Genomic DNA, 118677 nt, shown 5'->3' on the forward strand with positions numbered 1-118677 from the left:
TTTGTGTACAAGTTTTTGTTTGAACACCTGTTTTCAGGGTTTTTTTTTTTTTGAGGGGGGATATACCCAGGGGTGGAATTGGTCATCTGGTAATTCTATGTTTAATTTATTGAGGAACCACTAACTGTTTTCCATAATATCTGTACCATTTTACCATCCCACCAGCAATGTACAAAGGTTCTCATTTCTCCACATCCTCTCCAACACTTATTTTCTATTTTAAAAATTATAGTCATCCTAGTGGATTTGAAATGGTATCTAATTATGGTTTTGGTTGCACTTCTCTAATGATGAATGATGTTGAACACCTATTCCTGGGCTTGTTGGCCCATGAATTTATACCTTCATCAGAGAAATGTCTATTCAAATCCTTTGCCCATTTTTAAATGGGTTGTTTGTCTTTTGTTGTTGAGTGTAGGGGTTCTTTATATTTTCCTGATAGACACGATTTGCAAATATTTTCTCACTTTCTGTGGGTTGTCTTTTCACTTTCTTAATAGTGTCCTGTGATGCATAGAAACTTTTTAATTTTAGTGAAGTCCAATTTATCTTTTGTTACCTTGTGCTTTTGGTGACATATATATGAAACTATTGCCAAATCCCAGGTCATGAAGATTTATGCCTACGTTTTCTTCTCAGTTTTATGGTTTTAACTCTTATGTCCAGCTTCATTCTTTTGCACATGAATATTGTTGTTCCAGCACCATTTGAAGAGATTATTCCTTCTTCATTGAATAGTCTTGGCACTCTCCTTGAAAATCAGTTGACCATAAGTGTATTGATGATAGTTTATTTCTGGACTTTCTATTTCATGCTAGCGGTACACACTGTTTTGAGCACTGTAGCTTTTAATACATTTTGAAATCAGGATATGTGAGTCCTTTATCTTTATTCTTTTTAAAGATTGTTTTGGCTCCTTTGGGTTGCAATTCCATATGAATTTTAGGATTAGCTTTTCCATTTCTACAAAAAAGCGTCATTGGGTTTTTGATAAGGATTGCATAGAATCTGTACTCTACTTTGGAGAGTACTGCCATCTTAACTTTATTAAGTATTCCAAACCATGAACATGGGATGTCTTTCCACTTAAATAAATCTTTATTGCAGCAATGTTTTGTACTTCTCAGTGTGCAAGCTTTGCACTTCCTTGGTTAAATTTATTACCAAGTATTTTATTCTTTGTGATGCTACTGTAAATGGAATTATTTTTTAAAATTTCCTTTTTGGATATTTTTTTTTTGCCAATGTATAGATATCAAATGACATTTGTGTGTTGATCTCGTATCCTGCAACATTACTGAATTTGTTTATTAACTCTAAATAGTTTTGTGTGTGTGTGTGGATTCTTTGGAATTTTTAATATATAGGATCATGTAAGCTGCAAATAGAAATAAGCTTACTTCTTCCTAATTGGGATTCCTTTTATTTCTTTTGTTAGAACTTCTGGTGCAATGATGACTAGCAGTGATGAGAGTGGGCATTTTCTTGATCTTGAGATAGTTTTCAATCTTTCACCATTTAGTATGTTGTTAACTATTTGTTTTTTATGAATGCCTTTTAAGAGGTTGAGGAAATTCCATTCTCTTCCTAGTTTGCTGAGTGTTTTTTACTGGGAAAGAGTGTTGGATTTTGTCAAATGCCTTTCTTATCAATTGAGATGATCATGTTTCCCCCTTCATTCTATTTTTTTTAAATAAGACCATTATTTTCATGTCATTGTCCCAGTTTCTTCTAGCTGTTGCTTCCTTCATGCTATTAATGTGACATATTACATTGATTGATTTTCATATGTTGAAACATCCCTGTATTCCTTCAATAATTACTAGTCTGTCATGGTGTACGATCTGTCTTTGGTATCAAGATAAAGCTGGTCTTACTGAATAATTAAGGAAGTGTTCCTCCCCTTTTATCTTAATTTAATTTAATTTTTTTTGGAAGAGTTAAGAAGAATTAGCATTAACTTCTCCTTACATATTTGGTAGAAAAAAAATGTTTTGTAGAATTCACCAGTGAACTCACCTGCTGCTGTACTTTCTTTGCTGGAAGTTTTTGATTATTGACTCAATCTCTTTACTTGTTATAGGTCTGTTCAGATTTTTTTATTCTTTCTTGAGTCAGTTTTGTTAATTTGTGTGTTTCTAAGAATTTGTCCATTTCATCTAGGTTATCTAATTTATTGGCAATAGAGCCTTTTTTGATAAATTTGTTTATGTTTCAGTCATCCAAAATACCATGCAATTTATCTAATATTTATAAACGTTAAGTGCATATCACGTTTTCTTGTATTTACTTTTCTAAAGCAAATTGTATGTAAAATTCTGTAAGAGATTTAAACAAAATTTTCCCATGAGACTAAAGAACCAAAATTTTCTGAGAGGGGTATGACTGATATAAATTTTACTTCTAAGAAGCATAAACTTTCTTCACATTCTTTTTATTAAAATAAACGCTGGGGCGCCTGGGTGGCTCAGTCGGTTCAGCGTCCGACTTCAGCTCAGGTCATGATCTCACGGCTTGTGAGTTTGAGCCCTGCATCCTGCTCTGTGCTGACAGCTGGGAGCCTGGAGCCTTCTTTGGATTCTGTGTCTCCCTCGCTCTCTCTGCCCCTCCCCCACTCATGCCATGTCTCTGTCTCTCAAAAATAAATAAATGTTAAAAAAATTAAAAATAAATAAAATAAATGCTATTTATGATCTTGCTATTTATGCTCTTGGGGTTAACTCCTCTGTGCCTCAGTTTCCTCATCTGTAAAAATGGGACTAATAATAGAACCTACCTCATAAAGTTGTTGTAAGGATCAAATACATTAATGCATGCAAAAAACTTGGTTCTTAATTCATAATAAGCATTCAGTAATTATTAACAAATATTATTTTTATAAAGTGTCACCAATTGAGGTTAAAATAAAGAGCATCTAGACATCTCTAATGAACAAACTAATAGTAAAAGTCAAGGCAGCAATGTTGTATGGATACAAAAAGAGCCATATTTTCCTCTAGGTTTGTAAGACCCCAGACTGGGAGAAGAAGAATGAATATTTTGGCAAGTGTTCTGTCCCTAGAAAAGAAATCGGTTCTCTTTGTTAGTATTCAGGAAAGCAGGTCCTACTGAGTACAGTTGACCCTTGAGCAATACAGGTTTGAACAGTATGGGTCCACTTATATGAGGATTTTTTTTTGATAAATACAGTACAGCCCTGTGCATGGATTTTCTCTTCCTTATGATCTTTTAAATAACATTTTCTTTTCTGTAGCTCACTTTATTGTAAGAATACAGTATATAACACATACAAAATACAAAATATTTGTAAATCAACTGTTTACATTACTGGTAAGGCTTCTGGTCAACAGTAGGCTAGCAGTAGTTAAGTTCTGGGGGAGCCGAAAGCTATACACAGATCTTTTACTGTGTGGGGAGTTGGCACCCCTGACCCCCGTGTTGTTCAAGAGTCAACTATACAAAACTGCATTAGAGAGGCCCTCTATCAGGATGGAAAACTCAAAGGCACTGTGCATGAATCTCATAAAGGAAAGCAAAGCCCTCAGAGAGAAGAATCCATTCCTTTACTTTAACATGAGTCTGGCCTCCACTGTGGGCCACAGGAAATCAGAGAGTGGATGGTGAGTGTTCAACGAGATAATCACGTGTAGAAGTACTTCCTTTCAAATCACAGGCCTAGGCTTCCCCAAGAAGGTGATGATGTAACTAACACATTTCTGCTTTTGGCTTTTTGTTTTGTTTCTTATACCTTTTCCTCTCTCTTCCCTTAAATACATAAATACACTCTAAGGCTGATCCCTCCTTATCATGGAAATAATGAATTCATGTCCATAATATAATGATTACATAAACATTAATGTGTTTTTCACTATCATTATTATTTCCTTTGTGGCCCCACCAATAACGACCACAAGATTTGCTTTGGGAATGGAAGTATTCCGTTTCTTGGTTCTCAACATTTCAAGAACATTTAAAACTAGCTCAAAAAAAGAGAAAAAAAAAAGAGTTTGGTTTAATTTTTAAAGAAGGCAACTAAAATAAATCTACCTTGATATAAAATGTAAAAACACATTAATCACAGCATTGTATTTTAAAAGATGGGAATTTAGTTGATACTCATTTTTATATTAAGACATAAGTTAATGACTTGTATATCTTAAAGGGTTTATCATAAAATGTTACTGCCCAGTGCATTTTTGCAAACAGTAAACAATTCACTGAGAGTATTAACATTCACATGTGTAATTGGAGTTTACAAATGTACAAAACTTTGGGTAATAAAGAGTTTAAACTTATTTTTCAACATCCGATAAGCTCATTCCCCTCAAACGGTTTGATTACAAAGAAGCACAAAGGGTTACCACCTGTGGCAAAATGTGAGCAACAAAAGCAAGGATGGTAACTACAGACTTGAGAACATAATATCCAAACAGTACCTGTCCATATCAAAAGACAAAATCAAAACATCTTTTATAACATAAAAGAAAACAAATCCACAGAATTAAATACTACTCAGGTGAAAGAACATTGTAGTGAATATAACATTTATTTTCTCTACATAAATTTGCATATCTTAACTTTAATACAAAACACCATGTGTCAATTATTCCAATTTGAGAATATCATAACACGTGGTTCTTAGTGAATCTAAATATAATAGGTTGAATATTTTAAAAGAACCCAAAGATCATTTTGTTTTCATCCGCTCATTATTGTTTTAATGCTCTAACGTTTTTCTTCACTCATTAGACTAAACCGATTTAGAAATAAAATACATAATCAAAGCTTATATAATACAGCTATTTCTGAAAAAAACTAAGTATTAGCATCGTCTTTAGTATGTCATTAAAATAGTGGTTGTGGTTAAACAAATACAAATTAGTGCAACTAATGTAGAATAAAGTTACAAAGCAAATGTTAAAAGTTTTATCTGGTATATGTGCACTATAATAAAGGAAATCTGGATAATGGAGTAAAGTGTGGTTATTAATAAATGAAATTCCCAGTTGTGTTGTATTTAGGAGGACTGCATTTGTCTGCATATGTTAAACCAGGAACGTATGTTCACCACCCACCAGCTGTAGTTATGATTTGCTAAGAAATGACTTACTAAGAAATGCAGGATTTAATCCTGGTTCATCCACTCCTTCCTCCCTTGTTTTATCATCTTCACGTTGAGATTGGGCACTTTGTGCCCAGGTATGTGGCATTGTGAATTTGCTAAAAAATGTATCCAGTGGTGGTAGGATAATTTTCCTAAATTCATAAGGAAGAGGATATCTTCTTCACTTAGAAAACAAAGCACTACATTATAATTTGACAGTTACAACGCAAGCCCCAGCTCTTCCTAGACACAGTGGAGCAACCTAAAAAAGAAACAAAAAAATGTATTTGTTGCATTGGCAGGTACAAAAGTTGAGAAAACCATACCCAGTTTGAAAACTACTGAAATAGTCTGTTTTTGTCAAGGAGCTCTGCCACACCCTGCCGCCCCAGCCTTGCTGTGGGCCTGGTTCCTTCCCCCGGAATCCCTCCTGCTGCCAGAGTTTCACAGATTAAGTCGTTTAGGGTGTATCACATTATTATGCAGTATTCGCTTCTCTTTAAAGGTAATTCTAAAAAAAACTGCTCAAGATTTTTCTACCTGACCCTTTGTTTTGGCCAAAATGATGCACGATATGGATAATGAGGAAATGTTGAACTTTAACTCTGTGGCCAATGTGGACAAAATATCAAGTATTATCTCGAAAAGCCCTTTAACAGATGTGCTGTCTCAGAGCACACCAAACACACTGCGTGCCTGGGGTCTGCTTATTCCAGGGGAACCAGTAATTTCACATTTACTGACTGCCTTCTCTGTGCATGGTGGAAAGGTCTAAACCCATTCGACTAATTTTTAGCAGAGTATATAAATAATAAATAGTACTCCTCCAGCTCCGGAGGAATTGAAACAAATCTGGTGAATAAACTCTATGACAATGAGACAGACACCCTAGCAGGGTGCTAGGGAAAGAGATATGATCTCAGTTTATAGATAAGGAATAATTCTTAAATCTTTCACTTACTCTTTTATCATTATTTTTTTAAGTACCCTAGACACTGGGCAATTCATAGTGAAAATAAAAGTGTAGACAAGGATAGTTTTTAAATTTTTTAAAACATTTTATTTATTTTTGAGAGACAGACAGAGCACAAGCAGGGGAGGGGCAGAGAGAGAGACACACACAGAATCCGAAGCAGGCTCCAGGCTCCGAGCTGCCAGCACAGAGCCTGACGTGGGGCTGGAACCCATGAACTGTGAGATCATGACCCGAGCTGAAGTTGGACGCTTAACTGACTGAGCCACCCAGGCACCCCAAGGATAGTCTTTAAAGAAGGGCTACTTTGAGCACATTAAGACCTAAGAATTAAAACAACAGTATTTAGGGAAGGAGTGACTAATACAAAGTACTAAGAAAATGTGTTTTGTACTTATGTATGTAGGCGTACGTTAATGAAATGTTTTTGTCAAATACACGAAATCAAAATGACTTTCTAATCAGTTTGGCCTCTTTCCCAACCTTTCCAGTTGAATGACTGGATTTTAAGAACACACTGTAAGAGAATTCTCAGTTGTTCTCAATTCGAATCTGTTGTTTTGATCACTGTTCTATCTCCCTGAACAATCAAATCACCTGCTTTAAAGCCAAATCTATTCACAGTATTCTAGGAGTAACCTCTAGGTCATTTCAATCACAAGTGTCTGTTTGTAATTAGGAGCTTTTCTCAAAACACCCATGACCTGAAGTCTTTACACTGTAAAGAGTTGATGTTGCCATAACAACCAGGGAGAAAGGTCAGCTTAGAGTATTTCTTCAATACAGTGCAGTCACCTCCTGCTTTGGGTCAAGGTGGGTTGTAGGGTGGGTGATGACTTCAGACTTTATAATCTCATTTCATTCCCTGACCAAATGCCCTCTTGTCCATTTGTTGGAACACTAAATGGAAAACATTTGTTTTTCAGATTCTATGGCTATAAGTTCAAATTTAGGTGCTTTAAAATAGTAATAGAGGTGGCATGCAAACAAAATAGCTATGTAGTCACAGATTGCTAATTTTGATAAGAGAGTAATTCAGCATAAAGTATTAATTACCTGTAATAACAAGTCTTTTAAAAATATTTTGTAATGTTTATTTTTGAGAGAGAGAGAGAGAGAGAGAGAGAGAGGAAGCGCACAAGCAGGGGAGGGGCAAAGAGAAAGGGAGACACAGAATCTGAAGCAGGCTCCAGGCCCTGAACTGTCAGCACAGAGCCTGACACAGGGCTTGAATACACAAACCGTGAGATCATGACCTAAGCTGAAGGTGGATGCTCAACTGACTGAGCCACCCAGGTATCCCAATAACAAGTCTTAAACACTGGCCAACAGATTTTCTTATAACTAGTTTAACAGCATAAATCAAATATATCTTAGAAAAAGAGATTTTTACATCTTATTTTGGGCTCCTTCGTTATCATTCATATTGCCATGGTGGGATACTGATTTCATTTCTAATGAATTTCTGTAGCTCTGACTCAAGCCCTCAAATTATCTCTTCTTCCCTCTACCAAATAATCCTACTTAAACTTAAGAAACAAGATCAAGGTCACACGCTCAGTCCCTTTTTCTATCTTTTTCATTTAAAAACTCTTTTTTCTCAATTCTGCTTCCTGCCCTTCTTTCAGTAAAGTGCCCTTCAATGTTACTCTCTCTTTCTAGCATCTGGAATCTCTATTCTTGTTTTCACCTCTATTTTGAAAAAGACCTGCGGCTCAAATTCTAACTCCATTTATTTGCTGTGTGACTTGGGTCAACTATTTAACCTCTCTGTGTCTCAGATTCCTCATCCAATAGAGCCTGGTACATAAAATATGTTTAATAAATGTTAACTTTCTATCATCATCACTATTTGAAAATTGTATGCCCCTCTAGCTCCTGAGTTTATTTTTCTCTTTACTTTTTACATTGTGTGTAATCTGTCTCAAAATAAATAAATAAACATTTAATTTAAAAAAATTGCTCTATTCCATTATCTTATCTAAGACATTGTCTGGTCATTCATTTGCTGTTTTCTTCACCTTCAATCCAACCCAGTAAGTGTAAAAAGAAAGAATAGATAGGACTTGGTAATATCTCTTGAATCCATCTATAGAGTTGACAGCTCAAGCCTTACAAGTGAAGCAATCTTCTAGATGTTTCATTTTTATCCAGCCTTCGCTTCCCCTGCTCCTGTCCCCAACTGCCACATGAACTTCCTATTACTGTATCAATCTCCTGGTTAAAAGTCTCCACTGGCTTCCCACTACCGAACTCTTTACCCATGGCCTTCACAGACCTCCAACCTGACCCCAACCTTGCTCTCTAATAGGAACTCCTACTCTTGCTAAGCATGGATCCATATAACCGGCCACCCTTCCTCAATTATCTTGCATAGTTCTGCTTCAGTGACATTTCTTTTGTTTTTTCACACAGCTTCCCATTTCTTTCTACCTTTTTGAATTGGATCAATTCATTTAAGGCTTAGCTTAAATCCAGCTTCTCCTCACTAAAGCCCTCTCAACAACCATTTTATTTTTTCTTTGACTTCATATACCACACAATGCCTATACCATGGGACACTTCCCTACCAACTGTTCTACATTGTGGGTTCTCCCCTTGCACATGCAGATCATATTTATTTAAGTTACTAAGTTGTATGACAGTGGGGATGCTTTTAAATTTTGTTTTCTTGACAGTACTTACTACTGCTCCTTGTATGTAGGAAAACCTTGGCTCAATTAAACATTTGAGCATCTTTCAGTACCAGATACTAAATTGGGTCACAAAATTTCTAATTCTGTTCTTGGTAATGATGGAAACAAGGATCTCAGAAGATCATTCTTAGAAGTATGAAGCCCTCCAGAAATAGACACGGTTGGAATTCTGCTAATAAGCTTGCCAGGTCAAGACTTGTTAATATAATTTAAGATTGCTATCTTTATTAGGTGATGACCAGACATTTTATCTGCTTCCAGATATCAATAGCTTGAGTATTTAAAAATTATTGCTCATGTATGGATAATTGGTTCAAATTTTTCTGATTTCTATCTTTTTTCTTATTTTCCACAATCTCCCTCTCTTTTTCCCATAGCTCTCCTGTAGTCCTATCTGCTTTACCAATACTAGAATATCTCATCAATTCCCAGCAAGCGAATGGTGGCAGATCAAAACTATTAATAATTTCCTTGAGTATTAACTTATACTTCAAAGATAATTTTGGATTTTAATTATTTATAAAATTAAACAGTCCTTCTTGTTTTCATATATTTAATTCAGAGATGACCTTATCATGCTTATGCTATATATTTTGATATTGGATAAAATTGAAAGAATCAGTTTTACCAAACAAATTGTTTTAATAAAAACAGAGAAGTGTAATAATGAAAAATGAAATGCCATACCTGGGTCCACTCATTTGTCTGGGGATCATAAGCCTCCACTGTATTAAGATAAGTCTGTCCATCATACCCTCCAACAGCATATAATTTATCACCAAGTAAACAGACCCCTACTGCATCTCTGCTGATGCTCATAGATGCCACTGCAGTCCACATATCTGTTTTGGGATCGTATCTGAAAGAAAATTTTAGAACTGGAGCTGACATTGTCCTCACCACATTTTTATGTAAAAATTGTTTATGGATGAAAGACTTGCATATAAGACCTGATACCATAAAACTCCTAGAAGAAAACATGGGGGGAAGATCCTTGACACTGGTCTTGGCAATGATTTTCTGGATTTGACACCAAAAAGCAAAGGCAACAAAAGTAAAAATAAACACAAATGACCATATCAAACTAAGAAGCTTCTGCATAGCAAAGGAAACCATCAACAAAATGAAAAGGCAACCTATAGAATGGGAAAAAAATGTTTCCAAATTATGTATCTGATAAGAAGTTACTATCTAGAAGATATAAAGAATCATACAACTCAATAACCAAAAAACCCAAATAAACCAATTAAAAATGAGCAGAGGGTCTGAATAGGCATTTTTCCAAAGAAGACATCTACATCGCCAATAGGTACATGAAAAGGTGCTTAACATCACTAATCATCAGGAAAATGTAAATCAGAACTACAATGGCTGTTAGCAAAAAAGATAATAACAGTGTATGCGAGGATGTGGAGGAAAGGTAATAACACTTGTGTACTGTTGGTGGGAATGTAAGTTAGTGCAATTGCTATAGAAAACAACATGGAGAGTCCTCAAAAAATTAAAATAGAAATACCGTATGATCCAGTAATTCTACTTCTAGGTTTTTATCCAAAGAAAAGGAAAGCACTAATTTGAAAAGATATATGCACCCTCATGTTCACTGCAGCATTATTTACAGTAGCCAAGACATGGAAACAACCTAAGTTGTTCATCAATGGATGAATGGATAAAGATGTAATACATCTAGAACACACACACACACATACACACACACACACACACACACACACACACACACACACAGTGTAATATTATTTGGCCCTAAAAAAGAATGAAATCTTGCTATTTCAAACACATGGATGAACCTTGAGGGCATTATACGAAGTGAAATAAGTCAGAGAAAACAAATACCGATTATCTCACTTAACATGTGGACCCTAAAACAAAACAAAACAAAAAACCTGGCACTCATAGGGTGCCAGAAGTAGGGCACGAGATGGGGGGGTGGGGAGGAAGGAATGGGTGAAATGAGGGAGGGGGATCAAAAGGTATAAATTTCTGTAGTTATAAAATACATGAATCATGGGGATATAATGCACAGCATGGTGATACAGTTAATAATACTGTGCTTTCTATTTGAAAGTTGTTAAGGGTAAAAAGTTCTCATCACAAGAAAAAAATTTGTAACTATATATGGTGATGGATGTTAACTAGGCTTATTGTGATCATTTCTCAATATATACAAATGTCAAATCATTGTTATACACCTGAGACTAATATGACAATTACACTTCCATAAAAGAATACCTACATATCCAGAAACACCTGGGAGAGGCAGTATAGCAAAGTGGTTAGAGAACGGGCTTTGGATTTGGGCTGAACAATCTTAAGTCCTTATCCTTCCAATTATTAGCTCTGTGGTATTGTAAAGTTACTTAAAATCTTTAAATCATAGTTTCTTTACTGGTAAATATTGCTCACCACATAGCATTGAAAATTTAATGAGAGAATGCATAGTAAGCATTTGATAAATGTCACCTTAAAGATGGGTTCATTTATTACACTTGTTTCCTATTAGCAAGGAATACAATCTTGTAACAAAAATTCAAAGAATACAAAAATATATAAAAAAGCAATAGCTAGCCTTTTTTCATTCCAACTTTAATTAGAGTCAAGTGGTAGTGACTCAACAATTTAGTTAGTATTTGATCTTCTAAATATTTCACTTTTTATTCTGAGGACCCAGATGTCTATTTCAGAACATGTTTTTAATTCAATTTACTTTTTCTTTCCATGTGTAACATTAAAAGTTTTTTCATTAAAAAAATAAAAATAGTTTAGTTCTTTAAGCCTACCCCTTGTCTTATTACTGCTATCTAAAGTACATTTGGACATATTTTTAGAAAAATCAATATTTCCCTGAAAACTTTTAACTTACAGTATTGTAGCTTCATTTAGTAAATCCATGACACTTAAACTATCCAAAAGAGCTAAAGTAAATACTGAAACTGCTTTATAGGTTTTGATTGTCCACTGAAAATCTGAGGAAATCAATACATGAAGCTCTGTGTAAGATGACTTACACACTCAATCATTATAGCTGTCCATTTTTGAAACGTCTTGTTCCTTTCATGAACTACATTACCTAGAACAGCCCAAAGTTGTCTAAGAGCAGATACATCATGCTACAATGACCTATACTGCTTGTAATACCTCTTGCATCAATGAACAATTTTTCATCAGGTGCGGTACTGCAGTGAGCTTGTAATGTATAAAGTATACAGAGGCTTCCATATTCCTTTCCTGAAATGTAACATGCAACAAGCATAGTCTGGATTACTTTCCCTAATACAGGGGAAATGCAGGTGTAACTCTCCTGCTTTCTCAAAAGACAACAAAACAACCTTCCGTATTATTTCACAGAAAGCACTCATTGCCATCAAACCTGCATTTCACTTTTTATCCTTCTTCCAATCATGTATAAATCACACACACACACACACACACACACACACACACACACACACACACACTAACTTCCAGTTGCTCATTAAAATCTAGACTCTCTGATAAGGCCTTAAAGACTCAACGTGATTTGCTCCTACCTCCACCCTAGTCCGCCTCCTTTCCTGACACTGTCTCCCTCATTCTTTGTTCTCCAGTCATAGTGTCTGCCTTTCAGCTTTCTGAATGAATCATGTTCCTTTCTGCTTAGGAGTGTTTGTAATGTTCCCATTGATTCCACCTCCTAAATCCATTCAATTCTCTCCATTCCTTAAATTAGACTAATAGTAACAGATGGGAGCCTGAACTATTGTCCAAATCGTCCATTGATGTTAGGCTCTTTACCTGGCCCATACTTGAGTTTCATAAGGCCAGTTTGGATGACTTGTTTAGCCTTTTAGTCTTTTATTATTTCATGTTATTTCATTTTATATGAAAATGTGTTAGTAACGTTCCTCTCCTTTTTACTTCTTATTTAGCCTCCAGCCCCTATTCCTTCTCTCTGAAATTCATCAACCTCCTTTCCTTTTCTTGTCAGGTACAGTGTCCAGTACAAAATACGTACATAACAAATGTTTGTCATTTGACTCAATTAATAAATTGTATAATCAATTCTAAGGTACGTTTTCTTTTTTTTTTAATATGAAATTTATTGTCAAATTGGTTTCCATACAACGCCCAGTGCTGATCCCAACAGGTGCCCTCCTCAATGCCCATCACCCACCCTCCCTTCCCTCCCACCCCCCCATCAACCCTCAGTTTATTCTCAGTTTTTAAGAGTCTCTTATGGTTTGCCTCCCTCCCTCTCTAATTTTTTTTCCCCCTTCCCCTCCCCCATGGTCTCCTGTTAAGTTTCTCAGGATCCACATAAGAGTGAAAACATATGGTATCTGTCTTTCTCTGTATGACTTATTTCACTTAGCATAACACTCTCCAGTTCCATCCACATTGCTACAAAAGGCCATATTTCATTCTTTCTCATTGCCAAGTAGTATTTCATTGTATATATAAACCACAATTTCTTTATCCATTCGTCAGTTGATGGACATTTAGGCTCTTTCCATAATTTGGCTATTGTTGAAAGTGCTGCTATAAACATTGGGGTACAAGTGCCCCTATGCATCAGCACTCCTGTATCCCTTGGGTAAATTCCTAGCAGTGCTATTGCTGGGTCATAGGGTAGATCTACTTTTAATTTTTTGAGGAACCTCCACACCGTTTTCCAGAGAGGCTGCACCAGTTTGCATTCCCATCTAAAGTACATTTTCAGTAGGCAGTAATACGATGAGAGAAGAATCTGAGTAGGCATTAGGAGACAGACTGAGAGACGGGCAACTCAACATTTACAAAGCTCTGAAGGAACTGCTTCGCATATGGTAGATGTTCACTAAAGAGTCATTAATTTGTCTGCAAGTGTCAGACAAACTTTTCCTTCACAGGAAATTACCTTTCCACACAGTCTGAGAGTCTGGATGTCAAGTTGGATGCAGGAGCATCGTGTCCTCCAATAGCATACAGCAATCCATTCCAGGTAGTTACTCCGACTCCCCCTCTCCTTTTGGACATTTGCGCACAGAGTGTCCATTTATTAGTATGAGGATCAAAACATTCTACTGATTTGAGGCAAGAACTTCCATCACGACCACCAACTGCATAAAGTCTGTAAAAAACAGTGCCATCATTATGATTAAGACACAGAGGTTATTCTTATGGTATTTCATTGAATTTAAGATGCTACAGATTATAAGACAAACTGTCAATTTATGTGCCATCAAGAAAGAAGATATGCTACCATTATATGACATGTGTGTAACATGTGTGTGTGTATATATACACACACACACACACACTATATACATACATACATCATGTATATAGATATGTAGATAGATAGATACAGATCTATATATATAGATATCATCCTGCATAAAATAGAAGAGGGGTGCCTGGGTGGCTCAGTTGGTTAAGCATCTGATTCTTGGTTCTGGCTCAGGTTGTGATCTCAAGATTCATGGGTTCGAGCCCCATGTCAGTCTCTGAACTGATAGCATGGAGCCTGCTTGGGATTCTCCCTCTCTTTGCCCCTCCTCTGCTTGCATGTGCACTCTCTTTCTCTCTCTCAAAATGAATAAACATTAAAAAAAGAGAAAGTGACATGAAAGCAATGACCACTATTTCACAGCTGCCATCTGTTTGGCAGGTCACCACGGATTTTACAATGCATTACAATTTAGAGGTACAAGATGTGTCTTAGAATAAATGAAATGTGGTGTATAAATACACCATGACTTATTTCTTAAATAGCTAAAATAGGACTGGATTAAAAGGAAAGAAACGAACCTTCTCTGCACTTACCACAGGCTAGACATTTTACCTGTATTAATTTAATCATATCAATGATGCTATGAAAAACCATTTATATTCCTGTTTCATGGGTGAAGAAACAGGCTCATGAAGATTAAGAGGCTAATACAGGGTCAGAAGCAGAACCAGGGCAGTTATAATAACGAGCAGTTGTATGGTGAGCAGTTGCCTGGGATGCTCTTGTAATAGTGAAATAGGAGGATAAAAGGATTGCTTGAAACAGTGGTATATAAATTAATATTTATTACATGTGAACAGTATCCTTCATTAATTCAAATTACTGCAGAGAATACTGTAAGTTACTGAAAATGAATATGGTATGTTAATGTCCTAAGTGTTGCCTAGTAGATAAATTTTAATTATCATTCAATATATTTCATTAATTTAAAAGTCTTTTACTCTGAACTTAAAATATATATAAAATATTTTAAATATTTGAGCATTTGAATATTTTTATTAAGCACACAATATTCTTGTACTTACTATTCACTTGGGAAGCTCTTTATAGATATTTTCCTAATCTTTTTTTCAAAAGAGTAAAAAAAATCAGTTCATTGCTTATATAAAAGTCCTCACATTTTGAATTTACAGATGCCTCAGTTAATATTTAACTATTTTTCTTACCTCAAGAAATAATATTTGAACTATACCAAATGTCTGCCAATTAAAACTCTAAGTTATTCTACTGAAGTGTATATATGTGTGTGTGTGTGCATATTTAAAGACTTTTTTTTAATGTTTATTTATTTATTTTGAGAGAGAGAGCATGTGTGGGAGGGGCAGAAGGAGAGAATATCAAGCAGGCTCCACACTGTCAACCCAGACCCCAATGTGGGGTTTGAACTCATGAACCATGAGATCATGACCTGAGCCAAAACCAAGAGTCAATGCTTAACTGACTGAGCCACACAGGCACCCCAAGACATTTGTTAAATTTTAATTCATAATGTAAAGTATACTATGCCACTTAAACTGGTTCTTTTTTTTTTTTATCTTCAAATTTTTTGTTAAATTCTAGTCAGTTAACGTATAGTGTAATATTAGTTTCAGGTATAGAATTTAGTGTTTTCATCACTTACATACAACATCCAGTGCTCGTCACAGCAAATGCCCTCCTTAGTACCCATCAGCCATTTAACCCCTCTACCCTCCTGCTCAGCAATCCTCAGTTTGTTCTCTACAGTTAAGAATCTGTTTCATGGTTTGCCTCTTTTTCTCCCCACTATGTTCATCTATTTTGTTTCTTAAATTCCACACCAGTGAAATCTGACTGATTTGTCTTTCTCTGATTTATTTCGCTTAGCATAATACTCTCCAGCTCCATGCATGTCATTGCAAATGACAAGATTTTGTTCTTTTTGAAGGCTGAGTAATATTCGTGTGTGTGTGTGTGTGTGTGTGTGTGCACGCGTGCGCACATCTTCTTTACCCATTCAGCAGTTGATGGACATCTGGGCTCTTTCCATAATTTGGCTACTGTTGATAATGCTGCTAGAAACATTGGGGTGCAGGTACCCCTTAGAATCAGTATTCCTGTATCCTTTGGGTAAATATCTAGTAGTATAATTGCTGGATCATAGGGTAGTTCTGTTTTTAACTTTCTGAGGAACCTCCATACTGTTTTCCAGATTGGCTGCACCAGTTTGCATTCCCACCAACAGTGAAAGAGGGTTCTCTTTTCTCTGCATCTTTGCCAACACCTGTTGTTTCCTGTGTTATTAATTTTAGCCATTCTGACAGGCTTGAGATGATACCTCATTGTAGTTTTTATTTGTATTTCCCCAATGATCATTGATTCAAACTGGTTCTTAACTGAGAAGATGATCATATCTTAAATAGCAACATGTGGCTGTAGCGATATCTTATTCTATCTAAACTTTATATTAATAGTATGGAAAGGGGCGCCTGGGTAGCTCGGTCGGTTAAGCGTCCGACTTCGGCTCAGGTCATGATCTCGCAGTCTGTGAGTTCTTGCCCCGCGTCGGGCTCTGTACTGACTGCTCAGAGCCTGGAGCCTGTTTCAGATTCTGTGTCTCCCTCTCTCTCTGCCCCTCCCCTGTTCATGCTCTGTCTCTCTCTGTCTCAAAAATAAATAAATGTTAAAAAAAAAAAATAAAAAAAAATAGTATGGAAAGTGAAATTTATTTGAAACTTTGTTAAAAAATTTATTATCTCTTAAAAACTACTTTCTTGTGTTATCATTCTTAATGTTAAACTATTCTTATTTTTAACTAATACTTGTAGAATATTTGTCTGAATATGGGATCACAGAATATTAGAGGACACCAACAATTAGAAAATATTCATAATTAAAAAAACCATGTACAGGGGCACCTGGGTGGCTCAGTCCTTTAAGTGTCCAACTTCGGCTCAGGTAATGATCTCACGGTTTGTGACTTTGAGTCCCACATCAGGCTCTGTGCTGACAGCTTAGAGCCTGGAGCCTGCTTCTGATTTGGTGTCTGCCCCTCTCTCTGCCCCTCCCATGCTCATGCTCTGTCTCTCTCTGTCTCTCAATAATAAATGTTAAAAAATTTTAAAAAGCCATGCACACACACACAGAAACACAACAACGGGATTCAAGGCACCACCCCCTCTTCACAGTGAACTCATGGGTCTTGACTATGAAAAGTGGTGTAGTATAGGGATTAAGAGATGAACTCTGGAGCCAGACTCTGGATTTGAAGCTTGGTTCTAACACTTACTAGCTCTGACTGTGGACAAGTTATTTAACCTCCACCTGCCTGAATTTCATCATCCAAAACATCTCTAAACCCTGTCTCAAAGGATTATTGGTGATCAAATTTAATATACTTTGAATAGTGCCTTACAATGGTTTAAGTGTTTAAGGGGAAAAATAAATTCTATCTCTATTTGTATTCTTTTAGAAAATGGCATTTTTATTTAAAAAATAATTTTAAACATTTATTTTGAGAGAGAGAGAGAGAGATTGCATGAGTGAGTGCAAGCAGGGGAGGGGCAGAGAGACAGGGAAAGAGAGAATCCCAAGCAGGCTCTGGGCTGTCTGTGCAGAAACTGATGTGGAGCTCCATGTCACAAGCCACCAAGATATTGACCTGAGCTGAAATCAAGAGTTGGACACTTAACGAACTGAGGAAAATGGCATTTTTAGATCTTAAGTGTCCAAACAATGTTTACACTCAGTTAATGTTAAGGGCTAAAATGTACCAATAATACTTTCTGAAGAAACATGATCTCAAGCAATGGCTTTCAAACTGTTTTCTAAGAACAGAATTCTGTGGAGGACTTGAGGAGGTCCCAAAAACAGTGCATTTGAAATTTAAGTTTTAATAATTTTCAAAAATGTCACTTGGCTCAATTAAAGGCCATGAAAGATTCACAACTCATCTTTCTTTCCCATGACAGTATCTATTACAGTAAGAAAATAAACATTATGTCAAATTATGGAATTGTGCCCAATTGTATTGTACTATATGCTTTAAAATAAGACTTAGTCTTTTCTGACTTTTAAAATTAGGATCAAGAATGCAATGGGCTGGTGGATACTGAGATTTAACAGAAAAAAAATTCTACTACTTTTAATCTACAATACAGTTTAACTGAAAAGTTTCCTGAGATTCCAATTAAATTGCTCTATTAGTTAAAATAACTGTTATCATTTTCAGCTACTGATCTGTGAATGAGGATTTTCTTTATACTGAACAACAAAAACCAAACATAGAAATAATCTGGGTGTTTTTAAAAACAGAGTTGTTCTTCTACATTGATTTTTATAATAAATATATGTTATAGGCTTAAACTTCAATTTACCTTAACTATTGAGATTTTTATAAGGTTTCATTTGAAAGAGAGATTCTACTACCAAAAAATATTTGTCAGTCAGTGGCTTAAAAGTAGCCTGAGCAATTGGAATTCTAAATAAAGCTTTTTTTCTCTCAAACATGGTAGAAAGTGAAATTTTAACTTTTGACATTTTCAAGATATATTGACAGGATACAACTCACAAAAAAACATTCAAACAGTTCTTTTCTAAAGAAACAATTATATATATATATATATATATATATATACACACACACACACACACATATATACATACACATCATGTGCATATAATGCACATATATATACATTTAAGAAACAATTATATTTTGCATCAGGAAGCATTGTAAAATTAAGTTTAAAATAACAAAAATAGTAATTAATTTAGGCTTTTCATTATGTAGATAAAAAAACCGAGGCACAGGGAAATGATTTGTTCTAAATCACAAGGAGTAGCAAGAAAAGATGCATAATTTTTTTCAATCTTTTTTAAAAAAAACACGATTTCTATTTTTTCCAGATTCTGGATATGTACCTAAAAATGGAGAACAGGGGCACCTGGGAGGCTCAGTCAGTTAAGCCTCCGCCTTGATTTCAGATCAAATCATGAACTCACAGTTTGTGGGTTTAAGCCCCTGCTGTCAGTGCAGAGCCTGCTTGGGATTATCTCTCTCCCTCTCTCTCTGCCTCCCCCGACCTTCTCTCTCAAAATAAACAAAGAAACTTAAAAAATGGAAACCAACAAAATCTTTTAAAATATTGCTACTTTAGCAACGTGGATGGAACTGGAGAGTGTGATGCTAAGTGAAATAAGCCATACAGAGAAAGACAGATATCATATGTTTTCACTCTTATGTGGATCCTGAGAAACTTAACAGAAACCCATGAGGGAGGGGAAGGAAAAAAAAATGAGGTTAGAGTGGGAGAGAGCCAAAGCATAAGAGACTCTTAAAACCTGAGAACTGAGGGTTGATGGAGGGGTGGGAGGGAGGGAAGGGTAGGTGATGGGCATTGAAGAGGGCATCTTTTGGGATGAGCACTGGGTGTTGTATGGAAACCAATTTGACAATAAATTTCATATATTAAAAAAATAAAATAAAATATTGCTACTTTGTTTTAAAGCATGCTTAGAAAAATGTTAGTTGATAGATTAGCTGTGATTAAAGTGCCATGTCATCTAAGTGGTACCAGGACATTCTTCAATAAGGTCACACACTTCAGGTTATGTTCCAGGTACCATGCTAGGTGTCAGGAACAAAAAGTTAGACCAGGTCACTCAAGACTATGATATACTATAGGAGATTGATGAGTAAATAACAACAACAATAGATTGGTACCTGCTATGATACAATCATACACATATTATGCACAGTAAAAATGCAGAGGCTAGAATGGACAATTAATATGGTGAGGGGCACTGAGGAGATGGAAGTGGAAAGTGGGGACAGTTTTCCAGAGATGACAGTTGAGAACGTTTCAAGGATGCTGAATTTGCCAGGTATGAAACCAGGGAAATAACACTCTAAGACAGATGGGATGGGTCAAAAGACAATGTTGAGTGTGAAACAAAATACATTTTTCACAAATAAGTTAGTTTTGCTGGGGTGTAATATGCATGGGTAGAGGAGAGAGAGGTGGAGAGGGGTGGACAGAGGCAAGTAAGATATCTCTGTCTAGGAGTCAAAGCTGCTGTAGGTCTAGGAATAAGATTTTATTTTTTTAATTTAATTTAATTTAATTTTTTTTTTAAGATTTTAGGTAAAGTGTTTTTCTTTTGTACTGTCAGAAAGAAATATTTCTAGCCAGAAATAAGGGCTAAGAAAAATGTCAGTGAACAAGAATTAGTTCAATGAAATAATCCCAGAAGTTTAAAAAAAATTTTTTTAATGTTTCTTTATTTTTTAAGAGACAGAGAGACAGAGTGTGAGTGGGGAAGGGGCAGAGAGAGAGAGGGAGATAAAGAATCTGAAGCAGGCTCCAGGCTCTGAGCTGTCAGCACATCGAACCCATCAGCCGTGAGATCATGACCTGAGCCGGAGTCAGACACTTAACTGACTGAGACACCCAAGCACCCCTCCCAAAAGTTTTAACTGAAGGGTCAAACCTGAAAAGATACTGTTAGTTTTCTCTTTTTTCTCATTCACTAGATTCTTTGGTGGCTAACTCTGCTACCAAAGAATCAGAAAGGATAAATTCTGAAGTTCTTTCTTTAGTTAAAACAAATGAAGAGAGGGGTGTGGAGATCACATACATTTTAAAAAGTAGGACATAACTAACATGTCCTGAGGAAATAAGACCTTAGGTGTGGGGAGTAAGTTTAGGAATTCCCTGGGCTTGCACCAATGGGTTAACAAGACATAAAGAATTACAAAACCATAGGGTGCTCTCACCCAAGCTTGGGTAAACAAGGTAAGACTCCCAGAATAAAGTAGGGAGGGGCCTAGGCCCCCAGAATAGAGAGGAAGAGGCAAAGGTCCCAGAATAGAGAGGGAGGCAAAGGCCCCCAATACATGGGTATATGAGGTAAGCAAGATTAGGCATTCAGGTGAACCTCCCCCCCCCCCTCCTCAATTTAGTACTATGGCAGAAAGCTGCTTTTACAGGAGGGAAGGACCAAGTTAGGTAAACAGGTAAATAGAGCTATGGACCTCTGCACTGCAGGTGAAGCTGCCCAGAGCAGAGCTGATTAGCAAAAGAAAAGGTGCCTCATTAACCCTGAGGTTATTTGACTTATCTGCCTTATCTCCTAGGCGAGCTAAGATCAACAGATAACTGGCACCTCCTGTCTGCCATTAACAACCATCTGCCCATCTGCCCAGTGCCAGGATTCTTCTATTGACCCAAACCACAAACACCCTATATCTTCAAAACCCCCTTTCCCTCATGCTCATGAGTTAATGTTCACCGATGCATTGTCTCTTTGTGGATGCCCATCACGTTTGTAAGCCTTCTGATCTTAATAAACATGGGGCAAGGACCCTTATTCAGGGCTCTGGTCTTTTCTCGGACACTAGCCACCTGTTGCATTTCAATCCCGTGTCCCGCTTTCTTGCTAGACAAGAAAGAACTTTAGAGTCTACGACACTTAGGTCATAAATTATAAACATTTTACTATTATTTTCTCATTTTTGTTTTGCCAATCGATCAGTAACACAATTCTACAAATAATTCTTGGTTTCTATATTTTAACTTTGATTCCTTCCCCTTTATGGAAGTGATGATAAAGCATTTTAAATGAGTAAAGGTATGCAACAAACAACTTTTATTTAATAACCATAGAGAGCTTCATTTTATGGAAGAAAGGTCTTTGATATGTATTTAGTCTCTGAGTTACCAAGAGCTATTGGTGACGGCTGTCCAAATCTGTTTACTCTAGTGAGAGCAGACTACAGCCAAGACTACACCTTTCTAAATCCATTTCAGTTTTCAGCAGTTTTAACATGATAAGAAAGAAGTAAAAATAAAGTCAGTAGAAGAGATGGAAGGAATTATTTAGAAAAACACTGAGAGGGCCTATACTGTGCTTAAAACACTATATACTTTTGGGGCACTTGGGTGGCTCAGTCAGTTGAGCGTCTCACAGTTCATGAGTTCAAGGCCCACATCAGGCTCACTGCTTTCATTGCAGAGCCTGCTTCAGATCCTCTGTCTCCCTCTTTCTCTGCCCCTCCCCACTTGTGCTGTCTCACAAATAAAATTAATTTAAAACACTATATACTTTTAAAGCTATACAAACTACCAGGTTTTTACTATATTTTTACTCTATATAAAGTTTCTTCATGTAAAATAATTTGAAATTTACAATATCTGTACATTAAAATGAAAGCCTAACACTGCTAAGTTATTTATATTTAGAACTACGATAAAAAGAAACTATTTAAAAAAATTTTTGTTTATTTATTTTTGAGAGAGAGAGAGAGAGAGAGAGAAGGCATGAGTGGGAGAGGAGCAGAGAGAGAGGGAGACACAGAAACCAAAGCAGGCTCCAGGCTCTGAGCTGTCAGCACAGAGCCTGACGCGGGCTCAAACCCACAAACTGTGAAATCATGACCTGAGCTGAAGTCAGACGCTTAACCGATTGAGCCACCCAGGAACCCTGAGACTATTTGAAAAGTTTGCATCACTAGGGGCGTCTGGGTGGCTCAGTCGGTTAAGCACCCAATTTTGGCTAAGGTCATGATCTCGAGGTTCATGAGTTTGAGCCCCGCGTCAGGCTCTGTGCTGACAGCTCAGAGCCTGGAGTCTGCTTCAGATTCTGTGTCTCCCTCTCTCTCTGCCCTCCCCTGCTCCTGCTCTCTCCTTTTGCTCTCTCAAAATAAATAAACATTAAAAAAAAGCAGGGGGGCGCCTGGGTGGGTCAGTCGGTTGAGTGTCTGACTTCGGCTCAGGTCATGATCTCATGGTTCGTGGGTTCCAACCCCCCATCAGGCTCTGGGCTGACAGCTCAGAGCCTAGAGCCCACTTTGGATTCTGTGTCTCCCTTTCTCTCTGCCCCTCTCCCACTCACGTTCTGTTTCTCTCTGCCTCTCAAAAATAAAGAAACGTAATAAAAAAAAATTTAACAGTTTGCATCACTCAAAGAAAGTATTTCTCTTTTGTGATTTATTTACGAATATTTTTATTCATAAAAATGTTTTTTATACATAAAATGTATTTTTATACATAAAAATGATGTAGCTCAATAAATTTGGTTTATTGTGTTTTAAATGGAATTTTAAATATTTCCTTACTTTCCACTTAGTACAGCCACACCTACTGTGCTTCTGGGGGTGGACATAGTGGCAACAAAATTCCACTGGCGAGCCTGAGGGTCCCATCTTTCCACTGTATTCAGATAGCTCCAGCCATCATGTCCTCCTACTGCATACATGGGACCTTCCAATACAGCCACACCTACAAGGGGACAGGAAAGAAGCAATGACTTAAGATTTACCACTAAGCCTTAAAGATCACATTTTAACTGAAATATAAATACACAGTTTACTGCCTATGATTTCTTCTATGAGTTTTATGGCTCCAGGTCTTATGCTCAAGTCTTTAGTCCATTTTGAGTTTATTTTCATGTTTGCTGTAGGATAATGGCCCACTTGCATTCTTTTGTATGTGACTATACAGTTTTCCCAGCACCATTTATTGAAGACTGTCCTTTCCCCATTGTATATTCTTGGCTCCTTTGTTGTAAATTAGTTGAGCACACATGCATGGGTTTATTTCTGGTCCACTGATCTATGTGTCTATTTTTAAGCCAAATACCATTATGTCTTCATTGCTATAACTTTGTAGTATAGTTTGAAATCAGGGGGCGTGATGCCTCTGCTTTGTCCTCCCTCAAGTTTGTTTTGGCTATTCTGTATTTTTGTGTGGTTCCATCCAAATTTTAGAATTATTTGTTCTATTTCTTTGAAAAATGTCATTGGAATTTTGAAAGGGATTTTATTGAATTGGTAGACTCCTTTGGGTGGTACAACGAACCTTAAACATACAAATTTAACTAAGGAAACATTTATAATAAAGGTATCTGGTTGCCACACAGCTCTTCTTGGTGGTAGGGGGGTAGGTGAGGGGGAAAAATAGCACTATAGCCCTGGTGTTGTAAGATTTTTTTTTTTAATGTTTATTTTTGAGAGAGAGAGAGAGAGAGAGAGAAATAGAGCGAGAGAGCGAACAAGCATGAGCGGGGCAGGGGTAGAGACAGAGAGACAGACTGAGAATCCCAAGCAGGCTCTGTGCTGTTAGCGTGGAGCCCAACTCTGGGCTCAAACCCACGAACTGTGTGACCTCAGCCAAAATCGAGAGTTGGACACTCAACCAACTGAGCCACCCAGGTGCTCCTGGTCTTATAAGTTTTAGAGGCAGTATCTTGAGGTCCAACAGTGGAAACTTATTTAAAACTATATAAGATGCATACATTGCCATATTTAAAAGATTTTTTGGGGTGTCTGGGTGGCTAAGTTGGTTAAGCAACTGACTTTGGCTCAGGTCATGATTTTGCAACTCATGAGTTCAAGGCCAGCATCAGACTTCAACACAGAGCCCGCTTTAGATCCTCTATCTCTCTCTCTGCCCCTCCTCTGTTCTCTCTTTCTCTCAAAAATAAACACTTTTTAAAAATTAAAAAAAATAGGGACACCTGGGTGGCTCAGTCAGTTAAGCATCTAACTCTTGATCTCAGCTTGGTTCATGATCTCACTGTTTGTGAGTTCAAGCCTTGCATCTGGCTCTGTGCTGATGGCATGGAGCCTACTTGGGATTCTGTCTCTCCTTCTCTCTGCCCCTCACCTGCTTGTGCTGTCTCTCAAAATAAATAAATAAACTTAAATAACCTTAAAAAATAAATCCTCATTTAAAAAATTTTTTAACACATTTATTCATTTTTGAGAGACAGAGACAGAGTGTGAGTGGGGCAGAGAGAGAGGGAGACACAGAATCCAAAACAGGCTCCAGGCTCTGAGCTGTTGGCACAGAGCCTGACGTGGGGCTTGAACTCACAGACCATAAGATCATGACCTGAGCTGAAGTCCAACACTTAACCAACTGAGCTACCCAGGCACCCAATAAATCCTCCTTACAAAAAATTTTAAAAAATAAAAGATTTTTCAATAATTCAGATTTAAGATATGTTTGAAAAATCATTTTTATTCCTTTCCCCCTATTAATTCAAATTCATGACATTTTACTGTAGTTAGAGGTGATACCACAATCATTGGTGTGATTCATCATCAGGGAACCAAGCCAGATTCATTTGTTCCCTTATTCAACAAATATCTATTTAGTGTTTATTAAGTGCCAAGCACTTAATAAAAGAACAGATAAGGGCCCTGCCATCATGGACCTAATATTTTAATGAGGAAACAGGCAAAATATATCTCAGGTATTGGTAAGTGCTAATAAGAAAAATGGAACTGAGTAAAAGGGTAGAGAGGGTCAGGGAAGACCTCTTAGATAAAATTACATCTGAACAAAAACACAAATGAAGTTAGGAAACCAGACAGAGAGACAACCGAGAGAAGAGATGGTGAGGTAAAGGGAGCAGTATGTACAAACTACACATACACACACACACACACAGCTCCAAATATATATAAAATATATCCAATTATATGTGTATATGTATGTGTGCAAAGTTAACTAAAGGGCTGGAAGAAACGATAATGGGTCTAATTCAACTCCTTTAACAGTATCTTTGAAAATAAATTCTAGTAGCAGAACCACTTCTTCCAAATGAAGTCTTTAGGTAATTCTCACATATAAAAGAGATAAAAGGAGTGTTTCCTATGTAAGAATTTCTTTTATAAGGTCAAATTGATTTATTATAGGATAAATTAGTAAGAACAAGGCTGTTTTGAATGAAAGATCTAAAAAAAAAAAACTTAAGACATATGAACTATAGGATTATTCTTCTCTGAACTTGCTTCAATAAAATCTTATATGGTACCTAGAATGAACGATAGTATTCTATGCACAATCTGATCTGCACAAAACACAGCTGGATCATGGGCATTCTCATTCTGTGTACTCTAAGAATCTACCTTAAGTTAAAATTAAATTTCTTTTCTCCATGGTGGGGGAAAGTATGCATTTGAATCACACACTATTGACCCTGGATTTTATGGTCAACTCAAGGTTATAAGTCTCATTCATGCTGCTTTTAAGATACATTCCCATTCTGTGCCTATGTAATAAGTTGATTTTATGGACTAAAGATTAATATTTTATGGTTTCCTTAATTAAATTTCATATAGTTAATTTTTAGCTCCCCTCTCAATACCGTGCCCTTAATCCTCTGGTTTTACTGTCTTATCAAACTTGAAACTTAAGATCAACTTTAATTGAAACCTAATCACAAAAAGTAGAAGCACTTATTTCTTTGATTTTTTTTGTTGTCCAACTATCACACCAATCTTCATGCCTAGATAATTTACATTACTGATACTGACTTTTTTTGGCAGCCTCTGCTCTGGTGCTCAGCATTAATAAATTGAATGTAGTACAAAGCTATGCCATCTAAACTGAATGATGCCTTCATTGCTACTCATCCATCTTTTAATTCATCTTTTATGATGACCTATCAAATTCTTTATTGCAATTAATTTAAACCTTTTCCAAACTGTGATACATTGAAATATAGCCACAAATTTGTCTTACCGCTGAATGCATGCCTATTTTCAATGTGACGCTGTAGTGCCTCCCATAAAGAACAGTGTCCATCAATAGATGAATAGATGAATGGTACACACACACACACACACAGCCATAAAAATGATGAGGTCATCCCATATGAGACATGCATGGACCTAGAGGGTATTATGCTAAGTGAAATAAGTGAGACTCAGAAAGGCAAATCTAAGAAATGAATAAACAAAAAAAGAACAGAATCAGAATTATAAATACAGGGGTGCCTGGGTGGCTCACTCAGTTAAGTGTCCAACATCTCATGGTTCATGAGTTCAACCCCGCGTTGGGCTCTGTGCTGATGGCTCAGAGCCTGGAGCCCACTTTGAATTCTGTGTTTCCCTCTCTCTGTCCCTCCCCTGCTCACACGGTCTCTCTCTCTCTCAAAAATAAATAAACATTAACAAATTTTTAAAAAAGAACTATAAATACAGAGAATGAACGGATAGTTGCCAGAGGGGAGGGAGATGGAGGGCTGGGCAAAATGGGTGGAGAGGGAAATATAGGCCTCCAGTTATTGAATGAATAAGTCATGGGAATAAAAGGCAGAGCATAAGGAATATAGTCAATGGTACTGAAATAGGGATGTATAACAGGACAGATAGTAGCTATACTTATGGTGAACACAGCAGAATGTATAAACTTGTCAAATCATTAAGTTGTATACCTGAAGCCAATGTGACATGGTGTGTCAACTAGACTCAAATAAATATTAATATAAATACATACATACATATATAAATAAGAAGAGTAGTCTCGATCTCTACTCTTTGGATCTGGACTTGCCCATGTGACTTGTTTTGGCCAGTGCAACATTAGCAAGTACAATGCTAGCAGAAGCTTGAAAATTCTTTGTGCACTGTGGCTTGCCTTCTCTTGCTGCTTTTGAAACCCTGTGACTGGCACCATGTGAAGAAGCCTGGCTAGCCTGATGAATGATTACAGGCATGTGGCCCAGTTGTCTCTGTTCCCCAGGCCAACAATCTACCTACCACTACACATGTAAATGAGGCTATCCTAGATCACCTAGCTGACCTGTGAGCCCACCAGAGATCCATGAAAAAATCTAGCAGAAATCATCTAAGGCAGGCATCCCAGACCAGAAAAATGCCTCAGCTGACCCACAGTTCCAACAGCTAAATATACGGTTGTTGTTTTAAACCTTTGACCCTTCGAGTTAGGCAGCAAAAGCCCCATCTAATTTTATGTCCATCTGCTTCACTCATCTAACAATTCTTTTTATTTCATCAATTCTTTCTCCTATCAGAAAAGATAGATCATCTGATATAAGGCCCTAAGTTATCTTCTATCAGCTCAGAGTGAGCCATCAGTTCCTTCAGAGTAAAGATAGTGTCTTCTTCATCTTTGTACATCTACAGAACAAAGAGCATGATGGTACATAGTACATGCTAATCAATGTCAGTTTAGTGTTTTATTGAATGAAAGAATGAAAAGTCTCTATCATTATATTCTCTGTGCCAGCTCAAGATTTCTCTGGGTTTTTACTCATTTCTGCTTAAAAAACAGGGGATATAGATGAAAAATAATAATGCTAAGTATTTTTAAATAAACATTTCAATCAGGTTAGATTAACACTGATTGACAGAACACACATTTTAAAACGTGTTACACTAGAATCCTTAAATATCCATGTTTTTACTTGTGCTAGTTGCTGTTACATTCATGTATATTCTACTTCCCAGTTAAAGACCATGTGAAGGAATGCTTGGCAACTGATTGCTGCTGACTCAGCAGCTGCCACATTGGTTTTCTTCTGCCTGGTACAGAATGTAAAAATGCTGTGGAAGCTTAATGATGATATCATGAATGAACGTGCATGGTTATACTCACCAAGGCCATGTCTGTGGGTGGACATAGGAGGCATCACACTCCAGGTTTTTGTTTTGGGGTTGTAGCATTCTACAGTGTTCAAAGTCTTCAGTCCATCTCTTCCTCCAACCACATACAGTTTGTCATCTAACACTGCAACACCAAACTGCAGCCTCCTCCCATTCATATTTGCTACAGGAGTCCACATATTTGTACGAAGATCATACTTTTCAATGCTTGTTGCTCCTTCACAGTAATATATTGATGTTACGTAAAAGAATTTCACATTTGAGTACTTTATGATTTTATACACATAAAAGTATAATTTATTAGCATTGACAATAATACTTTTATTATATTTCATTGAGCTCCTGCATGGTCAGGCCCCTGCTTATGTCTCTGACCTCATCTCCTACTATTCTCCAGGGCATACACAAGGCTCTACATTAAAAGGTCAAGTGAGAAAGGATTACTTGTAACAGCTAGAAGTGGCAGGAAAAGCATGGAAGTTTAGTGTCATGGAACCCAAAATAAAAAAAAATTGTAGCAGGTAGTTTTGAAGGAAGATGGTAGCAGAATAGAACAACCCTAGACTTGCCTCATCTCATGACTACAACTAGATAACTATCAGATACTCAATACACGAGAAATCGGTACAAAGACTGGCAGAACAAACTCCACATCTAAGGGCAGGAAAAAGGCCACATCAAAGATGGTAGGAAGTATGGAGACATGACTTGGGAGAGAAATGGATCATGGTCAATGCAGTGAGGAGGGAGTCATGGTATTAGAGAAGGGTGAGAGACAAACCAGCACACAGGGAACTGCATGGGGAAAATGAATCCCCTTAGCAACTGGGCTTGGAAAATGAGAGGGCATGAATTTCATGAGTTCTTGCAACCAGTGGGGCTTAGAACCTGGGGTTTTAAAAGTCAGCATGCTTGGCTCTTGGAGACCTTGAAGAACATTGGGGCTGCTCTTAGAGAAAAGCGTATCTACAAGCTGACATACAGCACAGAAACAGCGATCTGAAGAGCACCTGGAGACACAGTGGAGAGGTTAGTTGCTTATATCGGAGTGTGTCCCGAGGAGGCAGCATTCATGGAGAGACCTCTCTAGTAACAAAGAAATTGGCAGGTGCCATTTCTCTCTCCCCATCCCTCATCATAAGCACAGGGCCACCTGCAGGAACCAGCACAGTGCCAACACTCACCACCTACCTTGCTTACATCCAGCCCAGCACCCCCCAAACTCCAGTGGAACTGCCCTTCCCAGTCACACTTGCCTTCGTCCCAGCACAGGGGCCCCCTTTCTCCAGAACACCAGCCCAAACTCCTGCCAACTCTGCATCTGCTGACTGAGGAGTTTTGTGAGGCCTCAATTCCAGTGGTGGTGGTGACAGGTCTCTTTTCACAAGCAAACCAGAGCACATCTAGTTAAAATGCACTACATTCAGGCCAGGGACCAAACACTGCCCATAACAAGCAAAGAGAGTCTCTGCAGACAATTGGTATGAAGGATAAAGTGGCCAGGACACAGCAACAAAAGCACATGCAGCACACACTGGACACACTCCTGGAAGTACCAGGCCCTGGGGAACAGGAGATACTACACTGCAGGGTACTATAAGATCTCTTCTTTATAAAGCCATTACTCTCAAGAACAGGAGACATAGCTGACTTTCCAGAGAAACAGGCACAGAGACTTAGACAAATGAGAAAACAGAGCACAAAGTTTGGCTATAAAAGGGAGGAGAGAGATAGGAATTATTAGATCAGTTGAGAGAGGTTTTATTTTGTTTTTAAAGCTGGATAAACTTGAGTTTGCTTAAATGCTCATGGGAAGGATCTACTTGTGAGGAAAGAAGCTGTAAATACAGGAGAGAAGGGATCCTACTTAACAGTGAGGTTCCTGAGGAATCAAGAAAGGGCAATGTCAGAGCACAGATGTGGGGCTGGCTTTCCTAAGAGGAGGGAAGGGATATACATTCTCTTGAGACCTGGAAGGACAAGAGCCTAAGTGAACATCATGGATTTTGGAAACTATCAGTGTGAGAAGTCTGGGGATAACTGCCTGGTTCGTTCTCTCTCTCTCTCTCTCTCTCTCTCTATATATATATATATATATACATATATATATATATTTTTAAGAACTGGAAGATTCCAGGAACTTTTGTTTGCTTTATGAAATGAGAAAAAAAATTAAAAGCGCCACCTCTCTAAAAAAATCCAACTTCCAGTTATGAAGAGTTCAATTAGAATCTATTTTAATTCTAAGTGTTGAATATCATATGCAATCAGAGCTCTTTATAGAATTAAAATCATAACAAATATTTATTCTGAAGTATTTGTTATAATTACTTCATCAGAGCACTAGTACTACTGGAAACTCCTAAAATTTAGAAAGAGTTTTGTTATATATATTATATATATAATATTATATATATAATCTATTTAGAATACTGTATATATAATATATGTATTTCTTCTCATACATTATAGTTTTTATTTTATTAATTTAACCTATGAAATTCTTAAGTTATTTGGGATAGATTACGAGTCTTTTTCCATCTCTGTATTCTTTTTTTTTTTTTAAAGATTTTATTTTTACACCCAACATAGGGCTCAAACTTACAACCCTGAGATCAAGAGCCACAGGCTACTGACCAAGCCAGCCAGGTGACCCATCATCTCTGTATTCTTCACAGCAACAGAGTTTCTTGTATGCAGTAGCTGTTCAAAAATATTTTTTGAGCTTGAATAATCTTTCTTTATAATTTTTAGTTATAATGAGATTTTATTCATACACTCAGATTATTTTATGTAATAGTATACTTTATTCATCACTCTGAATTTGATCTTAAAAAATGTCTTCATTCCATTAAAAAGGCAATGCTAGTCATCTTTCTTCACTTATGTAGTTAGGGAATATTTCTTTCATTTTAAGTTCTTTCTTTTATTTCTAGCTCACTAGGCAGAATCATAGTCCTATGAACTGCTAAGTAAAATTTCCTTTGCTAACATCAAACATAATTCTTAAAATAAAAACAAAAACAAATATCCCCAAATAACAAATTCCTAATAATTACAAAATTCTGTGTAGAAGCTTCAAACTTCCTTGACTTATACTTAAAGATTAGCCTTTAAAAAAGTAAGCAGAAATATATGCTAACATTTTCTTAGTGGTTATTTAGAAACATTACCAGTTTATGTGTTAGGCTCTACACTAAGTTATATGTAGGGACCAAGAACCCAGTGATCAGATTGTCCTCCAATTAATGCAAATTGCTCTCCATTATAAAGACACTGGGTACAAAATAAGTTGAGGCCAGGGAAGATAGCTTGAATAGGATAGAAGGTAAGAGTAACTGATGTCTAGCAAAGACTCAGAAATAAAGTTGGTCAAGTAGTAAGGGCCAGATTACAGAAAGTCTTCAAACCTAAAAAGAGGAATTTATGTCTTATGTGGTAAGAAGTAAAGACTATTATAATTTTTAGCAGAGTAATGGCATATAAACAGAAGAAATAATGAAACAGAGGGTATAGTCTCCCACGTCAATGCCTGATCTGAATCCTGATTCCATCCCTAATTAGCTGTGTATTCTGGGGAAAGGTAGTTAACTTTTCTAAGTCCAGGTATCCTAGAGCAATAGCAACATTCAACTCTTACAGTTGTTATGAACATGAAATTAAAAATGATAGGTGAAAAAAAAAAAAAAATTAAAAAAAAAAGAAAAAGAGAAGGGGCGCCTGGGTGGCGCAGTCGGTTGAGCGTCCGACTTCAGCCAGGTCACGATCTCGCGGTCCGTGAGTTCGAGCCCCGCGTCAGGCTCTGGGCTGATGGCTCGGAGCCTGGAGCCTGTTTCCGATTCTGTGTCTCCCTCTCTCTCTGACCCTCCCCCGTTCATGCTCTGTTTCTCTCTGTCCCAAAAATAAATAAAAAACGTTGAAAAAAAAAAAATTAAAAAAAAAAAATGATAGGTGAAGCACTTAACATGATGCCTAGCACATAGTAACAACACAATGAGCACAATGAATGCTATTCCTATGTTAAATGAATGTGATCAAAAGATATAGGCTGATAGGGGGCTACCTGGTACTAGAAAGTAGCAATGGAAATTTAGAAGAACAGACCCCTTTCAAAGACTATTTGGTGACTGTCAGAAGGTACGATTTAGAGGGAAGGGAGGGAAGGATGGGAAAGAAAGAAAGACAGAGATATATTATTCACTTTGGGTACTTAGTATCTGAGTTCCTTCTCATGCAAGGGGAACTTTCCACCGTAGGAAAGAGCTTTGATGAGAGGCAGAAACCCATCTACCATAAAGCTGAAAAGACAGATATTGATCCTCATTGTCCTTGGAGGCTTAGGGCCCAGGAAGCTGGTAAAAATAGATGCTTAAACCTAGGATTTAAAATCTAAGGCAGGCATTATAAAGAAGGTGCAGTGGATATAGTTCCTGCCCATTTCTCAACAGCCTTCTTTATCTGCTAAAATGAGCCAGAGTTGGTATCCTTTGAAAGACACTGAATTACAGTTCCGAGTCCTCAAGTCTGGGAGACATGGGTCAGAACACACAAAATTTGAGATGAAAGTTGGACAACAAACAGATATTTTATACAAGTTGGAAATATGAGCATAAAAGCAACACAATGGTATAAGCAATACAGAAATAACCGTTAAAGCCTTGAAAAAGAGAGGGAAAGATGGAGAGGAAGAAGTGCCAGTAACGACTACAAAGCTGAGCACCAGTTCCAAGCATATAGTAAACAATAGGTATTTGCAGATTGATTACCTGGACTGTAGAGTGCTCCAAAAATGCCAAATATTTATACTATAACTCTCATCAGTTATCTAACTTTATGTATTTCTGTAGCATTCAGTGATGAAGCCTATATTTAGAACTTCAGCATCTATAAATACATAGTACTCTACTATGTTCTGTGGGATAATATCTACAGCTATATCTTTGTTACCATGAGGCTAAAAGTTAAATCACAATAAAAGACTTTCAATTAGAGCTCATAGTTTTATATTCTTTAAAGATATCAGGTAGAAAAGAAATCTTTGTGAATAATGCATCAAGGGCTTAAGTCATACAAATAATTCAAGAGATGGCAAAGGACAACCTTCATTCATCTGGCAAATATTTACTGATGCTATCTATGGGCAAGGCACTGATCTAGGCTCTGTGGGATATATTCTTGAAAAAAACAAAAAGCAAAAAACAAAAAAACCAAGTTTCTTGCTTTCCAGAGCTTACTTGTGGGTAAGAGGTAGACGATAAATCAATGGATCAGGTGCGATGAAGAAACATAAGTAGAGGAACAAGACAGAAAGAGGTAGGCCAAAGATTAGAGAGTGATGAACAGGTGATGACTGGCCATGGAAGTCTTCTTTGGTAAACTGATGTCTGGGAATCTAAGTGAATAAATTCTGCGAGGCATTCCAACATCAGAGCACATAGCATTCCAGTGAGAGGGAACAGCTAATATCCTCAGTGTGGGATAATGTTTGGCTTGTTACGTGAACAGGGAGGCCAGTGGGGCTAGAACACAAAAGAGTGGAGAAGTGGAATGAATGAGCTGAGCTCAGAAAGGTAGTCTGAAGTCAGACAGGTGTTGTCAGGGAATTTCAGGCGGTTATTAGTACTAGGAAATCAGAGGGAGATCAAGGTACACTGAGAGATAATACACAGAAAGCTTCTAGCACAATACCTGACATTGGGTAGGCACTATATGTGGTATTTGTTACTATTATTGTTACTATTAGTAAAAACTGTTACAAGAACAACACAAAGAATTCCCAGATACCTTTGGTACAGATTTCCCAAATATTGAGGTTTTATATTTGCTCTCACTATATACGGGTATGTAGAATTTTTTTATTCCTGAACTGTTTAAGTTGTAGAAATGATACCTTGTACCCTAAATACTTCAGTGCGTCTTCCTCAAGACAAGAAACCCTATCACAAAACCACAATACAATGATCAAAACCTGGAAATTAACATTTATACAATGCTGTCATCTAATCTACAGACTTAATTTGGATCTTATCATTTGTTCCAATTATGTCCTTTATAGCAAAAGAAATTCAAGATGATGCATTATAATAGTTGTCATATCTCTTCAGTCTCCTGAGATGTGGAATAATTCCTGAATCTTTTCTGCATTTCATGATATTAGGATTTTGGAAAACTACAGACAGATTAGTTATTTTGTAGAATGTCTCTCAACTTGGATTTGTTTGTTTCTTTCCTCATGATTGAGTTTGGATTATACACTTTTGGCAAGCGTAACTACAGATGTACAGCTGAGTTCTTACTGTCTCCCACAAGAGGAACATACTACTGATTAGTCTCGTTACTGGCAATAAGACATCGATCATTTGGTTAAGGTGCTGTCTGCCACGTTTCTCCACTGTAAAGATACTATTTCACCCTTTGTAACTACTAAGCAAGTGGTTGGAAGATACTTGGAGGCTAATTATCCTGTTCTCAAACCTGCACCTACTGATTGCAGCATCTATGAATGATTCTGACTGAATTAGTTATCATTAAGGTGGTTGCCAAATGGTACTTTTTCTAGTCCTATCTTTCCTTCTATATTTATTAGTTGGCATTCAAAGAAAACTTTTCCCTTCTCCAATCTTTATTTGTGTAAGAGTGGGCTCATGCATCCTTACTGATTTACTAAATGATAATCTTTTATCATCATTATCTATTTTGATGCTGAAATTATCCTAGATTTGGACAGTAGTAGCCTCTACAAATGGCCTCTTCTGTCCCTTGACTGTCTCCATTATTCTTTGACCACTTCTTTACTTTCTGGCACTACAAGATGTGCTGGGTTTATCTTGTCTTTTTCCAGTCCTGGAAACAGCCATTTCTCTAAAAAAGCTCATTGGCCATATGTATTACTAATTAAAGTTCTTTTTTCCCCTCTTCCCCCAAATAAAAAATGATTTAATACCTTTTGTTGAATCCATTCCTCCAACTGCAAAGAGTGTTCCAACCGTTGACTTTCTAGGTTTTGTCCGAGGGCTTTGTAACATGGGTCGTCTCTCTGGTAATAAGTGGTACTTCATCGCTTCCATAATAAGTTTCTGACATTCTATATCATCCCGGAAAAGTGCATTATTTTCCATATCTGCCAGGAACTAGAAAAGAATAGGGAGTATGTACACCGAGTGACCAAGAAAATAGTAATTAAAAGAATAACCTATATAGTTCACAAATGGGAATTATCTCATTGAGAAAAAAAAATCCATGTGTGGACATCTATTTTTAAATTTTTTTTTTCAACGTTTTCTTATTTATTTTTGGGACAGAGAGAGACAGAGCATGAACAGGGGAGGGGCAGAGAGAGAGGGAGACACAGAATCGGAAACAGGCTCCAGGCTCCGAGCCATCAGCCCAGAGCCTGACGCGGGGCTCGAACTCACAGACCGCGAGATCGTGACCTGGCTGAAGTCGGACGCTTAACCGACTGCGCCACCCAGGCGCCCCTGGACATCTATTTTTAACTAAAATCTGCAATATTTACAAGATTTACATTTTAAATTTCATTGAAAAACATAAACTGACTGGATAACTGGTATGCTCTAAAACCTGAGTGGTGCTTATCTCTGGGTAGTGGGGAAACTGCTGCTTCTTAAATAAACTTTTTTACTGCTTTTCTATATTGTTTAGATTTTCTAAAATAAATCATTTTACTTTTTCTTTTTATTTATTTTTTTATTTACATCCAAGTTAGTTAGCATATAGTGCAACAATGATTTCAGGAGTAGATTCTTTAATGCCCCTTACCCATTTAGCCCATCCCCTCTCCCACAACCCCTCCAGAAACCCTCTGTTTGTTCTCCATATTTAAGAGTCTCTTATGTTTTGTCCACCTCCCTGTTTTTATATTACTTTTGCTTCCCTTATGTTCATCTGTTTTGTCTCTTAAAGTCCTCATATGAGTGAAGTCATATGATTTTTGTCTTTCTTGGACTAATTTTGCTTAGCATAATACCCTCTAGTTCCATCCACGTAGTTGCAAATGGCAAGATTTCATTCTTTTTGATTGCCAAGTAATACTCCATTGCATATATATACCACGTCTTCTTTATCTGTTCATCCATTGATGGACATTTGGGCTCTTTCCATACTTTGGCTATTGTTGATAATGCTGCTATAAACATTGGGGTGCTTGTGCCCCTTCAAAAGAGCATACCTCTATCCCTTGGATAAATGCCAAGTAGGGCAATTGCTGGGTCGTAGGGTAGTTCTATTTTTAATTTTTTGAGGAACATCCATACTGTTTTACAGAGTGGCTGCATCAGCTTTCATTGCCACCAGCAATGCAAAAGAGATCCTCTTTCTCGGCATCCTCATCAACATCTGTTGTTGCCTGAGTTGTTAATGTTAGTCATGCTGATAGGTGTGAGGTGGTATCTCATTGTGGTTTTGATTTGTATTTCTCTGATGATGAATGATGTGGAGCATTTTTTCATGTGTCTGTCAGCCATTTGGATGTCTTCTTTGGAGAAGTGTCTACTCACGTCTTTTGCCCATTTCTTCACTGCATTATTTGTTTTTTGGGTGTTGAGTTTGATCAGCTCTTTATAGATTTTGGATACTAACCCTTTATCTGATTGTTATTTGCAACTATCTTCTCCCATTCTATTGGCTTCCTTTTAGTTTTGCTGATTGTTTCCTTTGCTGTGCAGAAGCTTTTTATTTTGATGAGATCCCAATAGTTCATTTTTGCTTTTGTTTCCCTTGCCTCCGGAGACATGTTGAGTAAGAAGTTGCTGCGGCCAAGGTCAAAGAGGTTTTTGCCCGCTTTCTCCTGGAGGATTTTGATGGCTTCCTGTCTTACATTGAGGTCTTTCTTCCATTTTGAGTTTATTTTTGTGTATGGTGTAAGAAAGTGATCCAGGTTCATTTTTCTGCATGTCGCTGTCCGGTTTTCCCAGCACCACTTGCTGAAGAGACTGTCTTTATTCTATTGGATATTCTTTCCTGCTTTGTCAAAGATTAGTTGGCCACACATTTGTGGGTCCATTTCTGGGTTCTTTCTCTATTCTGTTTCATTGATCTGAGTGTCTGTGCCATTACTTCTTCAATTAGAAATAATTTTAACTGAAGAAGAATAATTATAAATAGAAGTTGACTAATGACTGCGTTTACCTGAACTCCCTATACAGTGCTCAAAGAACAACAGCAAAAACAACTTACCAATTTCTTAGGTGGAAGAGAACTCTAAATGGTGATTATCCTAAAGGAATTTAAATCCCTTGTGCTTCACTAAATCCCATTTTTTTAATTTATGTAATTTTATGCAAAGGTATAGATATGGTTTCATCCTGCCTTTTAAAAAATGCATTTCTTTTCTTTTTGTGCTTGTTTCTACATCCACCTCCCTACCCCTATATTACTGTATTTCTTTCACTTGGGCTATTGATCCATGTGAAATTAATTTTTATATAGAGTATGAGTTGAAGAATATTTTAATCTCCTTCCAGGTGGATGGCCAATTCGGTACTAGCACCATTTATTAAACAATCCCCTCCACTTCCAAGTAAATGGAAACTTGGTTATACATTACATTCTCAAAAATACATCTCAGGATATATGAGACCTGTTTTCTGAATCTTATTCTTTTCCATTGATCTATTACTATTCTGACACCATAATTTTTTAGTGTCTTTATGACATATTCTGATTTTTTTAATTTAAATATACCACTACTGGGGCGCCTGGGTGGCTCAGTAGGTTAAGCATCCGACTTTGGCTCAGGTCATGATCTTGCAGTTGGTGAGTTCGAGCCCCGCGTCGGGCTCTGTGCTGACAGCTCAGAGCCTGGGGCCTGTTTCGGATTCTGTGTCTCCCTCTCTTTCTGACCCTCCCCCGTTCATGCTCTATCTCTCCCTGTCTCAAAAATAAATAAATGTTAAAACAACAACAATATATTAAAAAAAAATAATAATAAAAATAAATAAATAAATATACCACTACTGTTCATTTTCATAGTTTTCTTGACTGTTTTTGAGTCTTTATTTTTCATATAAGCTTAAGATATATTTATCTAATTCCCCTTCACCATCTCGATCCTGTTGGAATTCTATTATGAACTTCATTAAATTATTTATTAATTTTGGAAGAATTTACATTTTTATGACATCAAGTCTTTCCATTTAGGAAGCCTAACCATTTGTTGTATACCTTTCTTCATATAGGTCTTATGCTTTTCTTTTATTAAATATACATATTTAATATACATATTACATAATTGATTTTTATTGCTACTGGGAAGGGATTTTTAAATTTTCATTTTGCATATATTTTGCTAGAGGAGAGACAAATCTTTGGTTATTGTATATTTGTTTATAATCTACTATTTTACAACATTCCCGTATATCACTCTAGTTATTAGGCATAATATCATTATCATAATCATCACCAAACAGGGATAGTGGACATTTCTAATATGTATGCCAATTACTTCATTTTTATTTTATTATTACAATTGCTAAAATGTTCAAAGCAATGTTAAATAATTAGGATGAAACAGAGTACCCCTGTTTCTGGTTTGAACTGATACAGTTGTAGTGTATGACTATTAAGGATGAAAGTCAATACAGCATCTAGTAATTTTATTATATTTAGGCTGTTTTCATCTCTTCCTATTTTACGTCATCATTTTAAAACTAAGAATGGTTCCTACATTCTTTCTGAATGCCCTTTATACATCCATTGACATGATCATATGGCTTTTTCACCTTTAAGTTATTGACGTAATAATTATCTTGACAGATTTCCTGAAACTCAATCATTCTTATATTTCTGGAACAAGACTTTCCTGGTCATAGTGTATCATCCTTTTGACACACTGCAGGAATGCATTTGATAATATAAGGTATATTTTACTAAATATATTTTAGTAAACCTGCCAACTTGTGCAGCCATTACCATAAACCATTTTGGAGCATTTTGATCACCCTACTTAGACCCTGCATACCTGTTTGCTGTTTAATCTCTGTTCTCATCTCCTATTTCATGTGCCAATCTGTCTCTATAGATTTGAAGGTTTTTTTTTTTTTTATGTTTCATATAAAGTCATATACTGTGTGGTATCTTGTGTCTTCCTTTTTTACATTTAGTGTGTTTTTGAGGTTCAGCCATGTGTTGCATGTATTAGTACTTAATTTCTTTTATACAAAAATTTTTTTATTGCAGTTGACACACAATGTTACATTACTTTCAGGTGTACAACATAGTGATTCAATAACTCTATACGTTATGCTATGTTCACCACAAATGTATGCTAACCATCTATCACTGTATAACACTATTACAATATCATTGACTATATTTCCTATGCTGTATCTTTTGCAACTATGACTTATCTATTCCATATCAGGAAGCCTGTATCTCCCACTTCCTTTCACCCATTTTACCCATTTCCCCACCCTCGCTGCTCTGGCAACCATCACTTTGTTCTCTGTATTTATGGATCTGTTTCTTTCTTTCTATTTTTTTTTTTAATTTTTAAAATATGTATTTATTTATTTTTATTTTTATTTTTTTTTTAATTTTTTTTTCCAACGTTTTTTATTTTTTATTTTTGGGACAGAGAGAGACAGAGCATGAACGGGGGAGGGGCAGAGAGAGAGGGAGACACAGAGTCGGAAACAGGCTCCAGGCTCCGAGCCATCAGCCCAGAGCCTGACGCGGGGCTCGAACTCACGGACCGCGAGATCGTGACCTGGCTGAAGTCAGACGCTTAACCGACTGCGCCACCCAGGCGCCCCAATATGTATTTATTTTTGAGAGAGACAGGGACAGGGCAGAAAGAGAGGGGGACAGAGGATCTGAAGTGGGCTCTGTGCTGACAGCACTGAGCCCAATTTGGGGCTTGAACCCATGAACTGTGAGATCATGACTTGAGGTGACGTCGGATGCCTGATGGACTGTGCCACCCACACCCACCCAGGGTCTGGATTTTTGTTTGTTTGTTTTGTTTTTAGATTCCACATATAAGTTAAATCATTTGGTATTTGTCTTTCTCTGACTTCTTTCACTTAGCATAATACCTTCTAGGCCTATCCATGTTGTCACAAATGGCAAGATCTCATCCTTTTTTTATGGCTGAGTAGTATTGCAGTACATGTGCCTCTGTATGTGTGTGTGTGTGTGTGTGTGTGTGTGTGTGTGTGTGTGTGTGTAGACCACATTTTCTTTATCCATTCATCTAGAGATGGGTTGCTTCCATATCTTAGCTATTGTAAGTAAAGCTACAATAAACACAGGGGTGTATATATCTTTTTGAATTAGTGTCTTTGTTTTCTTTGGGTAAATACCCAGTAGTGGAATTGCTGGGCCATAGGGTAGTTCTATTTTTAATTTTTTGAAGAACCTCCATACTATTTTTCCATAGTGGCTATGCCAATTTACATTCCTACCAACAGTGCACAAGGGTTCCTTGGTACTTCATTTCTTTTTATTGCTGAATAATATTCCATTGATTGATGTACCACATTTTGTCTATCTGTTCACAGTTGATGGACACAGATTATTTCTAGTTTTCGGCTATCATGAATAAAGCTGCTAAGAACATTTGCATGCAAGTCTTTATGTAGGTAAATGCTTTCATTTCTCTTGGGTAGATACCTAGATGTAGAATTGCTGGGCCATATGGTAAATATATGTTAACTTTTTAAGAAACTGCCAAACCATTTTTCAAGTAGCTGCATCATTTTATGTTCCCACAGGCAATATATGAGGGTTCCTGTTTGTCCACATTCACACCAACAACTGTTACTATTTCCTTTCATTTTAGCCATTTGAGTGGGTGGGAAATACAGCTTTACTTTGCAAATACAAATGAATAATAATGTTGAGAATATGTTCCTATTTTGATAAAGGAAGAGTCTCTAACAAAAGTCACTGTAAAAAACGTTTGTGGCATTTGGAAACTGAGTAGAGTATGCTAATGGAAAAAAAGCCAAATTTAGACATAAGTCTCAGGACCTCTGCCAGAGTATAAATTATGGTATTAATTATTCCACATTTTTCTATGCACACAAAATATAGTTATACTTGCTACAGAAACCATTACCAAATATGCACTGAGTTGGCTCATTTAGATTGACCTTAATGTTCATATTACTTCTGTTATACAGAATTACTTCAGTCCTTTCTAAATAAAAATGAATGTGAAAAAAATGTAGAAAATAGGGGCTCCTGAGTGGCTCAGTTAGTTAGGTATCCAACTCTTGGTTTTAGCTCAGGTCATGATCTTATGGTTCCTTGGTTCGAGCCCTGCATTGGGCTTTGCACTGACAGCAGTGAGGGGGTGGGGGCTGCTTGGGATTTTCTTTCTGCCCCTCTCCCATTTGCACTCTCTCAAAATAAATAAATGAACTTAAAAAGACAAAAAACAAAACCGTAGGAAGTAAAGTCTTGGGAAACTTAATAGTTACTGCAATTTGAAGTAAAATATATTTTTAAACATGCTAACAGTCTCTCTATGAATAAGTAGAGAGATGAAAGCCATTAATCCAAGCATCAGATTAATCAAACGGAAGGTACCAGGAATCATTTAGAAAATCATTCAGGAGGCGCTGAGAGAGAACTAAAAACCACTCTTGTATACTCTGCATGTTAGGTGAACACATGTGTCTTCCCTGCCACTAGAGAATGACAAATTACTTAAATGAAGGCATTAAGGAAATAGAAACATTTTTTTTTTTTAATTTTTTTTTTCAACGTTTTTTATTTATTTTTGGGACAGAGAGAGACAGAGCATGAACGGGGGAGGGGCAGAGAGAGAGGGAGACACAGAATCGGAAACAGGCTCCAGGCTCCGAGCCATCAGCCCAGAGCCTGATGCGGGGCTCGAACTCACGGACCGCGAGATCGTGACCTGGCTGAAGTCGGACGCTTAACCGACTGCGCCACCCAGGCGCCCCGGAAATAGAAACATTTTTAATGTGTAAATTTTTATCTTCTCTCTCATACTTGATCTCATATGACTATTTTTCTAAAACGGCCCCCTCCAATACTACTTAAAGTAAAAAAAATAGAATGTGAATGATTTCTCAATTCTACAGGCTTTATTTAAAAGATGTTTTGGTATAAAAAATGTGTAAATCAAAAGAATAGAAAAGGTAAGTACTGGCTCATTTTATGTTTTTTTTTTACTTTTAGTAGAAAACAATAATAAGAATTGAGAACAGAACTGTGAAGACCAAGATACTTGTACTACAGGCTAATCATTGGAAACTCTGAGAATGTACATGTCAAAATATTTTAAATAATGTACATCTGTCCTAGTATTTCTATCCACATTGTTTAAAATTTGATCAAATAGAAAAGCTTGTAATATATTCAAGGATAAAACAAAAAAACACAAATATGTATCTTCTAGATTATTCACAGTTAAAAATTACACAGTAAGTCACACGAAAATGATCATTTGGTAGAGGATTACAATTACATACAATTATACACATACATGCAATTATTTCCTAGGTCATTTTAGGGATCTACTGTGAGCGACACTACACTAGAATTACTATATGTAAAAGCATCCCTTCTAGCTAGACTGAATAGCGTTTCATATTAATAGAGTAGGGTAAAAGTTCATTGAGAAAGGAACGATTTTACAGAAGGAAATTCTTTCTTTTAACTTTATTATTTTTTAAATTTTTATTTATTTTATTTTAATTCCAGCATAGTTGACATAGTGTTATATTAGTTTCAGGTGTACAATATAGTGATTTAACAAGCCTATAAATTATTCAGTGCTCATCATAAGTGTACTCTTAATCCCCTTCACCTATTTACAAAAGTAAATTTTTTAGGTAACTGGACCTAATGGCAATTAAAAAAAAATTTTTTTTAATGTTTATTTATTCTTGAGACAGAGACAGAGCGTGAACAGGGGAGGGGCAGAGAGAGAAGGAGACACAGAATCTGAAGCAGGCTCCAGGCTCTGAGCTGTCAGCACAGAGCCTGTCATGGGGCTCAAACCCACAGACTGCGAGATCATGACCTGAGCTGAAGTCGGACGCTCAACTGACTGAGCCACCCAGGTGCCCCCCTCATGGCAATTTTTTAATATTAGTCACTATTATTTGATATGCACTAGACAATTTAAATAATTGTAATATTTTCCTATCTTTTAAAATAAAACATACAGAATAAAATCCAACATTTTCTTGATGGTTTTAGAGTCCTCTTCCAAACTTCCATTGCTTAGGGGCACCTGGGTGGCTCAGTCAGTTAAGCTTCTGACTCTTGATTTCAGCTCAGGTCATGATGTCACAGTTCATGGGATGGAGCCCTACATCCGGCTCTGCATTAATAGCACAAAGCATGCTTGGGATTCTCTCTCTCCCTCCCTTTCTCTGCCCTTCCCCTGCACACTCTCCTCTCTCTCTCAAAAATAAATACATAAACTTAAAAAAAAAAAGACCTTCATCACTTGATAACCATAATTTTGCAAACTTGCAAGGAAAGAAAAAAAAAACCCTGCTAGTATTTCTAAGTGTCACAATAGTGCAACATAGTATTATTAATGTAGAAAAGAAAAACATTGCTCAGAAAGGTGAAGTAACTTATTTATATCATACAGGGAGTCATCACTATTTATCTGCTAAGACATTGATTGTCAAACTAGAGTGTGCTTCAAATCCACATGAAGGCAAATTAAAATACAACCTACTAGGCCCCATCCCAGAGTTTCAGATTTTGCAGGTATAGAATGGGGCCTAATAATTTGCATTTTAAGTTGTGTATCTGAGACTTTCTTCCTTCTTTAGAAAGACCTGGATTGCTATATACTTCCCTCTTATGACCACCTTTGCTGCATCGCAGAGGTTTTGGGCTGTGGTGTTATTATTTCCATTGGCTTCCATGTACTTTTTAATTTCCTCTAACTTCTTCGTTAGTCCATTCATTCTTTTTTTTTTAATTTTATTTATTTTTTAAAATTTACAAGCAAATTAGTAAGCATATAGTGAATAGGAGGAGTAGATTCCTTAATGCCTCTTACCCATTTAGCCCATGCCCCCCCACAACCTGTCCAGCAACCCTCAGTTTGTTCTCCATATTTATGAGTGTCTTCTATTTTGTCCCCCTCCCTGTTTTTATATTATTTTTGTTTCTCTTCCCTTATGCACATCTGTTTTGTCTCTTAAAGTCCTCATATGAGTGAAGTCATATGATTTTTGTCTTTCTCTGACTAATTTCACTTAGCATAATACCCTCCAGTTCCACCCATGTAGTTGCAAATGGCATGATTTCATTCTTTTTGATTGCCAAGTAATCCTCCATTGTATATATATATACCACATCTTCTTTATCCATTCATCCATCGATGGACATTTGGTCTCGTTCCATACTTTGGCTATTGTTGATAGTGCTGCTATAAACATGGGGGTATGTGTATGTGTCCCTTCGAAACAGCACAGCTGTATCCCGTGGATAAATGCCTAGTAGTGCAATTGCTGGGTTGTAGGGTAGCTCTATTTTTAGTTTTTTGAGGAACCTCCATACTGTTTTCCAGAGTGGCTACACCAGCTTGCATTGCCACCAATAATGCAAAAGAGATCCTCTTTCTCCGCATCCTTGCCAACATCTGTTGTTGCCTGAGTTGTTAATGAGAGCCATTCTGACAGGTGTAAGGTGGTATCTCATTGTGACTTTGATTTCTATTTCCCTGATGAAGAGTGATGTGGAGCATTTTTTCGTGTCTGTCAGCCATGGATGTCTTCTTTGGAGAAGTGTCTATTCATGTCTTTTGCCCATTTCTTCACTGCATTATTTGTTTTTTGGGTGTTGAGTTTGATCAGTTCTTTATAGATTTTGGATACTAACTCTTTATCTGATATGTCATTTGCAAATATCTTCTCCCATTCTGTCGGTTGCCTTTTAGTTTTGCTGATTGTTTCCTTTGCTGTGCAGAAGCTTTTTATTTTGATGAGTTCATTTTTGCTTTTGTTTCCCTTGCCTCCAGAGACGTGTTGAGTAAGAAGTTGTTGTGGCCAAAATCAAAGAGGTTTTTGCCTGCTTTCTCCTCGAGGATTTTGATGGCTTCCTGTCTTACATTGAGGTCTTTCATCGTGTGTGTGTGTGTGTGTGTGTGTGTGTGTGTGTGTGTGTGTGTATGGTGTAAGAAAGTGATCCAGGTTCATTCTTCTGCATGTTGCTGTCCGGTTTTCCCAGCACCACTTGCTGAAGAGACTGTCTTTATTCCACTGGATATTCTTTCCTGCTTTGTCAAAGATTACTGGCCATACGTGTTTGGGTCCATTTCTGGGTTCTCTATTCTGTACCATTGATCTGAGTGTCTGTTCTTCTGCCAGTACCATACTGTCTTGATGATTACAGCTTTGTAATATAGCTTGACATCTGGGATTGTGATGCCTCCAGCTTTGGTTTTGTTTTCTTTTTTTTTTTTTTTAATTTTTTTTTCAACGTTTTTTTATTTATTTTTGGGACAGAGAGAGACAGAGCATGAACTGGGGAGGGGCAGAGAGAGAGGGAGACACAGAATCGGAAAGAGGCTCTAGGCTCCGAGCCATCAGCCCAGAGCCTGACGCGGGGCTCGAACTCACGGACCACGAGATCGTGACCTGGCTGAAGTCGGACGCTTAACCGACTGCGCCACCCAGGCGCCCCTTGGTTTTGTTTTCAAGATTGCTTTGGCTATTCGGGGTCTTTTCTGGTTCCATACAAATTTTTAGGATTATTTGTTCTAGCTCTGTGAAGAATGCTGTTGTTATTTTGATAGGGATTGCACTGAATATGTAGATTGCTTTGGGTAGTATCAACATTTTAACAGTATTTGTTCTTCCTATCTAGGAGCATGGAATCTTTTTCCATTTTTTTGTGTCTTCTTCAATTTCTTTCATAAGCTTTCCATACTTTTCAGAGTATAGATTTTTCACCTCTTGGTTAGATTTATTCCTAGGTATTTTATGGTTTTTGGTGCAGCTGTAAATGGGATCGATTCCTTGATTTCTCTTTCTGTTGCTTCATTGTTGGTGTTTAGGAATGTAACTGATTTCTGTGCATTGATTTTATATCCTGCAACTTTGCTGAATTCATGAATCAGTTCTAGCAGTTTTTTGGTGGAATCTTTTGGGTTTTCCATATAGAGTATCATGTCATCTGCAAAGAGTGAAAGTTTGACCTCGTCCTGGCCCATCTGGATGCCTTTTATTTCTTTGTGTTGTCTGCCCATTCATTCTTTAGTAGGATGTTCTTTAGTCTCCCAAGTATTTGTTGTCTTCCCAACTTTTTTCTTGTGGTTGATTTTCAGTTTCATAGCGTTGTGAACTAAAAATATGCAAGGTATGATCTCGATCTTTTTGTACTTGTTGAGGACTGATTTGTGTCCCATTATGTGATCTATTCTGGAGAATGTTCCATGTGCATTCGAGAGGAATGTGTACTTTGCTGCTTTAGGATGAAATGTTCTGTATATATCTGTTAAGTCCATCTGGTCCAGTGTGTCATTCAAAGCCATTGTTTCCTTATTGATTTTGTTTAGATGATCTTTCCATTGTTGTAAGTGGGGTGTTGAAGTTCCCTACTATTTTGGTATTATTATCAATGAGTTTCTGTATATCTGTGATTAATTGATTTATATATTTGGATTCTTCTACATTTGGGGCATAGATGTTTACAACTGTTAGGTCTTCTTGGTCAATAGACCCCTTAGTTATGATATAATGCCCTTCTTCATCTCTTATTAGAGTTTTCATTTTAAAATCTAGATTGCCTGATATAAGTATGGCCACTCTGGCTTTCTCTTGGCGACCATTAGCATGATAGATGTTTCTCCATCCCCTTATTTTCAATTTGAAGGTGTTGTTAGGTCTAAAATGGGTTTCTTGTAAACATTAGGTAGATGGGTCTTGTTTTCTTATCCATTCTGTTACCCTATGTCTTTTGAATGGAGTGTTTAGTCCATTGACATTTAGAGTGAGTACTGAAAGATATGAATTTATTACCATTGTGTGTTGCCTGTGAAGTTGGCATTTCTGGTGGTGTTCTCTGGTCCTTTCTAGCCTTTGTTGCTTTTGGTCTTTTTTGTTTTGTTTTGTCCTTTCTCTCCTCAGAGAGTCCCCCTTAAAATTTCTTGCCGGGCTGGTTTAGTGGTCACTAACTCTGACTTTTTCTTTGTGTGGGAAACTTTTTCTCTCTCCTTCTATTTTGAATGACAGCCTTGCTGGATAAAGAATTCTTCACTGCATATTTTTCCGATTCAGCATATTGAATATATCCTGCCACTCTTTTCTGGCCTGCCAAGTTTCTGTGGATAGGTCTGCTGCGAACCTGATCTGTCTTCCCTTGTAGATTAGGACTTTTTTTCCCTTGCTGCTTTCATGATTCTTTCCTTGTCTGTGTATTCTGTGAATTTGACTGATATGCCTTGTTGATGGTTTCTGTTGACTCTAATGGGAGTTCTCTGTGCTTCCTGGATTTTGATGTCTGTGTCTTTTCCCAGGTTAGGAAAGTTTTGTGCTATCATTTGCTCACATAAACCTTCTACCCCTTTTTCTCTCTCTTCACTCTCTGGGACCCCTATAATCCAGATGTTATTTCTTTTTAATGAGTCACCGAGTTCTCTAATTCTTATATTTTATATTATATATATCTTATATATAAGAATATATTCTTATATTCTTTTGCCTTGGTTTCCTCTTTTTTTCTGCTTCATTCTTCTCCATAAGTTTGTCCTCTATATCGCTGAGTTGCTGCCTTGCTTCATCCATCCTTACCGCTGTGGCATCCATTCAAGACTGCATCTCAGTTATAACATTTTTAATTTCGTCCTGACTACATTTTACTTCTTTTATCTCCACAGAAAGGGATTCTATGCTTTTTTTCAACCCCAGTTAGTAATCTTATTATCATATTCTAAATTCTGGTTCAGACATCTTGCTTGTATCTGTGTTGATTAAGTCCCTGGCTGTCGTTTCTTCCTGTTCTTTCTTTTGGGGTGAATTCCTGCTGAGTTCTTGGTTCAAGTTATACAGATTGTTGAGTTAATCCTCAGATCAATATTTTAGGTGTGCAAGATGGTTTGGTGTTGTTCTAGCTGCATTTCAGGGACAAGAGACACAAGAAACTTCCATGCTGCTCTGCCATCTTGGTCCCTCCCCATAATTTGTATTTTAAACAACTTCCCATGTGGTGCTGATCCTATACTTGGAGACCACAATTTGAAACAAATGGGCTAATCCAATGGATTTTCTGTCATTTTCTTGTCTCTTTGAACAAGATCATAATATCTGATAATGTTAAAATTTCCTCCTTCTTAGACTAGAATCTCTTTTTAATCTTTATTTTTGAGAGAGAGAGAGAGAGAGGGAGACACAGAATCTGAAGCAGGCTCCAGGCTCTGAGCTGTCAGCACAGAGCCCGACGTGGGGCTCGAACTCACAAACCGTGAGCTCATGACCTGAGCCAAAGTCAAACACTCAACCAACTGAGCCACCCAGGCGCCCCAGACTTGAATCTGTTTTTAACAGCACTCCAGTTATTTAGGCAGGTTTAGGAACTACCACTAAATCCTACTATTCCTAGGGTTCCACTCCTAGTGCCCTTGTGTTCTCTTTGGTCATGTCTTTCTCTTCCTTTTGGCTTCAATAACCTAATAATAAATTTTCAAAACTCCTTCCTAGACTCCAAGAGGATTAAAGGTACCAAGAAGCTCTGGGAACATGATTCTTCCACTTTCTTCTCACCTTCAAAATCAGGTCTTCATCCTCAATTCCTTGTCTTAATTGACGGCACCTTCCTTAACGTACCTGGACAAATCAGAATCATTTTGGAGCCCTCTTTTATTTGTACCCTCCCCTTTCAACTGATCATTAACTTGTATCAATTCTAATTCCTAAATAGCTCTTGAGCCTGGTAATTTCTCTACCTCCACTGCCAGAGAGGGCTTAATTCACTTGCCTGAATCTAATAGTCTTCGTAATGGATTTCTATTTTGACCATTCCAATCCAATCTCTGCAACACTGTTAGAGGATCTTCCTAAATAAAATGTTAATTATGCCATTCTCTGTTTAAACTTTAGTGCTTCCTCAATGCTTCTGGGATAAAACACAAACTCTTTGGCATAACTAGAGATTCTCTGTTTCTCCACACCTTTTATCTCTGCTCTTAAGCCATGCAAGCACTCTTCAAATTCCAGGGCATGATGCATTGCTCATGACTCCATAACTAGGTATAATCTCCTATCTCTCCTGGGCTATCCTGCCCCCTCTTCTGGGTAGCTACTCGGATTATTTCCATAATGCCATGTTCATATATCTATCACAGCCTACCTCTCATTATATTGTAATTACAAATTTATGTTTTAATCTATTTCTTCCTCAACTTGATATTCTTCTTCTCACCCAGCAATTTTACATATAGTACATTCAAGAGGCATAATGGGTCTGTGAGAATGGCACAGAACTTAACTTGGGTTCAAGTTCTACCTCCATCTTTTATTAGCTCTATGTTAGTCAAGTAGCAAAGGCCAACAGAACTACAATGCAGAAGGACAGGAATTTATGCAATCACTTTATGATTTTGAGCATATGGTTTTACTTTTTTAGTCTGTTACTTCATTTGTACAACAGGTGTTAGACTAAATGGCTGCCTTTTAACTCTAAGATCTTACGCCTATGATTATCAGCAGTACCGTGGATAACAGAAATTTTAAAGAGTCATGCAAATATAGTATCATAAATATTTGAAACTGCAGCACTGAAGTCAATTATCAGGTTACTTAATTGCACAGATTTTTTTTCGAAGTCTACTAGGATTTTTCACATTTTATTTTCTGTAATCTAGAAAAGGATAAGAAAAAAAAATTTTGCAAAGTATAACTCTCTTTTTAAAACCTGATTTCAAAGGACATGTTTTACAATGTTATTTTTCCTGAATTGTCATCAATTCATGCAGTTTCATTCCTATGAATTCATAGAAAATTCTTCCTTCCAAAGAGAAGATCTTTCTTATAAAGTATCGGCACTAATTTTTGTCTCTATAAGGTAGAGAGCAAACAGTAACTTTTGCTAACAATGGCTGGAAATAATACATAATGCCCAAGATAAATGCAGGTAAGATAAAATTGATGGCACTTGAAACAACAAAGATCTGATCTCGAGTAGTAACAGCTCATTCTTTCTTCACTTTCAAGGCCTCTTTCTCTATTCAAGCCTTCAAGATAAGCAGCAAAATAGGCAGTAGAAATTACTGTACAGAAGTCCCCCCTCCTAACCATGGGGGATATGTTCCAAGACCCTCAGTGGATGCCTGAAGCTGCAAATAATACCGAACCCTGTGTACACTATGTTTTTTTCCTATATATACATACCTATGAAAAAGTTTAATTTAAAAATGAGGCACAGTAAGAGATTAACAACAATAGCAAATAATAAAATAGAACAATTATAATACTGTAATACAAATTACGTGAATGTAGCCTTTCTCTCTAAATATCTTATTGTACTGTACGTGCCCTTCTTTCTCTTGTGATGACAGAAGATGATAAAATGCCTGCGTGATGACCTGAAGTAAGGTGGATAACATAGGCACCGCGATGCAGTGTTAGGCTAACTAATGATCTGACAAGACGTCAGAAGGAGGATCATTTGCTTTCTGACCATGGCTGACTGTGGGTAACTGACACCACAAAACCAAACTGCAGATAAGCTGCTGCACATTCCAGTTAGAACTGTACAAAGGGGAAACTATGCATGTAAATATGTTATGACTGATCACCTTGAATACACTAACTAGATGTCTCTCAATTCTAAAATGATGCTGATAATCCTACCATGATTATTTATAGCACATTTGGTTTCACAGAGCCCTTTTCTCATCTTTATAGTAATCCTGTGAGACAGTCAAAGAGAATGTTATCTCCATCTGATAGACTAAGAGACTGAGGTGTGTGAAGATGCCCAGATACAGAATTTTAAAATGTCAGAGCTGGAACTCTTTATCATGTCTCAGTTTATATATCACCAGAATCCAGCATTTAGTGGATACTTAGTAAACATGTAGCAAATGAATTAATCGAATTTTTCTGGTTCCTAGTGTCCATTGCTACTTGCATTAGCAGCTTTACTAATTCTCAATTGCTAGGATAGGTTTCTAGTTGAGTCAAATAAAATTACTAACCCCTAAGTGAAAATGTTATTTAATTCATGCAATTTAGGTAGCCAGACCTTCTGGGTTGAATATATATATGCAGAGGGGCACCTGGGTGGCTCAGTTGGTTAAGCATCCAACTCTTGATTTTAGCTCAGGTTATGGTCTCACAGTTCATGAGATTGAGCCCCAGGTTGGGCTTTGTGCCTCACAGCCCAGAGCCTGCTTAGGATTCTCTCTCTTCCTCCGCACCTCCCATGTGTGTGCATGCACGCGTATTCTCTCTCAAAATAAATAAACTTAAAAAAAAGAAAACATAAGCAGAAATTTTTTTACCTAAGTATCTTTTCAACTATGCATTTCATAGGAGTATATGTAAAACGACCTTATCAGATAGAATAATCAAAGGAAAAAACCTACAGACATGTACATAGTAACATAATTAGCATGAAGTAAATACTCAAATGTTGTTGAAATTATGATGCTGATTAAATAATCAAAAATAGTTTACCTGTGGTGCAAGAAGAGGTAGCCTAATATAAGCCAAAAGTTTACTGAGATCTTTCCGTCTCTGTTCCAAATCATGACGGACCCAAGTTAGAAGTGCATTCAGTATCGTCTCTTCATTAGGAATGTTCATGTCATCGCTGGCCAAGAGCTTCGCAATTTCGCTGGCTGGTAATAGTACAAATTCCTGGTTTCGAATTACTTCCATGAAATGTTCCTAGAGGGAATAAATAGCACATAAACAACACTGCTCCTCCTGTCCATCGGTTTATTTAAGATAAAATAAAAAATTCTGAATTAGATGCCAAAATACAGTTTGTACAGTTTGTACCTTCCTTACAATAGTATCACTAGGAAAGAAACACAGTAGAAAATAACATTTAAACTGCAATTATGTTGTTACATTTTAAGTCTCTATATCAGTAGAATTAAAGTCTACCATTTGGTACATTTTAAAAATGGACCTGGGATTGGTACGTATTGCTTTGGTCAAGTTAGGGCATAGTTCTGGCAAGTCTTTCAAGAGGTAGAAGGTAGAAAAAATGAATTAGACTCTGAGATGTAGGATACTCTTAACATCAAATTTAGTTTACACTTGTGGTTGCCGAAGAATTTGGTTAACAGTACAGCTAAACACTTGGGTGAGCGATGAAGTTATTTCTCTTACCCAGAAAGGGCTGCCTGGCTGGCTAGATCGCTCAAGACCATTCCCAAGACCACAGAAGTCTTCTCAGACTCTGCCCAGGGAAGACTGTATGTCCGTAGGGCTATCCTAGAACCTGATTAGCCTATACTAGAGTGTTTTAATGTAATTTATAAGACCACCCAGGATTTTAGATCTGTTTTAAAAACTTCTAATCTGATTTATGTATGAAGTTCTTTTGGTCTCAAAGAAAAAGAGCCAAAGCAAGAGTGTTGACATAGAATGCACTGGGACCCTAAGCCCTTGCACCAAAGATCATTCATTTTCAGTCACATATTAGAATCAGGCTCCTTATAATTTGAAATGGGAGATAGAAATGACTTTAGCTGCGAGATAATGACTTTTGCTAGGTTATTATGCTAAACAGTCTGAAGAGACGGGAAATTTACTTTCTGGTGTGCAAGGTTACAAGTCTTAATGCATGGACTGTTTACATAACTATAAAATAAATGCAAAAGCTACGTATATTGTCCCTTAATGTTTTTCGTACATTTCCTAGTTTGCTATGGCTGTCTCAGCGTACACGGTTCTAGTGAAATAGCTAGGGCTGTTTAAATTAGAGCTAGAGATAAGGACTGGTGACTATCTTCTATATTAAAATGAGAATTATATGTTCCACATAGCTTGCAGTAACCCAAATTAGGTACTAATCTAAAATATATCTTGGGTTGACATTCCTTTCTTAGAAATTCTTAAATAGGAAACCATACATGAATAATTAACTAAATTCAATTGCCTCAATTCATCATGATTTGTTAAAGATGCCCAAATGTATCTATTTTAAATGACTGATTATCATTTTCAGAAATGTATTTTAATAAAACCTTGATGTTGGCTTCAAGCAAACTGTTCGACCCAATTATATACTGACATTATAAAATGATTTGGTAACACATGGCAAAAGCTATAAAAATGCTTAAGCTCTCAACCTAGTTACCCCACCAGCAGTTTAATACTTTATAAATAATTCACAAGGGAAAAAAAAAAAGCTGATGCTTCTCTATTGATGCTTCTCTGAATTATTATTTATAATAGTACAGAATAGGAATTAGCCTAAAGGTCCAGCTATAGGGGTTTGTAACTCAATGAACTATTAAGCAGGTATTAAAAATTTCAAAAACAAATATCATACAGATACATGGAAACATATTTATTACATAATATTAGGAAAGATTCTCAAGAAATCAAAATTTCTTTTTTTCAACTTTAATTGTTTAGTCATTTAGTTATAGCAGATATGTGATTAATTAATTTTTAAATTACATCCAAGTTAGTTAGCATATAATGCATACACACACACACACACACACACACACACACACACACATCTTCTTTAAACATTCATCCATTGATGGACATTTGCTCTTTCCATACTTTGGCTATTGTTGATAATGCTGCTATAAACATTGGGGTGCATGCGCTCATTCGAAACAGCACACCCAATTCCCTTGGATAAGTACCTAGTAGGGCAATTGCTGGGTCGTAGGGCAGTTCTATTTTTAATTTTTTGAGGAACCTCCATGCTGTTTTCCAGAGTGGCTGCACTAGTTTGCACTCCCACCAGCAGTGCAAAAGAGATCCTCTTTCTCCGCATCCTCACCAACATCTGTTGTTGCCTGAGTTGTTAATGTGAGCCATTCTGACAGGTGTAAGGTGGTATCTCATTGTGGTTTTAATTTGTATTTCCCTGATGATGAGTGATGTGGAGCATTTTTTAATGCGTCTGTCAGCCATTTGGATGTCTTCTTTGGAGAAGTGTCTATTCATGTCTTTGGCCCATTTCTTCACTGCATTATTTGTTTTTTGGGTGTTGAGTTTGATCAGTTCTTTATAGATTTTGGACACTAACCCTTTATCTGATTGTCATTTGCAAATATCTTCTCCCATTCTATTGGCTGTCTTTTAGTTTTGCTGATTGTTTCCTTCACTGTGCAGAAGCTTTTTATTTTGATGAGGTCCCAATAGTTCATTTTTGTTTTGGTTTCCCTTGCCTCAGGAGACACGTTGAGTAAGAAGTTGCTGTGGCCAAGGTCAAAGAGGTTTTTGCCTGCTTTCTCCTCAAGGATTTGATGGCTTGCTGTCTTACGTTTAGGTCTTTCATCCACTGAGTTTATTTTTGTGTGTGGTGTAAGAAAGTGGTCCTGTCCAGTTTTCCCAGCACCACTTGCTGAAGAGACTGTCTTTATTCCATTGGATATTCTTTCCTGCTTTGTCAAAGATCGGTTGGCCATATGTTTGTGGGTCCGTTTCTGGGTTCTCTATTCTGTTCCATTGATCTGAGTGTCTGTTCTTCTGCCGGTACCATACTGTCTAGATGATTACAGCTTTGTAAAACATCTTGAAGTCCAGGATTGTGATGCCTCCAGCTTTGGTTTTCTTTTTCAAGATTGCTTTTGGTTATTCCGGGTCTTTTGTGGTTCCATACAAATTCTAGGATTGTTTGTTCTAGCTCTGTGAAGAATGCTGTTGTTATTTTGATAGGGATTGCATTGACTATGTAGATTGCTTTGGGTAGTATTGACATTTTTAACAGTATCTGTTCTTCCTATGCAGGAGCATGAATCTTTTCCCATTTTTTTTCTGTCTTCTTCAATTTCTTTCATAAGCTTTCTATAGTTTTCAGTGTATAGACTTTTCACCTTTTTGGTTAGATTTATTCTTAGGTATTTTATGGTTTTTGGTGCAATTGTAAATGGGATCACTTCTGTGATTTCTCTTTCTGTTGCTTCGTTATTGGTGTACAGGAATACAACCTATTTCTGTACATTGACTTTATATCCTGCGACATTGCTAAATTCATGGATTAGTTCTGGCAGTTTTTTGGTGGAATCTTTTGGGTTTTCCATATAGAGTATCATGCCATCTGCAAAGAGTGAAAGTTGACCTCCTCCTGCCCAAGTTGGATGCCTTTTATTTCTTTGTGTTGTCTGATCGCTCAGGCTAAGGCTTCCAATACTATGCTGAGTAACAGTGGCAAGAGTGAACATGCCTGTTTTGTTCCTGACCTTAGGGGGAAAGCTCTCAGTTTTTCCCCATTGAGGATGATATTAGTGGTGGGTCTTTCATATATGGCTTTTATGATCTTGAGGTATGATCCTTCTATTCCTACTTTCTTGAGGGTTTTTATCCAGAAAGGATGCTGTATTTTGTCAAATGTTTTCCCTGCATCTATTGAGAGGATCATTTGGTTCTTGTCCTTTCTTTTATTAATGTGATGTATTGCATTGATTGTTTTGCAGATATTGAACCAGCCCTATATCGCAGGCATAAATCCCACTTGGTCGTGAATAATTTTTTTAATGTACTGTTGGATCCAGTTGGCTAGTATCCTGTTGAGGATTTTTTGCATCCATGTTCATCAGGGAAATTGGTCTATAGTTCTCCTTTTTAGTGGGGTCTTTGTCTGGTTTTGGAATCAAAGTAATGCTGGCTTCATAGAATGAATTTGGAAGTTTTCCTTCCATTTCTATTTTTTGAAATAGCTTCAAAAAAATAGGTGTTAACTCTTCTTTAAATGTTTGGTAGGTTTCCCCTGGAAAGCAACCTGGCCCTGGAGTCTTGTTTTTTGGGAGATTCTTATTTCTAACTCAATTTCTTTACTGGTTATGGGTCTGTTCAAATTTTCTATTTCTTCCTGTTTCAGTTTCGGTAGTGTATATGTTTCTAGGAATTTGTCCATTTCTTCCAGATTGCCCAATTTATTGGTGTATAATTGCTCATAATATTCTCTTATTATTGTTTGTATTTCTGCTGTGTTGGCTGTGATCTCTCCTCTTTCATTCTTGATTTTATTTATTTGGGTTCTTTCCTTTTTCTTTTTCATCAAACTGGCTAGGTGTTTATCAATTTTGTTAATTCTTTCAAAGAACAAGCTTCTGGTTTCATTGATCTGTTCTGTTTTTTGTTTTTTTGTTTTTTTTTTTGGTTTCTATAGCATTGATTTCTGCTCTCATCTTTATTATTTCCTGCCTTCTGCTGTTTTTGGGTTTTATCTGCTGTTCTTTTTCCAGCTCTTTAAGGTGTAAGATTAGGTTGTGTATCTGAGACTTTCTTCCTTCTTTAGGAAGGCCTAGATTGCTATATGCTTCCCTCTTATGACCACCTTTGCTGCGTCCCAGAGGTTTTGGGCTGTGGCTGTGGTGTTATCATTTTCATTGGCTTCCATGTACTTTTAAATTTCCTCTTTAACTTCTTGGTTAGTCCATTCATTCTTTGGTAGGATGTTCTTTAGTCTCCTAGTATTTGTTATCTTTCCAAATTTTTCTTGTGGTTGATTTTGAGTTTCATAGTGTTGTGGTCTGAAAACATGCACAGTATGATCTCGATCTTTTTGTACTTGCTGAGGGCTGATTTGTGTCCCAGTATGTGGTCTATTTTGAGGACTGTTCCGTGTGCACTGGAGAAGAATGTGTATTCTGCTGCTTTAGGATGAAATGTTCTGTATATCTGTTAAGTCCATCTTGTCTAGTGTGTCATTCAAAGCCATTGTTTCCTTGTTGATTTTCTGTTTAGATGATCTTTACATTGTTGTAAGTGGGGTGTTGAAGTCCCCTACTACTATGGTATTATTATCAATGAGTTTCTTTAGGTTTGTGATTGATTTAATTATTTGGATGCTTGCACATTTGGGGCACAGATGTTTACAACTGTTAGGTCTTCTTGGTCAATATACCTCTTAATTATGATATAATGCCCTTCTTCATCCCTTGTTAGAGCCTTTATTTTAAAATCTAGATTGCCTGATATAAGTATGGCTACTCTGGCTTTCTTTTGGTGACCATTAGCATGACAGATGTTTCTCCATCCCCTTATTTTCAATCTGAATGTGTCTTCAGGTTTAAAATGGGTCTCTTGTAAACAGCATATAGATGGATCTTGTTTTCTTATCCATTCTGTTACCCTATGTCTTTTGATTGGAGCGTTTAGTCCACTGACATTTAGAGTGAGTACTGAAAGATAAGAATTTATTGCCATTATGTTGCCTGTAGAGTTGTTCTCTGGTCCTTTCTAGTTTTTGTTGCTTTTGGTCTTTTTTGTTTTTTTTTCCTTGTCTTTTCTCCTCTCAGAGAGTCCCCCTTAAAATGTCTTGCAGGGCTGGTTTAGTTGTCATGAACTCCTTTTGTTTTTGTTTGTCTGGGAAACTTTTTTATTTTATTTTATTATTTATTATTTTTTTTAATATATGAAATTTATTGTCAAATTGGTTTCCATACAACACCCAGGGCTCATCCCAAAAGATGCCCTCTTCAATACCCATCACCTACCCTCCTCTCCCTCCCACCCCCCATTAACCCTTAGTTCGCTCTCAGTTTTTAAGAGTATTTTATGCTTTGGCTCTCTGCCACTCTAACCTCTTTTTTTTCTTTTTCCTTCCCCTCCCCCATGGGTTTCTGTTAAGTTTCTCAGGATCCCACATAAGAGTGAAAACATATGGTATCTGTCTTTCTCTGTATGGCTTATTTCACTTAGCATCACACTCTCCAGGGGGAAACTTTTTCTCTCTCCTTCTATTTTGAATGACAGCCTTGCTGGATAAAGAATTCTTGGTTGCATATTTTTCTGATTCAGCACATTGAGTATATCCTGCCACTCTTTTCTGGCCCAAGTTTCTGTGGATAGGTCTGCTCAAACCTGATCTGTCTTCCTTTGCAGGTTAAGGGCTTTTTTCCCTTGCTGCTTTCATGATTCTTTCATATTCTGTGTACTTTGTGAATTTGACTGATAATGCTTTGTTGATGGTTGGTTTTTGTTGAATCTAATGGGAGTTCTCTGTGCTTCCTGGATTTTGATGTCTGTGTTAGGTCTTTTCCCAGGTTAGGAAAGTTTTGTGCTATCATTTGCTCACATAAACCTTCTACCCCTTTTCTCTCTCTTCATCTTCTGGGACCTCTATGATTCTGATGTTATTCCTTTTTAGGGATTTAGTGAGTTCTCTAGTAATACACATTTGTAATTGCTCAAAGGTAGTGTATAGTATAATCAACATTCACACCATACTGCTGTTAACTATTGGTTTCCTTTCAAATGGTATTAGTGGCATTACCAATGCAATGGGATTAATTCATCAATTAGAAAAGGACTATTATATAACAATATACATTTTATTATTTATTTGTTGATGTACCTATTTCAGAATGCTGTCCATTCCATTCTAATTCATTTTAAGTGAAAATCAAGTCTCTCAACAACTTACAGAAAGACTACTGAACTCAAGGTTAAACACAAAGTGCTTTTCAAAAGTATTATTTGGTTTTAAAGCAGGTATTTTAACAGAATTCAATGTTTTTTTCAAGGTTTTCTAGATCAAGAAACAAAATTTAAAATTAAATGCTTGTATTTGTTTCATAAATCCATAATGTCATTAGATATTTGTAATAATATACCCAGTCTTAGACTTTTTGGTGGACGTTAAATAACTTGTGCCAGGTCACATTCAGTGGCAGCCAGAATGAGCACCAGTTTCCAGATTTCAGGATAACAAGAAAGAACTCTTCATCCTCTCCTACCTGTGCTCACAGAGGACGAGTAAACATCCCCAATACATGCATCATTTACTGACTGTAACAACTGAATTCACTATGTGGTAGTATGCTTACTCTCTTTTGTGTTGTTGTGATGAGCACCAGGTGTTTTATGGAAGTGTTGAATCACTATATTGTGTACCTTGAAGCTAATATAACACTGTATGTTAACTCACTGGAATTAAAATAAAACCTTAAAATCTATTTTGTAATGTAAATAGCTATCACGCTACCAAACACTTGCTAGCATTATGCCTTTCCTCCTTTTGGAATTAGGTTTTAAGCAAATGAAATTACTGAGGGATTTGTTTAAATTGAAGATTGAATTTTGTGATACATTTTCATCGAGTTCCCATAGCAACAATTCAAGTCAAACAATCTTCCTCTAAATGACTTATTGTTATTAGACTTAAATTTCATGTCTCTGTTCAAACTGAATAATGTCAAATAAAGGTCTTGAGAAAAAAAAATACCCAACTAATTGGATATGAAAATAGTTTTAAAAACATTGACCTGAATCAATAATATTGTAATAACTCTGTATGGCTATAGAAAGTAACTACACTTATCGCGGTAAGCATGGCATAATGTATAGAATTGATGAATCCCTACATTGTATACCTGAAACTAAACACTGCAAGCCAACTCTACTTTAATAAAAAAATAAGCCAATTTAATTTAAGTCTAAGCCATTATGTCTAAGCAGCCACTGTGCCTCTACTGTAAACAACAGGTGTGACCCCAGTGCATTCCTTCCTAAGAAAGAGGTATTACTTAAATTATGAACGGATTATGAAGAAAAGAAAACCAGCTTTACTTTATTTATATTCATCTTACTCCCCAAATTATTTGAAACTGAGGTTTAAGATCAAAATGAGAAATCTGCAGGGAAAGATAAAGACTGAGATGGGGGAAAAAAATCTCCCCTGGGATTTAATTTAGAAGACACTAGATCTGTATGGTTTTGCCCTGTCATACAATCTCTAGCTTTTTACTCGAAGCACTATAGCCATTATAAACAAGCAACATTTCCGAGAAATGACGACACCACAGGGGAAAAATGAATCATAAAGCTTGTACTTTTGCATGAGTGCTTGTATTCCCTCACATCAATCCCTACTGTGTCAAATAGAGTAAATCTCTATAATGATGGTAACGATGATGACACCATTTATTGACTGGGTATACTATGTGTCAATTTTAAGCACTAAACTGCTATTAACTCATTTAATCCTCACATCAAGCTTATGAAGTTGGTGGAATTATTCTTCCCAGTTGTTGCAAACATCTGTTCTCACAATTCTTTCCAAATCTCTGTTTCTGTAGTGAAAGATTCTTAAAGTACCTGTCAATCCCTTCACAGACAAACCAATTCAGTGGAAGGATGGGGGATGGAAGACAAGGTAGACAAAAACATCTCCTGAATGTTGATAAAATAGTAGTATGGATAACTGGTATAAATGTGTGTGAATGTTCATACTCTCTCTTCTCTCAGAAGCTGTACTGTCCTGATTGTAGCAGGTCAAGCAATCTTGGCCCAGCTGTGGAGACCTAACTGCCTTGGTGTGACAAGATGGTCATTCCTTAAAAATCCAAATATCCTCCTTTGCGCAAACCTTCCTACTATGAAGACTGTGGGACCTGGTCCTAACAATATGCCTTCAACATGCCCTTCTTTTCTGGGTATCCTAGAGCAATCTGTACCCATTATCCTCCAGGTTTCTGAATGAGAACCTCCTCTGCAATTTACTTTGTGCACATAATTTGCTACAGTTAACAAGAACATCTTTCTACATAGCTAAAAACCCTTCTTATATATAACCAGATTTATCTTTAATAAAAAGCCTCCCTTTCATTCTATCATCTGTACTAGTACTGTACCAATACCCCACAGTCACCATCACCAATTTCCATCAGTGAATATGTAGGCAATTCTGAAATACACCCAGGTGCTACAAAGGAAAATGTAGGGGAAATCCTGCTTTAAAAAGTGGCAGATCTGAAAACCTTGAATACAACAGTCCCAGGCCACTGCTCTGCTTCTCAGCAACTACAATAACTTCAGGCTTGACTCATATATCCAGGAGAAATATTACTTGGTGATTCCCCTCATAACTCAATGAAAATATTTTGCATTAGACAGTAAACCTGGACCTCACGACATATGGCAGAACCATGGGGAAACATCAACATGTAGATAAGCCCACAACAATAAGGAATGGAGTAAAGAGCATATATGCCTTTCTGCTTTTCAGAGAATACATACCATAGTATAATTGTGAGCCACTTTATGCAAATCTGTACAACCTTGGGCATCAGCAAAAGAACGGATTCCAAGACAGTTGGACGGGTGAAGCTGTTTCATTAAAAACTTACAGCAAGCTTCTACAACCTGTGAAAGCTGAAGAAGGCAAGCTGTAGATAGCAGGCACTCAATATTATCTTCTTTTAATTCAAGGCGGCCTTAATGATAAAAAGAAATTCCATTAACTACAGAGCTATATTAACTTTAATTTATAAAATAATCAATGTTAATAGTAATAATTCTAAACAAGAGTTCATTACATGAATTCCAGACCTAGATGGTTTAAGATAGTCCAAAAAGAAAAGTACTAAATACAAAAAAAAATCATTAGCTTTTTGACTTCTATTAAAATAAAAAACTAATGGTTTATTTTCAGAATTTTTAAATGATGCTTTAAGTAGCATATCTAATTTTAAATGCAAATAATTTATAAACATTACATAATTCATCTAATTATTATATTAACATTTAAAAATACCAATCATAAGCTTAGTTATGATAACCACTTTAAAGATTTTAATATAAAGATTTTAACTTATGAAGTATCATTAGGGGTGATGACAACAACAGAATTAACTGTTAGCTGTGGCAGGCTTTGCTAGAAGCAGGAATCTGAAATCTAAGAATATAACATAACCTTAAGAGGTTTTAAATTTACATTTTCAGACTTATTACCTGTATACGCATACTGAATCAAGGACCATAGTGAATTAGGTTCAACACCTTCCATTTTTATTTCCTCTTGTCTTGCTTCCCTGACATCATTAGTAAACATGGCAGCAAAATAATCAGAGACAGAGGAGAGCACCAATCTGAGAACATATCAGAAGAAGAAAAAATCAGTGACCACATTATAAAGTTGATGTTCATCAATAAATGCTGCTGCTTCTCTTTCTCTCTTTCCTTCTTTTTTTTTTTTTTTTTTTTTGATTTGTTACCCATAGAAAGTGCATGGTACTGGGAAATGCATTTTAAGTTTGACAAATTGCTTTATGCTCTAGTTCCTTCCTTGGAATAATAAATTACCATTACTGAAAATTTTCTGCTGAGGTAAATGATTTACCCATTCATTACTCAAATATCACTTTAAAACATCCAGAAGAAAAGCTAAAGCCCACAGCATGAAATTGACCATATAAAAAAAGAAAAAAAGTGTAGAGTTTATCTTCTGTTTATCACTTTTGGAAATAACCTAAGGTTTTGTGTGTGTGTTTTTTTAAATTTAATTGTAGAAACAGTAAATATATGGGAGACATTTGAGAATGGTTTTAGCAGGTTATTTTTAACTTTTGTGATTTTTTATTACTGTATATTATAATGTTCATATTTTGTTATTATAGTATTTGTTGTAATACTATAAAACTATAATATTTTTGTAATAATACATTATTATATATTATCTATATCTGATCAGATTTTTGATAGTCATGTATGAAGAAAAATAGGTTATACATATATATTTTGAAATGTGCATTTTTTATTTGATGTCTTGGAGACACTGCCATGTCAGCACACTTATATAGATTTTTTTTTTTGAAGAAATATTAACAGATAATAGTTGAAGCTCCCTGTGTTCCCCTCTACTTCCATTCTCCTCCCTCCCCAGGTGTGCAGTGCTAAGTCACAGGTTTACCAGATTGCTCTCCAAGGTGCTATCCCAATTTAGACCCCCACCAGCACTGTATGAAAGAGAACATCTTCCCACAACATTGTCAGATGTTAAATTTGGGGGCCATGTGCAAGGTGTTAAGGGGCATCTCACTGTTGTTTAAAAAAATTTTATTTTAATGCTTATTTTATTTTTGAAAGAGAGAGACAGAGTGTGAGTGGGGAAGGGGCAGAGAGAGAGGGAGACACAGAATCTGAAGCAGGCTCCAGGCTCTGAGCTGTCAGCAGTCATGAACTCATGAACTTGAGCTCATGACCTGTGAGCTCATGACCTGAGTGGAAGTTAGACGCTTAACCGACTGAACCACCCAGGTGCCCCTCGTTGTTTTAATTTTCATTCCTCTGATTGCTAGTGAGATTGAAGGTCTTTTCAAACAGTCATTAGTCATTCAGGTTTCCTCTGAGAACTGCCTATTCATTTATTTCATTTATTCACCAAACCAATTCATACCTAATAAGAACTGGGCACTGTTCTAGATATTGTCAGTATAAACAACAGACAAAAGATCCCTTCTCTCATGGGGTCTTACATTCTAGAGGGAAGGGAAATAATAACCAGCAGAAGTAAATGCAATAGTGAATTAAAGAGTGGTAAGTGCTAAGGGGGAAAGGGAGGAGTAGGCAGTGGGGTTAAATAAGTGGTCTTACTGGAAAGTGGCACTTGGGCAAAGACTTGAAGGAGGTGTGGGAATTAGCCATACAGGTGCCTAGGAATAGCATTCAGGCAAAGTAGCAGCCAATGCAAAAGCAAAAACCCAAAGGTAGCAGTGGCATGCCTGGCACATACAAGGAACATGGGGGCTGTGAGTGCACGAGGACAGGAGCTGGACAGAGCATAAAAAGGCACTGGTAATCACACAGGCCACTGTGAGGACTTGGGCTTTCACAATCAGCGACGTGAGGAGTCACTGAAAAGTCTGATTGCAGGAGTGACTGTATCTGAGTTCTTTTTTAAAGGATCACTCAGGTAGCTGTGTAGAAAAAAGAATGTAGGGGGGCGCCTGGGTGGCGCAGTCGGTTAAGCGTCCGACTTCAGCCAGGTCACGATCTCGCGGTCCGTGAGTTCGAGCCCCGCGTCGGGCTCTGGGCTGATGGCTCGGAGCCTGGGGCCTGTTTCCGATTCTGTGTCTCCCTCTCTCTCTGCCCCTCCCCCGTTCATGCTCTGTCTCTCTCTGTCCCCAAAATAAAAAAAAAAAAAAAAAAAAAGAAAAAAGAATGTAGGGGGAAAAGGTGAAAGCAGGGAGACCAGTTGGCAGTTTCTGGCACTGGTAACCTGAGTTAGATGGTGAGAGTTTACACATACGTGGAAGGGAAGGTAATGAACTCTGTTTTAGAAATAATAGACTTTGAGGGGCCTCTATGAAATGCAGGTTGAAGTGTCTTTTCTAATAAACCAATGCTTTTTGTCACAGTATCTAATAGCATCTCAATAAATGTATACTCATCGAATCACTGGAAACTAAGAACAAGCCCATTTTTCCTAACGATTTCACTTCCACTTTGGAAAGTTTAAGAAAACCTTTCAGACAGAGTGTTAATTAGTTTTTGAAAGCATAAAAAAAATAACCCTTTGAGGTCCTCACAGTGATTAACACTGAACAATTGAATATGGAATTATGAAAAGAAACAATGAAATATTCATTATTAAACACCTCTCTTTTCCTTTTCTTATTTCAAAAAATAGTAGCATCACTGCTTTTCATATTTCTTAGAGAAGTCAGCAAATAGAAGTTGGAACAGGTGTCACTATTTTAAAACTCTTCACAGGTTTTGCCATTTCCTTCCACTAGCTTTTTTGCTTCTAAATACTCACAGCTCTCATTTCCATTGAGTTTGTTTAAAGTTATTTAATAGGTAGAATTTAGGAGGAAAGCTGCTCATAGTAGCTGAAATCTATACCAAACAATACCGACCAATCTGAGGCTAGTGTGCTTTGTTTTTGTTATTCTGCAGAGGGAAAGTGACCCTTCTGGGGTCATTTAATGTGTAATAATTTCACATGCACTGTTTTCTTTGTAGAAATTCCATGAAAGATACCTTTCCCAAAAGCATCCTATCCTAATAGTTAGTTGGAACAAATTATCTCAACATACATCACTAAGTTAGCAAGGAAATACTTCTCACATACAGAGACTTAGAAAACAATTTACCTGTGAGCTGGAATTCTGCGATCACCAGCAACTAGAATTACATCACATAACTGTTTATGTCTCAAATAGTTTTCCATCTTTTTAAATGTTTGCTCCGCATGATTAAGGGCTTGGAAAAATTCATCTGATGAACATGGCTCCATAGTATGGCAGGATGATAATGTCTGACTACTATTGGAAGTCCTGAAAAGAAAGAGAACACACCTTTTGAAATATTACTATCACATTGAAAATATATTTTCTATCACATCCTTTAAAACCCTTTAAATGTAATAGAAGTAATTGATGCTATCAGTGAACAGTAACGTGTAATGATTCATTTTTGCCTTTTAAATTCAATGATGGCTCAAAAAATGCATGTGTCTTGTAAACATTGTGAGTGAATGTGACACCTATTAGTAACTATACATACTCTTTGTGATGTCTGTTTTTGAGATCTTTTTACTGGTCAACATAATATCTCTGTTGAAAAAGAGCCAAGTTATATTCATAATGATAGTTGTATCTCCTAACATTATATTTCAGGGTGTAAGACATTATTCTTTGAAGGCAGGAGGAGGCAATGAAACTATTTTAGAGATATAAATCCAAGCCACCCTTTACTTAAAAATGGGTTATATTCCACAGTTCATTTTATAGGGTAACTGTTTAGAATATAAAACATAGTTGACCCGTGACTAATACAGGTTTGAATTGTGTGGGTCCACTTACACGTGGATTTTTTTCAGTACACATAGTACAGTACTAAAAATGTATTTTCTCCTTATGATATATATATATATATATATATATATATATATATATATTTTTTTTTTTTTTTTTTTTTTTTTTTTTTTAGAGAGAGCACACGCAGGGGAGGGGCAGAGAGAGGGCACAGAGGTAACAGCTCTGCTGTGTGGGGCCTGAACTCAAAACCTGTGAGATCATGACCTGAGCTGAAGTCCACACTCAACCAACTGAGCCACCCAGGTGCCCCTCTTCCTTATGATATTAATAACATTTTCTTTACTCTCTAGCTTACTTTACTATAAGAATGCAGTATATAATATATATAATATACAAAATATATGTTAATTGACTGTTATTTTTAAGGTTTCTAGTCAAGAGCAGACTATAGTTAAGTTTTCAGGGAATCAAAAGTTATATGGGGATTTTCAAGTGTGTGTGGTTGGTGTCCCTAATTCCCATATTGTTCAAGGGTCAACTGTACACTGTCATAAAAATAATGTTATAAATAATTCATTTGACCCTCTAATCATTATTCAAAAGCCCAGGTAAACTACAACTTACATTATAGGTAAAGGAAATTTGATGGTCTAACCCAGATATCTAAAAATTATTTGAGATTTCCAAATTATAATTTGAGAAGTGTGAGTTTTCATATGATTTACTGATGGAAATGGTGAAAAAGTAAAAAGGTTAACATCAAGAATTAAGTTCTAGGTCCACCCCTCTCCACCACCCCCACGATCACTTGAATCACATAATCAACATCCATTGGCTATGCAATTAATTACATAACCACTGACTATGCCGTAACTTAGCTCTCATTTCTTGTCAGATCTACTTTTAGGGATAATTATGATTTTGACAAATGCTTTGTTGATTCAATTCTCATCGTATCTTAAGAGAATATTCCTAATATAAACCACTAGTAATCTTACCAAAAAAGAAAAAGTCATTGTATCTTTTATGTTTAAGGTAAAGAGAACTGAAGCCAAGGAGAGCAAGTGCCTTGCCAGGAGTCATGCAGTTCATACATGACAGAAACAGGCCTGTCCACCTTTAAAACCCTTTTACTTTTAATAGCTAGACTGCATCTCCCAGCCTCTGTCAGAGATAGGTGTGGTCTTATAATAGAAATGAACTGTGTCACCTCCAGGCTAAAGTGGCTAAGAGCAGGTGTTCCTTTCTCGTGCTTTCCTTCTCTTATAGGAGTTGAATGGAGAGGACTGAGGGCTTAGATCAAGGAAGAGGTAGTATAGACACATGGAAGATCACTCAGGTAAGAACATTCATATAGGTTATAGTCACAAGAATTCTCACACTGTATTGAGATTTATCTGTCTTAGATGGTAGCAGTATATTGACTAATACATATCTCTCCTAAATTCTCCCAGCCCAACACGTTTTTAATGCATATAAATATGGGCCCTAAAAAATGTTCTGGGAGGAAAACTGTCAATAATAATAACAGAAGCAAAATATATATTATCTAGAATGCATGTGTCATACACTATGAATATTGGTGTAATGACTTTGGAAATCCAATATAATATACTCAAACTTACATTTGAGATAATTATTATAAAAATAAAGTAATATGTAAATATATGTGTATTTATAAATAAATGAGAATTAAAAATTATTTTAAAATCTAGGAGAAAACATGAGCAATAACAAATGACGGTAACTGGTGAATAACGATTTGAAGATTTAAAATATTTTTCAATAAAATGAAGTTTTATATTGTCAAAACATTGACAAGTGATTTTAAGAGTTTTACTGATCTAAGAATGAAAGAAAATTAGAAAATTTAATTTTCATAAACCACAAATTATTTCAAGAACAAGATCAAGTAAATAAATCAAGTGCTTCTTTCTTAGGGTTCCCACATTTCCGATCACATTTCTTATATTAAATTCTCAGTAATGGCGAGGCAATGAGTTAGCTGAATGTTTTTGAGTGATGAATTGCCATTATCCAAGCATAAATTCTAATCAATGTTAAATTCTCAAAGAACAATAGAGCTTTATAATATCATTACAGGCTAGTTTTGATGTTGGTATAAGCCCAATTAATAAATAGGCCATCTCTTTCCTTGTCAAGAACTTTCAGGATGTTGGGTTCTTTAACCTCTGGAATGAATAAGAATAGCTTGGGGAGCCTTTCAGCATCTGTATTCAGAGCCTCATTCCCTAAGACTGATTCACTAGGTCTGAGGTAGGACCTGAACATCACATTTTTTGAAAGCCCTACAGGCGATCTGAACACACATCACAGGCTGAAGGGCAGTGGTGTGCACTTCAGGGAGAGACAAATACATTATACAAATCAGCATGTGATGAACTTACAACTTTACACAATAGATACTTTAAACATGTGTAAACTGAATTTTTGACTAAAATATTTTTATTTTTAATGGTTTTTTTTTTTTTTTTTTGAGAAAGAGAGAGACAGAGTGTGAATGGGGGAAGGGGTAGAGACAGAGGAAGACACAGAATCTGAAGCAGGCTCCAGGCTCTGAGCTGTCAGCACAGAGCCCCACGTGGGGTTCGAACTCACAAACCGTGAGATCGTGACTTGAGTTGAAGTTGGACGCTTAACTGACTGAGCCACCCAGGTGCCCTTGACTAAAATATTTTAAATGAACTAGTTGAACTTAATGGAATATTTGTCATTTTTAAAATGAACATAAAGGTAACACATCAAAATCGTTTATACATATACATATTAACAAACAACAACTTTTGTTTCTAAAATAACATTTCAAACTTTGTTATTTCCTTTTCAAGGCTTCCACTGCCATCACCTATTAAATAAACATATTATTTCAATATGACAATTAATAACTGAGATCTCTGGGCATAGAAATCACTTCAATCCACTGCTACAAATGAAAGATCAAAAGAGGTGCAGGCTTCTGATTTGTATACATGGAAAAGTGAAGCCATCCATTCACAAAAGGATCATGAAAGAGGAAGAAACAGCTACTCAAAAGACTTAAAGAGCTGCACAGCTTTCTAGCATTTCTTGTTTTAAGAAATCAGGGGGTTTACATACACACTTTTGATAATGCAAGAATTAAACTTAAAAAAATTACCACATCTCCATACAACTATAGGACCTTGGTCATTAGAAAAACTATATATAGAATTTTTACATCTAGGAGAAATCTAGTTGCATTTAATCCAATTCCCTTATTTTGAGATAAAATCCACAGCCCAAAATGGCCAATGTAATCAACCAAAGACACACAGGCAGCCGGTTACAGAGCCAGGATCAGGAAGCATTGAGTGTTGCCCAAACCACTCACAAAGAAATGGAAATTCTTGCGTACCTTCATCCTTAAGGATGAAGCTCCCTGTATCTACTCTAAGGGTATGAAAGGAGGAGGATGGTATAATATGAATGAGGGTGATTTCACAGACAGATAATATAATTAAGAATTTTAGACAAATGTTTACTTCTATATGACTACCCTTTTGCTAGGTGTAAGAGAAAAGTCTTCTAGGTTTTCATGGGACAGAGATCACCATCTCTATCCCTGGCTAATCAGACTGCTTTTAATACTATGGCTCCATGTAATTTATAATGTTAGTATTTCCTTATCATTTCTTTTCCTGTTATGTATTTTGGTTTGGAGAGTTGAACGGGAGAGGTATAGGGTAGTGAACATTTTAGGAAAATTCTAGAGTTGTGCTTTCCAGTAAATTAGCCACTAGCCTCATAGTGCTATTATAATTTTTAAAAAATGTTTTTTTAATCTTTATTTTTGAGAGAGAGAGAGAGAGACAGAGTGTGAGTGGGGGAGGGGCAGAGAGAGAGGGAAACACAGAATCTGAAGCAGGCTCCAGGCTCTGAGCTGTCAGCACCAGAGCCCAACGCAGGCTTGAACTCACAAACTGTGAGATCATGACCTAAGCTGAAGTCAGATGCTTAACTGACTGAGCCACCCAGGCGCCCCTACAATTTAATTACAATTAAATTTAATTAAACATTCAGTTCTAGTAGATAGACTAGTCATATTTCAAATGCTCAATAACCTCAGGGGGCTAATGGTTGCCAAAATGAATGGTACAGATATAGGACATTTCCATCAATGCAGAAAGTTCTATTAACTTCTTCAATAGCGAAATAGGAATAAGTAATACCTAGTACTTTCTTTAGAGAATCTGTCATGGGAGGATTATTAAATGAAATGATGAATGCATAGCTCTAGCACAAAGTACACAGTCAAGGTAAGCTACTGTTGGTAGATCCTATGTTTTCACTGGCAAATGGAAAGGCCTGTCTTTTGTTTTTATACAATGTTGTTTGGCTGGTTTGTTGGTTGTCTTTTTAAAAAATGATCCCCAGCATTATCAATTTTATAACTAAATTTCATACTTCCTAATTAAAATGGTCTTTTGTAAACCCAGTAGACATCAAAACCCACAATACGATCATTTAAGAATAGGCCACTTACAGAGCATTTAAAATATATTTCTCTGAGATTCTATACAATCTTCCACATAACAGAGAAAACACATCTAACATCTCTGCTTTGTTTTAGTTATATGATGTTACTACAATGGTAAATCATTAAAATCTTTCATAATGGATATTCACTGTGGAGAACTATGCATTGCTGAATATTTCCAAGCTACAAAGAAACATTTAATTTTTAGCTTACTGCCCTGCTGCAGTAGACAATGAACTTGTAAGTCATGAAAATGCCTAAACATAGCAAGGAGGCAAGTATTAAACAGAATAAACTCATCAACTATTTCCAGAGTAACTCTTAATAGGCAATATTGCACCAGAAGTTAGAAACTGTGGGGCTGCAAACAAAGATAGAATCTTTAGTGAAGGAATTTGAAAAGTTTCATGAACTAGAAAGAAAATTAAATAGCAACACTGCCTAACCCTTGCAATTCCTCAGATTTCATACATGTGACACTCACACGTACAAAACACGTACCAAGACCAACATTGCCTTTTATTGAAAAACTACTTAGATTTCTTCACTTTCATCATCAGAATTTGCTTTAAGCTTTCTTCATGGAGTAAATTTTCAAAATAAGTTTAAAAAACCACTTCATAAAAATTACACTGTATGTAGATTTGAATAGAAAACAAAGCTGCACGAGACTCAAACTGGTCTGCTTGGCTTGCTCTCTCTGTGATTTACTCCTAGCTATCTGCCTCATAGCTTCTGGCATTCAGAATTCATGCTTTTGCAAATTGCAAATTACTAGATCATGAATCTTTTGGCATCCTCTACAAATATTCAAAACCACAAATGTAAAATAAGAATGTAAATTGCTTAGTATAGGCTAGCAGTCTCTAAATCTTTTTTATGCATGTCCTTTTCAGTATACTTTTAAGCATGTGCCCAAATATATAGATAGTTACTAATTTATAAAAGATATACAGATACCATTGTACAGTTTTTATATTCTAAAACATAGCAAAGATAGAGCTTTGAAGAATAAGATAAAGGAATATGGTTAGTAATATTCTAATAACTGTATGGTGACAGATGGTAGCTAGATTTATTGTGGTGATCACTTTATAATGCATATAAATGCTCCCTGTTGTAGATCTGAAACTAATACAATATTGCTTGTCACTACACTTCAATAAAAAAGCATAAGATAAAATGTAAATAGAAGATCTATTTTTGCCATTTCTCCAGCTGATCATTTTGTATATCCCCAGTTGGAGTGTAAGTGCTATTGGAATATAGAGAAGGCAAAGATCAATATGAGATAGTGTTTGGAAAGGCAACAAGTAGCAAGTGAGATCTGAAATGTGTCTTGGAATTAAGTGGGTGAGGAAGAAGAAAGTAAGAAGCTTTGAGGTTGTGTCCTTTAAGAGGAGGACAAGGCAGGTGTATAAGAAGAAATGACAAGAGGAAAGGCAAAAGAATACCTTCACCTCTTCCCTTCTCAAGACAAATACTTTTTATTTGAGAGAGACAGAACATGCGTGCATGAGGGCACAGGGGAGGGGCAGAGGAAGAGGGAGAGAGAGAATCATAAGCAGGTCCCACGCCCAGCACAGAGCCAGACATGGGGCTCGATCTCACGACCATGAGATCATGACCTGAGCTGAAATCGAAGAGTAGGACACTTAACCGACTGAGCTATCCAGGCACCCAAGACAAATATTTTTGATTTTGGAATTTAAGGGAGTTTTTCCTGGTACCAGGGCCAGAATATCTATGGTGGAGAGAATTAAATGTCTTAGAAGAATCAAATTGTCTTAAATAACCAGTGTGAAGGGAAAGGGCCAATGGGTACTCTTATACAATGCTGCAGAGAATTAAAATAGTAGTAATGTTCCTGGGGCGCCTGGGTGGCTCAGTCGGTTTAGAGTCTGACTCTTGATTTCAGCTCAGGTCATGATCCCGGATTCATGGGATCAAGTCCCATGTTGGGCTCTGCACTGACTGCAGCGCCTGCTTGAGATTCTTTCCCCCTCTCTCTGCCCCTCCCCTGCTCATGTGCTCTCTCTCTCAAAAACAGAAATAAATTAAAAACAATAGTAGTATTGTTCCTGAAATGACTCTGACAATACAAATAAAAAACCCTAAAAACGTGCACACCTTTGGGACTTTATCCAAAGAAAACAATCATTTGTATGTATAGAGATGAATAGAGATCTTGCTACAGGGAAGGTTTATCACAGGCTGTTTCTAACAGGAAAATACTGAAAACAACCCAAATTCTAAAAAAGAAACAGAACATTGGTTAAACAAAAGGTGTATCTGTGCAGGGGAGGATGCTGCAGCCATTTAAAAAGATGTAACAGTTAATGACATGGAAAACTGTTCTAGCGGACGTTGTTTTTGCCTATCCAGGATCCCTTCTTATGGTAACAGATCCATGTCTACCTTTTGGGAAACCACACATTCCCCTATCTCAGTCCACATGGCTTGGAAAAAGATGGATCTTCCCCCTGAACAGGGTTGGACAGAGTATCACATCTCCTAGCAATTATGATTGGTTTGAATGAACCCATGACCCAAACAAGGCCAGTAAGAGTCAATTTCAAGATGTTAGCTGGCACTCTTTGAAGAGTCACTCTCTTTCCATTGAGGTTGCTAAGCTGATAAAAAGTAAACATGCAGCTGCTAGTGGCTTTTTTGCTACCATACTGTGAACCTGCCCGAGAAAATGCTGTCACAAAGGAAAACAGAATCTAGAGAGGAAGAGTAATAAGATTTGTGGTGTTATTCGAGTAGCTGCATTCAGCCATGAATAAAACTAAGCTTTAACCTTGGATTTTTAATTTATTTATATGAACCAAAAATTTCTCGTTTTTTGCTTTAGTCAGTTTGAGCTGGGCTTCTGTCTTCTACAACAACAACAACAAAAAATCCTAATTTTAATATTTGCATCAGGGCAAAAAAGTGGGTTACAAAATAGAATCTACAGTAAGATTCAGATTTTCACTTGAAAAATGCATATATTTATTAAATATGTATAGAAAATATACTTGAAGAACACTTCCCCAAATTCTTAATGGCTGTTATTTTTGGGATGGCAGGATAGTGATTCTTATTTTTCTGTTTATACTTATCTCTATTTTCCAATATCTCTGTGGTAAAAATACTACATAATATGGAAAAAACTAATTAAAAAACTCTGTCTAAAGAACTCTATTCAGCTGTCTTCACCCCTTGTTCTCTGTTGTTTATAACTCCCAAATCATTCTTTCCTTCTACCACAGTAGTGAATTTTGCTGGACACATCGCTACCCAGGTAAAGATCACATTTCTGAGCCTCCCTTGCAACTGGCTGTGGCCATGTGACTAGGTTTTCAACAAAAGAATATGAGCAGAATTGATACATGCAACTTGTGCTATTCGCTTAGTATCTTCCCTTTTCTTTTGTTGGTCCTTCCCACAGGCTAGAATGCAGAGTTGAGTAGCTTTGAGCAGGAGTTGAGTAAGCTTTGAATGTGAAGAAAAGGTAACATCCTACAGGATGGAGAAACAATATGGAAGGAATCTGGATCTCTGTGTAAACTTGTGAAGCAGAGCTACTTATCAGCCCTGAGCTGCTTGCTTATCTGTTAGGAAATAGAAAAATAAACTTCTATTTTATTTGAGCCACTGTACTTCTGAATCTCTTTGTTTATATCATCTTAGCCTATCCCTTACTAATATGCTCCCTAAAGTTAAATGACCAAATTATATGGCTATGTGCATATGGGTGTACATGTGTGTGTGTGGCAGGGTGTGATTGTTTTCATGCCTAATATACCTAACATTAAAATTGTAAAACCTCGCTATCTAGTTCCAAATGGATAAAAATAAAGTACAAGCAATAAGTGGCATAAAGGCAGTTTCTCTGCCTTTAAAATTTGGAGTTATAAAGGCCAGTTGTGCAATTGTAGCACCAATCCTTTTTCCTAGGCTGATTCTTCAGCTTTCTCAGCAGCTCTGCAAACTCATATGATTCCAACAAATTCCTATTCTGTTAAACCAGCCAATTTCAGTTGCTTAAAACTAAGAAGGATACAGCAGTGATGCAGCATACAGAGATGCTTTAGAAGGTTCATGAGCTCCTTGCACTGTATACTAAATATTTAACACATACACATACACACCTACATGTGCACACACACAAATGTGTTCCTCAGTTTTAGGTCAAGGGAATCCATGCTATGATTTGGGCATATATGTGTGACAGAACATGCAATACAACCTTCCCAGATACAAGTACATTACAGTTGAACTTCTTTGCAATCCCCGGAAACAGAATTCGTTTCATGTGGAAATGCAGAGGATTTAAATTTCAGACCATACCAGAAATAATAGACTGGTTCAAACAAGGAGATGTGGAGACAACATAAAGAGGGTTAAGAAAAGAAGATAGCTAGCGCTTAAAAAAAGTGGAGATAACCCCTTGTTGGGAAAGCCTCGAGGAGGACCTAAATGCTTCAAGAAGAGTTAAAGAATAGCAAGGATATCTGTAATTGAAACACAAAGGAATGAGCAGCCAATTAAGATGGGTCAGATGGAAGACTGTGGATAAAGAGTTGTGGCCATGTTAAGAAACTATACCTGTTAGCCAGCCAGGCTTGGCATTTTCAAGAACCAGGCTAAGATTAGCTGAGGAGAGAAGGTGAAATTGGTTTAGAATGAATCATTAACTATTATGTTAATCCAAGCTGAACTTAGTGATGAAATAGTCACAGACAACTGCCTACTGGTGTGTGAGCATGAAATCTACATCTTAATTGCTTGGGCTCAAAATGCAGCCACTTCCAAGTGATCAAGGTCAATATCAACAGTGTAAGTGAGGTTGATAGTATGTATCCTTGATATGATGTTGACTAACATTTCTCCTTCAAGAGAAGGAAAGTCCGAGAAACTGTCACAGCCCAGAGGAGCCTAAGGAGACATGCTAACTAAATACACCATGGGATTCTGGGATTCTGGGATTCTGGAGAGGATCCCACAGTAAAAAAAGGACATTAGGTAGAAATTCAGAAAATCTGAATAAAGTATGGACTTCAGTTAATAATAATGTATCAACACTGGCTCATTAATAGTAACATATGTATCACACTAATATATTAAAAATAGGAAAAACTGAGGGTAGGAATTCACTACACTATTTTGCAACTTTCCTGTAAATCTAAAACAGTTGTAAAAACACAAAGTTCATTTTTTTTTAAATGCAGTTTTATTTCACTTACAAACTTGGAGGAAGTTATCTAGCCTTTCTGTTCTTCATTGGTTTCATCTCTAAAATTAGAATGGTAACAGTGGCTATCTCAGAAATTTGTTGTGAAGACCAAATGACTTAATACTAAAATGCATAAAACAGTGCCTCACAGATACTAAGCAGCCAGTCAGTATTAGCTATTATTAGTTTTGAATATTTGTAAAGTACAGTAATATTTTATGCATATTGCCTAAAGTATGATATCGAGATCTGACATGTAAAATATTAAGGTCTAACTTTATGAACAAAGCTGGAAATAATGAAATTTCCCCCAATATGTCAAAAATGACATAAGTTCAAAGCTGGCAAATCAAGTGAAGTATAAACTGTGTTAGTATTAATCTATGGTCACAAGGTAGGTCAAAATGTAAACTTTGCTGGCCCTGGTAAGAATTCATCCTGCATTAAGGGCTTAGGAACCTAGTACTCACATAAAAGGTGGCAACTCTCACTTAGGATCTAAAATTCTTCACGGTATAAAAAATAAGTGTTGTATTTTAATGTCAATGTAATGGACTTAGATGATTCCCACGGAGAAAATGCTGGCTAGGTTACAGACCCAAGATCAAAGTCAAAAGATAAAAACTTTTAAATCACTTAGATGTGTGGCAGGAGAAATGAGCGCAAGTCTAAGGGCTGAGACAGACATTTCTTCTTGTTAGAATACAACTAATCAAACACAGGGAACCTACGATGCTTTTAACTACTACCTTGAATTGCACAGACCCACTGTAAGTGCTGGCATTTTTGTGCAGGTAAAAACACTCAGCTGTTTTCCCTTTCTTTCTAATAACTCAAAATTTCAATCTAAGTTCTCAGATTTACCTATGTAAGTAACACGAATGCTTAAAAAAGAAATTGTCTCTTTACCGTTAAGTATCTCCCTGTTATGTCTTTGACATTTTAAAATACCAATCTACAATATACTCAAATAAAATGTTTACTATGTTTTCTTTTTTGTAAATATTATGTAAGAAAAAGAATTATTCCCAGTTATATACAAAAATGTGATGAATGTCAGCATAGCTTCTTTTGACATTAACAGTGACAGCTTTTGATTTGTTTACAGTAGAAGGGCAACCACCCAGAGACTGCTCACTTAATCACAAAGCTGGGGGCAAATACATATATCCTGATGACAAAGATCAAAGACTCCGAGCTGAAGGACTGAAGGAAGATGTGAGAATCAGATATATTTAATCTAGTATAAAACAGAGGAGTAATAGCGACACACAAATGTCAATTCTAAATCCAGAATGGTGGGATTTTTTCCCTTTTTGCAATAATATGTTAGGACAGAGATTTCAAAACCTTTGGGAATATTAAGAGCTTTGACACATTTCCCTTCTTATATCTAAAAATCAGAGACTTTTTAAAAGTACATTTTATTTTTGAAATTATAATTTTAAGATTAGTTTGGTCACTGCAAATCTAAATTATTTAGTCCCATCTTATTATTTACCTTCTCAATCTTCTTGATTAGCATTTTTAAAGCAACTACATTTAGACTTTTTAAAATACCATTTTCTTACTTTTATATCCCCTGTAAGTAAAAATGTCAATTTTATATTCTTGAATTATGCATAATCTCTCACTAAAAAAAAAAAAAAGGCAACCTTTTTCTTTCATAATGAATATCCCACTAAGATGATATTTTGATATGGATACTAAAGAATACATTAACTTAATTTTAATAATCATTAGTTATGCATACAACCTTTGTTGTAAGAAAGTAAATTATAGCAACCAAGGTGTGTATAACCTTTCCAACTTTATACATTGTATATGTTCACATATGTATAATCTCTCCAGGTAGTAGTTACAGGTTAAGATTTTTTAAATTTATGGTGATAAATAAATGCTTTGTTTTTCTGATTTTGTTAAAATATTCTTGATACAGTGTATTGATTTTCAAATGGAAAGATGATTATTTTTTGGTTTTCCACAAAAATGATACACCGTGAACCTTTTATTATATACATTATTATTCTCTTTATGGCAACAAGTCTCCAAAGAAAATACAAAGCAATGAAACCACACTAACTCAACTGCTCTCCATATTAAAATTATTTGTGTCTCCTATTCACTTAAGATAATGCCAAATCACAAACTAATTACGTTGTTTAAAAATTAAATACACTAGTTACCTATGTAAAGATATGCCCCTCTCTCCAGTATACAAATGATTATAGATGACTGGTCTATATTTATTATTATTCCAACACCACAGTTCAGAATTCCATGTTCTGAAGGTTAGAAGAGAAGGCAGTAAATATCCCCAAGTAATAGGTACTTGAATATATGAACTCATTTTGTCTCCATCTCTTATGATGCCTATAATTGACAATAATCACCATACAAATTACAAGTGTTATCAAAACCTGAAAGAAATTTTAAAAGAAGAATCCAGTAATCAAATTAGACAAACAATAGCCTTTAAATATTTAGAAATATTCCTGAATGAAGCTGAATCAGAAAGATGATTTTCATGCTATAACTTATTACATAATATATAGTGTAGTAGTTTAAACTGATTAATGAGAAAATTCATTTCAAAGATAAAGCCAGGTTCCAAAGGTGAAGATGAATGAAGTCATTGTGAAATCACCAATTTATTCTTTATGTTCTCTCCTCAAACTCACTTCCCCTTCTTGCTCTGCCTTCACCCATTAACCACATCTAGCTCCTCTCCTGAAGGAATGCCCTTCACTTCCCTAAACAGCACAATTTTCAGTGAAGTGAAGGTAACAGGAATTAGTAGCTGTCATCTTAGAAAGAGACATGTTACTGTATTTTCTGTATTAGTCTGGAGAGCTACAACATAGACAGGACAAAGAGAAATAACCATAAGAAAAATATTATTGTAACTACAATGCTGTAAAAAAAATATTGACAACTACAATGTGCATCTCCTTGTAAATCCTTTCATTTTCATTAAAATTAAAACATGACTCACTAATCTGCTGCAAACTAAAGTGTCATGTCTCCTACAGTTTTCATATGACTATAGAAGGTGAATGAATGAAGCAAACTGCAAGGCAATGATGCATAAAATTGCTACTATATATTACTTTCCAGGCAGAACGATATCTATATATGGAACACAAGATATTTCAAAATGAATGCTACTTGTTGTCTTTATAATTTACAGAATTGAAATTAGTATTAGAACATGTTAATAAACCCTAGCAAAAGTACCATATATGCATACCAAGGTATTATGTGTATACATGCAGTGCTATATAGATTTCATACATAAATAATAACACTAAATTATTAACACTATAGAGAATATACCCCCATGCCCCATTTCTAACAGTAAGAAAATAATCAACCTGCATGAACTGGAATCAGATTCATTTTCTTCTTCACTAGTGCCATCATCCACTTCTGGTCTATCCAGCCAGTGTGCACCGCCACAATCTTCTGCTGTAAACTCAAATGCAGGGACTTCAGAGGTGGATGCCATTGGCCAAGAAGGTGAATTCTGAAAATCCAGTTGGCTGGACCTTCGGTAACCAATTGAAGCCAAAGGCAATTGTAGGCTACATGGATCTAAAAACTTTCTCCCACCGTTTGCTCCAGTCTGTCCTCGATTCCAAAATTCTCCCTGCTGGCTGTCAACTGTAGAATTAGATGATGCTTGATGGCTAAACCACCTCCATCTGATTTTCAAAATCTGCTTCACATCAAACTCTTTACGAGAACCAGACATCCTCAGAGAAACCAAGTGATCGTCTAGGCAACGGGCAAAAAGCACTGCACACAGATTTGTGCATCCAACCAAGACAAGAGAAGTCTATGCCCTGCTGTGCACAATAAACAGATTGAAAGGAAATAAATCACATTCACATATATATCTACATTAACTTTTATACGACTATAGCGGAATATAAAGAACAAAGGAGAATGAATAACGATGAAACACGGTGGAACATTCCATTCAATCAGAGCAAACTCTCATCCACCTATCCTGAAGCAGCTAGAGCACTTTCCCCCTTTCTCCTTTCCCATACTGACCATTAGCTCTCACAAACACTGACAGCATTCATTAAAGTCCTTTCAAATGCAGAACACCCCCCTCTTTTCTTAAACCACAAGTGACAGAAACTGAAAGCACTATCCCGTTGCAATATCTCAGTCTCTGCTGCTTAGTGTATTAACTCTTTCATTGCTACAACAAGGAATTTATTCCAGAGCATTTTCCTTTGTACATAAAAATCACTGTAAAACTAAAATGTTTCTATTTTTATACTAAATTCCTAAATGAGATATCACAAAATAATCATTTTTAAAAAGCATGTTTAATTAGATGAGTAATAATGACTTTTAAACTGTGCTTTTTTGGGGGAAGGGAGGGGGAGGGATAAAAAGGTGGGGCTCCAGTTTGTGGCTTTCAGTTTCTATCTTCTTCCTTCAGGAAAGGAGTGTATTTAATTAATACAGTAAGATCTGGGGTAGGATTTCATTTGAGCAAAGAATAGGAAAAAGGAGAAAGAAAAAGTCTGAAAACTACACAGGATCAAAATATGACAGTACTTACTCTTTTCTTCAAATAAACAACTTGAAGCCAGTATTGCCCTATAGTTGGGATTGGGCTGCTTTAATTTAGTATAGCTTCCAAATTTCTATGACACCACTTAGAAGGAGGAAAGTGTAGTTCAAGAAAGCTACCCAGGACTGGGACAGGATTACTTCTTGAGTGTACAAGTACCCTAATGGTGCCCTCTGTTGTTAGCAAAACAGAAAAATAGTCTGAAGATGGTGACAGTTAAGGCAAGCTGATAAAGCAAATAAAAAAATCAAAATTTAAAATACTGAATAGTTACCATGAGCCAGACACCCTACTAAGCGTTGTGAGGGACACAGTTGCATAACATCTTGGTTCCTACCTTCAAAAAGAACTCAATCAAGTTACTGACACAAAAAGCATTTGATAATTTAAATATAAGAAACATTACAATGTTGCAATATTAATATACTGTGATCCACAAATAGAGAATTTGAGTTTTCAAGGTGCTCAGCATCTAATGCTATTTCACTCGGAAGACAATGCCTATTATCAACTGACCAGAAAAAAAAAAAAGTCTGTTTTGGAGGCTTACAACAATACTGGGAGGTATAGATCTTAACCTCACACAGCTCTCGAGAAGAATAAAAATTATTCAGAGAAACAAGAATGAGAGGCATGAAAAGCTATCTACAATTTTGTGCTCAATATGGTAGAACAAACCATAAATACTGTAAGAAACAGAAAGAAGGTATCGGGATGGTGTGGAGTGGCATGGGCCAGTTTCATCAGGGAGAAAGCCTCTAGGGATAGTAAGCTATATAGACAGAATGGGGATAGATTTTATTAAAGAAGGAAGATATTAATAAAAACATGAAGTGAGCATATTGACAAAGAAAGGGGGGGAAAACAGCAATGGACCAGCCAGCCAGACATACCTAATTAATTTTAAGGAGCAAAAAGACATAAATTGGAATGAATACGATGAGATAAAATGCCTTGAGCACAAAGCAAAGGTGTAAAGGCTCATAGGCAATAACAAGTGGACCGTTGAACGGGGCACTGTTTTAAAAAATTAATTTGGCAGTAGCATGAAGGATGCATTCAAGAGTAAAATGACTTTCTCTGTCTGCTAACCTGTCATAACTCCATTCTATCCACCTTTATTTCTAACCATTTTCCAACAAGGACACATTGCTTCTTTGGTTGAGATAGAGTCTACATTATGTTGCTCCCTCTTCTATATGCTGTTTGTGTCCCAAGGTCTCTGGTTTTAAGATATTACTCATCCTGGGGTGTCTGGGTGGGTCAGTTGGTTAAGCAACTGACTCTTGATTTTGGCCCAGGTCATGATCTCAAGGCTCATGAGTTCGAGCCCCATGTCGGGCTCCGTGCTGCCAGCACGGGCTTGCCTGGGATTCTCTCTCTCTCCCCCTCCCTCTGCCCCTACCTTGCTCTCGTTCTCTCTCTCAAAATAAATACATAAACATCAAGATCTTACTCATCTTTTGAGGTTAGCACAGGCACTACTGCCCCAAGAGGCTCCTCCAATTACTCTAGCTTTGTGGTTCTCAACAGAGGTAGCACCAACCCTCCACTCCTACACCCCCAAAAAGGGATTCTGTAAGTCGCGGGGGCAGGGGGAAATTTGTAGTTGTTTGATGACCAGAGTGCTACAGACATTAAATGGGTGGAAATGGCAAACATCTCGCAGTTCATGGTACAGACCCTCATAATGGAGAAATGCCACCGCAGTAGTGCATAAGGATCTTGCCATCATCTCCATTCAGCTTTACATAAAAGAATTCTTTTCTCTCCATTGTTTTGAAATTCATCTGTGTTGCTGCCTGTAGCAGCTGATAGTTGGTTTTTATAGCTATACAGTATTTCACTATATAAACATACAACCAAAAAAATGCATTCTATTGCTCATTTTAGTTGTTTCTAGTTTTAGATTTTTAGAAGTAATCCTGCTATGAACACTCCTGTCCATGTTATCTGGTGCACATGTATATGCATTCCTATTGAGTATATATACACAGAAACAAAACTGCTACATCATAAGGTATGCATATGTTCAACTTTGATTATTATTGATTTACACTCCTACAACCATATGAGGATTCCAGTTACTCCATAAACACTGGGATTGTCAGTCTTTAATGTTAGTCATACTGATGGGTGTGTAGTGAAATCCCATTTGATTTTACTTTACATTTCTCGTTATTAATGTTATTGGGTAACTTTTTGTATTTACTGGGCATTTGGACATCCTTTTGTGACAGGGCCTTTGTTTGTCTCTTGATCTTTTTGATTTATTGGCGCTCTTTATTTCTAATATGAGTCTTCTATTAGCCATATAATTTTAATGTAAACCACCCTTTTCCACTGAATTGAGGTATTACTTTTGTTATTAATTAGCATCTCACATATACAGAGATCAATTTGGGGATGCTAATTGTTCTATTTGTCTATTTTTTTAATGCTTATTTATTTTGAGACAGACAGAGAGAGAGAGAGAGAGCACAGGGAAAGGGCAGAAAGAGAGGGAGAGAATCCCAAACAGGCTCCATGCTGTCAGCACAGAGCCCAATGTGGGGCTCGATCCCACCAACCATGAGATCATGAGATCCCACCAAAATCAAGAGTTGGATGCTTAAGACTGAGACACCCAGGTGACCCTACTATCTACTTTTATGCCAATAGTACAGTGTCTACCTATAAGATAAATGTATCTCCATATATATCCTTTTAGAATAATTTTTAAAGCTAATTTTAGATATTTACCCTTCTCTATATACTTTAAAGTAATTCTACCCAATCCTTTTCTCAACAAAAAGCCCCAACCCTATTGAGATTCTAATTGAAATTGCATTAAATTTGTGTATTAATTTTGAAATGATTGGCATCTTATGATATTAAGGCTTCACATCTAAGCATATATGCTGTTTAGTTTGTTCAGAGCTCATGCTCACCAATAAGATTTTGAAATCTTTTGACTATAGGTTCTGTGCCTTTCTTACAAAACTTTTTATCATGTTCTTTTCTTTCTTCTTGTCACTGTAGTAAATGCAATATTTTATTTCTAGTTCCATTTCCACATGGTTATTGCAATTATAACAAAAGTACTGAGTACATTTATCTTGTATCTAGTCATCTTATCACACTTCTTCATTAGTTATATTTTAAAAATTGGTGTTCATTTTTCATTATGTTAAGTTAGAGATACTTTGAGACATCTAAGTGGAGATGTCAGATAGTTGGATAAATGTTTCTGGAACTCTGATCCCAGCTCCAAAACCTCTAACAGAAGTCTAGTAGCGGAGAAGCCACTAAAGGAGACTGAAAAGGAATAACCAACGAAGAAGTAGAAAATCTACAGGGTCTGGTGACAGGCAAGTCAAAAGATAAAGGTATTTCATGGCAAAAGGCATGGTCACAATGTCAAATAAGAGGTCAAGTATTATATGCAAAGAAATATGTCCACTGGAGTTGGCAACATAAAAAATTTGCCAAATAAGATAGGAGGAGTCTCAGTAAAGGAGTGGGGACCAAAGCCAGACTGTGGCGGGTTGAAGGTTAACGGGATATGAGAGGAATAAGAGAAGACATGTATAGACAACTCATTCAGAAAATGTGAACAGTGGGGCACCTGGTTGGCTCAGTCAGTTAAGCAACCAACTCTTGGTTTCAGCTCAGGTCATGATCTCACAATTTGTAAGTTCGAGCCCTGTGTAGGGCTCTGTGCTGACAGTGCAGAACTTGTTTGGGATTCTCTCTCTTTGCCCCTCCCCTGCTCGTTCTCTCTCAAAATAAATAAATAAGTAAACTTAAAAAAAAAAAAAAGAAAATTTGAACAGTGAGGCTGCATAATGGGATTGTAGCTGGAAGAGGTGAAGGATCAAAGTAATGGTTTTGCTTACTTCTTTATTTGTTGCTTTTTAAAAATATGAAGCATATTGGAATGATGAGAATGATCCAGTAGGAAGAAGAGACTGATGACTATAAGGAGAATCACTGGAGCAAAAAACAGTGAAGACTCTGATAAAAGGAAAAGAATGGCACCTGAGTGCAGCAGATGGCTTAGATAGTCATAGGAGGAGGGATACTTCCTCTGTTGTAAGATTTATAACTTTCTAAATGCATCGATTATTTAAAAGGATAGATATGCATTAAGCAATCTACTCAAGATGAAAATCAAATCAGCCCTCTAAAAGGAGTCATGAAATAATAAAGATTAGAGGAGACACTGAAGAATTAAGAAATAAAATGACAGACTAAAGATCCAGCTCCTAAAAACATTTGCCAATATTTTCTCTTACCTCTAGCAAATTTAACCAAAGAAAAAACAAATCAGAATTCAGAAAGAGGATAAAATAAGTCATAATAAAATAAAATATTTAAATAAAGAGTTAAAAACACTAATATGGCTACAAAAATTTTAAATGTCAAGTTGAATAAGGGAAATGCTGACAAATGGAGAGAATTTAAGCAAGCAAAGTTGGAAAATAGTCTTCAAAGATAGAATTTACTCAAAATCCCTTACAGCTAGATCTCTATTTAATAATTTTGCCTAAGGTTAAGCTTGTCTAAGCATGGGCACTTTGGAGAAAAATCTTCATTGTAACAAAAAACATTAAAAAATTATCTATTGATACAGTAGCTTGTTATAGTGCCCATGTTAGAAAGAGCTTTATGGAAATTATTTCCCAGATTTAATTCAATTCTTGGGCCAAATACTTTATTAAAAATGTGTAGTTAGCTTAGGAGTTAATGCTTTAATGGCATGAAATTTAATATTTACATAACACCTTTTCTTCTGTTTCATCAGCTTTTGCCAAACAATATAGAACTGTTTTGCTCAAAAACTTACCCAGCTCGGTTGAGGAGTACTTCTTAAAGTAATTATTCTCACAAGATCAATACGTATTAAAAGTCATTACATTGCTAAATTATTAAAATGGTCTGCCTGGACTACTCCATATCAATTAGATCCCTTCCTATTCTCTGTACCCCAACTCTTTAAATTTTTTTTTATAGCACCTATCATTGCCTTGCATACTAGCTATTTATTTCCTTACTTATTATCTTTATCCTCACTACAAAGTAAGCTATAGTAAAGCTTTGGTTAATCACTACAACCTTATAACTTAGTATGGTAGCTGGCAGACAGTAGGTGCTCTATAAATACTTCTCTAATGACTGAATGTATCGAACAATTACAAGAGCAATAATAAAAATATATACATTTTTGAAATTACAAAGAATCTAATTTAAAAAATATTAGAGGGGCACCTGGTGGCTCAGTCAGTTGAGTGTCCCACTCTGGATTTTGGCTCAGGTCATGATCTAACGGTTCGTGAGTTCAAGCCCTGCATTGGGCTCTGTGCTGACAGTGTGAAGCCTGCTTGGGATTCTCTCTCTCCCTCTCTCTCTGCTCCTCCTACAACTCTCTCTTTCAAAATAAATAAATAAACTTAAAAATATATTAAAAAACATTTATCTCTGGGGACAAAATCTTTTCAGTATTTTTTCAACTTAAGAAAAAACCCATAATATATATTACCCTAAGTATTTCCTTTTTCTATTTCATTCTTTAGGCATAAGAAATTTTTTATCACTTTGAAATCTAATGGCTAAATAGCAGATGTCTTTTTAGAGTGACCAACATTTTCTTCAAACTGATCATCAAATTCTATTCTGTACCTCTCTCTTAATAAGTTGCCTTTCCTTAAACTGGAGATGCCGCTCACACTACTTGAAGTAGAAAAGTCTCAATTATGAATACATTTTTCAAAATGTAATTAAAAAATCCACATGCAATTTCTGCTTCAAATCTGCTCAAATGTTAGTTTGTGAATTCAAAAGATGACTCTATTCAGTATTATAATAGCAATACTGAAATGCCATTAAGATAGACTGCAGACCAGCTCACTTCAACAGTGTGACTTTTTTTTTTTTTTTAATTTTTTTTTTTTCAACGTTTTTTATTTATTTTTGGGACAGAGAGAGACAGAGCATGAACAGGGGAGGGGCAGAGAGAGAGGGAGACACAGAATCGGAAACAGGCTCCAGGCTCCGAGCCATCAGCCCAGAGCCTGACGCGGGGCTCGAACTCACAGACCGCGAGATCGTGACCTGGCTGAAGTCGGACGCTTAACCGACTGCGCCACCCAGGCGCCCCGACTTTTAAAGGCATGGCTTCACTCCATAAAAATCACAGCTATTGAGTAACCGAGTTATATGGGTAATCATTATTATACAAACCTCTCTTCACATAGTTTTTAAGACAACAGCTTTGCTCTATGAGCAATCAATTATAATAAATCTATTCCTATAGTTTTAAGTGTGTAATATAGATCGCATAAAACACTTCAGGAATTAATTTCACTGTACTAGCCCAGCAGCATTTCACCTTCCCAAGTTTTCCCTCAACTATAAAGAGTTACAATATATGATTTCAAAGAACACTTTAAAGTTTGATGTTCTAGGATAGACTTTAAACTTAGTCAAATTAGGTCTTTTATCAGAATTTGGCTTAATTATCTGAAAACTAATATAAGTCCACTAACACTTAAAAATGATGGCAGAAAATAGTTAATTATTTACACATATTAGAAAAGATGTGAAATTTAAACTTTAATTTCAGAAATATGTCAGGTATTCTGTACCTCTTCTCCAACTCCATAAAAAAGTCATTATTATAAATGTAAAAACAAAATCCTACTTATGTAAATTCAACACATCTCTGTGCTATATGCAGAAAAAACTTAAAGATAAGAACACAGAAAATAAAATCTTTCAGGGCAGGGACCACCATATCCCTAACAACTTGTACAGTGCATGGCATTAAAACATTTACTAAATTTAAATCAAAGAATAAATGAATAAATTAATGACCCAGACCTTGATTGGAAAGATCTGAAAATCTAGCAGAAGAGGGTTTTGAATGAAACACTTACTGAATTATCAAGAAATAAGTATGTCCTTTATGTGGGAGGGGATGAGGTTCTTGAGTCCATTTAGATGTATGCTTCAAAAAAAATTGGCAACAGTGAAGAATGGATTTGTGAGGGAAGGCACCATCAGGAGAGAGACCAGTGAGAAAGCTCTTCAAGGTAAGAGGTACAGCTTAACCATGGCTGGAGGCAAGGAGATCTGAAAGGGGGATGGACATTAAAGATATTACAGAGACAGGCCTCATAGAAGCTCTGTGGCAAATGGAAAGGAAGCAGTCAAAGATGATAGCATTTTCAAACTTGGGTGACTGGAAGAAGAAGTAGGGTAACATCGACATAGAAAAGGAAGTAAGAAGGCTACAGCTTCAGGAGGATTGAGTGTAGCTTCAGATAAATTTGGTTTTAATTAAGTATTGGGAATAGGGGTCTGGAGTCTTATCCAGCTTATACTTCAATATCAATCTATTTAGGAAATTAGAAATTTAGAGTGTGGATAGAGGGGTCCTGGGCTGTTAACACTTGTTATCTTTTCATTCTTTCTACTAGTTACACACACGGCATCAAAATTTCTTTTGTAATGAAAAGAAGAACGTTAGAATATAATCCGAAATCCAAAATAAGGTTTCTGGTACAGTGTTAAATCTTTCACGTTGTTAAAAATAATTGGGTAAGATTTCTGCTTTAATCAACAAATTAAAGATGAATATTGGATTTAAATTCAGCTGTAACAAACCAAGAGATTTAGCTTTGTAAACTACACAGTGGACTGAAAGGTCAGAAGTTGAGAACTCTGATATATACGGAAAACTGAAGGTGCTTCATGGTAAAAGCCATCTAATATAGAAATTTTACTTCTTTGTGTACCCTAAAAGCACTGTGTGACATATATAAGATCAAAGTGAAAAAAAATGTGCGAGGTAAATTTTAACCTTTAAACTAAATTATGTCTCCTTGCTAAATGATCATACATTATCCCAAACTACTTGCTCAGATAACTTCTTCCCTAGACTGGAAACTCTATTAAGGTTACAGAAAGAGCCATGGCTTTTGAGACACTTAAAATACAAGAACTGACATTCAATTTTAAAAGTTCCATACAGCATGATACAGACATAGAGGCAGGCATAGGGTACTAAGGTCAAAGCAAAATTTTCAATCTAGCTGGACCTCTCTAAAAGCCCCTTGTCAGATGAAACCTCATAATTGGTCCATTAAATGAAAAAGTCAGTAACTGTAAAAATTATACTCACATATCCTTAAAGATTTTAACTGAAACACATACATGTACATTCATTCACAAATCTTTTCATATAGGGTTAATGCATATATTTTATGTGGGCCCCCTGCTGAGTTTGTGTCCTCTTTCTTGTATAAGCCATGCCCACAATGACCCAACATCCATGATTTCCATTTATGATTTCTATAAATGGAGAACTTAAAAGCACTTCAAAAATAATACAAATACAGAATCTATTAGACCCGTGGTCTGTCCACCTTGAGATAAAAAGCTTCTGCCATAATGAAATTAATGGACTTCCTTCTAGCAGAAAGTGTTACCATGAAAAAAATGTCAGCTGAACAAAACAGTGTGCTTAGTGATGTGTCTAATTTACATTTCAGTATGAGCTCATTTCCTTGAGAATTACTAATAGTCTAAAACCAGTTAGCTGGCCCATGAACTTTGACAGGCACTGCTTTAGACTTTGATGATCTCCAACAGACACACACACCCTCCCTCACCCCTACCCAGTCATTTTACAGTTTTCCAGCCTTCGTCAAATTTGATAGCCAATCTGTTAAGAACTCATTTATATTAAGATCTTCCAGAGCATTCAACTTAATTTTCAAAGAATGACTTTTTTCTTTACCCTCATTAATTAACATGTTTACAAATGTTTCATAATTATTAAAACAAGCATAACTGTTAAAAATGGGTTTGTGAATAAACACAACCAACTTTTGGTGAGTATCCAACTCAAGAGGTAAGCACAGAGTTGTGCGGAGTTGTGCCCTACTGTAGGGCATTCTATTTAGCCAAGAGTGTTTAATTGGCCCTGGGGATCAGTAAGTACAATTGACAGAGGGAAGAGGGTGCATTAGGTTAAAGCTATGAGTCAGTTCAGAGGCAGCTAGTTGAGGGTGCTTCTGTTGTTATTTTCCCACATTATTACTTATTAATGATAAGCCTAAGTGATATAGCAGAAAGCCTGAGTCAATAACTAAGCCACTCACCAGCTAGCTGTATAATTTAGGCAAATCACCTCTTTGGTTTTCAGTTTTGTGTGTGTGTACATGTGTGTGTTTCAGTTAAATCAGATTAGGTAAGTAACATATGCAAGTATTGAGTAAGGATCTAGATTTCTAATAGCAGCTACTATTTCCTGAGTGTGTAAATGTGCGTGATATGTGAAGTACCGTACATTGAATGGGGCTTTAGTTGTCTCAAACACTCTGGCAAACAGGTCATTCCTTTCTCCCCTTACATATGAGGACGCTGAAGTCAAGTGAGGTTATAAGATATGTGGGTAGCAGGGTTCAATGTGAATACAAAGACCAGATACTTTCAAATATGCCACATTGCTGCTTGCTTATAAAATATTCTCATCTGGAACTCATAACTACTTTGTGAGAAGGCAGAGTAGGTATTTCCCCCCATTGTCCAAATCAGGAAGCAGATTCAGAGTATAGCTGATTTGTAGGTTAGATATCAAGGAGTAGTAGAGTGGACTTAAATTCTTTACCAGTAAGATCTGACCAAACTAAAAGCAAATAAGGCACAAAAAGAGAAAAAAAAACAAACCGTCCTTAAAGAACGTATCACTTCTAATATAACAAAATACTGTTTATCATAATTGCAAGTAAATGCCAAAGTGGTCTTTAATTCCTGAAGCACAAGAGCCTCCCAGATTTCTCCCCACTCGACTCCTTCCCAGTTTCTGTCACAAATTCTTATAGGACAATATGTTGACCCACATTAATATATATCAAAAGTACCTTTTAATCTTTCAACTGCTTATTGGTACTAATAACTGGTAGTAAAGCAAGCAACATTTTAAAAATCAGTTAAATTAACATTATATGGTGTTTTTATCCCCGTACTCATCTATAAAAGTTATCACAGTTGATACTATGAAGACCATAGTATAATTGTAGCAAAATATTTCCTTTTAAAAATAGCCCTTTAAGGTGAGCTCAGTTGGTTAAGCACCCAACTTTGACTCAGGTCATGATCTCATGGTTTGTGATTTGAGCCCCATGTCAGACTCTCTGCTGTCACAACAGAGCCTGCTTTGGATACTCTGTCTCCCTCGCTTTCTGCCCCTCCCCGGCTCACTCTTTCTCTTTTAAAAAACAGTCCTTTAGGGGCATCTGAGTGGCTCAGTTGGTTGGGTGTCTGACTTTGCCTCAGGTCATGATCTCACTGTTCTCATGAGTTTAGAGTTTGAGCCCCGAGTCAGGCTCTGTGCTGACAGCTCAGAGCCTGGAGCCTACCTCAGATTCTGTCCCTCTCTCTCTGCCCCTTCCCTGCTTGCACTCTGTCTCTGTCTCTCTCTCAAAAACATTAAAAAAAAAAATTTTTTTTTAAATAGCGCTTTAACTTGATGACAGGTAGAAAAGATTTCCTTGCCACTCACTCTTGGATTTTATAAATTTAGGTATATATTTGCTGCAGCACAAGGATGAAAGCTATAATACTATAAAGGTAATGGCAAACCACCAATAAACTCCGGCTTGATCCTTCATGGTTGGCATGTGCTGAGACACCCAACTGTCTTATGTGCCATAAAAAGTAATAATCTGGATAACCATCATTTTGTCTTTTACTGACCTGAACCAAATTCAGTATTTCTATCTTCTATGTAGCTTTATGGTGATAGAGGGAAATAAAGTAATCAATCAGTACTCTCTAGACACAAATATAATAAAACAAAATTGGCTGGGTTCTGTGTATACATAATGAGCCAATCACAGATCCAGCTGATTCTGCTGCAGAACCAATCAGATTTTATAGATGGTATATTAGCTGGAACAGTGAAAGCTGGGTAAGGAAAGGGTAGTAAAGGGCAATGTAAGCAACAGAGAAAAACGTGAAGCACTGTTTCTCAGCTGCTTGTAATTAGAAATCGTTAATCAATACAAATGTTACACCAGTTCACCATTATAAAGAAACTCCCTGGCTTGCCCTACAACTAGACCTTAAAAAGAAGCCACCAATTCATTCTATTATTCTCTAATTCATTCATTCTGTAATTCAGTTCCAGCAAAAAGCAAAATGAGTTATGTAAGTGAGTCAAATGGCAAGCAGTGGAGACCAGTGGAGGCTAGAATTATTCTTAACAACATTGTTAGGAGGCAGTTCAGAACAGTCCTCCCCAACTCCCCATCTCTGTGGGGCAGGGGGGGTAGGACAAATTGGTTCAGGCCCTTCCAAAGCACCATGCTGAATCTGTCCACCAATTCTAAACGACTATGGAGCAGGAGAATTGGGTATTTCTTCTTTCTACTTATCAGAGAAATATTGCCCCAAAGACAGGTATATATTAAGTAAAAGTGAACCAACCAGACTCAAGTCTAAATCTCCTCATCTACTTTCCATACTATAGCCAAAGTAACCTCCCAAAATCTAATTCTTGATCATCTTACTTTTACTTAAAACTTGTTCTCGATCACCTACAAGAACAATAAAATCCAAGATCTTTACAATGGAAACCAGTGTTTCTAACAATCTAGTAGTTCTTGCTACCTTTCCAGCCTTACCTTCCTCTCAACCTCTCTTCCTATTTCACACTTTTTCTGTCATAAGAGCTAAAACACACTACATCAAAGGAAGCAAAATGAGTATTATTGCAATATTTCCCAAATGAAAAGGACTATGGAAGATACTGCAGATAATACAAGTGTGAGTGGAGTTAAATTTTTTTCCCTTCTCCATTTAGCCTTCAGTTAACTCTCTTAGCTCTGTTCCCTGGTGATCTGATAAACACAGGTATGCCAACTATGTCACTAGGCAACACTGCTTATAGTAAAAATGATGAGTAAATTTGCACCTGAACTCAGAGGAACTACAAATAAACTATAAATACCTCACAGGTAGCCATAGCTTTGACCTTCCTGAGTGTGACAGCTCTTATAATTGGCGTATCCCTCATGGGGACCCTGGAAACTAAGTCTATGGAGTGGTGTGGCACACCGTTTCCTGTGAGACCCGAGATGTTTAAAACCAAGGCAGCCACCTACGTCCACCTGTTGCGAGCTTTCTCTCCTTCAGCTTTCACTTGGAGCAGGGACTCCCAGATGGCTACGGGAACTGCTTACATGGACTGCTGTGAGGATCACAACCACGGGTGAGGAACACTGGATGCTGTCTTGCTTGAAAGCTGTGGTTCCTGTCTGATGTCCTTCTAAGTAAACACACCTATGGTAGATTGCTGACTGTTCAGCTGAACCTAAAAAGACCCATACATTTGCACGGCAGTAAAAGGACGTCTCAGAATGACACTGCAGATGTTTTACAATCGGTACCCCAGCTCCTCCCCTCTGTCTGTTCTTTTAGACTAACATATATCCCTGACAAATAAAATACACAGCTTGTACTCACCTTTCTTTGTTGTTATTCCTTTTCTGGGGAGCCCATCTTCCAGGTAACATATCCTACCTCCCCATAGTCCATTCCTTCAGCCATCTGCTGAGGTGAAGCTATGGATATTTGCAACCAGAAAGAAAGGAGATATTGCATAGGTAAAGAATGCAAGGAAACTTTGCTGAAAGGCTAACTGTATACACAGAAAAAGAATGGAAATTTATTAAGAATAAAAAATAGGCGAAATTGGTGGAGAGATATGGCAATAGCATGTTAAAGTGTAAAATGTCCAGATAGAGTGTCTAGACCAATTGAAGAAAAGAGCAGAGTAAGGCAGTATATCAAATGCGCCCTTCCTTCTGCATTATTAGCCATGGGGAGAAGCCAGGGAGCCCTGGATCAGCATCAAAGGCAGGGGACTTTAAGAGTTAGGCAATTTGGTAATCTGTAACTTGGGAGAGGGAGAAGGGGTGGAGGGAAGGATAACAAAGGAGATGGTTTACCAGTAGTTCAGGGAGGGAATAGTGTTGCTACAAGTCAGCTCCACCTCTATCTTCTTAACCTGATTATCCTAATCAGCCTGTCCCAGTGGAATCTGTAAGCTGATTGTTAATTGTATAGCAGAATTTTCAATGGCATTACAGCTTTCTTTAATCCCAAACTATTCAGATCTGTCTCCTCTATTACAGGTTGCCAAATACCCTAACTTGTTATACTTTAGGGCCAACTCCATTATTTCCAAACTCTGAGAGTGGTTAATTTGAGAATTAACCAACATGTGGCACTTAGAAAAAAATTTAGTTCTTGTAGACTTGCTAAGGGCTCTAGTTAGTCTCCTTTCAGTGTGTGAATTCTTAGGTTAAAACACCCAGTATTCAAAAGCAAAATAAAGAAAACCAGTCAACAGAACGAGGAATGAAGTATACGTGCAGAGACACTAGCAAGGTATCCTGGAGACCTGGAGGCGAAACAGCCCCAGCTCCTAACTTGCTGTTGTTGATGTCAGTTACCTCTGAGACTGCTGCACTCCCTGCTCTTGGACTCTGTGACATAAAGCTATATCCTTCTTTTAACAAAACACTGTTTTTGCTCAAGCTATTTTGTCACCAAAAATTCCCTAAAACCAAAAACAGTGGTTGGGGCAAAGTATACAGAATCAGGTTTTATCATATGGAAAGATTCTACTGATGAATCTATTGATGAGAAGGAGAGAGAGAACTCAATTAATACTATTTTATTTGGGATTGTAAATTTCCCATTCATCTTTTTATTCTCATAGGAGCTAACACAGTGCCTTATACACACCACATTTAACACATTTAAATATTTTTTGAATGAACATATAATTAAAAAAGAATGAATCTACTTGGTCAAAATAGTATGTCTAATTATGGAGTTTTTCAAAAGCATTTCATTTCCAATTAATAAAAAATATTCTTTGCAATTCTCATTAGCATAATTCTATGATTAAACACACATGGTTTTACCCACACCAAAAAAAAAAAAAAAAAAAATGCTGTTTTCTATGCTCTAAATGCTGAAAAGCATATTTTGGATTTCATTTCTCTGGATTTTATGTTAACTCATGGGGGACTATAAAGCCTGCATAGCGTAGTCATTAAGACTGTCTGCAGAATATTCCAGTTCTCCTCCTGCTGGGCACATGATAGAATTGCATTTCTCAACCTCCTTGAAGTTGGGTGTAGCCACATGACTTGTTGGGCCAATAAAATGGCAGCAGAAGTTATATGTGTCACTTCCAGGTAGAAGCCTTCAAGAGCCAATGTGCAATTCATCACCTCCTTTTCCCTGCCCTAAAATTGTGGAAGCATGTGTTGGGATGGAGCCTCTGATAAACTGGGGCTCCAAATGACCACCTGTAACAGAGTTCTGCTGACCCTAATTGGATATGCCCTGTGACTAAGAAACAAACCTTTTTCTAAACCAGGAAGATGTGAGGGTCTTTTGATATATTCACCAGACACCTCTCTCAAAAGTGGAATGAAAGCAATGAATAGCTCCAGCCTTCAATCTGTCTTCCGAATAGTAACATTTTGTATAGCATTGCATCATTTATAGAATACTTTCTTATAGAAGTGTACCTCATTATCCAAACTCTCAAAATCCAAACACAGGAACTGACTGAAGTCAGATACATTTTTGGACCAATCTCTCATTCTCTAAACCCTCACTACCTGCTATCTGAAATTCAGGAACCAGATACATTTAGATGAGGTGATACTCCTTGCCTTTCAAACTCTTGCCACCTGAACTCAGGAATGGAAAATATTTAGCCAGTAAAGGATTCTTGATACATTATTTTATTTGTACCCTTAAAACTGTTTTTCTATTACATTACCTATGAGACCCTCAACATCTATTGAATGAACTGTGTGCTGTCATCATTCTAATTTTACAAACAAGGGAAAAGAGTCAGGGAGGTTCATAAACTTGCTGGGAATAACCTAACACTTTAGTGGCACAATCCCAGACTTTCTGGCTTCAAATCCCTTGCTCTTTTCACTAGGTACCAAGCTTCCTAAGGTCTCTTACAGCTGTAAAATTCCAAGATTTGATACTAAATTAACAGTATCAAAAGTGTTTGTGATTTTAAAAAAATGTCAATGGCATATTTACAGCCAAGAATAATTAAAGTCATTCTTTAAGCAATTCTACTTGCCTGAACCTAGTCTAATTCAGTATCCTGAGGCACAGGACAGGAAGAACTCCTAGAGATCATTACTTGCAGAACTATGAGGCACTATGAAAGAATTTAGGGGGAATTAGACTTTTCCTTTGACATACAGTATATTTAAAATGCTGACTGGGGCGCCTGGGTGGCTCAGTCAGTTAAGCGGCCGACTTCTGCTCAGGTCATGATCTCGCGGTCCATGAGTTTGAGCCCCGCGTCAGGCTCTGTGCTGACCGCTCAGAGACTGGAGCCCGTTTCAGATTCTGTGTCTCCCTCTCTCTCTGACCCTCCCCTGCTCATGCTCTGTCTCTGTCTCAAAAATAAATAAACGTTGAAAAAAAAAATTAAAAAAGAAAAAAAAAATAAAATGCTGACTTAAAAAAAATGCTTTTAGATGATCTTCACTTTGGTTCTTACCAAATTGGCTGACCTCAAACTCTTTGCTCTCCCAATTTTTATAAAACCTCTGTTTTAAGAAATACTCCTGAAGAATTGCCTGTCTGTCCATTTCTATCGGTTCAGTGGTTCTCAACAGTCAAATGAATTTGGAAAAGGTCACAAAATATATTCCCCTTTAAAAGGGTTATCTTTAACATTAGCCAAGAAGCTGAGTAAAAAACTGTTGAAATTTGACTAACCCAGCGATTTCAAAGTTATTTGACTTCAGACTCTTATTTCAAAGAAATAAACTACTGATTTCTCATTTCCTGGAACAGCTTGGGAAATACTGTTCTAGGTAATTCTAAGTGTTATGAATGGTTCAAGTTAAGCCTTTAGGGAACTTATCTTTAGAGTTTTATTACTGTCCTTCATTGAAGAACACTAAGATTCATTATTTTGCGTAGGAATATTTTAAAGATGCTACCAACCTTACCATGCCATCTCCCTTTTTATTAGGGCCCATGAGAGAATGTTTCTTCTGAGGCCTCATCACCAGAAAATATCCTGCTTAGGCAGAACTGATCTGTTTTTATCTTGTAATTAGAAACACACTGAAACTTACTGTCCCCCTCCCCCCGCCTTTTTTTTTGCTAGCTGCTATGAAGCCCAGAGCCAAAACTGTGACTCACTTTTAGTACAGGATCTTACAGTATGCACTTGGTATTATCTTTTTCCTTGACTTGGTATTATTTTTCTTGCTCTGCCTCAATTTTCTCATTTAGTTTTGTTTTATCCTTTTGTACCACATGGAGACTAAGGGGCTTCAAATCATTTTTGGAACTCTATATTGCACATATTAAGTCCTGTCTTACTAGTTTCATGTTGATTTTTCCCTACCTGCCCCATTACCTGAAAACATCAGTGTATTCACCTTTGTGTAAAAGTATTCATAGTGATGACAAACCAATAGAACATACACATTCACTATACAGGCAAATCCGCAAATGCTTAAAACCTGAAAAAAGAGTTACTATTGCTCTTTTAGCGGTCTAATAATCAAAACGACTCATTAAACTGTTTTCTAAACGGAAGGAGAATTACCATTTATTGGGTACCAGTAACTGCTAGGCCCTTAATATACAACCGTTTCACTTCAGTGTCTTTGCATATACACTGTCTCTGAAAGGACAAATTAGAAACTGGTAAAATTGGTGGGCAGCGGGGCGGGGGGAGGGGGCGGGGAGAGAATTTGTACAGATCCCTCTTGTACCTTGTGAATTTTGTGAATACATCAACTATTCCAAAATGTTTTTTTTTTTTTTTTAAATCAAATGGGACTTTAGTAAAGGCGGCAGTAAGGCTTTACTCTCTGCTACCGCAAACTTTTTTCCTCGTCAGCTTTGGATCCCCGAGTATGTCACTGAAATGCCCGACGGAGTTTCCAGGAGGCACGCCAGCTTTTACTGAAATAAAGTCCCTTTCTGATTCTCCACGCTCCGGGATGAGGCAATTACTTAAAATGAAAACTGAGATTGTGATAGCCTGCGGATAACAGTGAAAAAAAAAAAAATCCGAAATGGTTTCCAGTTGGTTTTATTAGTGGAAGAGTGCCGGGAAGAAGCCGCGCAGTCCTGCGTTGGCCGGCGGGCCGGCCGCACCACCGCGTGCAGAACTTCGCCCAAGTCAGAGCGCGGCCCACACGCAGCTCCGGGCCCCCGGCTGCGCGGCGGGGAGGCCGGGCCGGGGTTCGAGCCCCGGGCGCGGCTGGGGCAGGGCCCCGCTCGGCCCACGCCTCCGCTCGGAGGTGCCCCGGAGGGCCCCGCGGGACCCCGGCCACCACGGCCCGGAGGGAGGGTCGCGTGGGGGCGGGGAAGGGGCCTCCATGCGCGACCAGCCCGCCACGGCCCCCTCCCCGACGCCGAGCAGGAAGGAGCACTTACCGCGTCGGGCTCCGGAGGCGGCCGGGGGTCACGGCGGGGCGAGGCAGCCAGGAGTGAGGCAGGGGGCAGGCGGGAGGCAGGGGGCAGGCGGGGGGCGGGGGGCAGCGGGCCGGGGAGAGGGATGCTCGGCCCCACGGGCGTCCCCAACCCCTCCCCGGCAGCCTCACCCCCGGTGCCGGCCGGCCCGGAGCCGGCCACTCCCCCTCCGTCAGGCTGCGCTAGGCCGAGGAGGCACGAACTCGTCGGGCAGCCCTGGAGGGGGCGGGCGAGCGAGCGGACGGGCGAGCGGGCGAGCGGGCGAGCGGGCGGGGGTCGGACCGGCTCGCCCGTCAGACCTGGCGCGCCGCGAGCGGCTGCCAGCCCCGCCCCCTGCCGCCAGGCCCCGCCCCCTCCGCGCGGGGTTGCGAGCCCTGGGGGACAGTCGCCGCTGCCGCCGCCGCCGCCGCCGCGGGCTTGGCGGTTTCTCTTTCCCTCCACCCCCAGCGCGGCGCGCGCGGACGGCTTGGGCCGAGGAGGGAGGAGGTGGGAGGAGGTGGAGGGAGAGGGAGAGGGAGACCGAGAAGGATGCGAAGGAAGGGCGAGGCGCGGGCTCTGGCGACGGGAGCTCTTGGGGGAGGGGAGCGATGGGGGAAGGGGCGGAGGAGGGACGCCGGGCTGGGCGGGGCTCTGGGGGAGTGGGCGGGGCGCGACGGACCTGACAAAAAATTCCGGTTGTTCCCGCCCCTTGAAGCTGGGATGAGGGGAATTCCTGGGGCTGGAAGTTTAGGAAGAGGCCCCTCTTCAGAGCAAGAAGAGAGCGGGCCTGTGGATTTTGATTCCTTGGAGAACAGGACTGTATTGTCCTAGAGTTTTGGGGGAACTCACCAAGAGTCGCCTCTCGTCTCCATGTCCTGTAACTCTTCCCTTTGCAACAACCTGATAATTATTGTGCCCCAGGCAGTGGGTTTGTGGCACAGCAATTATGATCCTCAACTCTGTCACCGTAATCCTTGTTTCCCAATGGTGGGATAATAGGAATTCAACAAAAGTAGGTTTTTTATTCATACCTGTAGGCAACGTATGTTATGCAACAACTATACGCTACGTGATGAGAATACCAAGAACTAATTTATTCGGCGCCTATATGCCAAACACAAATCTAAAGGACTTTGCATATATCAGCTCATAATCAGTCGGACAAAACAGCTAAGGTCTCTGTTCTCCGTGGAGTTCTTAGGGGAATAAAGGAGGGAGGGAGTTTTCTTCTTTTGTCTCAAGAGTGACGTGTAAAAGAAATGCTCACCTGCTTTTAGTTCTCAAAGTAATGCACATGTTCATTATTTGCAGATTCAGTGTTTGCTACTTTGAGCTAGCTATATGCCGTCCTGAGGACTGAATGCGTTCATGTGTTATTTCTCCCCCACAAAATGACATTTCCTTAGGAGGTCTTCAGTATATCTCCACAATAAAAATCCGGTGCAAGCAAGTGGCCCAGAAAACTGATGGATCAAATCATTAGCAGGACAACATAGCCCTAAGATGATAGCGCCTGGGATGGCTGGCTGATTTATTTTGTACCCTCCCTCTTGGGGAAATGGTTAAGGAAAAGCACCATAGTGTAAAACAATGAAGCATTGACATGGACTGTTAGTTCAAAAGGAAGCGGATGGGCCTATTTAAAACTGTTACAGTCAGGAAACGTACATCACAAAAGCTACCAGTGAGGGCTCCAATCACAAAGCTCAGGATATATATATATATATATATATATATATATATATATATGTATAATTTTTTTTTTATCAGAGCCATGTGTTTGTGACTTCCACCCCTTCCCATCCCTTTGCAACCATACCCACATGCACAAACAAAAATTATTTCAGTAGTATTGTGTTTGTTTTATTTGAGAGAGAGAGAAGGTGCGCACGCATGCACGCATGAGCGAGCAGGGGAGAGGGATAGAGCGAGAGGGAAAGAGAGAATCTTAAGCAGGCTCCACACCCATAACCAAGATGGATGCTGAACTCCATCCCATAACCCTGGGATCATGACCTGAGCCAAGATCAAGAGTTGGATGCTCAACCAACTGAGCCACCCAGGCACCCAAGTAGCATTGTTTTTAAGTACACAAGTGGTGTAAACTTTTGGCCTGAATTTTTACCAACAGGATTTGGTACTATTTTTCAGCCCCCATTTGATTTTTTTTCAGTGTTAACATTTGTGCAAGTAACAGCAAATGACATTCTTCTCATAGTCTTTTTTCCCCTTCTCATTTGTTGTTCAGTTTTGGAATTTTAATTCAGTCTTTCTCATTTGGGTTTATAGTGAGAAAGACTAGAAAAGCATTGCAATCAAATCACATTGCAATTGCGGTAAAAATTAATCCTAATTTAAGACATAGGAATTCCCATAAATCCTTTCCTTTTTTTCATGTCAAATATATTTTTTCATCTCAAAATCTATTCTCTTTGATTTACTCACCTGTATTTTCAGTTTATCTGCTCTACCACTCCAGTAAAAGCAAATTAAATAAAACATTCCTCATGGTTTCTCACCGTGCTGCTGGCCTCAGCTCCTACCTTGCTTGTTCTCAGGCTGTTCCCCACACTGGACTCCTCTTCTGCCAACACATCAAGCACTTGCCAGTGAAGCTTTTACATGTCCCTTTGTCTGGATGGCTTTTAGCTAATCACGTGACTGTCTCCCTTTTCCTTCATGTCACTTTTCCTGACTACCCTATGTAAACCTGCAAACTGTGCCTCCCCCCTCTCTCTAGCTCCTCATTTCTCACCACTTAGTACACATGACATACATCTCTATTCCCACTAGAATGTGAACTCTGTGAGAACAGAATCTTGTCTGTTTGGTTCAATGTACATCTCCAGTGTCTCTTACTTATGGAGTCTGTCACATAGTAGATACTCAGCAATTTTTTTTTCATTAATATCTATTCATCATTTATTCTGGGTTTGTTCAATTAGCAGATAGCTGTTACTCCTCAGTAAATATTTTTGAATGAATGAATGACTTCAGGTGAGAAAGATAGTGTGTATTCCTTTTTGTAACGGTCAAAGGACTTTCATGCAATTTGCCTTACAACTGACTCATAGGACTTAGATGTATTAATAAGGTCTAAAATAAATAAGTATCACCCTAGTTAAAATTAGTATTTGAAATAGCTGTTTTTAATCTCCTATTCTGGCAATATACTAAGGAACAGGGTTTGAAAAAGCATTCACAGCTAAGAACTTATGCTGAGATTTTACAGCATGGCCCATAAATGGGTCTATGGTATCAGAGAATAATGATGGATTAATAAATCCTGTCAAAGTCTTAATATTTTTCCGTGAGATTAAATAATATAGCACTGATTAGAAGTGGAATAATTAGACCTAAAATTTGATTAATGATAACTTGATAGATGGTATTAATATTCCTTTGTCAGTGCTGTAATAATTTTAATTGATAATCATGATGGTGAAGTTAACACTGTCTTAATTTGGTTAAAGCATAGTACTGATAGGGACATTTGGGTGCCTGAGTCGGTTAAGGGTCTGACTTCAGCTCAGATCATGATCTCACAGTTCCATTTGTGAGTTGGAGCCTTGCGTCAGCTCTGAGCTGATGGTACAGGGCCTGCTTGGGATTCTCCCTCTCTCTTCTTTCTCTGCCCCTTCCCTACTTGAGCTTTCTCTCTCTCTCTCAAAATAAATAAAAACTTTAAAATAAAAGTTTAGTACTGATAGCAAACAGAACTTATCCTAGTGTGTAGACACTTTAAATAAAGAAATGATGTGACTTTTCATTCTCTGCCCTGATTACCAGTTTGGGTGAGTGGGTGGGGAGATTAAAGTCTTAAATATCATTATATACAGTATCTGTGTTCAAAATCTGGATCCTGGTAATGGGATGTCTTTTAGAGGATTTAGAATTTTTTCAGCAGTACTGCTGCTATCCATGTTTTGGCATGAAACAGCCTCCTATTAAAATACAGAGCTTATTTATTTTTTTAAGTTATTTATTTTGAGAGAAGGGAGGGGCAAAGAGAGACAGGGGGACAGAGAATCCCAAGTAGGGTCTGCCAGCACTGAGCCTGATGCGAGGCTCAAACTCATGAACTTCAAGATCATGACCTGAGCAAAATACGGAGCTTTATTATTATTATTATCATTATTATTATTTTTGGGAGATAGAGAGGCCGCAAATGAGCAAGGGGCAAAGAGAGAGAGAGAGGGAGAGAGGGAGAGAAGTGGGGCTCACCCAAAGTGGGGCTCATGCTCCTCCGATGTGGGACTTGAACTTGCAAACTGTGAGATCATGAACTGAGCCCAAGTCAGATGCTTAATGGCTGAGCCACCCAGGTGCCCAAAATACAGAGCTTCAAAAGGCAGAAGCAGATCATACCCCTGGAAGGAGAATCTCCATGTTGACAGAGACAGGTGGCCAAGTAAACCCAACTCAAACTTTGTCCTCTTGAAGTTCACCTCAAATTTTTACTCTGATTTCTCTTGATTTCCCAGAGTAATTTAATCCCCCTTTAACTTGGTTTAAATTCAAAAAAGGCGGGGGCAGGGAACAAAAGAAAGAAAAGGGGGGAAAAAAGCTTCCTTGGCTTCTTTTACCACAACCAAACCCATCTAGAATTTTCACAATGAACTTTACTAAAACCTAAAGGAGAATAAAAATGAAATTGTTATGGAAAATGTAAACAACATATATAACTCCACTCATTATCAAGTGACTCTTTCACAGTTTGCATTCTTCTAAGAACATCTGTTCCCAAAAGGCAGGTGTAAATTTGCAGACAATCTCTGTAGTTTCCTCCCCTCTTGGCTCCCTTTCTTTCTCCACATGGTAGGTCACTTTTCTGTCTTTTGCATGGGAGCCATCAAGCCTGTCCCCATTACAGCCAAGGCTAAAAGCCTCACTTATACTGTTCAATTCCTACCTGTGGCTCAGAAGGATACAGCATGGTCCCAGTTCAATCACAAAACTTGGGGGCTGACACCACCTATAAGCTCCTTCTTCAGGTGGGACTCTTCTTACACACAGAGGGAAGGTCACTCCAGCCCCCTGTCAGGCCACCTCCCTCCATTCCCCAGAACTGCTCACACAGTGCTGGGGACATGGGGAAGGAATGTGCATTCTCTCATGCACATATTTCCATCCACCCATACGTAAGTAGCCCTCCTACAATCAATCAGGCCACATTCTCTGACTGGAAAAAAAGGTTTTTGTAAAACAACTTTAAACACTTCCTGCCAGTCCTCTCAACCTAAAACACAAACCTGATTCTGTTCATTCCCTGGTATCCTACTTAAAACAGTTTAGTGACCTTTCATTGTCTTTGAGGTAAAGGTCAAATATCTTTGCATGTTTGTAACATCCTTCATAATTTAACCCTTGTCTCCCCAGGCCTATGCCCATTGCAGTGTCCAGCATGTATCATTTCTCCCACAATTATGTCTTTAAATATGTTTCCTCCATCTGGACTTCCCTGCCTTTCCAATTCCTGCTTGCCTAACTCCCTTAAGACTCAACTCAAGGGTCACCTCTTTATCCTGATGCCTCCAGGCTGAGTGTGTTCTTCCTCTGAAAACACGTAATACTGCAGGGGAGGAAAAGTAATTTTCCCTCTACCCTTCTAAGGTTCTTGGCTGAGACACTCTCTAATAAAAGACAGATTAATAGGAGAAAAACAAAAGTTTAGTAATATATATACCTTCTGAATACATGGGAAATACCCAGGAAAACTGGATAACTCCCCCAAATAACCCAAGCCACCACCTTAAATATCATCTCCAGCTAAAGACAAAAGATGTTGGGGTGGGGAGGAGGGCAGTTATGGGAGGTTACCAGGCAAAGAACACTAAACAAGGGTATGGTTGTGCAGATTTAAGTCAGTTGCCTTCTCCATATATAAGAGTCTCTAGAGATTTAGTCATCTTCCTCTTCCTGGTACAGAGGAGATGCCCTTAAAAATGGAGATTTGCCTTATGAATGTAAATGTTTCTTACAAAAGGGTGACTTCTACTTGGTTTTCAGAACTTTTCCTGTGTCTGTGCTTCTTAAAAATAATCAGCGAAAATTAATCCTTATGCCAAAGGGGTGTATTTGGGGGTGGTATATTTTTCTCCCCTTCCAAACCTCTACTGTGCCCTCTAGTGTAGCAGTTACTTGATGGGCTGTGAACATTGGCTAACTTGTCTATCTCCCTGACTAGTTAAAAGTCCATAATTGCAGGCCATAGTGATTTGTTGAATGAATGAATGAAAAACTACCACTTGTCTATGAAGCCTTGAGAAATAACAACTTATTAGAGTAAGGCCAATGTTTCCTTGGAGCTCTAGAACATACACAAACAAGACCTTTCCTCTAATTTTTAACATTACTTATAGCATTACCAGCAGTTTCATGAAACTTTAGAAGGGCCTTAATTTAGGATTTCATAAACTTACAAGGCAAGGGAATGCACACATAGTTCTTATATTTATTTTTACCCACTAAAATAATTATTTCAGTATTTCAATATACTTGTTTTATTTAAAAAAAAAATCACAGTTGCAAGGTGACAAATTGATGTTGATTTCTTATGAGTTAAAAAATATTCCAGGATGTATCTTCATACTTGATACATTACTTCCTGATTCACTAACAGACAAGAAGCACTCAATCTGGCTTCCATTTTAATGTTCTCAGATCCTAAGTTCATAACCACATCACCATGCTGATGGTTTGCTTATAGAATATTCATTTCAGCAACGCTCACCAGCTATGAAGAGGCCCACAGCAGAGGAGACGCTGTGTTACTTGTTATGGGGGAGAGAACAAACAAAGATGAATCAGACAGATATGTAAACTGAAAAGTCCTTATCAATCATTATGCTTCCTCTTCCTCCTCCGTTTTGTTCATCTTTTTAAAAAGCACACATGCCTCTGTGTTCACACTTGCATTCTATATTCAGTGACTATACTTAGCACAGAATTCTCAGGGAAAGATTCTGGCTGAGTAACAAGCAGCTGACTTGAGACTGGAAAAGAATGGGTGAAAAGAAGGAGGCATGCGCTATATAGATTCGAAGACATTTGAGTCAATGGTTGGAAGAGGCAGAGGGCTCTTCTGAATCTAAGTAATACTATTTCTTGATTGTCTTGGTGGATGGAGAGGAAAAGAATAAAATGCATTCATAATTTGACATTGAAATGCCCTCTCGTTACACCCAGTTCTTTTTACCTCAGGCTGAACCTATTGGACCTAATACTTTCAGACTCTGAACAATTGATTTCACTCTATTTCCTAGAGAATCAAAGATTGTTTGTATTCTAGCATCATGAAGAATGTTTCGATTTGTGCTTTTCTGTCTCTTTATTCGTGTAATTAACAAGAGAGTCCATTTCAATGTCAAAATTAGTTGCCAGAACTGTTCCTGGAGGCCAAAAAACTGCAGCGGTTATAGGGATCCATTCCAGGGTGGTTTTCCCTTCTTGCTTGCCCTCTCTGAGCATACTGGTGGGGACAGACAAGCCTGCCTCATGGGCATTTTAAGGAAAGTGGCCCCACCATGTTTTTTCCGGCATAGGCTGGTATCTCAGGGCAGCAGTTTTTGTTAGTGAACACAGACTCTTTTCCCTGCCACAGGTGATTGGGAGTGGGAACGGTGTAGGCAAAGCAGCCATGTATGGGCTGAGTGTGAGAAGGCCAGACACTTCTGAGGAGGCCTGTGCGTGAAGGCCTCGGGTGAACTCTACCCAGTCTCCAGCTTTCTAAACACAGTGGTGGCAGATCAAACCAGATATTCCCCAGCGGGGAGGTGAACAAAGAGAAGGCAGTTTAGTGAACCATAGCCTGTAGTCTGAGCAATGCTGAGCACCTTCTCTGGTTCTCTGAGGGGCTGGGTGTACTTTCCAGGTTGACCTGGCTGAACTGGCTGCTGAAGACGTGACCTCCTGTGTGGCCTCATGCCCTGGGTTTCTTTGCAACAGTCTCACCACAGCCACCGAAGGCAGGCAGGGATGAGGCTCTGCTCTGGTCTCCTCCTGCCTCAGCTAAGGCTCTCTCTGAATTTCTTTTCAATTTAGTTCCAGCTCTGGCCCAGTCTTCCAGTCCCTTTCTCAGTAATCTCCATTTCTAAAACAGCAAAAAGCCTGTGTGGAGTGGCGGGGAGGAAAACTTTTCCTTTTTTTCCCTCCTGGATTCTTTGGCTGCTCTAATAATTAAATTGACACAAGACAGATTAATAGGGAAAAAAATTTAATTTCATATATACAAGAGGTCATAGAAATATGAGGCTCAAAGATGTAACCAAAGCAGGCCGCTTTTATACCTTTCATACAAAGAAACCATTATTTGTGAAGATTTAACAAGGGGGTTGGGATAGCAAATTGATAAATAAATAACAAGGTTTATTCGTACAGTCTTCTTGGCCCTGAATTCTCCATCTCTGGCAATAAGGATGCCTTCTACCCTCTAGGTGCAAGAAATGTACTCTTCATGTGAGGAATTTATTTCGTGCTCTCAGCGAGGCAAAGGAGGGTCAGAGTGTCCTTCTTGCACTGTGTCTTAAGTAATTTTAATTGAAAATAATCAGTATACCAAAGTGGCATATTTTGGGGTAACCTTTCTGAACCCCATCAGTAGAGAAAGAGAGAGAAAACATTTATCGGGTTATAATTTACATATAGTAAAATCCACTCCTGTTATGTACAGTTCTAGAGTTCTGAATCATGCATGCAGTTGTATAGCCAGTATATATCTTAACATCAAGATATAATCTATATATGGAACATTTCCCTCACCCTCAAAATTCCCTCAGGCAGCTTTGTAGTCAACCCTCCCTCCATTTCCAGCCTCTGGCAACCACTGATGCATTTTCTGTCCCTGTAGCTTTGCTTTCTCCCTCGTGTCACATAAATGGATCATACACGACCATCTTTAACATTCTTATTTAAAGCAGCATGTGCCTTGCCCAACTCTCTGTTAGAAGATCATACTTTGCCTTATTTTTCCAGAACATTTAACATTATCTGAAAATAAACTCTTGTCATTATTTGATTACTGTCTGTCACTGGAATGTACACTTCTTCTAGAATGTGAGCGTAGAGACTTTGCTTCATTTGCTACTTCATCTCCAGGGTTCAGAACACTGCCTGGCATTGTGTAGGTTTTCAGTAGATATTTGTAAAATGGACCACAAAATGAATTGAGGACATTGGAACTTCCTAAAACCCTCTCCATACTCAGGCAGACTTCATTAATAAGAAATTATCTCCTCCAACAAAATGTGTTAATCCAAGCATTGCCGTGTTGCTAAAGTAGTTTGTCTGCAGGCAACACAATTAGAAGTAATTAGGCTGATCCAGATTATGAATTGTCTTTTAAACTCACCTTCTGGATGATTAGATTACCCGGAATAGAACTAGTATGAAGCGAGTAAAATGAAAATAATGATAGTAACTATTTCATAGGGTTGTAAGGAGGATTAAATGACTTAATGTAAGTGAAGCGTTAGGAGCAATGGTTCTCAAGTGGAAGCTATTTTGCCCCTGCAGAAACAGCTGGTAATGTCTGGAGACATTGTCTTGTTGTTGTTAAAACTGGGCTAGGGAGTTGCTACTGGCATCTGCTACTAAACGTCCTACAGTGAACAGGAGGACAGCTCCCTACTAAGAATTACCCAGCCCAAAATGTCGGTAGTGCTACCCGTGAGAACCCCTGGGTTAGAGCAGTGTCTGGTACACAATAAGGGCTATGTTTGAGTTTGTTGTTGTTGTTATTACTGTTATTATCATTATTATTATTATGTAAGTGACCATTCTTGACAAATGTTCTCACACAGTCTGAGGGCAGGGTGAGGACAGCACAGTGGTTGAGAGCCTTAAGTCTGCAGTCAGACTCTGTGGATTTGAAGCCCAGCTTTACTTTTTGTTAACAATGTGACTTTGAGCACTTTCTTGACTTTTCAATACCTAATATTCTTTGCTTGTAAAATTAGAATAACAATAGTAACTTCCTCAGAGAGGTGCTGGGGGACTGAATAAAATAATCCATATAAAACGTCAATACTGTGCAGGAGCACATAATAAATGTTCAATAAATGTCATTGATCATTGCTATTCTTTTTGTTGACCCCAAAAGATCTCTCTATGCAATATAATGAAGGGATTGAGATAATTTCAATGAGAAAAGAAATAGAAAATATATTGCTCATATAAAGTGTATACAAGTGTATATCTCACATAACAATAGATGACTACATAGAAGTTTATCCAAACCATCCTTTTTAGGCTGTTATTTATTATTTTTAAAAAAGTGTATTGTTCTTGCTTCCTTGGGTAGAGCAGCTCCTACAAATAAAGGATTCCGTCATTTAAAAAATTTTTATGTAGCACACAATGTACAATTATTAATTAAGGCTTTCAGTCTTGATTAGATGCATAGACACATTAAAGTAATTTGAGAACCTGAGTCTATGATATGAAGTATAAGACTTAGGAAAGTTAAACACTAATGTAGTAGCAACAACCTCTTGTGTTTTAGATTTAGAGTTTAGATTTTAGATTTAATTTCTTACTCCTTCATCAAGATAGGAGGGAGAAGCCCACAATGGATAGATAATACCAGATTTGTATTCATGTTACTAGACTCTCCCTTTATAATCCAATATCTGTGAAGGTGCTTGGGAAATTGTAAAACGAAATTATGGAGCTGTGGTCCATTACCATTGCTATCAACTCTCTAACAATTTACTAGAGGGTTGGATATTTCCATTGTTAAAAAGATGACCAGGCTTTTTAGTTTGTTAGTATCTATTCCACGCAGCCAAAATCAGGCTGCAAGTAAACTTTGTGTTTAAGAATAAACTACTTGATAAACTATAAATTATTTGGTTTAATATTATAAATACAATGAAGAAGAGCTGTGTTTCTTAGGATAAAACCTTTAAGTATATAATCTACCATATTTTATATTCTGTCACAAATAGGGGAGAAAAACCTACCCTATACAAAATGATATGGAACATGACAACCTGGGGAAATATTTGCAACATATATGGCAAGGGATTCCCAAGTGAAAAAGGCCTATAAGGCAACAACAAGGATATGAATGCTCCAGGAAACGACATGAACAGGCAATTCATAAGGAATTCAAATTGCCAGCAAATATGAAAAAGTTTAGACTTACTAGCAATCAAAGAAATGAAAATTAAAACAAGATTTTTGTTTGTTTGTTTGTTCTTTTCAGATTGACAAATTAAGGGCATAATATGGCCAATGTTGAAGTTTGCTGATATTTGAGCACTCTCATATATTGTTGATTGAGTATATATTGACTCACTTATCTGGGAGATCATTTTCTATGTGAATTAAGAACTTTAAAAATCTTTACACTGTTTGTCTTAGTAATTCTACTCTATCAGACTCACACAAAGATGCATATATGTGAATATTCACATTGTAGTGCTATATAAACAAATATTATTAAATGACATAATTGGAATACTGTTAAAAATGAATTATTATCTCTCTATGGACCATTAAAAATCTAATGAAGTCTTTAGAAATAAGTTATGATGCAGAGTTTTCATGTTTGGTTGATTGAGAGGTGATGGTACGGTTTACAAAAATATGAGGGGCACTTAGGTGGCTTAGTCAGTTAAGTGTCTGACTTTGGCTCAGGTCATCGCCTCACAGTTTGTGAGTTTGAGTCCCCCATCGGGCTTTGTCTGACAGCTCGGAGCCTGGAGTCTGCTTTGGATTCTGTGTCTCCTTCTCTCTCTCTGCCCCTCCCCCACTGTGTGCACTCCCTCTCTCTGTCTCTCTGTCTCTCTCAAAAATAAATAAATAAATATAAAAAAAAAGAAGTATGAGAAGAGGGAGAGAACACAGATGCAAGGGAGGATACTAAAAGAAGCGTGCCGGGCAACAAGGAGGACCCTTATTCACTTCTCAAGCTCTGGGAGCCACCTTGGCTTCTCATATTTCCTCAAAGTAAATATAAAGATTAAATTCTGACAATAACCCAGAGTCATGCATGCTAAGGATTGGACCTTGCCGTATCTCTGTCCTTCATAGTACATAAATTGAAGTCACAAGTAACATTGTTAAGGAAAGCTTTTTACACACCACTTGACACTTGTCTATTCTAGGTTTGCTTGTTTCTGACTTTTCTGTTGCTTCAGTTTCATCTTCAAAATAAAACTAAAAGTTAAATAATCAGATATGCACCTCTGTTTACTGCAACATTATTTTAAAAAGCCAAGATATGGAAGTAATCCAACTGTCCATTGATAGAGGATTAGATAAAGAAGATGTGCTATAGGAGCGCTCAGTTGGTTGGGCATCTAACTCTTGGTTTTTTGCTCAGGTCATGATCTCACTGTTTCATGAATTCGACCCCCTTGTCAGGCTCTGTGGAGCCTGCTTGAGATTCTCTCTACTGTCCCCCTTTCATCTGTCTCTGTCTCTCTCAAAATAAATAAATAAACTTAAAAAACAGGAGGTAGTATCTATATCTATCTCTATCTCTCTCTATCTCTATGCAATGGAATATTACTCAGTCACAAAAAAGGATGAAATCTTCTCACTCCCAAAACATGGGTGGGTCTACAGGGTATAATGCTAAGTGAAATAAGTAAAATAGAGAAAGACATGTACCATATCATTTTACTTATATGTGTAATCTAAAAAACAAAGCAAATGAACAAACCACAACATAATAGAAACAGACTTATGGGGAAATGGGCAAAATAGGTGAAGGGATTTAGAGGCAAAGGTTTCTAGTTATAAGCCATGAGGATGAAAAGTACAGTATAGGGCATATAATCAATAGTATTGTAATAACTACTTCAATTGAAAATAAAAAGTTAGAGGAGCCCAGATGGTGGAACAGCATGGAAGTTTTTTTTTTTTTTTGCATTTCACATCCATGAAATACAGCCAGATCAACACTAAACCGTCCTCCACACCTAGAAAATTGATTTGAGGATTAACACAACCTGAAACACAGAACTCAGCAGAAAGATAAAAAATTTACTTTTACTTTCAATTTTTATTGGACACATTTTTCTTTACTTTTTCTACTATATTTCTTATTTTTTTGGTAAATTTTTCAAATTCTATCTTATTTCCATTATTTCATTTTATTCTATTTCATTGTATTCATTTCCTCAAATTTTCAAACATTTCCCTTTTTTTCTTGTTTTTCTTGTTTTTTTCTTTTTTCCCACCTGTTTTCTCTAATCTATCAAGCTCCTTTCAATAACCAGACAAAAACACACGTAGGATCTAGCATCATTTATTTGATGTTTTGTGTGTGTGTGTGTGTGTGTGTGTTGTTTTTAATTTTTAATTAAACATTTTTTACCTTATTAATTATTTTTCTTCCCTTCAAAATGATGAAAGGAAGGAATTCACCCCAAAAGAAAGATCAGGAAGAAATGATAGCAAGTGACTTAATCAACACAGATACAATCAAAATGTCTGAAACAGAATTTAGAATCACGATAATAAGAATACTAGCCGGGGTCAAAAATAGATCAGAATCCCTTTCTGTGGAGATAAAAGAAGTAAAAGGTAGTCAGGATGAAATAAAAAATGCTATCGCTGAGCTGCAATCTCGAATGAATGCCACGGCAGCAAGGAAGGATGAGGCAGAGCAGTAATCAGCAATATAGAGGGTAAACTTATGGAGAATAATGAAACAGAAAAAAAAAGAGGGAGACTAGGGCAAAAGAGCATGATTTAAGAATTAGAGAAGTCAGTGACTCACTAAAAAGGAACTACATCAGAATCATAGGGGTCCCAGAAGATGAAGAAAGAGAAAAAGGGGTAGAAGGCTTCTGTGAGCAAATCATAGTGGAAAATGTTCCTCACCTGGGGAAAGACACAGACATCAAAATCCAGGAAGCACAGAGGACTCCTATAAGATTCAACAAAAGCCAAATATCAACAAGGCATATCATAGTCAAATTCACAAAATACTCAGTCAAGGAGAGAATCATGAAAGCAACAAGGGAAAATAAGTCCCTAACCTACAAGGGAAGACAGATCATGTTTGCAGCAGACCTATCCACAGAAACTTGGCAGGTCAGAAAGGAATGGCAGGATACACTCAATGTGCTGAATCAGAAATATATGCAACCAAGAATTCTTTACCCAGCAAGGCTGTCATTCAAAATAGAAGGAGAGAGAAAAAGTTTCCCAGACAAACAAAAACTAAAGGAGTTTGTGCCACTAAATAAGCCCTGTAAGAAATTTTAAGGGGGACTCTCCGAGAGGAGAAAAGACAAGGAAAAAAAAAACACCAAAAGCAACAAAGACTATAAAGGACCAGAGAACACTACCAGAAACTCCAACTCTACAGGCAACATAATGGCAATAAATTCTTATCTTTCAGTACTCACTCTAAATGTCAATGGACTAAATGCTCCAATCAAAAGACATAGGGTAACAGAATGGATAAGAAAACAAGACCCATCTATTTGCTGTTTACAAGAGACCCATTTTAGACCTACAGACACCTTCATATTGAAAGTAAGGGGATGGAGAATCATCTGTCAGGCTAATGGTCACCAAAAGAAAGCCAGAGTAGCCATACTTATATCAGACAATATAGACTTTAAAATAAAGACTGAAAAAGAGATGAAGAAGGGCACTATGTCATAATTAAGGGGTCTACCCACCAAGAAGACCTAAGTGTAAACATTTATGCTCCAAATGTGGAAAGCACCCAAATATATAAATCAAATAATCACAAACATACAGAAACTAATTGATAATAATACCATAATAGTAGAGGACTTCAACACCCAACTTACAGCAATGGAAAGATCATCTAAAAAGAAAATCAACAAGGAAACAATGGCTTTGAATGACACACTGGACCAGATGGACTTAACAGATATATTCAGGTCATTTCACCCTAAAGCAGCAGAATAAACATTTTTCTCCAGTGCACATGGAATGTTATCTAGAATAGATCATATACTGGGACACAGATCAGCCCTCAACAAGTACAAAAAGATCAAGATCATACTGTGTGTATTTTCTGACTACAGTGCTATGAAACTCAATATCAACCACAAGAAAAAATGTGGAAAGATAAAAAATACTTGGAGACTAAAGACTATCCAACTAAAGAATGAATGGGATAACCAGGAAGTTAAAGAGGAAATTAAAAAGTACATAGAAGTCAATGAAAATGATAACACCACAGTCCAAAACCTCTGGGACGCAGCAAAGGTGGTCATAAGAGGGAAGTATATAGCAATCCAGGCCTTCCTAAAGAAGGAAGAAAGGTCATCCAACCTAACCTTACACCTTAAAGAGCTAGAAAAAGAACAGCAAATAAAACCCAAAACCAGCAGAAGACAGGAAGTAATAAAGATTAGAGCAGAAATCAATGCTATCAAAACCAAAAAAAAAAAAAAAAAAACACAAAAAAACAAAAACACACACACAAAAAAACAAAAAAAAAACCACAAAAAACCAAAACAAACAAACAAACAAAACCAGTAGAACAGATGAATGAAACCAGAAGTTGGTTCTTTAAAAGAATTAACAAAATTGATAAACCACTAGCCAGTTTGATCAAAAAGAAAAAGGAAAGGACCCAAATAAATAAAATCAAGAATGAAAGAGGAGAGATCACAACCAATGCAGCAGAAATACAAACAATAATAAGAGAATATTATGAGCAATTACATGCCAATAAAATGGGCAATATGGAAAAAATGAACAAATTCCAAGATACATAAACTACCAAAACTGAAACAGGAAGAAAAAGAAAATTTGAACAGACCCATAACCAGTAACAAAACTGAATTGGTAATCAAGAATCTCCCAAGAAACAAGAGTCTAGGGCCAGATGGCTTTCCAGGGGAATTCTACCAAACGTTTAAGAAAGAGTTAACACCTATTCTCTTGAAGCTGTTCCAAAAAAATAGAAATGGAAGGAAAACTTCCAAACTCTTTCTATGAAGCCAGCATTACCTTGATTCCAAAACCAAAGATCCCACTAAAAAGAAGAGCAATAGACTAATTTCCCTGATGAACATGGATGCAAAAATCCTCAGCAAGATATTAGCCAACCAGATCCAACAATACATTAAAAAAATTATTCGCCACGACCAAGTGGGATTTTTACCTGGGATGCAGGGCTGGTTCAATATCACAAAATAATCAATGTGATTCATCACATAAATAAAAGAAAGGACAAGAACCACATAATCCTCTTAATAGATGCAGAGAAAGCATTTGACAAAATACAGCATCCTTTCTGGATAAAAACCCTTACAAAAATAGGGATAGAAGGATCACACCTCAAGATCATAAAAGCCATATATGAAAGACCCACTGCTAATATCATCCTCAATGGGGAAAAACTGAGAGCTTTCCCCCTAAGGTCAGGAACAAGCCAGGGATGTCCACTCTCACCATATAGTATGGGAAATCTTAGCCTCAGCAATCAGACAACACAAAGGAATAAAATGCATCCAAATCATCCAGGCAGAGGTCAAACTTTCACCCTTCACAGATGACATGATACTCTATATGGAAAACCCAAAAGATTCCACCAAAAAACTGCTAGAACTGATCCATGAGTTCAGCAAAGTGGCAGGATATAAAGTCAATGCACAGAAATCGGTTGCATTCCTATACACCAATAATGAAGCAACAGAAAGAGAAATCACGAATAATCAGGAATAAATCTAACCAAAGAGGTGAAAAATCTATACACTAAAGACTATAGAAAGCTTATGAAAGAAATTGAAGAAGACACAAAAAAATGGAAAAATATTCCATGCTCCTGGATAGGAAGAACAAAATATTGTTAAAATGTCAATACTACCCAAAGCAATCTACATATTCAATGCAATCCCTATCAAAATAACAACAGCATTCTTCACAGAGCTAGAACAAATAATCCTAAAATTTGTATGGAACCAGAAAAGACCCCAAATAGCCAAAGAATCTTGAAAAAGAAAACTGAAACTGGAGGCATCACAATCCTGGACTTTCAGCTATATTACAAAGCTGTAATCATCAAGACAGTATGGTACTGACACAAGAACAGACACTCAGATCAATGGAACAGAATAGAGAACCAGAAATGGACCCACAAACGTATGGCCAACTAATCTTTGACAAAGCAGGAAAGAATACCCAATGGAAAAAAGGCAGTCTCTTCAGCAAGTGGTTTTGAGAAAACTGGACAGTGACATGCAGAAGAATAAACCTGGACCACTTTCTTACACCATACACAAAAATGAACTCAAAATGGAACAAAGACCTCAATGTAAGACAGGAAGCCATCAAAATCCTCGAGGAGAAATCAGGCAAAAGCCTCTTTGACCTTGGCCGCAGCAACTTCTTACTCAACATGTCTCCAGAGGCAAGGAAAACCAAAGCAAAAAATGAACTATAGGGGCCTCGTCAAAATAAAAAGCTTCTGCACAGCAAAGGAAACAACCAGCAAAACTAAAAGGAAACCAATAGAATGGGAGAAGATATATGCAAGCGACATATCAGATAAAGAATTAGTACGGGGCGCCTGGGTGGCTCAGTCGGTTAAGCGGCCGACTTCGGCTCAGGTCATGATCTCGCAGTCCGTGAGTTCGAGCCCCGCGTCGGGCTCTGTGCTGACCGCTCAAAGCCTGGAGCCTGTTTCAGATTCTGTGTCTCCCTCTCTCTCTGACCCTCCCCCGTTCATGCTCTGTCTCCTCCTGTCTCAAAAATAAATAAAATGTTAAAAAAAAAAAAATTAAAAAAAAAAAAAGAATTAGTATCCAAAATCTATAAAGAACTTATCAAACTCAAAACCCAAAACCAAATAATTCAGTGAAGAAATGGGCAAAAGACATGAATAGACACTTCTCCAAAGAAGACATCCAGATGGCTGACAGACACATGAAAAAACGTTCCACATCACCCATCATCAGGGAAATACAAATCAAAGCCACAATGAGATACCACCTCACACCTGTCAGAATGGCTAACATTAACAACTCAGGCAACAACAGATGTTGGCGAGGATGCGGAGAAAGAGGATCTCTTTTGCACTGCTAGTGGGAATGCAAACTGGCGCAGCCACTCTGGAAAACAGTAAGGAGGTTCCTCGAAAAATTAAAAATAGAACTACCCTATAACCCAGCAATTGCCCTACTAGGCATTTATCCAAGGGATAGAGAGGTATGCTGTTTCGAAGGGGCACATACTCCCCAATGTTTATAGCATCACTATTGATAATAGCCAAAGTATGGAAAGACCCCAAATGTCCATCGATGGATGAATGGATAAAGAAGAAGTGGTATATATATACAATGGAGTATTACTTGGCAATCAAAAAGAATGAAATCTTGCCATTTGCAACTATGTGAATGGAACTACAGGGTACTATGCTAAGTGAAATTAGTCAGAGAAAGACAAATATATGACTTCACTCCTATGAGGACTTTAAGATACAAAACAGATTAACGTAAGGGAAGGGAAGCAAAAATAATACAAAAACAGGGAGGGGCACAAAAAAGATAAGAGTCTCTTAAATATGGACAACAAACAGAGGGTTACTGGAGGGGTTGTGGGAGGGGGGATGAGCTAAATGTGTAAAGGGCATTAAGGAATCTACTCCTGAGCTCACTGTTGAACTATATGCTTACTTGGATGTAAATTAAAAAAATAAATTAAGAAAAATTCAAAAAAAAAAAAAAAAAAAGAAAGAAAGAAAGAAAAGAAAAAGTTAGGGGCACCTGGGTGGCTCACTTGGTTAAGCATCCAACTTCAGCTCAGGCCACGATCTCATGGTTTGTGAGTTTGAGCCCCGTGTCAGGCTCTGCGTTGACAGCTCAGAGCCTGGAGCCTGCTTTGGATTCTGTGTCTTCCTCTTGCTCACTCTGCCTCTACCCCGCTTGTGCATGCTCTCTCCTTCTCTCTCTTTCTGTCTCCCTCAAGAATAAATAATCATTAAAGAAAAGAAAAGAAAAAATTAAATAATCAAAAGTTAGTGCAACCTATATTTATTTCTAAGAAACTATCATTTTAAATTGGATTACCTACAAGAAACTGCCACTTAATTCTTAAATTTTAGTGATTTCTGGTATTTAAAATGCAAATATTTAATGAGGTACCTTATGTAGCAATTTCAGTTATAAAAACATTTTAGTGAATAAATTTTGACAGTCAAAAAAAGCAAGATATTTTGACTTTTTAATTTTAACCCATGCCATTGAATCTTGGAGGATTTGACCTAGGGGATATTTGGAACTTGTCATTAGCCATTGTTCTGCTAACACTTTAAGCAGTAGGCAAAATGTTCAAAAGTATTTCTAAAACTTAGAATCAAATATAATGGTAGAATCATGGACAATAAAAAATTCCCGAAATATGAGTTTATATCATAGTCCTCATAATTTGCTAAATCAGAGATGACACACTGGTGGTGTGGTTTAATTTCACTTTTAAAGAAAATTGATAAAGGAATTAAACTAAACTAACTTAGTGGTGTAATATCAAGTAAATGTTTTCTTGATCAATTTCTTCTCCATTAGTAAAATTATGGTTGGAATGTTTGTTTTCATAAGTAAAAATTAGGGAACCAAAACAGGGTCAAATGAGGCATAGAAAGTCCACTATAACTTAGTGACACCCATAAATGGGAAAGAATTAAGGGACAGGGTTACTCACCCCTTTCCATCAGCATCTTTACTGAAGGTACTGCTGGACATATAACACAATTATGTCTCAGTCCAGGAATCTGTGCAGGCAATGACTCTTATCAATTCCTTTCTTCCTTAGAATGATCCTTGATGCTATTCATAAAAATAAGTCTAATGTTTGAAGTTTTAGACCCATTTTGACTGTTCTTAGATTCAGTTTCTAAGGTCTCTTAACCCATGATTCCTGTCTGCCCATCAAATCTTCACACCCAATCAGAAGATGAGACAGTTAATTTATACTCACAATATATCCAGAGCATGACTTTGTTCCCTGCCTCCTACTCTTCCACTCACCCATTGTTCCATAAAATCCTAGGTTGTGTGGGTAAGAACACATAAGATGAGTGGAAACAGATGGGGTGATGGGGGTACAAGAGGGAGTGAACAGGGAAAAAATGATTGGAGATATCCCTACTATTTTTTCAAACCAGAAAACAAGAACAATGGAGGAAAAGTATGTGTTTGCACATATCCTTTTATTTATTTATTTATTTATTTATTTATTTAGAATTCTTTTTTTTTTTTTTTTACATTTATTTAATTTTGAGGGACAGAGAGAGACAGAGCACAAGCGGGGTAGGGGCAGAGAGAGAAGGAGACAGAGAATGCAAAGCAGGATCCAGGCTCTGAGCTGTCAGCACAGAGCCCGACACAGGGCTCGAACTTGCAAACCGTGAAATCGTGACCTGAGCTGAAGTGGATGCCTAACCGACTGAGCCACCAGGCGCCCCACACATATTCTTTATTCAACTTGATTTTCCCCTACTCTTCATTTATATTCTAAAACAAAGTATTTTATTTCACTGGGATTATCATAATGAAAGATCATTTTTGAAATGGGAACTGACAATGTGGATTCTGTAACTATTATCACATGTTTACAGGCATGATGATAATGAGTCACATTCCACCACTTTATACAAAGTAGTATAAAGTAGAACTGAAATTTTGGTTTATCCTTACATTTATCCTTACATTTGTACTGTTTACTGTCTGATAGACACACTGTTTTCTGAACATTAGAATCCAGTTCAGTGCCTGGCACTTACAAGGGGGTCAACAATCATTTAAGTAAGT

General features: G+C 37.2%; 1 protein-coding gene across 6 annotated transcripts; it reads right to left on the reverse strand.

The window, feature by feature from the left end:
• Positions 1–3335: 3335 nt before the first annotated feature.
• KLHL5 (kelch like family member 5) lies at positions 3336–97983 on the reverse strand. Of its 6 annotated transcripts, none has more exons than XM_015545115.2 (12): positions 79182–79655; positions 77994–78092; positions 65402–65584; positions 62259–62395; positions 61545–61741; positions 52059–52271; positions 35363–35549; positions 28412–28636; positions 23119–23281; positions 13668–13880; positions 9461–9632; positions 3336–5366 (listed from the first exon to the last, which is right to left on the reverse strand). In XM_015545115.2, exons 1-12 carry the CDS (start codon positions 79559–79561, stop codon positions 5310–5312), a joined length of 2226 nt encoding a protein of 741 aa, XP_015400601.1. In that variant the 5' UTR covers positions 79562–79655; the 3' UTR covers positions 3336–5309. The 6 variants fall into 6 exon arrangements, with proteins under 6 accessions (XP_015400601.1, XP_042840644.1, XP_042840645.1 ...); XM_042984711.1 differs by lacking the exons at positions 77994–78092; positions 79182–79655 and adding exons at positions 92915–93012; positions 97910–97983 and having other exon boundaries at positions 4061–5366; XM_042984713.1 differs by lacking the exons at positions 77994–78092; positions 79182–79655 and adding exons at positions 92632–92762; positions 92915–92982 and having other exon boundaries at positions 4061–5366.
• Between the last annotated feature and the right edge of the window lie 20694 nt (positions 97984–118677).

Source organism: Panthera tigris, chromosome B1 (assembly GCF_018350195.1).
Source record: "Panthera tigris isolate Pti1 chromosome B1, P.tigris_Pti1_mat1.1, whole genome shotgun sequence".
In the NCBI taxonomy this organism is placed as follows: domain Eukaryota; kingdom Metazoa; phylum Chordata; class Mammalia; order Carnivora; family Felidae; genus Panthera; species Panthera tigris.

Excerpts from the sequence above, each read along its gene's own strand:
- KLHL5 (XM_015545115.2), bottom strand. The coding sequence starts at position 79,561 with ATGTCTGGTTCTCGTAAAGAGTTTGATGTGAAGCAGATTTTGAAAATC. Across the intron at positions 78,093-79,181 it reads TCTGATTCCAGTTCATGCAG|AACATGGAATTCTGAACTGT; the intron begins GTTGATTATTTT and ends TCTAACCTTCAG. Across the intron at positions 9,633-13,667 it reads CTCTCAGACTGTGTGGAAAG|ATACGATCCCAAAACAGATA; the intron begins GTAATTTCCTGT and ends ATTTTCTTTCAG.